This window comes from Micropterus salmoides, unplaced genomic scaffold (genome assembly GCF_014851395.1).
Source record: "Micropterus salmoides isolate LMB-PRFRI ecotype aquatic unplaced genomic scaffold, ASM1485139v1 Ms_hic_scaffold_19, whole genome shotgun sequence".
NCBI classification, from domain to species: Eukaryota; Metazoa; Chordata; class Actinopteri; order Centrarchiformes; family Centrarchidae; genus Micropterus; species Micropterus salmoides.
This window is the reverse complement of record NW_024041039.1, coordinates 14977416-15121594: the sequence shown is the minus strand read 5'-3', so window position 1 is coordinate 15121594 and position 144179 is coordinate 14977416. Positions and strand designations below refer to the sequence as shown.

General features: G+C 41.5%; 1 protein-coding gene across 8 annotated transcripts; it reads right to left on the bottom strand.

The window, feature by feature from the left end:
- Nucleotides 1–69623: 69623 nt before the first annotated feature.
- On the bottom strand, nucleotides 69624–143949 carry qkia (QKI, KH domain containing, RNA binding a). Of its 8 annotated transcripts, none has more exons than XM_038729392.1 (8): nucleotides 143513–143949; nucleotides 116092–116234; nucleotides 102871–102987; nucleotides 95901–96044; nucleotides 75674–75782; nucleotides 73853–74290; nucleotides 71790–71864; nucleotides 69624–70549 (listed from the first exon to the last, which is right to left on the bottom strand). In XM_038729392.1, exons 1-8 carry the CDS (start codon nucleotides 143655–143657, stop codon nucleotides 70533–70535), a joined length of 1188 nt encoding a protein of 395 aa, XP_038585320.1. In that variant the 5' UTR covers nucleotides 143658–143949; the 3' UTR covers nucleotides 69624–70532. The 8 variants fall into 8 exon arrangements, with proteins under 8 accessions (XP_038585320.1, XP_038585324.1, XP_038585319.1 ...); XM_038729396.1 differs by having other exon boundaries at nucleotides 73991–74290; XM_038729391.1 differs by lacking the exon at nucleotides 69624–70549 and having other exon boundaries at nucleotides 71146–71864.
- Nucleotides 143950–144179: the final 230 nt, after the last annotated feature.

Genomic DNA, 144179 nt, shown 5'->3' with positions numbered 1-144179 from the left:
CAGTGTTGAGCACAAAGGCAGCAACATGAGCGAAAATGAGCCATTATCGAAAACTGCTACTCCAACTCCCTGCCTGATGTATAATTTTTTCCTCGACACTTCCGCATGTATATCGGATGAAGGAGAAAACAATTCAAAAGATCATGTCACAAAGTTTAACCTTTCCTAGCTACCAAATTCTGTTGACTCTCTTGGGCAGAGGCATTTCCAGAGCTATTGCTTTTTCTACTTCTGTTTATTCACTCCTTGTTAGTGTGACTGAGACTGGGAAATGAAAAAAGAAAAAAGAAACAACACTTTTTGACAGGAACCCACAACAGCTGTCAGAGGGTTTCAGCAGTAAAAAACAAAATGCAGCATCGTTTCGAATGGGGGGGAGAAAAAAAACATCTTTTGTTTTTGGTACCTGACTTGGGTATAGATGAGATATGAAACAGAAGCTGTGACAGAACTGGGGTGATTGAAGGCTTGGGAAAATTACATTTCCTGGTAGGTCTTCAAAGATTCCAGAAACAACTGGGTTGAATTGAACATTAAATACAGCGTTGAAAGTATTTTAACAAATCCTGTCTTTTTGAATGTAAATTTACAACACTAACTCTGACGTTCATTTGAAAATGCACACATTTCACAGCACTCTCCGTGTCAGGCATTCCACGTGAAGTTTAAAGGCCCCGCAAACCTATGTTCTTAATCAACCTTTTACTATGAGAAATGGGATCCTACGTGAACACAGTTATCTGCCAGATTTCAAGTGAGCAGGGTTCTCTCAGAAAATGATGATATCAGGTATTTCCAGGATCAAAATCTGGTGATAGCAAAGCAATCTCACCACCAAAGCCCATTCAGGAGCAGCTCTGGAGCTTTGGATTGTATACAATCCTATACATGATCATCCTATAACTTTCAGAGTTATGAATGATCTTTCAACGTCAACATTTGTTGTTATGAGCTCACCACAAACTGAGGCGCAGAGCACAGTGCATGGTCAAGGTGTAACATACGTCTAAGTCACCAGTGTGCCTACAGACAAACCCGTTAACCCCATCTGACTGCTGACATTTTGCTAACATACTATGGTGGAACATTTTGTTGACGTATTTTTGTTGATCTCCACCATATGGTATAGTGCATGGGAGCTCTTTGTTTGATGGAAACTGGACAAAACAATCATTACAATCATTATTATTTAGTATAACTACAAATATAAAACCATTATTATATATATTTTACTGTGGACATTTTCTTTTGTCTAAATAAATAAAGACAAAATATTTTGGTCACAATTGGGCTCCAATTGTTCACTTTCTACTTCCTTTTGCCAAGCAGTGGGAGCACTACCACGTCAATGTCAATCATTCACCCTCCATTGGAACTGAATGACTTATGGTCTCCTCTAATCTGACAATGCATCAAGTTGTGCACTTGGCGTAAGTCATCCTGCCAAGACTGCATTTTTAACTGGCCTTGTACCGTTCTGGGAGTTCTGTCACGAAAGAGAATGAGCTTTTTGTCCTTCCCCTAACCCTTTCAAGGAATGTCATCTTATTGGTTGCACATTAAAAGGTCTACCAAGGGTCAAGATTTTGAGGTTTGTACAGGTTGCAGATACACTTTGGTGCTACTTTCTGTGAGACCTCCATAATACATGATGTACAGCAAAACCAAACTGAATGACATAATCTCTGGGAGCTATGGGAGGCGGAGAGATTTGCCAGGGCGCCCAGCAGGTTGAGCAGGTGAATGACAGATGGAGCTGGGCTGGCCGGCCTGCTGACCAGCTGGTTGTCCACTGCAGGGAGGCAGCTCTCTCCCAACACTGGGCCACTAATCCTCTTCTACCTCTTCCAGTCACAGCCCTGAACTCATGATCCCACACTGGTACCACAGTCACCTGCTCATGACAACGCAGCGCTTCCTTGCAGAGAAATGTCTTAGCTGCATTGTGAGGAAGTAAAAAACTAAGGGCGCGTGAAGGCTGGGTAGCAGAAGGTTGGCGGATCAATCTCAGCTGGGAGTTGGCGATGTGATTTGTGACAGTGTGATATTCCCTGACATGATTTTCCCTCCACTGGCCCCCTGCTATGTCTACACTAAGCTCCCGCAGTTTCAATGCAACATCTTGATGTTTTGCACCCCACCTTTGGCTCTACACCCTCCTTCCTGCTCGTTTCTTCATGCATCACATCTTTCTTCAGTCCTCTGTTATTTCTGTATCTCAGCACATAGCAAATTCACTTTATTTCACTCCTCCGTTTGTACTTGAATAAAGTAAGTAAAATGTTAAAATTACCCAACAGAGTTTGTCATCTGTGATATATGCTTGTCAGAACACAAAGCTCTAGCCAAGTTGGATATGCTTTTGCTAAAAAGGTTGTGAATGCAATCTTGTTTTATGGCTTCACAATACCAGAACTGGTTTGGTCTTTCCAATAAAACCACAGGTTCAAATTGCAATTTATTCCACAGGGATCAAAACTTAACTAATAGAAGCAGCAGTTGCAGTAGAAAAGAAAGAAAACATATAGAGCAAGAAGGGTGAGGAGAACACATGAATCAGAAGAGTGATGGAAAGAGTCAGTACATGATCTATATACTGGCATGTGTATAGATAAGAAATATTCTGCTTAAGAATTTTGGCTCTTGACTCTGAAGCAAAGGAAGAAAATGTAAAGCTTTGGAAAGTGGTATCTGCACTCAGAGCTTAGGGGGGAATGCTAATCTTTCCAGAGAATATATTCCTGGATCATGACAGGCTAATATCTCTTATGACAAATCGATGCAGCGTTGCAGGAGTATTGCCAGAAAAACGTTAAATGCTTGAAAAACAAATGTAGCCAAAAATAAAATCACATTTTGTGGCAGATACATGGGGGCTCTAAAATTGTCTGGCCATCAAAGATGCTGACACCAGCAAAAAATCACTTCCCAAGGATACAACTCACCGCAACCAACACCCTTGCTTCAAATCTTCAGGAGTAAAATTTAGACGCTGCTCTTTTCCTCTGAACTGCATCCCTGCAATTATACAGCGGGATGAGGGAGAATTATTACTCTGTTTTTCCATTTCAAATGCCCTCGCTGATTATTGCTGGAGAATCACAAAGTCATCCTCTCTCCTTCTCTCTTAAAGCATCTGACTCAATTTTACAGAAACTTCACTGATTCTGCCAGGATCTGTTCGTCTGGTTGGCTTAATGCTCATTTAAGTTATTAACAGTGATTGTTCAATCATAGCTCTGCAAACGTAAATAGGCACATCAGAGGGGAGGGGACAGAAAGTTGTCCCCCCTAATAAATTATTTCAAAATAAATTGGGAAATTAAGTTAATGGTTTACTTCATCCTGATACCTTGTTATTGGACCATATTTCCCAGATTCCATCTCTGTAGCATAGAGTAGTAACACAGAGGCACATCTTCAGTGAGTAGGCCCAGTGGCTGGTGCCTGCTAGGACCATAGGCTAGTACCTAATCTTAATTGCTTCCTTATAAGCGTACCACATTACCAGGACAAATCAGCTTTAACCTGCAAAACAAGAACATGGTGCTCCTTTATTTCCATATCTACTACATGTTATAATACCTGCTGTTTCCCAGGGGCAGCTTTAGCTGTAGCCTCATTCTTTTTTGCATAATTACATGGCACTGAATTAGCATATCATATATGTAGCTATCAAATGAGTATTTAAGACCCTTTTTGTTAGGTCCTCATTCACAACTCAGATGGAGAAAAAAACAGCATGAGACAGAGTTTTCAACCAACTCAATTAGATCATGTTTGTTAGCTAGCTCTCTACTAATATAGCTAAGTAAGTAGCTAAGATAAGATAGACTTTATTGATCCCACACAGGGGAAATGTACACAACAGATAAGAAAATACCCATTAAATAAAATTACAAAAATACATAATATAATAGAAATAGAAAAATAAGAATAAAAGGTATATGTACCTTTTACTTACAGATTTTACTTACAGATGTGAAACAGATTGAACATTGCTAGGTTGCAGCAGGAGGTAGTGGAACAGTCTAGAAATAAATATAATTTCCCAGGTAATAGCAGCTAATACAGTTGGTACAGCTAATAAAATCTGCCAGTGAGAGGTGTCATTTCTGCCAGCAAAACTAATGGATGCTAACTAAAAAAGGGAAGCCTACTTTTGTTTATTTCTGTCAAAAGTCAAGAACCCATTGTTTAAAAGTACCATGATTTTCGAATAAATGGTAAATCTGGTAAATACCATTATTATCGTAAACTGCATACCTGCAGCTCTTGATTGGAAAGCTTGACATTTCTAGCAGCGGCAACTACGGTGGGCAGGGCTTAGCAAGGGATCAATTAGCATGTCAGCAAGCTACTTGATCATAGATATATGATGTATCTAAGTGAACGCATGCTTGAGTCACGTCAGTACCACGGCATTGTAAACAGCAGAGGGTGGATCTACTTGTTAGCCATGGGCTGATGTGGCTGAAGGCAAGGTTGAATGCAACTAGAAGGCACAAACTGACTGACCAGCCTTGTTTAACCAACCATGAATGACAAGCTAGCAGAACAGGCCTGAAGACTGACAGATGCATGTACTAATTTAGGACAATAATGATGCACATCTACACATCCACACACAGTCAGCTGAGAACACCCATGGGCTCTGTCAGTCCAATGCCAGGCACTCATTACCTTTTACGTAACGGTCTGTGTCTCTCCTCATGCTAAATGTCCCAGGGACGACTTCTGGGGGGACTAACAAGCTGTGTGTCAGCTGGGAATCATTTTAGGGGCAGAATGAACAAAACGTCTTTTAGTTTTGATTTGAAAGATTGTTTTGTCTCCCAGGGAATTTCGGGTTGTTCCAAAAAAGTGTTACAGGCACAAAAAAAGCTTCATCATTTTTTCAGGGATGGGTTGTAGGCGGTTCTCTGCTTGTCTTTTCATGTTGTGGAGAAATGAAAGGATGGGTTGCACGGTCCACAGATCTCTGGGCTGTCCTCATTACAGCCTCTAATGTCTCCAAATCTGGAGGCCTCGCTGAGAAAATCTAAAAGATTTCTGATCTGTCAGCTGTCATGAGTCATACTGAAGTCCTAAAGTGTATGAGTGATGATTGTGTTATTTTGTTTTTACCATTAGTAGAGCAGTTGCATCAAATGGACGGGTTTTAATTTGGATATTTGTATAATGAATCATATAAATGGCCAAGACATTGTCTCTTCTAATGGAGATAATACTCATCAAAGTCTCCTGAGAAAACAGAACCCTCTCACTGACTGCATCTATAATTCACCAGGAGCAAACACCTTCTCAAGGGTAAGTCTGGAGCCTTACCTTCAACAACACCAAAAGGAGAACTCTTACAACACAATTTATGAAGTTCACTGGACTATTCACCTTCAAGGTACAGAGAGTTTGAATGAAGGGGTGCTCAACCATGGCAGCATGCACCTCCGCCCATAAAGAACCCCATTTTAATTCATAACACAGGCGAACAAAAATGCACTTCTATTAAATTGGAAATGACATCAGGGAAAAAACAAAATCACACTTTGCCACAAGCCAAGAGAGAGATTAAGGAAAGTAAGTGAAGAACTCTGTAGGCCAATTTAATTGAAATCTCTTAAGGCATTGGGCAGCTGTACAGGAGGGGTAAAACATGTAATAAAAAAAAAAGCCATCAAAATTTTGAGCTGGAATGTCATTTTTCACTCAGTTCAAAGGAAAAGGTCATCTGGCGTCCTGCAGCATTAATGCACCGCCATTTATGATTGGTTTTCAATCATTCATTAAAACTTACCATGCTCCAAGGCACAAAGCTATGATTAAGAAACATTTCTTCCCCCCTCAGTCTGGCCACCAGTCCGTTTTTCTGCTTTCAGCCCACTCGTCCATTCTGTTTCATTATTTAGTTTCTAATTAAAGCACCTGCAGTTATGCCCAGACTCTGTCTAGATGTACACTGTACTTTGTATCTGTGTGGTTCCAGACAATAGCTGAACTGAGTATCCGTCTGTCTTTATGCTAAATGTTGTTTACATGTCGTCTACCTGGCTGTCTGGAAGTCTCTCCCCTCTCCTTCTTCCCACATGTGCTCTTGTTGATAACAGCTTCAGGTAGAGAAAGTGTGAATACAGCTGCCGCACCTTTCAAAACATTTGCCCTTTACATTGGCATGAGAACAATGTTTTGTTGCCATAAATAAACCGAGCCATGTTGGCCATGCAGCACTGAGAATCAACCAGCTGACACAGATACTCTCACACATAAATGGATGCATCACCAGGGAACTTGATGATAGAAAAGCCAAATGAGACAGCCCTACATTCTCCAGATCTTTCTGCACAGACTGTAAGAAAGTGTGACATGTTGGGAACCTTTTGTCAAACACACTCAACCTGGTTGCAGGATCATTTTTAGTGTTAAAATTGTGATGCATATTTTTCTTCACTTCTACAGGTTGTCCATTAGGATAGGTAAATCATGAAATCCTGTGCTCAGTTGGATGGTGCATTACTGTACTGATTTTTCCCAATTTAAAGTTGTCTGATAACTTTTTATTTATTCACACACCAACAGTTCAACTACATTTAAATGTGTGCTTGTTTTCTACATTGTCAGTCACTTCACCTGCAGACAAGTGAGTGCCAGACAAATAGGTGGCAAACTTTAAAGAGGTCATATTATGCTTTATGGCTTTCCCCCTCTCCTTTATTGAGTTATATATCTTTTTTGTGTATGTAATAGGTTTGCAAAGTGATAAATCCCACAGAAAACACTGCTCTGAAATGCTTGAAAAAAAGCTCATTTGTTGTCCAGTTGTTTCCCTTTCATCTGTGTGACAACACAGGGATGAAAGCTAAATGCGCCTCATATAACGCTCGCTAAGCGGCTAGTCTGACACACCCTCAAAAACACAGGTGGAAAAACACTGAGCTGCAGCACGCACCTCTCCTCTCCCTTCCAAACACTACCTACCCTTCAGGCAGTCAATGGACATAAAGTTGTTCCTGTGATGTAGAGACAGAGCTCGGTTATGACTTTAGGATGAAAAATACTTTTGTTAAAACTTAATAACTCAATCTGAAACTCTTCCTCCAGTCGATGTTGCTAAGCTGGTAAGGGGAACATGTACAGCTGAACCGAAGCCGTGTTTACCGGCTTCTCACTGACCCGCCCTTCTCTGCTTCTGAATGGCTAGTAGTCCTTAACTAGGAACTGTGCATGTGCAACTCCCAACAAAGATCATGTAGAGCAGTGGTTGGCAATAGGTGGCCCGCGGCCAGATTGCTTTGATAGCAGAAAAATAAGAAATAAATAAATTCATAACGGCTGGTGCTGAAATAGATCTCAGTCATGAGTTAAGTGATTGTACCTCTAAAATAGTACCGGCTTCTCACTGACCCGCCCTTCTCTGCTTCTGAATGGCTAGTAGTCCTTAACTAGGAACTGTGCATGTGCAACTCCCAACAAAGATCATGTAGAGCAGTGGTTGGCAATAGGTGGCCCACGGCCAGATTGCTTTGATAGCAGAAAAATAAGAAATAAATAAATTCATAACGGCTGGTGCTGAAATAGATCTCAGTCATGAGTTAAGTGATTGTACCTCTAAAATAAAAGCTTGAGAACGAGTTTTTACTTTGAAGAGTTCTGAAGGACATGTAACCCGTCTAACGTCCCTAAATGTAGACGGGCCCTGAGTTCTTGGTTTCCAACTACTTAGTAGTTATGAATAATGCTAGTTGTATTGCACAAAATTAACTTAAGGTGGTGTTTTAGGGGTCACTTTAAACCTTGATATCACTAAAATACTAACCACACCTTGGAATGAAAATAAGTACCCTCTAAGTTTAATAAAAAGGAAAAAAGATAAATTCAATCAAATGTAAACTTAAACAATGACAGTGTTTCCACTATCTTTCCCTCAAACAAGGCTTTTCAGTTCACCCAAAACAAAAAAAACAGCAGCTGCTTATTAGCATCTTTAACTTGAATCATCAGAGTGATTAATTACTGTGCACCTCACTCAAAACATAAGCCGGCAGAATATCTCAATGAGAAAAATAAAATTAAAATAAAGCATTGCAGGCCTGTTTAGTTGCTGGGGAGCGATTGATAGTCCTTCACTCCAACTGGAGCAGAAACAGTCAACAGCCAGTACCTTTTTTGCGATGTGGTCCGACAGGGAAACGTTACCAGTCCATGGGTCTTAGAAAGGAGGAGAGCGATGGGGGTAGCCAAGAGTCCAGGGTTATCCAGCATTATCTAGGGTTATCCAGCGTTGCCAGAGGAACTCTGAGCTTTTCCGGTAGCTCAGAGCGCTATCTGGGCTCCTTCTCTGGGTTCCCGAGCCTGACGCAGTCTATCCGACGGAACGTGTTGAGCTGAGTTAGCTCGTAGCAGGCAACAGCTAACTAGCCACTCACTCGCTTAACCAGCGGCACTCTACAGCTTATGATACAGCAGACCTCGGTTAGAGACTGTCTTACTCACAAATACCTCTTCTTGTAGATTATCTAGCCGATAAAACACAACTATTTCAGACAACTTTACACATGCACACCCCGAAAACTCCCGCTCCGCTCGCTGACCTCCTCTGTCTCTCCCTCTCTCGTTTCTCTTCCTGCTCACCTCTGACCCCTCTCCTCTATCTACGCACATCATCCAATCACAATCCAACATGTTTGTGACCACATTTAAATACATTTCTCGTAAAAGTGAACCTTCATTTAACAAATGAAATAAAACAAAGCACATATGGAATAAATATTTTAACCCTTTGAACATTTTAACCATGAACTTGACATTTAACCTACAATGAAGTTATTTATTTGTTTACTACAAAAACTAGTTATACACATTCCAACCGGGCTACACCCTCCCCCTGCTAACTGTCTGGTGTCCCCATCAGACCTATTAACAGTACACCACAGCACTAGTTAGCTACACTAGCTTGAGGAGGGGAAGTTGTTAGTGGTATAACAGTGTCTTTGGTCTCTGCATCATAGCTAATCTGAATGATCATGCCTCGATAAACTATAGTCATAGGTCTGTCTGTAGGCCGTCCAGGTTCATCATAGCTGAGTCGCAGAACAGGTTTCACTTTCCTCTTTGCATGGAGTTCTTGAGAAGATGCGACACCCACAGCCGAGGTGCTAGGTGTAAGGACGTCTCCGTCCTCTAGCTCTGTGTCCACCACAGAGTCTCGATGTGGTTGTGGACATTCTCCCATTTGCTCTGTTGCTTCCAGAAGCCCTTCCAACTGTCCCTCATCCTCCTCAGGTAAGTTGTGAACACTGGAGTTGGTACTAACAGCACTGTCATTTGGAACCAGGCCATCTCCTTGCTCAATCCTATGACTTTGGGTTTGAGTACATGCACCAAGTCTCAACTGAGGTTAGTGGTAGGTACTGTCCTCTTCAGAATCTGATGACGGGCCGTCTTGACTCACATGTTGACTTTCAGTATCGCACACTGCTTTCTGTGCCCTCGTCATTGGCTTATTAGGTTGTGCTTTCCTCTCGGGTTGAGTGGACATCCTCACCAAGTAACCAATGGGCAGCAAGTGATCTCTGTGCACTGTTTTCACTACACCAGTCCCTCTTTCTAGTTTGACTCGATAAACAGGAAGATTTGGCAACTTTGCAATCACTAAATAGGGTAGTGAGTTCCATCTGTCCTGTAGTTTGTGTTTTCCAGTGGTGCCAAGATTGCGAACCAGCACCCGGTCACCTTCTGCCAGTGTCTGGTTTCTGACTCTCGCATCATACAGTCTTTTGTTTCGTTCATGGTTTTTGGACGCTGCGTCAGCTGCTAGCGTTCCTTGTGCTGTTGTAAGCATGCAGTAACTGGCTTATGTGTTGGCTCCATTTTGACTTTTGAGCCGGATCAAGGGTGCCCAACATTGACAGGAGAGTGCGATTGAACCTCTCAGGTTGAGGTTCTCCCTGAGGATGGTAGGGTGAGGTTCTCAACTTGCGAATGCTAAGCAGGGACAGGAGCCCTTTTATAAGTCTGCTCTCAAAATCCCGCCCTTGATCTGAATGAATGCGAGCTGGCAATCCATAATGTACAAAGAACTTTTCAAAGAGGACTTTGGCGACAGTCAAGGCTTTTTGATCCTTTGTGGGGAATGCCTGAGCATATCTGGTGTAATGATCTGTCACAACCAGTACATTGGCTATGCCCTTTGAGTCTGGCTCAATGGAAAGAAAGTCTATACACACCAGATCTAATGGACCATTACTCGTGATCTGTTGCAGAGTGGCAGCTCTTTGTGAAAGTGACTTTCTGGCTACACACCTGCCACAGTTCTGGATGTACGCTGCAATCTCAGAGGCCATTTTGGGTCTTTGATAAGCTCTGTGGTTCTGTCAACGCCAAGGTGACCAGTCTTGTCATGTAGGAACTTCAAAACCATGGGTCTGTACTGGGCAGGTAAGATGAGCTGGCTCACTTCCCTTCCAGGGTGTCTTTTGGTTACTCTGTACAGTAGATCATGCTTTATCTTAAGCTTAGAGCTTTCTCGTTGCAGGAGGGCCACATCAGGGCTTTGATGCTTAGGGACTGATACCAGCTGACCTGTCTTAACTTGCTGCCGTACCACACTGATAACTGGATCTGAGCTTTGAGCCTCAACCAACTGTTGTTGGCTCAGCTGCTCAAGAGGATTCATGTCTATCTGTGTGAGATAGGCGTAAACATCAGGAATGGCTTTGGGGGAAGCACCTAGTAGGTCTAGGAATCTGGCAGAGTGTTTGAGAGGGTAGGGGTCTAATAACAAAGTGCTTTTATTCCACTGAGCGGTACATCCACCCATCCATCCTCTGTCTCCTGTAGATTTCTGGACAGCAAGTCAGCATCAATGTTTTCCCGGCCAGGCTTATATCTGATGTTAAAGTCATATGTGGAGAGTGCAGCTAGCCACCTGTGGCCTGTAGCATTAAGCCGGGCAGTTGTCAAAACATAAGTGAGTGGATTATTATCCGTCCTTACGGTAAACTTGGCCCCGTACAAGTAGTCATGGAACTTGTCCATCAACGCTAGAAATTCTAGCTGGTGGATTGGGTAGTTCCGCTCTGCTTGACTCAACTTGCGGCTGGCGAAAGCAACTGGGCGGAACCCCTCAAGATACTCTTGATCCAGCACTGCTCCCAGCCCATTCGAGCTTGCATCTACATGCAGGATGTAAGGCTTGGTTGGATCAGCGAAAGCCAAGAAAGGTGTGTGCATGAGCCTGTAGATGATGTGGTGAAAGGCGTCATCACAATCTGGGGTCCATCGATTACCAAAAGGCTCGGAGGCTTTGAAGTAGCTCTCTTTCTTTTCTTTGGTTGCGTCTCTCCTTTTCCGCTGAGCCAGGGAGTATCCTTTGGTTAGTTCTGTCAGAGGGCGATCAATGGAAGAATAATTCTCAATAAACTGCCGATAGTACCCACAGAATCCAAGAAAAGATCTCAGGGACTTTAGGTCAGTGGGTTTCTTCCAATCAGTCACGGAACTCACTTTTTCATGATCCGTGGCAACGCCAGAAGCAGAGACAATGAGCCCTAAGAACTTCACTTGGGGTTCGCAAAACTTGCACTTGTCAATGGAGATTTTGAGACCACATTCTTCCAGCCGATCCAAGACTCGGAGGAGACGCTCCTCATGTTTCTCCAGTGTTCTTCCAAACACTATGAGATCGTCATGGTACACAAGGACTTGTATCAGTTCATGTCTCCGACAGCTCTCTCCGTTAACCTTTGAAAGGTAGCAGGGGCACCGGTGATGCCCTGAGGCATTCTCTCGAACTGGAAAAATCCAAAGGGACAAATGAAGGCTGTTTTTTCCTTGTCCGTCTCAGACATCTCCACTTGCTAATATCCACCTCTCAGATCGAGTACAGAGAACCATTTACTTCCTGTCAGACAGTCAAGCACATCCAACGCACGGCATTTTGTACTGATCTGGGATGGTTCTACTGTTCAGTAGACGATAGTCGATGCACATTCTTACTTTGCCATTCTTTTTTCTCACGATGAGAATGGGGGATGCATACGGACTACGTGACTCTGATTATTCCGGCTGCCAGGAGTTCTTGTAGATGGTGACTAACATCCTCGATGTCAGCCGGTGCTATGCAGCGGGATCTCTCCCTGAATGGTCGCTGGTCTCTAAGTCTTATGTGATGTGTCACACCCTTTGCCAAACCCACATCCGATTCCTCCAGTGAGAAAACATTGGCTCTCTCTGATAGCTTGGTAGCTAACCTGGTCCTCCTTACTTCAGGGATGGGCGAATCTACAAAGTTAAACAGCTGGGGTCAATGGATTTAGATTGGGCAGAGTTATTCTTTAATTCAGTGACATTGTCCACTAAGTACACCTGCGCTAGCACAGTTCCAGTGGGGAGAGCAGTCTCTTTTTGAGATTCATTTCTCTACAGAAGGATGAAAGCATTGCTATCCATAGTTGAAGGTGGTAGTACTACTGGTGGAACCAGCACACCCACTGGAAGGTTGGTGGTTTCATCAGCCTCCACCATCAGGATGCTTTTGTCCATAGGCTGTTGCTGCTCCACTTTACAGGTGGCATAACGTACACCTCCAGGTTGGATAGTGAGAGGACCAGGACCTTGCCACTTTACTTGGCCCACTACATCCCTAAGTGGGGTGCAAAGGGGTGAAGGTTGTTCTGAAGTAAGGGTGGTTATTCTCAGGGAGTGGACCTCAACACTGCTTTCAAGTTCTTCACAGCGTTTTAATAAAGAATGCAGCTTCTGGGAGTTGGTGCTGATAATAACTGGAACTGGGTCAGGGCTCTTTGGGTCTGGGCATACTAGAGCCAACACAGAGACTCTCTGTGTGTCTCTTCAGCTCCCTTAGAGTTAGTAGGGAGCCCTAGCTCGACTGCTATATAACCTTTGTATGGGTAGTTGGAGTCACTCAGGCCCCATATGGCGAGATCGGTGAGAGGGAGGATGGGCACAGTGGAGAGGAAACGAGAGTACCAGCTCTCAAATATGATGGTGACTCGGCTGTGTTACGACCCCCTGTTGGTCTAGGGGAGTGGGGGCCATAAACATATAGGCACAACTGGTATAGATCTTAACAAGGTAACTTTTATTGGTAACAGAGAGATGTAGACAGGTAACAATAAACAAAAGGAGGGTGGACGGGGGTGCTGCGAAAATAACAAACCAAGTTAAAATAAAAAGGTCCTCAAAAGGAGGCCTGTACCTATCTATCTATTTAAGCAGAGTTGATTCTTGCTACAAAATAACACAAAGAGCACAGCACCCACTCCACCTGGTGAAAACTAACACAATAGTAAACAAAACACTAAGTGAATTTCTCCACTGCACCCAATGTGGAGCTAACAAACAAAGGTATGCAAATGGTTTCCCTACACACAATGTACAGCTAATAAGCAAGGAAGGTGGATAGTTCCAATAAACACAAAGTTCAACTAACAGGCAGGGTATGCAGTCAATACCAGCAGCACACAAGTCAATAGGTGTTGACAAGCTGCCAGGTGGACTCTCCTTATGAGCAGGAGGTAATTAATGTGGGTGACGAGTCATTGGTTGAGTGGAAACAGAGGGAACCAATGGGCGGGACTGATGTCAGCACCCCAGAAACCAGGAAGTAGGCGGGTCTTCATTCCCCAGGGACACAGCCTACTTGGTAGAGGTGAGACAGAAAAAGGGGAAACACAAAGGTGACAGCGACAGCCGTGACAGCTGCCCCTCAATTTTCACATTGGCCATCATGGATGGACCAATTAGTCCTTTCGGCATGCCACAGGGTTGAGTGGTGTGGACTGAACTTTTCCTGACAGAGCCAATCTCCTTCGGCTCAGCTGAGCTTTTTGGTGCCCCTTTCTCCTCCTTACTCTTACGAAGGGCACTGAGTAACTTCTGGATCACTTTTGCTGTGTTCTCAGCAGCTGTGCACTGGGTTGCAATATGGCCGTTTTCGCCACACCTGTAGCAGAAATAACTTTCGGGGTCTTTTGCAGCACACGGCATTGCAACCCTGCTGGGTTTAACTCTCATCTCTCTCTTTTTAGGGTCTGCTGCTGCTGAACTATGCTATACAGACATAACAGTCAATTGGTGTTGCAACTGTTGCACCTGCTGTCTTAACATCTGGACTTAACTTTCTGTACCAGTGTCAGTAACTTTCTTGTTTAGTTTCGACTTTTGTTCAGCGCGTGTATCTTGCTGTCTGTTTGTCAACTCACTAAGTTCAGAACGCAGCTCCCTGATCTCTGCCTTCAACTGCTGGACTTCTATAGTTTTGAGTTTTGCCTCTTCACTGACTTTTACTTCTCTCACTGTTGTGTTTAGTTTTCGTATTCTTCCTCTTCCCGAATCTCATTTAATAGCTTTAAGAATGTGGGAGGTGACTCTTTTCTCTCTCTTAGTCTCAACTGTAATAGCATCATATCTGACTCAGCAGCACCTCTGATGAGTTGGTCAATTCGTGCACGGTCTGCACGATGACTGGGGAGGCCACCTTTTAACACTACCTTGGTCAGTGAGCGCTCCAACCTTCTCAAGAAATCAAATAGCTTCTCTCCTGGGTGTTGATGCAGGCGACCTACATTTAACCTACAATGAAGTTATTTGTTTACTACAAAAACTAGTTATACACATTCCAACCGGGCTACAGACATTCAAAAGAGTCTCTGGCTTGCTTGACACACCTCTGAAAAAGCTATCAGTAAATGTGTGATTAGACTCCCCTGAATTTCCTCAGCGTTATGAAAATAAGTCTCCAAAGGTTTATGAATGCGGATCAAATGCTGGAACGCGCACACTGCAGCACATGCTAAATAGTGAGCATGTGCAAAATTGTCCTTTTCAATTTGATTAACAAGGGAGAAAAAAATATCTGCAGTAAGATGGAATCAATCTTACAACCTACCTAGAGAGAGTCCCGCACAGTACCGACTGAGCTAAACATGCACATGATTTGAAATAATTTGACTTTGTTCTGGCCCGCCATATAACGGCTTGAAAAAAATTTGGCCTCATGCCAGACTTACTGTATTTGCAGACCCCTGATGTAGAGGCAGGATGTATCACTCCACAGCTAAAACAAAGCCTTCAACGCACAGGGTGAAAACAGGAGCTGCAGCAATGTGCAGTATGACAAAAATATGGTGTTTTTTGAAAATGAAACCATGTAAACCTGGTCTGGTACAACCCCTAAATAACATTTTTAATCTGAAAATGAGCGTAATATGACCTCTTTAAATTAGACATGATGCTGTCTTTACAGAAATTTTTTCTGTTTATATATTAAATAACTGTGCACAGTATGGTCTCTGGTTACAGTTTATTTGTTTGTACACATGGCCTATTAGCACAGTAATAGAAGTAGCCACAGACCAATGCATCAATTAAATTTATTCAGGAGGGTGGCTGAGTTGCGCCTAACGTAGTTCTCTGCAGCTGCATATGCTGACAATCTATCAATTGATCTAGCTATTTCTGCAGGACATTGAGTTTACTACTGGGCATAGCGCCAGCCTTCAGGAGAGGAGAGCTGATTAGTCCAGCCAAAGGACCACAAGAGTGAAGCTTTGTATGACAACCCAGGGGACTCACAGAGAGCCAGCAATGTGAGTGTTCTCAATGTTGCAGAAACACAAATAAAGGATGAATCATGTTTTAATGTACTGTAACAAGGCTACAGCCACACTAGCAATAATGCTTCAAGCTAAATGCTAATGTCAGCATACTAACATGCTCGCAGTGATTATGCTAACATGCTGATGCTAAGCAGGTGTAATGTCTACCATGTTACCCATCTTAGGTTAGCGTATTAGTATGCAAACATTTGCTGTACAGCTGATGGGAACGTCATTTGTTTTGCAGGTATTAAGAAATAAACCAAAGTACTGGACAAACAAAAATTCAGATAATTGTGCTAGAAGAAAACTTAAGTGATCGCCAAAGTGATTACAATTCATCCTGAAGGACACGTTAATGGAATTCATCCAATGGTTGTTAAGATACCACATATCTCAACCACATGGTGGATTCTAAAATATGATTCACCATTTGGCGACCCCATTTATGTCTGGGGCTAGATAGATGGATAGATAGATAGATATAGTGTGGACCAAAATGGTGGGCCGACCAACTTTGCCAACATATCAATAGCCATTTCGTTAGTATCCCTGGCTGAAATTACCAATAATAAATTGAACACATGATTAAAACCAGTTGTTTGTGGAATTTATTAGTTGAAAACTTGTACAAGTTATAGCTTGTAAAAGTTATCAGCAAATACAGAAAGCTACTTCCTATTGTATTCTACAAGAGGTTTATTGTTTTTTCTCAGCACTGCCTGGAAAAAGCTGTTTGCCGCGCTGTCACAAAACCTTACTAATGAACTTATAAAATACCACAGGGACTTGACCAAACTTGGTAGTCTGCAGGAAATGATGCAGAGTGTGATTGCCGACAGGTGAAAAGGTCAGACACTGTCCAAGACTCTTGCTAATGATGTCGCTAACTGCCTAAATAAAGCTGGCTGGACAAAGTGCTGACGTGGACCAAAATAAAATAAAAACAAAACCTCACACCTTCCTCTACCCTTCAACTCAATCCAATTTTCTATATCTGAGATTAACTTTGACCCATTTACTCCCTCTCCTCCTAATTCTCAGTCCAAAATACAGCTTAATTATGAGGAACTTCATCTATCTGAGACATCCACATGATATCACGTAGTCACACTTTTGCACAGGTACAGTAGTTTGTGTGTAATAATGATATACGATCTAATAACAGATTTCTGCTTCTGTCAAATCAGACACTTATTAGCATTCATGTGGTTGTCCAATTAACTCCTCTGATTAATGTGCCAATCAATTGAACTTAATGATTAGTGTTATGAAACAATATTGCATTACACTGTTAAACCTTGTTCAAACAGCAGGAGATTCTGATTAGTCAGACAAGTCAGTGAAATGGGAGGAACATTTAATGAGGAGAAATGGTCAAAGGAAGCTAGTGAGGTGAGAAGTAGGGGGTGCACAAAATGAAGAAAAGGTGAGAAAATCATCAACAGAAAGAAGTGATGATTGAAAAAAGATTTAAAGGTTTCTTCATACATGAACTTAAAGTTATAATAAAGGACGACCTTTATTATAACGTTATAATAATAGCTGGTGAAGTGTGTTTCTGCACAAAATTTAAACATCAAACTGAAATAGGCTTCAAAGCTCTGAGCACTTCCTGTGGGCTTTGTTCATCCTGCATTATACAAAGAGGGGACTTAGGTAGCATTAGATGTGGTGATGGCAAATGACCAGAGTGTCAAAACTCACAGACAACCCAATAACCTCAGCTCTCTGTAAGTCATTCTGTGATTTGAATTACGACATCGAGCAACTAACTAATGTGTGGAGTCATGGAGTAACGTAGGAAGTTCTTAAATCACAGATGGGGCTAAACAATGGCCACCAACCTCAGTCCCTGTCTGTGTAGCCACTGGAATTGAAGTGATTTTACAAACTGTACTTAGTGCCCATCCACACAGATATTGTAAAAATGAAATTACATACCAACATTGTTTCCCTGAAACACACTAGGGGACATTATCACTGCAGTTATTTGTTATTTTTAGTAATAACAAACCAAGGCTATACTTTTCAGTATTCGACTATAGTTTATCAACACACTGTTTGAAGGCCTACATATTAATAACATAACAGTATCTGTTTGTATTTAATTTCATATTATTTTCCTTAATCTTGGTGCAAATCATAATTACTTACCTACATAATCTTCATAAATAACGTTCAAAGACCATGTCAGTTTCCTGGATCATACAGCACTTTCATCACCCCACTGAGCAGTTAAAACTCTCTGCACCAAATTTTATGGGCATATTGGTTAATTCAATCTGATGCTCCAAATGACTGCAAAAAAAGTGATTCAGAACAATTTACAAACAGGTTCCGAAGGCTGGCATAATGAAGGGAACGTGGAAAAGTTTCATCTTATTTTACACGGTGAAAACAATAACCCCTCTGGCTAGCTTCTTAATTAAAAATCTGGCCTGAGAGAGCTTTTTTTTTTCCTACGTCGTCTGGTGAAGTAACTTGCTTACAGGCTTACAAATTAAGGTACCATGTGGCTGTTAATATTCAAATACTGATCTGTATCCCCGGCCAGGCTACCCACAGTGCACTGTTGCTTTGAATATCTAAATAATACCACTTACAGAGCTGCTTCATTTTTAGGATACCAGTTTAACAATGGTTTCATGTCATGAATTTTTAAATAAAAACTAGTCAAAGTTGGTATCTTGTCAGTTTATTAAAAATTTTGCACCTAAAGACCAACAATATGTGATGATAACAGTAGCTCTGAACAGACACACTTGATCTGATAGAGCTAGTGAAGTGAAAAAGATGAGTGTATAAACAGACATGGAAACTAATAATTACTGAATTTCTGTGGTCTTACCCTTTCTGGAGCTTATTTGAACTGACTCATAGAATAATTGAAAACATGCATTGCAGGTTTTGATGTACTATGTGCCGTGACTTACTGTTTACTTTCCAATAAAACTGTGATTCAGAAAGGCCCACTCCTCCAGTTGAGTCGGCCTGAAACTCATACTGTAGCAGTGGGGGGTAACAAGCTGTAAGGGATGATCAGCGCTGATTCATCACAGCTCACCTCCCAATTTGCACAATATTTCCATGTTTTTTTATTCTTTTTTATCTTATTAATGCCTTTTATGTGCTTGTGGGAGAATTGGAGAGTTTTTGCGTCGAAAGATTTATCTCTTTTTGTGTTTAAGTTCAACATTTTTCAGTTGAAGTTTGAAATGAAAAAAACATGTGGTGGTTATTACTGGCACACAAACTCGTTGTATGTTCTAATATGTGTTGAGATTAAATTGCAGGGCCTAAATATATGTCAAACTACTAATATATGTAAATGTGTAGTCTTATTGCACAGTCAAAAAAGACAATGTAATTGTTAAAACAAAAGGGCAGTCAGTGTTAGATTGGCCAATTTGCTGCTTCCCCTGGTATTATATTCCTGTCTGAAAACCCTGACGTTTTGCTCAGACATGCATCCATTATCCTGATACCATTTCCTCCGTCTACACACCCCTCTGACCTTCTACTATTCTTCCTCTTGGGTTGGACTCTGATCTATGGTGTGAAAAGCGCCGACACCATGGTGTTCGACAGGAAGAGAGTCCCAGTTTGATGGGACCGAATGTCTTGCCAACACACACTGTGAAGCGGGAGCCTGTGGAGGTCTGTATGGACCCTCAGATGTGGAGAACAGAGAGACAGACCCTCCATTAACAACGGCCCTCTGTAATCAGACACATCCTCGGAGAGCAACTCTGCCAATGATGGCCACCTGCCCGATTTACACACACACAAAAACATGAATGTGCACACATAGGGAATCGTGCAAGCTGCATATACACACACAAACATCCATGCCTAACTCTTTTTCACTGTCTCAACTGATGTCTCTCTTTTGTCCGCACACACATAAAGACACAAAGGGCCCTGGCCCATGACACCAGTGTGAGCAGTACATGGGACCATTGTGAAGCTTGCTACAGCTGAGGCCCGGCATTTATGTGTTGTGCTAGCAAGACAGCTGTGCACCCTCACAACGCACCAGCAGTTTAAATCAAGATATCTTAATTGCGTGCGCACACACAAACACACACACACACACGTAAAAGCCCACACACTGACTTAATTTATTTCCAATAAATCTGGAACTATGAAAACTCACTTGATTGAAACTTATTTGACTGAAAGCCTCCACTTTATCTGTTTCCTCAGCAACATTTGAAGGACATGCGCATCATTTTAAAATGATGTCACAGCAATCTTTGAAGATTCTTGTAATCAGCCTCTGCAAGACCAGAGATTTTCAAACACAGCTTGGAAATCGACAAACCCAACACTGCTGCTGTCAACCTAAAAAGTGTGGAAGAAGTGCCTCCACAGCCCTCATTATCTGCAGCACTTTCTTTCTATTCACCGGCGAATGCTAATCATGCATTACTCCAATGAGTAGCTTTAGTGCTATGTACCAAGTCCCAATTTTCATTCAGCACAAAATGTCAAGTTGTTTGTATGTTTCAGAGCCCTGAAATCATCTACTAATATGCCACCTGCACGTGCGAGGGAGGTGGGGGTACACAATCACTGATCACAGTTATTATGTAATATGTTGCTGTGTGGGGCTAGGCAGGAATTAAGGAATTATAACCCATATCATGATCTGTCTTTATATTAATTTCTGTCACCTCTTTCTGATGTGTGTGTGCATGAGTGTTGTGTTATTGATTTTTTGTGTTCCGGTGTGCGTCGGGTCCGTTGCGTGTGCCACAAGCAGGACTGAGAAGATTGATAGAGGTTACCGTTTCAAAACATGTAATTCATCAGCACTTGACAAATCTATATCTGACATAAACACCATCACCAGCAGCTACACCTTCCTTGGATTTTTGTGTTTCACTCCTGATGAAATCTTTGATGTGATATGTGTATGTGTATCCATGTGTGGAGCAGCGAGGGGGGCGGTGGGGTCTCCATTTGAAAGCAGAGGGGGATTGACAGTGCAGGATTGGACAATATTTATCTACAACAGAGCTGAGGAAAATAGGGCTGTCCCTGATGACATTTTCATCGATTGAAACATGTACTGCCCCCCTTCTCACTCAAAATGACTAATCTCAGGACTTGTGGTAGCAGTTTTGTTCTTGGGAGGTCAAGGTGCCATGTCATCCAACATGTTGGACTCGGGATGAATTTTCTGTTTTATCCCTACATGGATTTTTCAATCTTGCCCCCAACTGAACTGAAAAGAAAGGGAAGAAATGGGAAATAAGTCCTTTGATGTTGTTTTCACAAAATGGCCAACAAGATGTTACTGAAAAGCAAAGAGGAACCGTTTTCATGCACCATTAAGTAGTTTCTAAGTGAGCCTGTCTCTCTCTTTATTAAAATGCCTACCATTTCATAATTAAACTCACCTTAAAGCTACAGAAGGCAACAGTTGAATACACAATGCAAAACCTTCCACTGCTTGTATCACTCTGCTAAGCCCCTCCCACCAAACTCCCAGGCTTCAGAGGCAGCTGTGACGGCGTCTAACAGCAGGTACTACACCGCATACATCACTGTCCCTCATCAAAAGTTATTCCCCACCGTTTGTCAACATGCCTCTTTGCCACTTGTCGATACAAGCACCACGGAATCATACTGAGCCAGGTGGACTTTAATATTTGTAACCCACAGAAAACAATCCACAAATGTGTACTATGATGCACAAATATTTCACTATCTACAAATAGGTATTTTTACATTTGTGATGTGTAAAATCTTATCTTATAACAGTTTTTGCACATTTGCAGACTGCTTTCTGTCAATTTGTGGGTCATGTTACATTTGTAACTTCCTTTTTACACATTTGTGGTGTGGAATTTTGTCCAATGTGTACTGCGGAGATCTGTAAATAAATATATATATACACAAATATCTCACTACCCAAAACATGTATTTTTACATTTATGTTGTGTTAAATCATATCCACAAAAATACAGTGCAATTTGCAAATATGTACAATTTACTCTGTACACACATATTTTAATTTCAGATACAAAGTGTTATTTACGCATTTGTGGATCTATTTTTACACACAAAACAGTTTTTGCACATTTGCGGATCATTTCCTGTCAATTTGCAGGTCACCTTACATTTGTGACTTCCTTTTTACACATTTGTGGAATTTTGTCCACTCTGTACCACAGAGATCTATAAACAGAGATCTGTAAACATGAGAGCAGTTTATTAGCTACACCAGCAGGTTGCGGTAGTGACATTGCCTATCATGAGTTGTAAGAATATCCATTGCAGTACCCAGGGTCATCTGTACGAGACAACAACTTCTGCTTCTGCTTCTGCTGGACCACTGGACTCTACTCAGTCTAAATTTCTCTGTACAAGTGTATTCATGTAAACTTGGTTAATATGACTTTGTAGCAGGTGGGCCCACAATGAAGCTCCGCCCCACCGTGCTGAGAGTCTAGCTCCGCCCTCGCGCACAGATAAGAGGAGGACTGCGCAATGTGTGCAGGAGCAGTGATTGACACTGCGTTAGGGGCTCCCCCTAGCTCTGATTGGTTGTTATGATTCGGTTGCGGTAGATTCTTGCAAATGCCTTTATGAGCACGAGTCGGAGAGCCTGAAGAACCAGATTTTTTTTTTTTTTACAGATTATCTGTCTCGTGTTCTACTGTCAGGATATATTAACACTTCTTTTTTTGTTACCTATGAACCTATAAACACACTTATTCTCACCTGACCTTGATGGAAGCCCCTTGAAGAAGCTCGGGGTCATTTCAAAGGAATAAAAGCTTGTTCTTTTTGGAGGGTTTAAGAAGATTGACATCTATTTTTTCTATTGCACTGCCATAAAGGTTAATATGGCAGTTTTGAGGCAATATGGTGTGTGGTCGTCCTGGTGTTTTATGAAACCGCCCTTGTTAAGCAGTGTGTATGGAAGTCATTATCATCTTAGAATGTGGGGAACATCATGGAGGTACAGTGTTGGCACCATAGGGTGCATCTGGTCTCATACAATGGTCTCATACTGCTTTGCTGTTATGCAACCATGCAGAGCAATCAATGGACCTAATGGCTGCAAGAACACAGCAGTCTGTGCCCATTCAGATCCTCCATGTTTAGCAGATGGCAAAAGACATTCTGGGCCAGCATCGATTGGCTTTCTACAAACATCAACTGATTCCAACATGGTCAGATTGTCATAAAAATACAAGTAGAAATAGAAGATATATGTAGGAAAGGTTTTTTGTAAGTCTAAAGTAGGATATCAGATGACACACACACAGAGTTTTGTCACAACAGTGCCTGCTAAAATACAACATACATTCCAGTAATGGTTGTCCTGTGGCAGTCGGAAGGAATTTGGCCCCTTTGGAGCCTCTATTGATCGATTCAGTGGCTGAATATGAGTGCAGTTAGAAAAATAAAGCATTGAGAAGATGCATATCCAGTCTTCTGTTTTAATAGTAATAATAGTTTAATTGTTCTCCTATGTTGAAAAATTATCTCCACCACGATTCTTGGGGTAGCAGACAGAAAAAAATCTGGAGGTGAGGAAGAGACAGTTCATTGGAATATAATCCATCACATTTAATCAGGGGAAACTGCACCCAAATTATACAAGCTTTTGACCTGCCCAAGGAGCTCAATTGGGCAGAAAACTGACCAATCTGGCAACACTACCCATGCTGCCATTCTTAACATACAGATCCTCTGATACTGATGAAATACACATTTATGATTAATTTCTTTGGTCATTGAGACAAATGTTCTGTTAGAATAGAATAGAATAGAATGTAAATAGAATAGATTTATTAATCCCACAATGGGGAAATTCACTCGTTACATCAACTCCAGTACAAAAACAAACCAAAAACAGAAGCAAACAGTAGACAAATAAAATAGACATTAAATTAAATCATTAAATTGGGTGCAGCAGTCTGCTGCTGAAGGAGCTGCTTAAAGACACCACTGTCTCATGCAGGGGGTGGGAGCTGTTTTCCCTGATGGACGTCAGCTTGACTAGCATCCTCCTCCCACCCACCTGCTTTGTGGTGTCCAGAGGACAGTCCAGGACAGAGCTAGCCCTCTTAATCAGTTTATTCAGTCAGTTAAATGTCCGTGTTGTCCGTGCTTCAACTTGTGACCACTATTCATTTCTAATGATATACGACTGCTCCAACCAGACTGCTCCAACCAGACAAACAGCAACACCTATTGTTTGTACAAATGGCTTTAAATAATCCATGTTTTTATTTTTCTGAAAAGCTATCTCTTCAGCTATGGTGTGACATTTTACAGCTGCAAAGAGGTAGAATGAGGTCAGGGTGGATGATGATTTCAGCACTACAGATTGTGTTTTTGTGTCTCCTCCAAACAGTCAATGTTGATTTCTTTTAGCCATGCAGACGCATCTCCCTGACCTTAACCATGACGCAATCTTACCAACATCTAAACCAAATAGTTTTTGGTCTCCTAAATGTAGGATAACTTAAAATCTTAAAATCTTAACATGTTCTTTTGTCAGACAATACAAATCTTAGCCCATTGTTTGAATCTTGTTTTCTCATTAGAGAACACATCTGCTTGTTCATGGGTCCCGTGAGGGTCCTGTTGAACAGTTACACTCTTTGATGATTTCAAGGTAAATTCCAACTGGATGTGGTCAGGGTCTGGTGAGCATGAAGCATCTGTGTTGGTAAGTGGTAGATCAGTCATGGTTTTCAAAAGTTTTTGGCAAAAATCTTGTTAACTTTTCTGAATCCTCCTGCAGAAAAGTGAGTAGTTGAGATAAGCCTTAGTAGTTAGTAAGTGTGTCAAGGTAATTCTCTCAGAGTCACATATACTCCCTATAGATATGTGGATTTGATGTGTTGTAATCATTCCAATATTCCGTTCCTCTGAAATTCATTTGAAACTCTCCTTTTTCCACTGCATTCGAGTTGCTCTCTGCCAAAAACCCAATGTTTCTCCCTCAGCGGTATCTGGGGGATAGTGACTCATTGAGTCATGTCATTAGATAATGGGTTTGGAGGAGTTATTCAAATAAACACAGTTCCTGGATGCAAAATGGAGACAGAGAGTTCAGTGTTGTTTTTTGTGGGGATACCAGGGGATTTCCAGCACTGCTGCAGGGCCCATCTGTTGTAGATCGAAGCAGCATCACAGAACCACTGACCCATACTGCAGCTGCCCTGTCACAATATTGTTTTTAAAGGTATACCACAGCAGCCATCTGCACCTTATTGCCAATGGCACTTGAACAAGATATTCTCAGTGCAATGAACATACAGTAATCCTCAAGCTAAAAGCAGGTCTGGAGTTTATCATTTACTTGTTATTGACCAGCTCAGTTCCCCAGTGATCACAGCTTATGTTGGCTCTTTATGTGTGTGGGATGTATGATGGAGCTTTCAGCACAGAATAAGCTATGATTGTATTTCAGATGTATTGCCTCAGTCGAAATAATCATTAACAATAATATTAACAAGCAGAACATTTACATATTTCAAAATGCAATTCATCAAGACACTGAATAAATTATGGTCATGTGTATCTTAAATAAACAAGTGAAAAAGAAAATGCGACCTCTCATCAACCTTTTTTACATGGTATTTTTTGTAGCTGCACTGGCATGTCCTTGGCATGGATTGTATATTAAGCCTAGTTCACACTACACGATTTTTAGCCCGATTTTTGGTAACAGTCAGGCTGTGATCGGGAGTAAATTAGAGGTTGATCAGCGGTTGGCAGTCGTTATATGTAAACTACACAACGATGCATCAAAACGGCTCCCCAACACATTTCTGACACATCGCCGACAGTTACTTTTTCACCGCAAAACACATTTCACTCTCTCTCTCAGACAATCCCTGCTACCTGTGTGTGCTAATCCATTCTTTCACCCATATTCTTTGTCTTTATAATTGGTATCTTTATAATAACTAATAAAAGCTGTTTCGTGTGTAGGCTCGCTCATTTCACATGGTTTTTCTTGACAAAACGTGGTTTGGAGACCAGCGTCGGGTGACACAGACGCTGTCAGCTCGTGTAGTGTGTGTGTGTGACCACCTGTCACCGATCAGTCACGTAGTGTGAACGCCACAACGACTTCAAGACTCCCGTCACAAGATGACAAGTTGTGTAGTGTGAACGACACAGCCATCCGCCGACGCTGAAAGTCGTGTAGTCTGCCCGAGCCTTAAGAAGTGGACGTAGTCCTCGTGACGTCACCTGTTGGTTTGTGGACTGCGGTTTTGAAGCCTCGAGTTTGTTCCGATAGGGCGCCGCCATGTTGAGTTTTTGCAACCAGCAGCACCGGAAGTGACCATATTTGGATGAGATGGTTGAGCTAACGGAAGTGTGTGGCGCTAGCTAGCTTGCTTAGCTAGGTGCATCTGTATTTCAACTTAACTGTCATTTTAACAGGGCTAATAACTTTGTCTAGCGAACAACAGTCTTAAAACCAAATGTACTCACCAGAGAAAGTGAACAGCCAACTCCTAATCCTAAATCTAGACTGCCTAAAAAAAATGGCTACCATATTGGGTGAAAATAGGAAAATATGACCTACAAGGGCATTACTTGTTTAACAGTAACAAACCTGAACTAAACTGTTTTGTAAGCTTTCTTGTTGGAATTGAAAACTAGTACATACAGTATGGCCACTGTTTATGCTTAAGTTTTCAAGTGAGCTGCCAGGAGGAGGAGATCAAATACATTGCATTCTCTTCAGAGGAGATAACGAATCAGAAGTTCAATAATAATGTCACACAAACCAATGAGGGTAAAGTTCACAAACAGGGATGTACTGGGGAATGAAATTCAGCCCAGGACTTTAAGAGGGAGAGGAATTTTATATGAGCACCCTGTGGGGGCACAGAGAAAGAGTTTTGCAGTTATTTTATTATATAGTGTCATACTTGTATACAATCAAATTTCATTATGATGAAGACCTTCAAGAAACCTTTTATGACACCTGCCGCTTAAGTTTGTATAAGCAATGCACCACTGCACTGAACAAGATCAGGTCAGGCAAGCTTGAGTAAGTCAGAATGCTAAAATAGTTAAATATGATCAAAAACCCTGGGCTGAGTTCAGCCCTGACAAAAGTACTGAGAGCAAACTCCTTTAATTGGTGCGGCTGATCCTTAAACTTACATCTAGGACACATCTTCTTCCCGCTCATTTCATCAGCCTTAAATGGCTGAGGGTAGAAGAGCAAGTTTCACAAATTAAAATGTGTCTAACTTACAGGATTGTACACAATGAAGCTCCAAAGTACTTGTACAACTACTTTATCAAAATTAGGGAATACCACAATTATACCACAAGAGGGAGTACAACTGATCTGGTACCCATTAGGTTTAAGAGTTGTTTGGGGAAGGCTACTTTCCTGTATTCAGCTGCCATTATGTGGAATAGGTTACCGATGAGCATAAAGATGATTGACTCTTTAGCTAGTTTTAAGTCCTTTAAGAGTGGCTGATTCCCTCACAATAACAATTATAGCATAAATATCATGAAATGTTGTCAATATGCTTTTGTTTTGAATTCAATATTTAGTGAATTTCTTTATATAATGTATTGTGATGTGATGGAACTAGTATTGTCTGGTATATAGGAATGTGTAATGATTAGTATTATTGTATAATGTATTGTTACTGTATTGTACATTATCTATTATTATTTTATAGATATTTATTTATATATTTTTAAGAGAACTAATGTCTAGTTGCAAGCTGCTAACAACCAACTGGTTGCCTTTTCATGATGCTCCTACCCATTTGCCTTCCAAAAAAAGGACCACAATGGAAATAAGCCATCTGGCTTTATTGTGTTTTTATCCTTTTGATGTTTTCTGTAGCTGGGGCATCTCTTGTTGGAGGCGCCACCTTTTATATTTACAATCAATAAAGAAGCTAAATCAATCAATCTGTGCCATTGAGCCAGTCAGATTTCAGCAAAAACGAGGATCAGTCTAAGTTGGGAGGGGCCGCTCGTATTCCCCCTCAATAAATCATTCGCTACAGCCGACTGACCAGCCGACTGACCAACCGACTGACCAGCCGGCTGGCGCGGTTGCGGGTCATTTAAAGTTGAAAATATAAACTGAAGAATAAAAACTTTAAGAAAAAAAAACAACGGCCGGTTCGGCCTGAAATGGATCGGCTTTTCCGATTGTTCCCAAAATTCCCTATGGCCAATCTGCCCCTGGTAACTAAGGTGGCTCCCAATTGGCACTCAGAAAACTGCAGCCGCCTTGCTCCCACGAGATTTTAATGTCATGTGACATGGTGATGTAACATTAAGTCCAGCATGCTTCATACAAAGTCAGCGCTGCAAATTGTCGCAGTAAGTCATATGCACTGTCACTGTTCTTGCGTGGTGGGCAGTGTTGGGAGGTACAGTTACAGTAATGTATTGCATCATTCATGTAAACTTGGTTAATATGCGTTAAAGCAAAAAGCTTTAACGCAGTAATGTAACGCAGTACTAAAAGAAAATCAGTAATATACCCGTTACAATCTCAATAACGTGCGTTACAATGCATTTTAACCCGATGTTTTGTTTTTTAATAATTCACCAACACGAGAAACATTTCGGAAGCAGAAAAGCAAATCCATGAGTTAAAGAGTAACGTTATTTTCTGTTGCTGGAATCCAATGGTCAAGTCTGTAGGCAGGGTGCAAACTACGGGGAAGCTCCGGGTCCTCTTAAGGCAGTAGCTCTCCTGATGGATCATGCGTAAACATTTATAGGCTATGTGTTTGTGCTTTAAGGAATTACTTTCATGATCAGAGAGGCTGCTGTCAGTTCTAAGAAATACAAAGAGCACAGCACCCACTACACCTAATGAAAACTAACTAAATGAGGTTGTCAGTGTGGACTCTTGCCCTGGTTCCACCCTTTTGCCAGCCACACGCTGGTAAAAGGACACAAAAACCAAAATACTCAAAAGTACTGTGAGTCTAACTAACACAACATAACCACAAACTGGCTACAACAGACTCAAGAGATTTACCTCACTAAACAGAACTGCAGAAGCTAACTTACTTCACTAAAACTGCACACAAACACACAAGAGGCACACAAGTCAATTGGGTGTGACAAGCTGCTGAGAGCAACTGGTGGGCTCTCCTTAAGAGTAGGGGGTAATGGTGGTGATGGCGCATAGATACCTTTGGTGTGGGAGACCTGGATTCGATTCCCACTGTGAGACATCGGCGACCTCTGACATGTATAGCAATTGTAAGTTGCTTTGGATAAAAGCGTCCACTAAATGAATAAATGTAAATGTAATGCTGAGGTGGTGACGAGCCATTGGTTGAGCTGGACAGAGGGGACCAATGTGGTGGGACTGAAGTCAGCCTGACAGAGCTCCACAGAAACCAGGAAGTAGGCGGGTCTTCATTCCACAGGTAGACCTTTCTTCACCACAGGGTCACACAGCCTACTTGGTATAGGTGACAAAGAATGTGGAAATACAGAGATGACAGTGACAGCCGTGACACTCTCAAATGACAGAAACTAGTAATCTAGTAATCTTACATTTTGGAAGTAACTTGCCCAACACTGGTGGTGGGTAGTGTTCCCTGTTTTAGTTTGTAGTATGTCAGTCCCTAGTGTTCTTGTCTTGTTTTACTTCCTGTCTCATTACACAGATTGTTATCATCTGTACCTTGTTAGCCTCCCTCCTGTGTATGTATGGTGGTTAATGCTGGTTCATCGTTGTGTTCATGGCTTTCGTGTTCTCCACAGTAGATGGCTACTGTTTCTTGTCTCTGGTCTTTGGATTATTTCCTGTGTTTCCCTTTGGATTTATTCTTTCTGTTTTAGACTTATGAACCTCTTGCCAGTTTGATCATTTGGATCACTGTGCTTTATTTTGGACTGCCTAGCCACCACACTTGTAAGTGTCACTCGGTGTGTTAATAAAATTTCACTCAACTCCATTGAGCATGTCTGCATTTGGGTCCTAAAGCCCTGTCTCTAGTGTCAGCTCTACAGCTGAACGTAACATGCACCTAATGTACACCTTCTCTTTCTGATAAATGCTCATGTCATTTAAACTTCATGCAGGTTTATAACACAGACTTACAGTTGTACTTTTTTGTCCTTTATGACAAGATGAGAGAACCTTTATGACATCAACCGGGTGTCATTTTCTTGAAGTGGACTTCAAGTGTTTTCTATGATACTTTGTTGATTCAGTTGGCAATATGAATAGGAATATTATTATCAATAATATAAATTAGTGTTATTACAATACTTATACCAGTTTGTGGTCATAATTCACATGTCACTGGCATACTCTTTTCTCAGTGTCAATCTGATTTACCTCCAAACAAATAAAATCAAAGAAAATACATTTTTCATTTTATAATTCTCCTACTGCTAATATTTTACATATAGTTGGACTATGTTGGAAAACCCTTTACCTGTCACATTATTAATGACTTAAAATAAAAAGAAATACAATACTGAAGCATAATGGATAACGTTTGCTGTAGAGGCATTTCCACATTATGTCAAATTCAAGCTCTGGACTGGCAGTTATTTTAATACTACAAAGATACATAGAGGAAGGATTTCTTCATTTAAAGATGTGTTTTACAGACAGCTTGCCCTTTTGCTGAATCTCCAGTAAATGTCCTCATTTATGAAGAACATACAAGACATCATCTCTTTGATAACAATGCAATCACAATGGTGGTGATGACGCAATGGAAAAGACACACGCCTTTGGGTTCAACTCCCCACTGTGAAACACCAGTGTGTCCGTGAGCAAGACACTTAATCCCTAGTTGCTCCAGAGGCGTGCAACCTCTGACATATATAGCAATTGTAAGTCACTTTGGATAAAAGCATTAGCTAAATGAATAAATTTAAATGCAAAAAAGCACTATTTTCCATCCACGGATACTTTCCACCATACCGTTTCCTTTTCTGTTTTCTCACAGCCTGCACTTATGCATGTGTGCTCCTCTACATAACCCCCATCATCTCATTGTCTCCCTCAGCCCAGCATTTCCCTTCAGTCTGTGTGTAATTTTAGGAAAAAACTGCCCTCTAAATGCTCCTGTATATCTTCTGTTTCAAACTCAAGTAATTGAGTAATCAATGATAGATGCAGACTGGATACTCACATGCTGTTACAGACAAGAGAAGACAGAAACTGTATGTCAGACTTACGCTTGGCCTCAGGGTGTATGTTTTTTTTTTCCTTTTATTGTTGTATTTTCTATTCTCTCCGACCCTGTGGCCATACTGTATTGACAGGCAAGCTGTGGCAAGGCCCGGCTGAAAGGATCTCAGGGCTTTTAGTCGCGCCCTCGTTTAGACGGCTTTGAAAAGAGGAGCTTGGCCTCTGTGGTTATCGCTGGCACGTTAGAGGGAGTGAATATAGATTTTATCCTTTCCACCTCCCACTTCATCTCCCCCCCCCCGCTTTCTGGTCTATTTATCTCTTTCCTTCTCTCTCACCCTGTCCTTGCAGTAATGACAGCAATTCATATTGAATTTCTCTATTCTCTGAAGGGGATGAGGATGAGACCTCGGAGTTCAGGATGCAAACAGTTGTGAGGCGGCAGTTCATCAAGAACAAAACCCCACCGGGGAAAGCAGAGGTGGTGGCAGTGGGATCCGCTAGAGAAGGGTGGAGAAAATACATAAACTGTATATAACAGGATAGAGTTTCTTGGCAATGACTGTGAAAGACAAGGTAGAAAATGTAGAAGTTGAGCATTCTGACTGGGAAGTAGAGAGAGGACTTGAAGGAATGACGGGGTCAGGAAATCCCAAGGGAGAAGAGGGATGAGAGAGCACATGGAGGAAAAAGTGGGATGAGCTCTACTGCACTGGGCTTCATACCCCGGAGACCTGCTCTGTGTATGTATGTATGTGTGTGTGTGTGTGTGTGTGTATGTGTCTGTATCTTTATCCCACTGAGCGTATTTGCTCATACTCAAATTATTGTTGTTGTTTTTACAGTATATTGCAGGATTGTACAACAGGATTGTACAACTGTTCAGAAACATCTATTGTTGACTCTTTAAAGTTTCCTGATGACAAGGTGAAATAAATGAACACATCTGTTCAATTGCTGCAAAGAGGACATCCGCATCCTCTTGCAAAAACGAGGAGTGTACTATACCTGGGAGAGTCCACTGATAGACAACATAAAGATAAAACTGTCACGAGCAAATGACATAGAGGGCGAAGGATGGGAGCAAAATTGAGAATGAATGGGCGAAGCAAAGAGAGAAAGTATCTGAATCCTTCGCATGAGCTAGCATGCTTCACTCTAAGGCTCATCAATAACTTAGACGTGATGGGAAATCTTTTCCTCTCCTCTTTTTTGGCAAAGGATTCACGTGTGGTCAAACTTGGAACTCCAGCATATTTGAAATTTGTCATGAGGATTAATTCCTGATGCACACATAATTTATAACCTGGGGTCTCTGCTGGTGAAACTCCCTTTACTCACACGTCTCATTATTGATGGCTGTGTTTAAAACATTGGGATGAAGGTACAGTCGCACAGAAAAGTGTCCCCATTGACAATGTGTTGTTGAAGCCGGTAAAAAAGTAAATTTAATGGGGGATAATTATTCTTTTCAGTTATCAAACTTGCAGAATGTAGAAAATGCATGCAGTGTTTTTTACAAGCTTCACGTGTGTAAAAACCCTAGTATAAACCATGATGTTAATTTTGCTGGCTCATGAAACCTGGACCGGTGCCATGTTTTACCCATAATGCAACAGACAAGAGAACTGTTAAAAGGCCGACTTACAAGTGACAAATTACATCAAATGCTCGGTTTTTAATGTGGTCATCACTTACATTCTTTTTGGCCTTTTGAAAAATGCCTTAACTGTGCATTGGGCTTGCAAACCAATTTCCCTAATTAGGCAATACAATTTTGAACTGAGAAGAATTTAATTGCAATCAAAAGTAACCTGGCAACAGCCTATCACAGAGCAGACTCCGAGTTGAGCGAGCAGGACCAATAATGTTGGAGTGGATGTTGGTACTCAGCTGTGCCTCGATGTAACTTGTTAGTGGGTAATTAGGTCAGCTTGTTACATCAAACAGCACAAACGCTCTCAGTCCTTTACATGAACCCAAACTAAGGTAACAGCCTTGAAAAGCAGAAACCGCTTAGAGCTTACAGATGAGAAGGAGACACCAAAACAATTCAACATCTAAAGAGCGGGGTCAAGTGACTGTTGTGTAACTGACAAGTCACAGGTTTGATCTCTGCAAGTACAAGCTGTATGAGTGTCCTTGAGCAAAATACTGAGCACCAAGCTCAGTTCTTATCTCATCTTATCTTCAGGTTGTGTAGTTTTGTCTGCAAATGTTCAGACAAAGTGGGCTAAAATGATCAATTTCATTTTAAGTCATGAACTTACTGGTAAGGGATAAACTGTGTGGAGAAAAAAAAGGAAGAAAAAGACAGAGACCAAAGACTGAATAAAAGAGAGTCAGATGATATAAGAGGAAAGATGGATGATTTCCATTGACAGCAGGCAGCCAGGTAATTCCCAGGGGGCTGCAGGGCTCCTGTGACACAAGCTTTCCACACACACACACACACACACACACAAGCTACCCATCACCAGGCTTCAAACAGAGACTTCCTTCCTTTTTTGTTTTCTTTCAACCAGGTGCCTTTAAATTGGGGGTCATTTTATCTCTATATAATGAGAAAAAAAATTCTCTGGTTCTCTGTCCTCTTTCTTAAAGCATACAGGAGACAGCGTGGGCCACAGCCACAACACAAACACTATTTTCGGACCAGGCCATAACTCAGTCAAACTGCCTTGATCAGACTCATAACTACTGTGTGAATTTACTGTCACTCAAGTTTTTCCCTCCTTGTACTCACGGCTGCACGCTCACCTCCATTCACCCTCTTTCCTTCAGTGGAGACCATTATAATGACTTTCACTAAGCGCTTTAGGATAATTAATTTATGGCACAGCACTGTGACATCCTAAAGTCCTTTTTGAGCAGTTACAGTGTGTGGTCAACTTGGTCTTCTTGTCTTAGACGAAACTTAAATGCCTTAATTCTTTCTGAAAAGTGGGTTTATGGGGACATTCAGACAGGTTGTCAGCAAGGCTAGATTTAGATAAGACCTCCATTGGCCCCTGGGTTTTTAAGGTTAAAGGGGCCACCCACACATCAAAACACTGCTCTGCTCTTACAATGTCACACAACAAACACATAATCAGTTATCAGTTGGATATTAATATCATATGAAGCTACAATAGACATCACTGGACATTCATCACGCCCCTATAAAAATGACCCATTAACGAGAGAAACAGACAAAAAAAAAGCACAGCCTGATAACATGCCAGCGCAGCTCTGTGGTAAATAAAAAACACATCCATGCATCTCAACTACATATCAAAGGAATATTTAATAAAATAAATCAACAAATTGATCTCTGTATCTTATTTAGTTCACATTCACTGTGGGCAGCATCATAATTCCTCTTCCTTTGCTTTATATAAGTTAAGCTTTTGGTCTGTGATGTGTCTGTAGTAATGCAACACCTACTGCGTCATTTAACTTTTTAGATTTTCTTTTCACCAGCCTTGCTCAGTGGAGTAGTAGTAGTAACAGTGGGCCCCAGTGCAGGCTTTATGATGGGCCCTTGGGTTACACCGTTATGACGCACACACTGCATTCGTGTCTAGAAGGGAACCCTGCATTGACAAATTTGTGTGCCTTGTTTCATCATTTTGCACAGTTTAACAACTGATGGGATTAGATGCAGTAAATACCTCATTTTAAGCTCTTTAAATTGATTTATTTCCATATTAACATATTAAATTCAACAATTCTCTTGTGTGCGTCTGTCTCCAACAAAGTAACAGCTAACTGCTACTAGCTGCTGTTATCTAGTTAGCTCAGTTTGCTGTCATATTAGCCGGCTCTGCCTGTACTGGGAGCTCAGAGCACTGGGGGAGTGGAAGTGTTTACCGTTACACTTCTAATATTACTCAAGCCATGGAGGTCTTCAGGCCGGGGGGTTTGTAAAGTTTATGGCCAGGGGCAGGGGACCCAGCAGGGAGTGATGGCAGGTAACGTTAACATTAGCGGCCTCGGAATGGGCGCCCGAGCCGGTGCAAGCGGGCAATGACACTGCGTTCAGCAGCCTCCCAGTGAACACAGTCTGAACAGGACCAAACACAGCCTCAAAACCCAAAAGGGAATACAGTACCGTTAACGTTATAGAGCTTCAGGATGGGCAGATAACTTTAGTTTTTGCTAAACCGTTAAATGCTGCTAACTGTCTGCATCTGTAGCCAGTTAGCTCGGTTAATATTAGCCGGGCTGCTAGCGGTCCTATTAGCTGACTCCGGTCCTGGGATTCTAAGACCCAAACCCGCCATGACAACCTCCTTGTTACTGTGTTCCCTCTCGTCAAACTGGCCTCTGTCGAACTCGGATGATGTGTTTGGTCCTATGGGTTGGTCCCGGCTGCAGTGAAGTGTACACTTCACTTCTGTCTGACATCAAGGACCAAAAATGACCATGTATTCTGAGTGGTAAATCTGCCATCATTATCATTGTAACCTGCAACCATCAAGTTGAGGCCTAATGAAGCAGAATAATTAAAAACACCTTTATGAGTGTGCAGGGCCTGAAAATAAGCTTTGTTTTAATGAAGATTACAACAGTCAAAATGGCTCCTGTTCCTGTTTAACACCCAGGACACACTGTTGGTGGATTCAGGCTTGGCTGTCAGTTGGAGAAAATTTGACTCAACTCACCGTGAAATGTTGTCAAATTATCCGTACGCTCTTTTATTGTCGTATGTGGTCAAAATTCCTACTTGAAGTACTCTGAAACAAATTAAATTTGGCTGCAGAGAGTTACTCAGTTCTGCTGTGTATTACAGAGTCTGTTGCTGCTCTAACATCCACACACACACACACACACAATATGAGATTCAGTATTTATATTGCAGATGCAATGAACAAATCCAGGTCACCCTTACATTCAGACAGCACCACTGTTAAAATGACTGAGATAAAAAATGGTGTCCTATCATCAAACAGCCTGTATTACAGTTGATAGTAAATGTGAAGTGCACATGTTCTACCATCATTATCATCATCATCTCTCTTCTTCTCTGTCTGCTCTGTTCACAGAATTACAGACGAGTGGCTTTTGCCGTGTTTGTTCTGCAGAGTGGCGGGAGCAAGGAGTGCTGTCCACAGACTTTGTGAGTTTGTGGTAATTAAAGCTGGATAGAGCCCTATCAAGTAAAGCTGCTTATGTTTAATACAGTCAGCCATGCAGACTCGGGCCAGCGGCACACGGCCTGGCGCAGCAGGGCGGCAGCACGGCGCACAGCCTTCGCGCATAATCCCACCCAATACATCAGCATGAGAGCTTGCGAGAGGGATAGAAAGAGGGTGAGAGGAAGAGGGGAGGGTGGTTGTTACGCTTGGGCATTCAGCAAAGTTAAAGAGCATTTCATTGTGTGTGTGTGTGTGTGTGTGTGTACAGAGAGAGAGAGAGAGAGAGTGAACGGGGACAGGGCAGTTGAGAGGGGATGGAGGGAGTTGCAGAGAGTGAGAGGGATTTAGTTTATGGCAGATAGACTTCACTGACAAACTCTATTGTGCGGGTGCTCTGTGGTGTGTGGATCAGAGACGGAGAGAGTGTCCCCTCCGTTTAAATCTGCTGGCATCTCCAGCCAGGCAGTCATTCGCTCAGTAACAGTGTAACATGGCCATGCAGTGAAGTAAAGCTTCAAAAGCCTCACACCCAGACAAAGACACAAAATACAAGGCTCAGAAGGAGGTGGGACAGCATGTGCATGTACACCTATTATACCATATACATATTTTAGTTTATTCGATGAAATGTATTGATTTAAAAGACATGGTGATTATGTAGTTTTTCTTTGCCGGACAGTCGCTAATGCTTTAGTAATGTTAAAAAATGATTTATTAATTCTTTATAGATTAAGCAGTTGTAAATGTCAATATGCAAATTTTGGTAAGTAAATGGTTAAAGAGAAGAGAGTTAAAAAGACATAACATGGTGGGATATGGATCAGCCTGCAAATCACCCACCCAAACAAACAGTGGAGGGAGGCTTCCGCAGACTACGCTGGATGCAGCATGTGGGAGAAGTAGACAAACAAAAGCAAGACAAGCGATCAAATATGATAGCAAAGTGGATATCTGCACACTGAATGCTGATTAGTATTGGGGAAGATGTCGGTCTTAGGAACGTTCTTAAAATCACAATGTAGTCGCTTGGTCCTACGGGGTTGCTCTTTGCTCCGGTGAACAGACAGAGACAAGCCTTCTGCGAGTAAATGGCTGGCGCTCTGTGGACAGTAACCATGGCAACAGCTTCTTTGCGCTACACAGCTGTAGCCTATTTAACTTAAGTTAAAATTATAGGCTATATAACTTTACCTGATAGGCCTTCATCTAGTTTTGCGGGGATGCTCTGCCATGGGAATTCCCTCCTGTTGATGTCCTGATAACTAGTTAATAGATTCTGGAAACTCACAAACAGCGAGGATCAGTCTCTCTTCCAATGATTTGTGCTCCACATTGCATACAAAAAGTTCATGACAATTCAACTTTGGTGGCAGGTGTGTGCATGAGGCGACCACTTCACCTCACTCTAACAGGGACACTTGCTACTGAACATAGACTGTTTATGCTGCTCCCTGATAAAAGAAAAATGTTTCTACTGATTAGATATCAGTGTTAAATAGCTTTATATAAATAATAAATATATATATTTATTGCTACTGTGTAAGGGGAATACTGCTGGTAAAAAGCACCTTATTTGTTTAAAATGTTTGCAAACCACATGCTCTTGCACTTTTGTGTATATAGCAGTACATTTAAATTAAAAGTGTGGAAAACACTGATTAAAAATTTTAATTGTTGCTCAGCACTATTTTTTATATACAGTCTATAGTCACAACCTAGCAACCACCAATTACTCATTTATTAGGCAATGAAGCCATTAGTTTCCATTTATTAGCCCTTTATAATGTACAGCCTGTTAAAAAGTGGAAATCTATCCATGTAATCATCAAGAGGTACGCACACATCCATAAAACCCTTGTGGTTTGACAATCAATAGCAAAAATAGGACAAAAGAATCCCACAAACTACTGCACAACAACACATTTAAAGAAGACCATTTCTGGTTGTAATGTTGTAGAAAAAAAGTACAAAGTATCAAAGCCACACGCACAACAATACTGTTCTGTCCTTGCTTTTCATTTCTTTTTTAATCTACACTTATGATAAACTTTTTTTTGAAGTTGAAGTATTTTGTGGGGGGTAAACCCATATGAATTTGTGTTCCCCCCTTTTTATGTGTGGAAGAGACTTTTCAACTATTTAAGGTGAACATTCACTGTACAATAAATATGAATCAAACTAATTTGAGGTATTTGAAGGAGAAAGGCATGATTTCATACTTCAGAAGGATTTCGGCTCCTGTTTGTCAGTGAGTTTGCCTGATGATAATTACATACTTTACACACTCTTTTTCTTCTTCTTTTTTTTTGATTATGCTATATCGCACACTGCTTACCTCGAATTTGACAGTTGTTCATATTTGTTTATGGAGAGTGCGTGCAGCCAATCAGCCAAATTAATTCCTCATCAGCAAAGCGAAAAGTTTGTAGTTGAAAAAACAAAGAGCCTGTTTGGTTTAAATTTCCCATTGGGCAGGGACTCTGTACAGGAACATTAATCAGCAGGTGAACAGAGCAACACCTGCGCGTTACTGTAGCAGCAGGTAATTATAGCTTTACCAAACCTACTGAACACACAGATTAACAATGTTTGGGCCTCATCGTAGGGAGAGTTATACATCGGAAACTATTACTGGTATGAGTATTAATGTACGATAATGGAGTGAAAATAGGCATATGCAGTATGGATAAAGGTGTAGAACATGTTTTAGATTAACGTTTGACAACTAATAATTGAATTCTTCGGCTGCTCCTCCATTTTGGTGCGATCATTTTAAGAAGAGTTTGTGCTACTACTCAGAGTGCATTTACATAACTGATTTCTGAGAAGTGGAGAGGGAGTTGTCCAGCTCATATTCCTAAATGTGAGGCGAACAGTGCTGTAATTTCACAGCTGTAATGTGGCATCAAATTAGCCTTTCAGATCAATGCCTAATCTAACCTCAGCCCAGAAAAAGATCTAAGCGATCCAGCCTCGAAAAAGGCTGCCAAATCCCCCAGCATCCTCAGTGGTGGTGCCGTGACGACACTTTAATAAGCTGTAAGCTCGTCTTCTGATTTAAGACAACCTGAAATATAACACTAATTCCCTTGATGAAAGGAATGTTATTTCTATAAATGTGACACATGTAACACAAGCTGAGGCAAGAGTGGGAGAGAAGAGGAGAGTGTGGGGAGGGGTGAAGATGAGGATTTGCTTTCTGTCTAATGCACATATTTGCTGAAGTGGCTTCAGCCAGTGTCTTTTGAGCTGACCTCTCACTCTTCAAAAAAAAAAAGTTTCATTGTGATATTCCTTCTTACTTTTTCTCAAGATGTTTGATCTCTGAGCTCAGAAAAGGGTATTAGACTTCACAAAGGCGAGCCGTTGATACCCCAGGGATCAATACACCCTGGCTGGTCAATTCATTAGAGCTGTACTGTGATTAATTAACTTGTCCTCAGCATCGGAAGCCAGGAACGACAGAGAACGTTAAAAGGGGGCGAGAAGAGAGAAGAGCCGGCTTGGCTCGACGCGGGTGGTGTGGACTCCTGAAATGTGAAGCTCGGCAGTGATGTGCGCTTCTGAGTTTTTCATCTGTCTTCACCCCTGTCTATTCTGTCCTTGGAGCCGGGGCTGTTCATTAGAGGATGAGGAGGAAGTTGGATACCACAGTGTGAAATAGGGAGAGATGCTAATCCTGACAGGTTAGTCATTAAGAAGCCCTTAGAGAGGAGGAAGAGACAGAGCAGCAGGAGGGGAGGGGGAGGGAGGAAGGATGAGAGGAAAGAGCAGAAAGTATGAGAGAAAGCATAGTAGCCTTATTATTAATCCCGGTCACACGGCACAGCAACCTTTGACCCCAACAGCTTGTTTTTTCTCCTTTCACCGCTTGGCTGTTTTCTCTCATGTTTGAAACACATTGTGTGGAATTCAAAGATGTGCTTTGAGATGTCACTGACTGATCTATATTGACCTATGACCTTTCCAGATACTGACCAATAGTTTTCTGGTGCTGTCACTGCCTTTCTCTGTAATTCACAATATGTAGAGAAAAGCATTTGAACACAGGTTCAATGGGATTTATGTCATAATTTGTGCGTATGTGTGCCCATAGCCTACCTACAGTCGCAGAAAAAAGTATGTGGACCCTTTGGAATTACCTGGATTTCTGCATAAATTGGTCATAAAATGTGATCTGATTTTCAAAACAATAGACAAACACAGTCTGGTTAAACTAACTCCACACAAACAATTATATCTTTCCATGTTTTTATTGAACATACTGACTAAACAGTCACAGTGTAGGGTGTAAAAAGTATGAGAACCCTTGGATTTAATAACTTACTGACCCTCCTTGGCAGCAATAACCTCAACCAAACATTTACTGTACTTGCAGATCAGACCTGAACAACGGTCAGGAGGAATTTTGAACCATTCCTCTCAACAAATCTGCTTCAGTTCAGCAACATTTTTGGAATGTGTGGTGTGAATCACTTTCATGAGGTCATTAGGCTGAGGTCAGGAGTGTGACTGGGCCACTCCTGAAGGTGTATTTTCTTCTGCTGAAGCCATTCGGTTGTTGATTTACTTCTGTGCTTTGGGTCGTTCTGTTGCATCACCCATCTCATGTTGAACTTCAACTGGTGGACAGATGGCCTTACATTCTCCTGCAAAATGTCTTGATAAACTTTGCAACAAATTTTTCCTTTTTAAATTTTTCTTAAGTCTACTGAGAGCTCTTTTGGTCGAGGCATGGTTCACATCAGGCAGTGCTTCATGGAAATATGTGTTTTTTTATAGGGCAGGGCAGTTCTAACCAACACCTCCAATCTCATCTCATTGATTGGACTTCAGGTTGGCTGACTTCTGACTCCAATTAGCTTTTAAAGAAGTCATTAGCCTAACGGCTCACATACTTTTTCCACCCTGCACTGTGACTATTTACTCAGTGTGTTCAATAAAAACATGAAAACATATAATTGTTTGTTGAAGTGTCTGTCTATTGTGAGAATGAATGTCAGATGCAGAAATCCAGGTAATTCCGAAGGTTCACATACTTTTTCCTGCAACTCTCTCTGCTTTCATACTTAACCTTTTTGGTTAGCTGTCAATCAAACTCTGGTGGGACTAAACAACCGGACCAAGACAGTCTGAAAATGAGGGTCCCTGTCTGCTCCCTGGTGTGGTTTGTTTTTGGTGTGCAAGCCAAACAGATCAACCACGGGATACGTGATAGTATGCATGTGACTTTAATACGCATTGGGAAGCTAAACTGCCATTAAAATCCATTTGCTATTGGTGAACTGTTAAGAACGTGATCTCCTGATCTGTATAAGCAATGTAGAGCCTCTAGTTATTAAAAATATTATGTAGTAATTTTATCTTTTCTTTAAACAACTTAAAAGTTATTTTGATGGTACTTTGACTTGTAATGGGGTGAATGGCATCTCTGTCATTGCCACTCCGGGCCTGCAGCACCTGCTATTATATATATGTAACAATCAAATGCCGGGCAGGAAATCTATCAGCGTAATGCTAGATACTTCAGCAAGCACTCTATAATGTGTGTTATGTACAACGTAAGTTAATTGAAAGAAGTTAGCTCGGTATTTTCAGTATGGATATCATGACAGCGGCTGCTAAGAAACAGAAGAAGTCGGAGGAAGCGAGGAAGCAAGAAGCAAAAAGAGTTTATAGCGAGCGGTTCATGAAATAAAAGGTTGCAAGACAGAAGCCAGGCTGGTATTCTTTCTGTTGGACTAGTAAGTAATTCATTATTAGCTGTTTTGCTATGTCTTGTGTTGATAGTAAGTAATGTGATCAGATTAAATGCATGTGTACAGCTGGCCTTATTTATGACAGCGGTGCATTACACTCTGAAACGGCAGCGCCACAACATGTTGCGTTAAAGATCCTTTTGTGACCAAGTCAACATGTGTGTGTCCACACATAAGGACAGGTGAGTTTCCCTGATCAAACATTAGATTTTCTATTTAAAAAACATCAAAATACTGTTCTTAAACTGGTAATCAGCTTTTAGGATTGTGTTTATTGGAATTTTTCTTTCTTTCATTCTTGTAGAAGAGCATCTGTGAGGTCAGGCACAGATGTTGTACAAGAATGCCTGGCTCGCAGTCTCTGCGCTAATTCATCCCAACGGTGTTCAACCAAACTTGTTCATCCATGTCTTTATGGACCTTGCTTGTGCACTGGTGCACAGTCATGTTGGAACAGGAAGGAGTCAGTTCAGCAACATTTTTGGAATGTGTGGTGTGAATCACTTTCATGAGGTCATTAGGCTGAGGTCAGGAGTGTGACTGGGCCACTCCTGAAGGTGTATTTTCTTCTGCTGAAGCCATTCGGTTGTTGATTTACTCATCCCCAAACTGTTTCCACAAAGCTGGGAGCATGAAATTGTCTAAAATGTCTTGGTATGCTGAAACATTAACAGTTCCTTTCACTGGAACTTAGGGCCAAGCCCAATCCCTGAAAAACAAACCCCACACCATATCCCCCTCCACCAAGCTTTACAGTTGTCACAATGCACTAATGCAAGTACTCCTGGCAACTGCCAAACCCAGACTCGTCCATCGGATTGCCAGACAGAGAAGCGTGATTTGTAACTCCAGAGAAGACGTCGCAGTGCGCAGTGGCCTACCAATTTGTGGCTGAGTTTCTGTTGTTCCCATCTCTTCCACTTTGTTATAATACCACTAACAGTTGACCGTGGAATATTTAGTAGTGAGGAAATTTCACAAATGAACTTATTGCACAGGTGGCAACCTATCACAGTACCATGCTTCAATTCACAATTCATTGAGCTCCTGAGAGCGACCCATTCTTTCACAAATGTTTGGAAAAGCAGTCTGCATAACTAGGTGCTCGATTTTATCCCCCTGTGGTCACGGAAGTGAACACCTGAATTCAGTGATTCGGAGGGGTGTCCCAAGACCTTTAGCAATATAGTGTATATCGTTATATCACACAGCCCTATTAATGGCAGTTATATTGTAAATGAAACACTCAAGCTTTTTGGATGTAAGGAACGGCATGCAAGTGAAGATCATCTGCCTTTTGCTTATTGCTCACACTTGATGGAAGAGCTGGTGGTGGAGGGGGAGTGGTTATCTGCTCTGTCATTTTTGCAGCCAGGTAGCCACCAGACTTGAATTTGTCCCTAATTCTGTGAAGAGGGCTATGGACTAACACATCTCCATAATTTTGTCACCATGCCATTCTTAAGGGAAACTTACGTACTTAATGTCTCGCAGACCTTGGATAGATATGCTGTTTATTATGTTTGCTGTTGTTTTCCAATTGAGCTACCTTGAGAAGCAAAATGGTTTCTTAAGGCCATCCTGAGGTGTTGTCGTGCAAAGTCAGCCGAATCTGAAAATCTGTACTTTTGGCTTGCATACCAAAAACTTGCAAACAAATGGATTCATTAGGACTGCCAAGAAAAACTTGCATATATTCTACAGTGATTGAGCTACGGCCAGCCGGTGTTTGATAGGTTGTTTGAATAGGTATTATTCAAACCATTTTAAGAAGATGAGTTTGAATTCACATTGAATTTCAGCTAAATTCTCTGCTTGAGTTGTGTTTATATCACATTCCCAATTGTCTTTCTACTTACACATATTTGCATCTATTTTGTATACCAACTTAATGTAGAAATTGTGGACTTCCCTAACTCAGGTGCAATAAGTTGTGCACCGCCTTCCAAGGCCAGGTGGACCTAATTCAGCAATCAGCTGTAGCACTCCTGGGGTAGAACTAGAGGACAGAAAAGGAACATGGATGTACAGCACAGGGAAACACATACAGCCGTGACAACATTTACCAGATACAAAATCTGGCTTTAGAAAGTCGTAAAATGTCATATTTAATCCAGAAAATGATGAGGTCTTTGGATTGTGCATGAAGTTTACTAAAACCATCATTTTGGATGTACCATTATCCTCTCTCCTTTGCCTTTCATATCTTTCTCCTATCAAAGCAAAATGGCAGCATTTTAAGAAATACTGTCCAATTACTTTACATTCATGTTCCACTTTAATCTTAAAGCTCTGTCTGATAGTGTCCAAAATGTTCTTTATGTCAAAAGCAGTTGTGTTTCTAATGAATAGACCTGAAAATTCATTAATAAGGTAAATAAAAAACTACTTTACTTTCAGGAGAACAATTCTTTACACTGAAATGTTTGACTTGTGTGGCTTATTTGTTGTGAGCATAAAACTGAATAAATGGTCTATAAATAGTATCAGATGTGGGTATTTATATTGTGGTGGTAATTTAAAAGGTCTGAGTTTGCTCAAATTAAGTTAATTTAAGGAAGTCTGAAACTGTCACAAAAAGGGGTTTCCGGTCTAAGATAAATTACTCTAATGTAAAATGTGAACATGTGGTAATTTTTAAAAAGAACAGATTTAAATATGTTGGTTTGAGATTTTGATAATACACCTATAGCTAAGACTCTTCAATCGAAGTATCTGTAAAATGGCATTAAAATTCATTTTTAATCACAAAGGTGTGGACACCTGTCATTTAATAAATTAAATATTACCTTTCTGTAATTTTTCCACTTTTGGGCAATTATTAATATTTTAATCTAACTTGTACTCTAAGCATTTTGATAAAAGTCAACATCTGTGAAATTACAGTATTTATGGCTGTTTTCAATGATCAAAACTTTGTTTTGACAGTTTAACAATGCTTGTAGACATTATACACTGATTAAAATTATATATATATATATATATATATATATTTTTTTTTTTTTTTTTTCCAAATATCCATAATTAAAGGAGATATGTGTCAGTTAACAAGCAAATCTATGTCAAATTACAGAATTACAGATGTTTTTTGTTATAGTTAACTGTTACTAATTGTACCAAGTTTAAGAAATGTTTTTACAGATTTAACAGTTTTTTCTTTTAAATAAGACAAATAATATTTGTGAGAATACGGTAAATTCCTGAATGTATTGAAACAGTTTGTATATGTCAAAAAACCCACTATTTTCTTTAAAGTAACAGAAATGTTATGGTTATTCACAGCTACAGGTTTTTCATGTTATTTTACATTAGACATGTAAATTCACGGTTTATTTTTGTATTTTTTGATATTTTCATGTATTTCAAAAATACAGGAATAATCTGTGAAATAAAAAGGAATATTTAACTGTAAAATTACAGATTGTTTTTTACAGTGTAACTATACTCCATTTTGTCTCTCAAATGTCTCATTTCTGTTTGGCACTATTTTTGATATGTGAGGTCTGTTTCCAGTTGTCAAAATTGTATCTATGAGTTTCCTGTCAATCACTATGACTTCCTGCTTACAGCTCTTGGTTTGTTTGTAAAGAAAAATGGTGTGAACATCTTTTTTTCCTTCTTTCTTGGTCTGGACCACATGAACAGAACCACAGATGTGAAAGAGCCATCTCATTAAAAAAGTTCCCGCATCTTTCAACACATGTGCTCCCTTTATGGTGAGCACAAAGGTCCGACAATCACTGCTAACATATTACCATAAAGCTGAAGGGATTCAAATTATAGGCCCTTTAAAGCTTTCTAACGTAAATTGGGCAAAATTACAACCAGCGTGGGTGGCTTTCGCAGAGGCTGATGCCTACATAATTACAGTGTGCTGCCTTCCTTGTCAGGAAAAGAAGGCTCTGATGAATCTGCCCTGATTGCCAGTATTTAGCACCGTCGTCCTGATTGCACATATAGTACATGTGACAGGTAGCAGTTAATCCTTTCAGTTATTTCTCTTACACTATATATCTGTCTTTATCTCTGTCTGAGCTCTAACTTCCTGTTCATCTGCAGAGATCGCTGTCTGTCTTCGTCTCTAGATGTGTCTCTCAACGCATATCTAAAGTGTCTCGTCCTGCCGCAACACCCCACTCCTGTGTGATGATGAAGCTGTCAGCTCCAGGGTTGCCAAAGGGGAGAGTCAAGGCACCGCATTTCCATCAATACATGTTCAATAAGTCTGGCTTTCATGTTGTTTTTTTGTGGCAACAATAGGCCATAGGCCTGGGTGTCAAAGTATATGAGATAACGGGACCATTTAACAAACAAACAAACAATGCAGACAGTTCAGACAATATGCTGTAATACAAATGAGAGGGACACACACAAAGCCACACACACCCATGTGCATCATCTACAAGTCCACCCACACAGAGCTAATTACTGGCATCCTTTCTGCGATTTTTTTTTCTTCAGCTGTCAACACAGCACATTTCCTGCAAGGTGACAAATAAGCAAATGTAGCAAAAAAGAAATTTCAATTACACACTGATGCATTGCAAGATTATTGTTTCACACAAGAGATATTACCTCCATTTGGCCTTGAAAACTTGTTAGATGAGCATAATTATATATTTTCACGCTGACAAGTGATGCATTACAGTCTGCATTTTCTGACAGTTGGCATCCAAGGCCTGTGTAATGATATCAAGCAGAGTTAGGATGAGGGAAAGGAGAGCTCAGGGTGGGAAATAACACCATAATCCACCAGTGGGACGTGGAAGCCTGTGGAATCCGGTATTCCCTTCCATCGAGGCCCTGCTGTCCCATTTTAAATAATCAGTATTTCACAAATAGGACTATTTTTTGCTTCAGTAGAAATAGCTCCTCAGATGATGGCTTCACAATGAGACAGGATGGAGCTCTGTGTGCTGGGAGAATGCTTTAAATAATAAAAGCACATGGGGCTTCATGAATAGAGTATTATGGGGCTGTGAATGGGAGTTTTTTTCCCTCTCTGCCTTTGCTTCCCATGCTGGCCCCAAAAAAACACTCTGCCCACTGTCCGGCTTTTCCCTCAGGAAATGCAAAGAGACAGGCAGAAGGGGCAACAACACATAAAAGCTTATATTCAGAATTTGAGGGCCATTACATAATTTCTGGAGTAAATATTGACTTACAATAAAAAATAAGGGGATTTGTGATCTGAACATGCAGCCAATCCTTTATATATTTTGTAAACTGAAGCTCAAGATGAATGTATCATAGGTTTGGTCAACTAGTTGGAGGATTTGGGCCATGTAGTTAGCCATACAGTTCTTGAGATAAGTAACTTAGTGGTCATACTATGCTCATTTTGAGGTTCATAATTTTATTTAGGGGTTGTACCAGACTGCATCATACTGCACATTTCTACAGCACTTCTTTTCACCCTGTGTGTTGAACAATCTGATTTTAGCTAACAAGTGAATAATTTAACTTCTATTCGATCTTTGCTGGGAGTTGCACATGCGCACAGTACCTAGGTAAGGACTACTTGCAAATCAGAAGCAGAGTAGGTTGGGTCCTGACAAGCAAGGTAGTGTGATCCAAAACAAAGCCGCTTCAGCTGGCAACCACAGCTTTGGTTCAGCTGTACATGATTACGAAACACAGGCAGAACAAACGAACCAGTTTCGCAACCTAGACTGGAGCAAGACGTTTCAGATTGGTAAGTTATTAATTTGTGACAAATGTATCTTTCATACTTAACATTTTAACTTTGCACTTGCACTTGTAATGTTAGGTGTTTTCAGGCAGTTCAGGAGCAGTGTTTTCTGTGGGAGATGGTACTTCGGGTGGACTTTTTCACTTAGCAAACCTATTACATGCACAAAAAAGATATATAACACAATATAGGAAAGGGAAAAAGCCAAAAAGCATAATATTCTTCAACATCTACTTTAAGCAAATGAAGCATAAAAAAATTAAATAAAGGGTACTAAATACAGTACACCAACATAAATCCATAAATTCATCTTCTCGTTAAGTAAACATACTGCATACGAATGCACTTTGTAGTTAATTAAATATACTATATCAAGAAACATACATTAACAATGGGAAGGATAGGACAAATTGGACAAATACAAGGACATGTATGCTTTCATCTAGCATGCATGTTAGATGAAAGATAATAAATGTTTTTCTATTAATTGAATCAAAGAACCAGAACAAATGTACAATTACGCTATATTCATTAGTATGACCCAAAAGAAGTGTTTGTTGAATCATCAGACAATTTCAGAACCCTCCTCCCTCCACACCTTTTCCGTCAGGACGTACATGTCCATAAACTCTGCAGCCATTGGCCAGGTGTATGGATATGTGAAAGTAAGCAGGGTTTGAGTGGATAAATTTTAAAATGCCAGCTTGGTGTTTTAGCCTCTATGGGGGGGAACTATGCTTTTTTCAAGTCTGCTACGGGAGCAGTAAAGTTAAAAGTTAAAAGTTCTCTGTGTTTACTTTAAATGTCAAAATAGCTAATCACACAACACAGCCTTTCAATTATTATTACAAAATAATTCATTTTGAGCATTAAATCTGTGGACCAGATCTGGCTTGCTGATGATCATGTTTAGGCCTTTTAATTCAAGTGTCCTTTTGTATACTTTTGAATACTGTCCACTACAGGGCCTATGCGTGGAATATATCCATTCATAGGCTCTGTTTTTCCCTTTGCTTTCCACCACAGCCTGTCCAATGACTTTGTGTGTTTTTGCATCCACATGAAGGGGTACTTGCATGTCTGCTATCATGCGTGTGAGTGTGTGTGAAGCTGGCCAGAGTTCTGACAGGTGGACAGTGTGTTAAGGGGCCACTCCCACAGCCTTAGGTCCTCTCCAGCGACCACCAGAGGAATCCACCGCATCACGCCCCCCCCCCCGCCCAATTCACGCATCACCACCTGGCGCTCTGACAGCGGCTGCTGCCCATCGTGGCCTCCTTGTCAAACCCTGTTGCCATACCTCTTGACACCTTCCTCCCATATCTCCGCTCAAAATGCCAAAAGCACCTCCGCTGAATGTTTGATTTCTATTTATTCATGTGGTGTTTCTGCTCCCCCACCCTCTTACTCTTGAATAACTTTCAAAATATACTGTATATCTAAAACACAGAGCAGGCTGCCTGTGTACGGGAGCTGTCAGGAGGCTGTCATGTTAGTCTTCCCTACTCGGTATACACACTGTCTTGTGAATTCATGAGCTTGAAGAGGAAAAATCTCTGTAAATGTGTGTGTGTGTGTGTGTGTGTCAGTTTGTACATGTTTGCCTTTGATTCTACATTTGCATGTAGGTGGCACAGCTGTAATGACATGTAACACGAAAATTACTATGGGCAATGATGAGGAATAATCTTTACAAGTGTGTGTAATTTGTTCAATTATGTGCAGGGTGCTGGTGTACAAATATGTGCATGCTATGACCTTCACCATTTAAAAAGTTGCCAGTTTTGTGGAGATCTGTTCGGCTCACCAACCTATTTGATAGAAGAAGATTTTTCTGCTCCTCCAGTTTTTTATGTAACATTCTCCTCTAATCAGCCTTCAGCCTGCACTGATTTAACACTGGAGCCCATCTCTCTCTCTCTCTCTGTCCTTAATCAAGCTCTCATCATGTTTCCTGCGCTCTGTGAATGATTCACTGTCAGTCAGAGCCGAGCACGTGGACAGCCTCTCAAGGACTTGTTTTCTGTGTGGACGTTCTGTAACATCTACCAGCCCTTTTAGATAAAAACTAAATTATTATGTGTCGTTGGAAGGATGAAGGGGGGGTATTATAACGTCTCACAGAAGACTTCTGTGATAAACGTTCACCAGAGTGGCGCTCTGCAGGTCAGTGAAGCTTGAATCGGAAACCAAAGATCTGCTGTTAAATCCTCTTAAAGTTCAGGTCAAAGAGTTTCTGTATATCAACATCCAATGACACAGACGTTATTACTGTATTGTGTTGCAGATCTGCTTGGCTAAAAAGAAGCACAAATTAACTGTAAAAAACGGCCATTGCTTTGGTGTATTTTCTCACTGCACTGTGTGAATGCGTCTTTTACTTGGTTTTCTGATGAAGAAGAAATCTGAGTTGGTAAAGGTATCACTTTGTGTAGCTTCAGTGGCTGCTGACTACCCAGTCTTTTAAATGTATTCTACACAAAATGCTATTGCTACCCCTGGTAATGTATGGTAAATCTCTTCCCATGCATCTGTTTAACAAGTAAGACCTCTGTCTTTTAATAGGAGAGTAAATGTAGGATGCTGTCATAAAAATGCATGATTACAGTGCAATCTTCAATAGAGTGTTGAAAGATGTTTGAAAATATCCTTAGCCACTTTAAAGCTGAAATCAAAAACTTAAGACATTTTTACTCCATCTTTGTGAAGAGGAGTGAAAGCGTTCAAAGTGTTTACATTTCCTTACTTTGCAGTTACAAACCTTGAAAGGGTTTTACACCTATGCAATATTATAATTACAGTAAATCATGTCACATTACTAGCTGGTCTGCTGTTTTGTCACTGCATACTACCAAAGAACAAGGTGAAAAATCAAACACACAATCTCCGTCATTTGTATTTTAAACATGTAGCTAAAATGTGTGCAAAGTAATGGATTGTAGCTTTAAACTAAGGTAGAGTTTAAGCCTGATTGGTGTTTTACAGAAAAGGCAGTATAGTCATTTGCACATCTCCAAATACAGCTGAGGACACTGTAGTATGTCCTCTTGTTTTCCATCCCACTTGCCACCTGTGACGTCCTTCCACATTAATCCGCTGTCCTTCCTCTCACCTCCTCTCCTGACCCACCTCCCGAGTTCAACATTTGCTCAGCTAATAAGCATAGCATTTCAGCTGAAACCATTTTTTCTCTTGATTTACTGCACACCATGGCGGCTCTCCAAATTAGAATGTTTATTTATAGCCATCAATATTTAATTGAGTTTACTCTAATCTTGCGTTAGTGGGTTCAGAAGTCTCTGCATGGCTGTTTAAATATTAAAATTAATTGGAGCGGAGATACTGTAAAGAGGCTTGGCTTAATTGTTCTGGGAGAACAGGTAGCTTCTGAAGCCTTGGCATGCAGAACACACACAAACACACACACACACACACACACACACACACTCCTTTTAGCAGATGTGTTCTTTGAGATTTCCTGTTGAACGTACAAACAAGATTCTTGGTCTACAGTTAAGTCATTTACCAAGTATGTTCGTTCAGCTGTAGCACAAGCTAACAGGGTTAATAATAAAAGTTGACATTTTAAGTTCATACTATTAATTATATAGTTATTACCCCTCATGTGACAAAACAATTTGTGCATGTAGTGAGTTATCACTAGGTGAAATGCTCATTTTAAATGCATTCAGTATACATAATTTAAAATAATAGATCAGGTGGAAATGTTTTTGAAAAATATAGATTTGGAGATGGTTCCTTCTTGAAAGATTATCCTTACTATCCTCATTATCCTCCTTCACAAAATTTTAATTTCTTGAAAATGTTCAAATATAGGTTAAAACTCTTTTTGACTGGAGTTTCATTTTAAGCATTAAAGCTTTTAGTAACATGAAAGTCAAAGACTTTATATAGACTTTATAATGAGGCGAGTGTAGTGCGTATGTGTCTTTATATTTAGGTTTCTTTACTGTAAACTACAGGAGTTTTGACATTCTGGGAAATGCGCATTTTTGACACTGTCCTCCCAACAACATTTTGTTTCAGCTAGTGCTTGAAAGCACTTCCAACTTTAACATGGGAGACTTCTGTTTGTCGTTCAATCGTTCCATAACATTTTTATTTTCACCATGGTGACGAAGCTCCCCTAACCTTAACAATTATAACCTTAATATTTTAATCCAAACCACGATCTCTCTCTAAACCTTGTTTTTGTGGCTAAACTTAACCAAAATATAACCATAGTATTGTAGTTTTATTTTTCAACAGTGGTCTGCACAGACAAGTCATGTCCTCCTGCTGTATCAGGTCAGAAATCGGTGGTTTTACGCAGGGTTATGTGCCAAACTATTTCTTGTTGTCACTGTGAGCTTGCCAGACTATCAGCAGATACTACAGGAAACAGTCTGGCACATAACCCCATGTAAAACCACAGTTTTTTTTTGTACATATAAAACAAATGAGATGTTAAATTAGAAGCTTTAGGAGGCGCTGGTTGGCAGATTTTGTTACCTTTCGGACAGAGTCACGCTAGCTGTTTCCCCATGTTTCCAGTCTTTATACTTAGAGCGGTAGGCAGGTAGAGAAGGTATCAGTCATCTTACAGTGTTGGGCAGTAACACGTTAATGTAATATTATTACTTTTCCCAGAAACTAGTAGTGTAAGGGATTACTATTTCCAAAACAGTAATAATCCTACAGTTACTAATGTAAGTAAGGCTGCGTTATTGCGTTACCAGAACGCACCATTTTGAATCATTTAGACTGGAGTTGAAGAGTCAATACAGATTTGACTGAATGTGTGCTGAAGTTTGACTCAGTGTGTTTCAGTTTGGCTGTCTTTGGCTGAGTTTATTTGGATATGATTAAGCTTGGTTTGGTTGGCTGAGGTATGAAAACAGGTCTGGAAAGCAGCGGAGAGCCCGTGTTAGGCCTCAGGTTATGCTGTTGAGGTGATTTAAATAACACTGTCTGTCTCTCATTTCATTAATACATTTTCCCTCTCTCACAGAGCCTCGGGGCATACAGCTAGAGCAGCGACTGAATGAAATTTTGTTTTTCAAAATGAGCAGCATACTCGAAAGCGATGGTAATCTCAGATGTAGAAATTGGAAAAGTCAGCACAGCAAATGCATCAGCAGCTTTCCTCCAGACAAACATGCAATATTGATTCTCTTTCGGAACAGGTCATATTTTATGTATTTGTTTTAAAGATTTTGATATTGTGCTCCAGTACTCTTCGGGTTTGGGAGAGAGGGGTTTTGCCTGTAAATTTACAACACTAATGATGACTGAAGCAGATGTAAACCCACTGCCTGGTCACCTCAGAAACCTGGTCACCTAATGAATCTTAATTGGATCGGTGTGTGTGTGTATTGACTGCTGCCTGAAAATGAGCCTCTTGCACCAGCCATTCTTGTTAAGCACAGTACTCAGCCGTCACTGCAAGTAACAACTTTTGCTTTCTCACATGTGCATTTTCATCTGACAGTTAATATTCAAATACGCAGGAAATACAAATAGATGCATCAACTAAATTGCACTCACAGATACTATGAAGCAGATTATTTACCATAATGGCATACAAGTAAATAACAAATAAACAAAGGCAAGGGGAGAGTGAGCCAGAAAATAATATCTTCTGATATAACGGTCACTCTTCCAGCCAATTCAGCTGACAATGAATTGTCAAATGGCCCTGACATCAAGAAGACAGATACCTTCATAAAAACTGCCTTCAGTGCCACATAAACAGCAGCAGGAAATGAACTAGAGTTTGAATTGCAAAAGACTGTGATACAGGAGGCCTATGTTCATTAACCCACTGAGGAGGAGGAGGAGGATGGATGGATTATTTTTGTATGTATATTAGATGACCATGAAAACATTTGCAGCGCAGTCTGGTGCATCTCTGCGCAGCTCTGTAGGTTAATCCACGCTGACTCTCATGACTTAATCTGCTACATCTAAATGCAGCGCTGCTATCCTCCGGGGTTCTGTTTCCAACAAGTTCAAAATAATAAAAATTGCACCATTTTGTTCTACACCTCGTAATGAAAAATAGTGACAGCTAACCTTACAAAATTACTGATTATTTAAAAAACTTTTTAAGCAGGTGCCCCCTCACCACCAAAGTGAAAAAAAGTGTTCAAAAACAGAATGCACTACATTTTCAAGTGTTGAATACTTAAGTGTTGACTGATGAAGTTCAGGTGCTCGAGGATATGATTCCTTTCGGAAATTAACTCACTTTCACTCTGGTGCCTCGGTGAATAGTAACCAATAAAAAGGTACTCCAGCTGCCCCTGAACTACAGCAATGACATGAGGAAAGAAAAATACCAGATATTTTTCTTCACAGTCTTCTTTTGCTTTTCTACAGCCAACTGAGTCTCATATATTGAAACAGAATTGAACAAACAAACAAACATTTATGTCAGACTTTGCATTAGTTTTAGAGGTAAAATAGGGAAGTCAGTTATATGGGAGCAAAAACTCTTATGCAGAAAGTAAGTATGTTAATAAATCTTTCAGTGTAGGTTTTGGTAACAAAAGACCAGGAGATGATGTGAGAGGGATGGAAATGGAGATGAGAAGAAGGCATGTTGAGATTTAAGTAAGTAGGGGAAAGGGATGGAAGGAATGTGTGTGAGTGTTAATGGGTCTGACTGCTTTAAATTAGATGGCACATTGCTGCAACGGCTGAAGAATTTTATTAAGAGTCTTTATATCTTCTGCCTTAAGCCGCCCCGATCAGCATAATCCCTGTCCAAACAAGAGATAATGAATCTTCTCTTTTAGTATTGGGTTAGACAGTGGAAAGCATGATGCCGGTGAAGGGAGGGAGAAGTGCACAAATTATTGGATTTAGATTAGGAGGGGCCCATTTTAATGGGTTTGAAGTAATACCACAATGTTAATGAAAAGTTGCCCCAGGGCTACATGATTGGGTGGGGAAGTGCGTGCGTGCATGTGTGCATGTGTGCGTGTGTCTGTGATAGAGAAAGCAGATTGGCCGATAAGCTGTGCTTAACATAGCTCATTGAAAATGCCCACCTATTGTTAGAGCGGATGTTATTGTCTTCTTTTGTTGATTTGTTTTTTTTTGTCATGCAATGCATCCGTGTCCATATGTTGTGATTTATTTTTACTATTTATTCATGATTATATATATATATATGTATGTATGTATGTATGTATGTATGTATGTATGTATGTGTGTGTGTGTGTGTTTAATGGACAGCGCATATGTGTGCAGACAACACAAAACTCTTATTAAAGTCTGCTTATCTATGTATGTATTCAATCTTTAATTTACATTTTCTCCTCCAGTTTGCTCAAAGACACAGGAGTATAACACATTTAATTAAACTTCTAATAACCTTGGAAACATTTTTGATCTTGTTGAGCTCAGTAAATGCAAATATTTCTCAAACTTGCCTCTCTAAAATGTCTTGTTGGGTTTTTGTGCAGCAGCCCTTTCTCCACTTACAAAACTCGCCACACCTGAAGGTTTTTATTATTAAAGTGCTGCTTTATTGCAATGTCAGATAAAGCTACACAGGGAATCCCTGCAGGGTACAGCTAATTTACTCATCCAAATATAGGCTGGAGTGGCCAACGTCATGCAGAACAACAAAAATGTGTTGTTTGCCAAACCAAAAGGGACTGAACACGATACAGGCTAGAAAACTTCTTATTGTAAGGAAGTCAACATATTCAGACACCTGTTGTAAAGGATTATAAAAAAAAGTGTGAACATGGTTGACTCATCCTTTCAAATCCTAAAGCTCACCCTCGTCCTCATAATATAAAATCAGCCAACCTTGGTCTCTAAAGACCAGTTTACATGCACTTGTTGCCACTCTTTTAAGCAGAGTAGTGCCAATTAATCAGAAGTATCTCAACCTTGGTATTAAAATGAATAACTGCAGGCACATTTAAAGGAGTTCTTGTGACTGCACCTCCCACCCCCACCTTATTTCCATTAGACAAAGTGATGCAGTGAAGAGGTGAGAAAAGTAAAAGAAACAGGACAGAGTGAGAGAGAGAGCTGCTGTACAGATATAAAAAGGGCTGGATGGGCAGATATTGGCAAAAATGTGACAAAGACAAAGAGAGAGGGAGATGCAGACTGTGATGAGAGCAGACATATACAAGGTCCTCTGTGGCCTCAGTCTCCCGCATGTACATAATCCAGACTTACCTCCAATAATCATGACACCACAAGAGGAAAAAGATGTCTCCTGCACTGTATATCAGTCCAGTGTGTTGCCTTAAAAAAGCAAAACAGATTAAGGAAAAGGTATAGAAAAAGTGAAAGAGTCACCTCAATTGTGAAGGGCATTTTCATTCTGATATTTAATACACTAAATGATAAATCATCAGATTAATAACACAATAACAAAATAACAGTTATGTTGTGCAGACCCTGGTTTCTAATGTTATCAGCTTCCCCTGTGCTTCTTTGCTACATGCCAAAATGTTAAAATCTCACTCACAAAAGATAATGAATGAATAAACAAGCATACAGAAAAATAATTAAAACTAAAAGAAACACAAAAAAGAGAGAGAATTTGAAAATGTAATTAATTACATTACTAAATTAATTAATCCACAGTTTACATTAACAAACATGGCTGCATCAGGGTTTATGTACATTTGACTGGCTTTATTTCCTTCAGCTGATGAGTCCCTCCCAGATGCCACAGATATATAGTGCGGTTGCTTACATGGAGGCATCATTAATCACCAAAACATCAAAACAAAATCAGTCAGTACCTTCTAATACCGAAACAGTGAGAGGTATGTAGCTTCAAATTCCCTCATTTCTTTAATTACTGCACAATTATTTCTGCCTCCCACACCAATTACAGCCGTATTGAAGACCCCAGATGTGCCTTCCTAATAATTAATAGGGTAATATTATAGCTTTCCATGTGTTGACTAGGTTGTGGTTTCACCTGTGCCAGAGTTGTACCTGAGTTGTTTGTAACAGCGATAGTCTGGTTCTACATTACGACAGGCTGCAAAATTGATGTGGCTGTCAGCTTCAATTAAGGATGTAATGTCTTGGATCAGAGGAGTGGGACTGGCCCAGGGAAGGAGCAAAGGAAGAATAGGGGTCAGAGGAAGGAACTATGGTGACTCGGGCTAAAGGGCAGCAGCTGAGGGGGGGAGGAAAAGCCAGAGGTTGAGAGCTGGTCTGAGGATGTCAGGAGAGGACCTGGGGGCTGAACGTTTAGGGAGAACCGCTTCGTTACACATTAAAAAAAGAAAAACTGTCTAATGATTAGAGAAGTGGTTGAAACTAAAGCAGTGAGACAGGTTTTTGCGGTCGATCATTCTTTTTTCTGATGCAAGAAAAGCCCAGACTAAAACTCTCCAAGCTCAGCCACTTTGGGCAAAGAAAAAAGAAAAAAAAATACTTAAAGTCAACTTAAAGTTGAGTCTTTAAAGTGCTCAGAAAAAATTAACATTTTGACATGTACAATTCCTTGAAAACTGGCAAACTCCATCTACTGATGAAGACCATGTGATATTATCAAAATGCTCCAGAACTACGTTGATGTAAAGTGAAGTTGTTTTGTTAGTTGTGAAAACTGAGGTGGAAAAGTTGGCATATCCAAAAATAAAACAATGATAAAACTGACTTTTACTGTAAACAATCGTGTCGTCCTGCCATTCACTGTTAAATGCTTCCACTCAAATAGAAAAGCCCCCCCCAAAAGTGAGAATAGTCCAAATGGAGGGCATTGTTGCATATCACGCTGTATATCACTATAATAATTCACCGGTGTACATATGCATCATTCAAAAATACAAAATCCTTCTTATAGGAGAAGCTACAAAAGCGTAATGTATTCTCTTGAGAAAAAGAAAAGCTTGCCCTGTTTTTCTGAATTAACAAGATTATTAATTCAGAATACAGCAGTAACTGTAGCCCATGCCAACAAGTCTTTCTCCAACAAGTCCTCCAACCTAAATGACAACATAAGTCACATGACCTACGTCACATGACATTAAACATGTGGTTAACAGTCGCAGTTTAGTTAGGCTTAGGCACCGAAAACTACTTGGTTAGGTTTAGGAAACCGCCGTGGTTTGGGTTAAAGCAAGCGGGAAGCTTCCGGTCAGAGACCTGAGGCGAACGCGGAAGTCCCTTAAACCTGCATTCTATCAGATGGCCAGCAGGGGGCGACTCTTCTGGTTGCAAAAAGAAGTCTGGTTTCATTAGAAATAATGATAAAATGACCCTACTAGGATGACTACGTCCACATCCTTTACCATCGCCTTTAGTGTTGTATGGCCACTAGAGGTCGCTGCCACAATAAACGTAAATAATAATAACAAACAAACCTATATTGTCGTCATAAACTAATTCACATTTTATTTTGTCAAAATGTCAGAAATTAATTAAAAACTTGCAACGTTTTAATATAATCAAGGCTACTGGAATAATGTACAAAAATATGCAGAGCAACACAGTAAATCTCTGTTTAATTGTGTGTGTGTGTGTGTGTGTGTGTGTGTGTGTGTGTGTTGATGGTACCTCATTCATGAGTCCCTTGCCAGGCCACTGTGTTGAGATTTAGTGAAGATGCAGATCTGACAAGACAGATTAATCTGAGAAAAGAAAAGTTGAGAACAAAAAAAAAAAAACTGTCCTTCCTAATGTTTACATCCGCCATGTGCCCAGATTAATTACAGAAACACACAGGAAGTAGACATCCTGGGACAATGTAGTCATTTGTCTCCCTGAACACACACACACACACAAACAAAAACACACTCAAGAAAAGATAGCACCATGCTAATGTGACATCTCTCTGTGCCTCTGGGATATGGATGAGATTATATCTGCGTGTGAGTGTGTGTGTCTGTGGGGAAGTCATATAGCAGGAAGTTCATTACCGCCTTGCCGCTCAGTGTGAGGTCACCCGGCACAGAGCGGCTCACCGGGACCTGACATGCTAGGAGCTCAGCCTGAGGGGAAACACACCCAGTATGGAAGCACATCCATAACAGCAGATTTAACACCAACATAAAAGCATAGATCTGGAAACAAATAATCCCAGAATGACTTAACTGTATATTTGTATACATTATTAAAACTCCCTGTTTTATTAGATATCTTCATTGTGGCCATGTGCACCTGCAGATGAATAGTTTTGTTTAAATTACTTATTACTAAATGATTCAATTTAAACAACTTTGTTTTATAATTATTAAAACTGTAAATCTACTACTGAAACTCACTGCTTAACTCGAGCATTTGCACACTGTCTTTATCACATGCATGACAAAAGTAAAACTAATAAAAAATCTCCTGTGGAGTTATAACTCCATCGCGGTGTTGGAGCTTTTTTATTTTCTGACTTGATTGACTTGAAAAAAGTGGGGGAAAGCACCTCCTATATTTGAATTGGTTGAATTTATCTGTATAGCCGAGGTAGTGCTCTGGGATTATGTGGTGTTGGAGAGCTCTACTCCACTGGAGTCGGGATGAGGTGTGTGTGTGTGTGTGTGTGTGTGTGTGATTGCGCGCTGGGCCAGAGAGCAGCGAGACACAGGTGTATTAAATTGGGTCAGCGTTTTCATTTCCCAGGGTGAACACACACATAGACACACACTAACAGAATTGTGCTATTTCAAAGTGAACCCTGACACAAACACACCTGCACATGCTATGCATAAGAATACACACACACACACACACACACACACACACACACAGTATGTGTGCACATTACCATTTCCCAGATAAGTAGGATTAGGAGTTATTCTTGCATCTAGACAAAGATTCTCAGCCTGAATCAGATGCAAGAAAATGGAGTGCAGTTGTTTTGTATGGCTCCTTTTGTGACTGCGTTTTTGTTTATGTATGAATGTGAGGAAATACTGTTTACACAGTTGCCATATACAGGGTTCAAACCACCAGGGGAGCGGGGTTTCGAGGAAGGTCAACTCTCTTCAAAGAGCCGGAGCCTCTGTAAAAAGAAAGTTTGAATTCTATATACTTCTGGCTTTTGGAATGACCACCTTTCTTGATGTTCACAGTCACATCATTGAAGTCTATTTTGAAATCATGAAAGCCGTTCTGTTACAGCAACAACAATAACAGAAGAACGCAGTAAGAACGTACAGTACAGTGAAGCTTAACAAAAGGCACAGAAAACACACTGAAACATTGAAATGGATGAAAAGCACTGCAGAGCTAGCGTGCATGCTGCTAGACAGGCAAGACAACATTTTCTACTTTAGCAGTGATACATTAGCCTAGAGACAACTAATAACAACTAACTATCATGAATACCAGCACCAGTTTGGCTATAAACATAAGCTTATTAACAGTGGTTTGCTCCTCTGCGACAAATTTGAAAATATTAATTTAAGTGCTTATAGTTCAATAAACATAACAGCAAGCAGTACTGCACATAGCACCTCCTGAATGTCATGGTATTTTATACACTGAGTAATGAAGCTAGCAGAAATTTCTATTTATACTGCCTAGCTAAACATAGCTTACCTGAGTTCCTGTAGATTGCTTCCTTGGGTGATTTTATAACTTTTCTTATGCTTCGGACAAAATAGTGTTGTTAAATTAAGCTTTATCACACATATTCATGCACTGGTGGAACAGCCACCAGGAGCAATTCAGGGTTCAGTATCAAGGACACTTCAACATGCAGCCTGGATGAGCTGGGGATTGAACCGCTGACCTTCCAATTCCTCTACCTCCTCAGCCACAGTTGCCCAAGAAGCTAATTAATGTCTTTAATAAGTGCATCATTCAGTTTATACAGATGGAGGTACCAGAAAAGTTTTGGAAGTACATACTAAATTTCAACATTTAGTCGTGGTGGTTGCCTCTTGCAAATAGCTTCAGATGGGGAGCCATTTTGTGTGATGAAAGGGAAGAGTTTTGGACTAGAAGATGTTTCACATGCTGACATTTAAACTGACTCTGACTGTTGATGTCAGTTAACTCACTGTGTTGACGCTTTTCCCCAGTCACAGAAATTTTCCTGTCGCCAAAAATCCCTTACATATATTTACCACAGTGCAGCTGATGTAACCTGATATTTCTTGGTTGACAGACGCAACTTATATTTTCACTGAATTTAGCTTGCAATGAATGCCGTGTGCAGCACATCAGTTTTTTGAGGGTTTTTTTTTTTGAGTTATTGTACAACTGTTGTGAGTGGGGGACATGCAGGCGGTTAGCACATAAAGAGACAGACTTGACAGAAGACATCACACACACACACCTGTTAGACATTCTCTGTCAGCATTAGGTGCCACAGCAGGCCTGCAGTATTCACACCTGTCTAAATCACTCAACTCAAAAAAACCCACAAAAGCAGTGGGACGGCCTGCTAGACAGGTTGAGGAAGATTCATCGTTTTGTCCAAGCTGGAATGACGTGACTGATGGTTGGACGATTTGACTTCTTACAGTGACGTTTGTGTGACAGGGAGGATATGACGGACCAGGAAAAAAGTCACCTGACCTGTGTAGCTAGTCATGGTTACAGACAAATCATATTTGCTGGTACTTCTGAACCAGCAGATAATGAGATATTAGCCACCAACACTAACATTATTTTTAGCTATCAAAGAGCAGAAAATGTTCTCAAAAGCTTTTACTTGGAAAGAGATTCTTTTTGAGGACATAATCACCTGTGCTTTACAGATTTAGTTAGATTCCTGAAGGAGAAATAACTTCTTTAGCCACAAAATAAATAAAACTGTTGTTCTGCCCTCTACTGTCTGTCTCGAACACACACACAAAATCCAGCTGCTAGATTGTGTCACAGGTGCCCAAAGAACTATAGTTTCATTCATCAATCTGAGCTTGAAACCAGCAACTGTGCACTCTAAAACAACTCACTCACACACACACACACACATACACACAGCATGACACAGAGGAAGAAACAGCTGCACTCTGATGAATGCCCTATATTCATTCCACAGGAAGCTGGTTCATCTGTCACTACTGATGCAACCCTTCCACCCTATCCCTCCAAAACCCACACATGCGCACACACAAACTCCAGTTCTCTTTCTCTGATTAGTCTCCCAGCTGGTCTCTGTGACAAATGCTCCTTTGATGCATCTTCCCGGGGGCCAAAGCCACCATTAGCACCCTCCACCAACCAGCCTCCTCACTTTCACGTCTCCGCTCTCTTCTCACTCCCTGCTTCCTGCATGACATTAAAGTCACTTCCAGCAGCCCCCTCGCGGACCCACTGTCCCAGTCAGCAACAGCCCTGTCCTCCTCCTCAGCAAGAGGATGGGCGGAAAGTGGGCAGCAGAGAGAGGATTTGTCCTTGTCGTTTGGACTTTCTCCCGCTGCAGAGTTGCCAGTTTGAGGCGTAATGAGACGTCCACTTTAAAGTCCTTTGTTTTTATTACTGCGTCAAATAAAGGAGTGGGAATCCAATTGTGACTGTACAGCCACACCACTGGCTCATTTCACCTCATCACAGGTCATAAGTTATCAGGAAGCCCATAGGAGTTGTATACTGGTGTAAATGGGAAGAAACTGGAGCACTGACTCATCAGTTTGGAAAGGAAGAAAGTGACAATTACCAGCAGAACGGGCAATTTGCCATTACTTTCATTGCAGGCTTAAGAATGCTGTTGCCGCCGTAGGCACATTTACGTACACTCCCCCGAGTAACCCAGAGTTGGCACGATGTGTTTGATAATCTGGGTAAATGTCTGGGAGGATGTGCGGTAGCCTATGGTCTGTTACTGACACAATATAAGAGAAGAAAAATGAGTGTTTGTTTTGATGTATTTAATTTTCCACCATGAGCTGACTGTGTATAGAAACACCAATTTGCATTCAGTTGGGCATATGTGCAGAATCAAAATGAAGACGAGAAACCAGATTAAAGGTAAAAGTATACATTCTTGTTGTTGTTCTGATAATGGATCCAGGCTTCTGTTTTCAGCCTTAATGTAAAGACAATGGTGTTGAGATGACAGCAGCCAACAGTTAAGACTCTCCGGTATACACATTAGGTGTAGCATTTCTTATTAAGACCACAACTACGTATGTAAATTAAATTACGTATTTTTAATACATCTTGTCGGTTCGTCATTGATTGGGGTCCCACAGTCCTCACAATTGTATGTGTGAAAATGACTGCATATCAGTATCACCTGACCGTATCAGAACAGAATAAGCAAATGTATTGAAGTAGCAACGATTTGCTTAGCCACAAATCGAGCTTGCACCTTTGATTAATCAGAATAGGATTTATTGCCAGGTACATTTTCACATACGAAGAATTTGCCTTGGTATGAATTGGTGCTTACAGTACACATAAAACAAATAGTAATAAATATATAAAAAGTTAAAAAAAAGTATACAAAAAATATAAAAAAATACAATAATACTATAATACAATACTGACAAGTATGTGCAAAAGTTGGCAACATGAGCATAAAACACAGTTGAGCGTTGTTGTAGTGTTGGGTCAGGAGAGTGTATGAGTGTGTGTGAGTTTGGGGAGGGGGGCATGGGAGTCACTGACAGCGGGGACCCGGGCCTTGTTGAGGAAGCCCACTGCCGTCGGAAAGAAACTACACCTAACTAATTAAGGTGATAAAATAAAGCGGTTGTTCAGTTGTTTATCCAAATAAGGAACTGATTCATGTTTTCTGTTTCTTTGGCCTGGTATGAACAAATATTTATTCCTTTTGTTTGCCAAAAAGTATTTCAGACAAATGTTATCATACATAGTGATGTTACTCATGCTTAGGGTCACTTACAGCCCAGAGGGGTCAAAACTCCCTATTAGACCTCTTCTGAATAAACTGCTATGAAAGCGCCAATGGCAGAAATCCAAATAGATTTGAGATGTAGAGTACATGAAAATCCAATAAAATTAGGAAAACTCAGAAAGTGATGAGTGTATTTTGTGTGCTGTTAAAGAAACTCCCACAAGAACATCAGGGTTAAACAGATCAGTCTGAGCTCAATCACTTTTATTATATTGGTGGAGGCTTGAAACACTGGATTTTAAATAGCATTTGAGAATCTCATTATTGGAACACTGTAAGAAACATTTTGACTGATGTATGACATTTGATGACTATAATGTTGCCATTTATACTTACTGAGCATGTAACTACAACTCAGTATGACGTGCAGCTTTGAGTGAGGTTGACCTCTGTGATGAGTTCTCTGTGAGCAGGAACAACACACTGACACATCGCTGTGTGTCATCAGCCTTTATCAAAAATACATCTGTCTCTAAATAGTGGCAGTGTTCAGTTTGCAGGACAAGTGTGAACTTTTAACCTGATGCCACAACTCCTCATGTCATCTGTCATGCAAGTTCGCTGGAGGTGCAAAACGATTGACTAGACTAGATCAGAGTGAAATACCAAGGATTAATGTGCCACTTGTTCCTCAGCCCAGACGTTTGAAATAACTTCAGTCACAAATGGATTTGACCGCTAAATACCATCTCCAGAGTGAAAGCTTTTGCTGTGACCCTGGCAGAAGGTCAACATTTCACCAACACAGTAAAATCTAAAGAGAGGGCTTGATCTCACTTTGAGGGGCTTAGGCAAGAGTTATTTTGCCAGCATTGAACTTTCACATTTTATTTCCTGCAAATGTGGCGCACCTACCTTTTAAACGCCCAAAAAATCACAGCAAATCCAAAGAAAATGATGTCACCGATAAAGAAGCAGAGCGCAGAGGCAAAGGACCAGTCCAGGTAGATCAGTCAGAAGGAAGCTTGTAAATATGGTTCTTTATTGCACACATGACATTTGTTTTCCTTTTTTGTCCTTTTTGGCGTGAGCAACAAAAACTGGCATTACATGTTTTACACCCTATTCAAAATTCTCAGTCTAACCCTCTATAAAAACAAGGTAACACAAAACAAAATAAAGGCTACTTCACATAAAAACGTACAACTCCACAAAAAAAAGAAAAAAATATCTCAGATTTTAGTGCACCACTACATGGATGAGGAACCTACAGTATATACCATACTAGTATAATTTTAGGAAAGAAATTGCATTATACTTTTTAATGCATGTTTATCACAGTCAAAACAATATTCCAGTGGGGCTTACTGTATTTTGTATTTTGGTAGCATTTGCCCTTTAACCACCTGAGTGCTACATCGCTGAGACCAATACTGATTGGTTAACCTGCCGTTTAACTCATTGGAGGAATGTTTGTTAAACAGAAGAAAAATAAAAGACTGACAGGTGAAAAGGGTGGTTAGTAGATAAATACACTGAATGCCCTGCGACAGATTTGGAAAGGCACTGAGAACTCGGCCAGAGATGGCAGCAGAACGCAGACGTTTACCGCTTACTGTGGTCCAGTCAGGAATATAAAAATCTCACTTCATCAAATTCAAAACAGGTGGGAAACGCCTGTGATCAAAGTCCCAATTTGTTGTCAAACTTTCCCAGTTTCTATTTTAAATAAAGTATGTACAAAAAAAGCGTGGACATTTTGTTTTTTGTGCCCAAAAAGAAAAACGCTTTTGGCAAGATACAGTACAAAAATATCAAATTTTCCAATCTCAGGGGACAAAAGGCACTCTAACTCACAGATGCAAAAGTTTAGGCAGTGTTTATAATACATGTTGTGCTCTGGAAAAAATAACATGACACTTGATGTTTTTTTTTTCCCCCATCAGTCTGGTGGTTGAGACGAGCCATGGACAACCTCTCCGACATATCAAAAGGAAAAGGTTTGTGACAGCATAAAAATCTCTGCTAATGGACGGATTTTAGCTCAAGTTGCTCATTATGGCACAAAGAAGCCAATCGAGAATATTAAAAGACTGATCCTACCATCAATAAATAAGCTTATGGCTCATAATACCAAATGTGTAAAAGAGGGAAAACAATTTGGACTGGCTGCCAGTAATCCAATCTCTGTCTCTACTTGCTGGTGTACAAGCAGGTGTTATAGGCGAAAACACCTGTTTTCAGATCAAAGACAAAATGTTAATTCCAGAGAAGAGAAATGTTAAGTTTGATGTTAGACACTTTTAATCCTTGTTCTTTGAGACACGAAGACAACTGTAGCAGTTTAAGGCCAAGTTGTTTTTGTTGTGCAGATTTAAAAAAAAATAAAAAAAGAAGAAGAAATAAAAGAAGAAATAAATGTGGAGGCATCACTCAGTGGGTTAAAGTAATAATCTGGGTTAATGAAGTTAATCTTTTGCTTGTGTGTCAGTGTGGATACCTTGAATTAGTGGAGGAGGAAGAAAGCTGAATAGAGAGAAGAGAGCTGAATGAACCCGGTGATGAGTGCACTGACACAAGTAGTAGAATGAACAACACACACTGGCAGTGTTTCAGACAAAAAAAATAAAATAAAAATACTTCCCCCAAAAAACAATAAATACTAGCTAGCTGAAAGGGATATCAGCAATTTACACTGGAAGGAATAGTAAGGTTGTTTTGATCCCAAAAGTACTTTATATTGGCATGGTTTACTGGTGTGTGTCTAAGCATTATTGCCCAGTATTAGCAGTTATATCAATAAGCCAAACGGGGAGAAGTGTTCACCAAACAGACAACAGCTGGTGATAACTGTAATGCTGCTATCCAAGCATAACAAGCCATGGAAGCAATGGAGAAGGGGGAGAAAAAAAGGACAGCTTTAGACTATCACACAACTGTCATCTATGAATTTGCTTGTTGCATGTGTGCTGATGAGATGTCCTGCTCTACATAATTCACAGTAAAATTAATCCTTTTGAGATGACCAACGGGCAGTATTTTTGCACAGATTATCCTGCACTAACTAATGGTTTGAGACGACATGCGGAAAACGAAGAGTTTTATCTTAAGGGATTAGGTTTTAGCCATTGTGTACACACAAATTACCCTTTTAATCAAGAGTGTGCTTTGTTCAAGAGGGAACAGCTCACCCAGAAGTTAACCAGTGTCCTCAAACAACGTGCAGTTTATCCCCCCACCCCACCCCACACACACACGCTGCGACACTTCCTGTCTCATGAGGGTCAGTGACACAGAAGGACAGGACAGCTAACAAGAGAGTTGTCTCTAACAGAGGCGACGAGACACAGCAGCGGTGTTGGAACTGAGTGGGGAGGGCAAGTATGAAGAGTGTCAGCAGATTTGTCCAGCACAGAGGTGAGAGTGCGTGAGCGGGAGTGAGGGCGACGCGTATCAACTCGTGCAGTTTCCAGTTAGGTTGTGTGTGCGCATGTGTGTTGAGTAATTGCATATAGAGCATATGTGCACAGTTGACTAGTGTTTTGTGTGTGCGCGTTTGTGTAGTGTGCATGTCCAGTCAGTCAGTGAGAGTGGCGGCCAGACACCAGTTTTAATCGTGTTAGTCCGTGAACCAGACCAAGGTAATACATTCATGAATCTGGTTAAAAACACAAGACAAAAATATCAGCAAGTTAGTAAAATTCTTACTAAGAATGTTTTATTAAAATAAATGCCAAGAGGTTAATAAGAAAAATAACAGCATACACCATGAAAACTAAATGCAAGCATGTAAAAATACGTATGACAAGAAAACTAATAAAGTAGCTAATGAGTTAAACAAGCTGGGAATTGGCAAGAAAACAAAATATAACAGGGAAAAGGCAACACTCCCCACAAGAGACAGTTTTCAAGATGTAAAAGAGAAGGGGGGAGGAACAGGGCTGTTTTGGGGAGGGAGGAGGGGGAGTTGCAGTGGGTTTCATAAAATAAAAAAAGCACTCAGAAACATGATTAATATACATATAAAATGAGATTAGAAAAATACATTATAAACCTGTAACAATGGCTGTTAATTACATTATCATACATGTAGTAGGCAGGCCAGAGAGAATACGGTAGGTATAGAGTTAACCTTTCACCTGATGACTTATCCAGCCTTTCACAATGACACAGCATGTTGTAACATTGCAGAAGGAATTTTCTTAATACTGTCAAATGCTGAATAGCCATCTCTTGCTCCTCTTTAATATTGCATTTCAATTTAAAATAACACTGAAAAAAGAAAAATTCATTGACCTTTCGGTGTAACAGCATGATGAAAAGAGCTATGAATAGAAAAACAAACTGCCAAGGGTAATATTGGGATCTAAGAGTTCCTCAATTTAATATTACGAGTTTATTTCACCTTCTAGCAATAAACTGTTGGTTGTTTCAATAACTGAAAACTATTTGGCTGTGAAATGGAGTTGCTTGTTTCATTATCCAGCATTTCATTTATAAATCACGTGATTGTATTGATAGTTTGTTGGCAAATTGACATTGCAAGACATGGACTAGATTGCTTTCAGTTTGCAGCTGTTGAAACAAACGGGCTTAATAACAAAGGGGGTAGGGGGGGCCCTCCCCTTTCATATCTGTTCCCTTGAATGTGATGTATTTTTCTCAGCTCATGATCAACACATGTTCTGGCAGACTACTGCATTGCTATTGGCAGTTCAATTTGTTCTAGGAAGTTAGTCACAGTCACCAAAAATCAAGACAATATTTCATATGATCATTAAAATCTAAAAAAAAAAAAAAAGAACAAAACCTGCAACATACAGCAGAGTAAAGGGCCATCAAGTCAAGGAAAAAGAGAAAAAAAGAATTTCAGGAAGACAAAACCATGGCACATATTTTAGCTGGTCAAAACGACTGCTATTCTTTTTGCATAGAATAACTTTGGTAACGCCCCGATATGGTGGGAGCTACCCTGCTCAACTATTCAGAGCATGTAACACTAGCCATTCCTCTCTGCGCCATCTTGGTGGGTGCTGGATATTATTGAACACAACTGGAATACTCAGAAAACAGAAACCACTGTTGATAAGGCACTTTGATCATTTTTTTAAAAAACTCTCTAGTTGTCTGTCTTGCTCTGATCCTCGCTGACTTTAAGGGTTACGACTGTTTTGGTCTTCGTCTTCCTTTGCAATCATATCCAAGGTAACAGCACTTTTCCCTCACCCACTCAGTTTTCCCCCCTATACTGTTTTAAACTTTTTTTTAAGTTAGTTTTTCTGATTTTGTAACTGCAAGTAAAGTATCAAAAGCTAAAATTGCCAAAAATAGATTTTCTATTTTTTCCTCTTCTCCAGCACCCTGTAAAATTATCTATTTTTTGTTCTCTTCTGTATTTGTATATGCAATGACAGATATCTACATTTTTAATATATATATATATATATATATATATATATATATATATATATATATATATATATATATATATAATAAAAGACTTATGTATAAAGCAATTTGAACAGGCAGGCATGGCTTTCACATCCTATTTTTTCTTGAGAGAGTCGAACAAAAGATTGTGGGCTCAGGAGTTAAACTATGACCACAGGGAGGTGTGACACATTGTGGATGCGCTTTTGGATGGTGTGTCATGTGTCAAAAATGAATGTTTCATCACTAAAATAATTCTAACTGAGACATGTTTTTTTTTTTTTTATTTGCACAGGGGCCCACCTATGTCCCAAGTGATTTTAACTGGGGTTAAAAAAAACAAAAAAAACACCACACTTAAAAATAATTGTAAATGATTAATAATTGCCAAATGTTGAGATGCAAAAATGAAAAATAAACAAAATAAAAGCTCTTTTGGCAATGTGGCTGATGAAACAACTGAATACTGAAGCCAGGTATCATGACAAAAGCATTTATGTACAGAACTTCAAAGTGCCCTTCCCTCTAGCGATGTACTTTAATTGAGTAGCATGTTGATTTAGTGTTAATTGCCTGCGTTCGCCTCCTCAAAAACAATATAATGGGTCAAAAATCATCTAACTGACTGGCTTGCTGTTCCAACTGAAGGCAGGCACCACAAATTCACACCTTTCCAAACTGTAAAATCACAAAGAGAGCCCTCTGTGAGACAGATGCATAATTGCAGATATATAATTCATTGAAAAACCCTTTGGCTAAATATGCACACTTAATACTTTTTTTTTTTGTCTTTTTAATCACAGCTCAGTTAACTCATTGAGATATTTTTCTAAATACATCAGGCACTGTATAATGGATGTAGTGTGGATGGGGGCGTAGCAGTGGTCAGTAGCTAATAAGCACTGCTCCAATGTCCCCGAAGCCTCAGCACACCCTACTTTCATTGTAGTATTAATTAAAAACACACGCACGCGCGCACGCACGCACACACACACACACACACACACACACACACACACACACCCCACCCCCCCCAAAAAGTGACCCCCCCCCCCATCTTGCCCTTCATCATTTCTTACTTTCTGCAGCCTGCTTCAAACATCAGATTGCGTTTTGTTTTCCAGAGTTAACCACCTGCCTTTTTTAGCTAGCCAATTTAAGCAAAGCTAATTAGTCAAATATGAACAAACAGCAAAACCAAAATCAAGTGGAGAAAATGACTCTAAAGTAAAGCCAAAAAAAAAAAAAAACCAAGACAGAAGAAAAACACATAAATCATTAAAAGCTTCTTTTGCAATCATTTCAGCCATGCTTTTTTTTTAAAAAACAGACAGAAAGCTGTTTGGAGGTGCACACCCAGAATGTGTCAGCTCATAATTACATCTTAGAGCTCAACAACTGCACTACATGTGAAAAATGACAGAAATAAAACAAGTTAATGTGAGTGTATGTTCTCTTTCCTTCCATTTCTTTTTCTCTCCCAATAGGTGGGGCTTGGAACGGGAAGGGAGCAGGTAAGGGCAACCTTTGGGGGGGGGTTATGTCATTACTCTGAAACCAAATGGTTTGCGTCAAATAGATATTCAGCTTCAATTCATACAAGTGAGGTCACCAAATTAGAGCAATTAAAGGAGGGGTGGTGTGGGCAGGTTGGGGTGGGGGTCTTTATTGCTATATAATTCAGTGCAGATTTATGAGTAATACCACAAACGCATCCACCCAGTATATGATTCATGAAGAAAAAGAAAGAGAAAGAATGGGAATTGAACTCAATGAACAGAGGGAAAAATGAATATTACACAACTTTGTTGGGTTTTGTTGTGTTTCTGTGAAGATTCTGCGTTGGTTTCTATTTTTTGTCAGAACGTGTTAGGGTAACTGTACGGGCAGGCGCCTCTCTCTCTCTCTCTCTCTCTCTCTCACTTGCGTCCGAGAGGCTAGCAAAAGGCAATTACCAGTTAACTGATCAGCAGGCAGGCTTGGGGCGGCTCGTCATTGGGTGAAGAGTTCAGAGGTCAGAAGGTCATGTGTTAGTTGCCGGTGGCGGCTAGGTGGTTAGAAACAAAAACAAAACAAACAGAAAAAAAAGATAGAAAGGATATTAGTGTCAGCAAGAAGAGACTGGAATGACATCATTTTAACAATAAAATGAATGCAATCTCTTATGTCGCCCCCTGCTTTTAAGTCCCCTGCCAATGTGAGATGATTGAAACCAGCTAATCTCATTATAATCATGACGTTGTCACGTCATGATCCCAACTACTAAGCAGCCACCCTGAATCAGGTAGCTTGGTGGTTTAATTTAAGCGCACATTGCCCCCAAAACCACAAAACAGAAGCAAAGAGAGGCCGAACAGACAAACAAAATAAGAAAAAAATCTAGTGTTTTAGTGTGTGTCAAGTTGGAGTGCAAGTTACAAACACTGTGATTAGTGATAAGGAGACTTACAATAACTAATGTTATGTGAGCGATAACTGTGACTAGTGGTAAATGTGCAATAAATAGATGAATCGATGTTTTCCGATTCTTTCTCTTTATTTAGCAGTATATTTTTATATAATATAAATATACACAAGAACCATAAATACATTTGATATAAAATGCTCAAATATAAAATGACAGTACCTCATGTACAACTGAAATATTAAAAATGTATTTTAGCTTTATTTCAATCTGTTCGCAATACACTGGAGAAAATGCAAGCTACCTCAGCTTATGTCTGTGCGTGTCTATCTTCTATAGAAAAATAAAATGCAAAATGAATTTAAATTTAAAGGTGAAATGGTGCCTGGTAGCAGCATGGCTACTTGTCTTCTCCCTGCTAGGTCCCTCAGATACAGTATAGAAATGCTTCTCCATTTTCTTTGCTCCTTATGAGCCGAGGAGATAAATCATGTATGGGAACAAGCCTGCCCCATTTTAGGCTCTAATCTCACATCAGAGGAATGTCACTGTACACCTTCAACACTGCCTCCAAAAGTACTACCTGTCCTGGCTTCACAGCTGCATGAACCAAAAGCTGTTAAGATCACTTTCGCCTGAGCTTTGACATATACACAGTCGACACATACTGCATATGTTAAGTACTAAATGTAAACAAAATGTGCATACCACAAGCAACCATTTAGCTGGTGTGTGGATGTATGGGGTAGGAAAGGTGGTGGGGGGAAAGGAAAACAAAAAATACAATAAGACAATATACAAATTCTCAACTAAGGCATCGAGGCATAATAATCATTGAAATTCATCAGTCAATAGCAGAGTGTAGCTAAGAGACTAAACTGACCTCTGTCAGCGGTCACAATCCTTTGGTAAGGATGGACCCGCGTGTCATGCCGTCTCACTTTAGTAGCCATTGCACCTAGATTGTAACAGGTCCACAAGGTTAGAAACCATTCACTTTGAGCAGGGGAAAAACAGTCATCTTTTACAGTAATAACATTCACATTTTTAACTGTTATCATTATAATGCTTAGATAATACAATACACAGAATAGCAACATAATACAGATTATAGTACATATACACACACACCACACATATCTTCTTTTTTTACGTGTAGAAAAATGCAGTAGACAAAAATAATACATCTATTTGGAATTTTAACTTGGTATGTAAAAAATGCATAACTTAAGTAATAAAATTCCACAGTGCTCAAGAGTTATATGGAGGACTCTTTAAAAAGGGGGGCAGGTAAGGGGTACAGACTCCTGGGCTGTCTGTAAAAATAATGTGATTCTTCCTCTGGGATCCAGAGGGGGATTGAGAGAAATTTGTCTCTTTATTTTGAAAGGTGAGGAAATCTAATACAGCTCTGATGGTAATTGAATAGTGCCAGACACCACCTGCCTCTCTCCCTCTCTTTCATTTTCTCTTTCACCATCTCTCTCCAGGTCAATCTGTTCACTGCCGGCATAGGCTGTCATTCTCCTCCTATTTTTGTAACAACTGATTTCTTCCTACCACATTACTGGATACTGCCTCGGATACATGACGCAAACAAGCTGCTGTGCAAGTATTACAAAAATGAAATGCATGCCGGAATTAAGAGAAAGAAAGCCCTCCCAGAGGAAGAGGGGACATGTGAAGTAAGTTTTAAAATTCAACAAGGATTCTGTTCCTTGTCAAGTTAAAAGCGAGTTTTGCCTTTTGACTACACAGACACCTACGCTACTCTGAAGCAGCAAATGGCCTGACATTTCCTTATTCTAAGAGAAGCCAGTGGTGGCCAGATACAGTAGCGCGGGCAGCTGAGCCAAGTGCATGAGTGTGTGAGAGTGTGAAGAGTGTGTTCCACAGGGCCCTGTGTTGCTGAAGGCACCAATCGATAGTGTGAGTAAATAAAATGCACTAAGCTGGTGTAACCCTGCAAGTTAAAGAGAGAAAAGCCAGTCAGCTACCCCTGTCTGTTCTACACATGACTCCCAGAGGCGCCTCAAAAACACAGGTCAGCTAAAATCACACTTGTGTCTGCCGCTGCCAGATGATGCAGAGGACAATGTTAAAGGAGTACTGTGCCAAATTATAGCTGGAAAGCAATTCATAAAGGCCTCTTCTGTCTTGAAGTGGGAAGCAGCTTTGCTTTTGTTAACTACAGCCTCAATACAACATATGGTCTTCATATCAGACTCTTTCATCAGTAGATGTTCAGTTGTCTCTTTGGTAGCAGATGTGTTGAGCTTAAAGCACTACTGAGAATGAATATTATATATAGACCTTCATTTTGAACTGTACTCCTGACACAGAAACTAAGGGGAACGTCAGGTATTAGCACAGAGCTTAAGTTCAAGAGGGGTGAAGCTAAGACAATGGGGAGAGGGGAAGGAGAAGAAAAAAGGGAAGACTGGAGGAATTTAATGAACATCCCCAGTGGGAGTGAGAGAGGGACTACAGGCATCAAGGCCTGCCTGCAGAGAACAGCACAGAGAAATGATTTCAAAAGCTGCAGAAATCCGAGGGGATCTGCCGCCAGACTGAATATGCCTCCAGGCCAGTGCATGAAAGGGTTAGAGAGCAGGCTGCGTGTATGTGAGCGTGTTCTGTCAGCATGCCTCATTTCACACTGAGGCAAGTCCTCCTATATAAACCTTGCAGAAAAGAGGCAAACCTGAGAGCATAACTGTTTGGGCGAGAGCGTAACTAAAACAGTGAAGTAACCTTAGCCGAAATTATAAAGAAAACTTTCCAAGAGCCTAGCCCTCACAAGGTAATTTCTGCCCCCTTTTTCCATTTTAATACAGTGTCCATATGAGCCACAAAGCTGGTCATCCTATTACCACGAGCTTCACCAGCACATCCACTCTGTGAGTTTGTCTGTTTTTGATCCTCAGGTGGACACGACATATTTACCTTTCAACAAGTCCTGACTGTGGCTCATGGAAGCCGCGTCCAGCACCCCTCCGGGGTAAAACAAGCTGCCCTCATGTCCAGGCTGGCTAAAGTTGGCCGCTGTACCTGCTGCACCCATGCATCCCCAGGCTCTCTTACCTAGAACCCCACTGTGCTCGATGGGGTACTCCAGCAGGGAGGTGGGTGCCAGGGCGTAAGGGTAGTCATATGGGGAGGTGTAGATAAGCCCGCCATCCGGTGTGGGAGGCACCAGGGTGGGGGTGCCATTGGGCAGCATGGCAGCCATCTGAGTGGGCCGGATGAGGTTCATGATGGGGGCCCCAGCTGGTGTTGGGGGCCGGAGTGCCTGGGGAGGCAACACCTGACCCGTGGGGGCCGCTATGAGACGGGGGCCCTGAGCGGCTGCTGCCGCCGCTGCAAGAGAGAATGCAAGGGTGGCTGCCATAAGCAAGAGAGCGAAGGACAGGAGTAGAAAGAAAGGAAGAGGACAAAAGATAAAGTGTCGTGTGGTTGATCATAATCACAGATGAACAGTGAAGGGTGAAAATACAAAAGGAGGGAAAAAAGAGGGAATGGGAAGTGGCAGGTCGGGGGGGGGGGGGGGGGGGGGGGGGCAAAAGGGAAAATTAGTCCATGCAATGATCAATGGTGGTGAACCACAAAAGGCACAATCTGTTGCAAAGGAAAAGTCAACATAGCCAAACAAAACAAAAAATAACCCCTCACACCAAAACACAAGAAGCACAGAATGCTGCTGTCACCCCAATGCATTCAAAGCGTACAAATCACCACAGCAGCTACACATTCATCTACTGGAAATGGCACAGGTGAGGTATACAACACACACGGCAACAGAAATGGAGCTGTTCACTATATGTGGAGGAGAGACACTCAATGAAGGGCAGGTTTCACAGAAGACGGATCAGGAATTTTGGAGATCAGTGGGAAAGTGCTCCCCTTAAGTGGTTAGCAACTTAAAAAAATTATGACCCTCCACACTGTCAGCAGTCCATTTAGGTTGGATAATGTACAAATGAATAGACAAAATCATTTTTATATGGTTCTGCATCAGCATGTGCTATGAGCTGTGCCACACAAGCTTCCCCAAAGGCATGTCAACTGAATCAAGCGGTATGGTAACTATGGTTAGGCGGTGGGCCAGTTGGCTACCATTTGAGCAGAGGTTAAATAAAGAAAATTACACAGTGAAATTAATCACATTTCATTTCATAAATTTCAGCCCAAGTATATAGAAGAACCCAGTTTATGGTCATGTCTAAATTACATTTTAATTAAAAACATAACCATGGGTCCAGTGAGTAAAATGCACATGTATTATATATGTATATATAAGCTACATTTTTGGGGCTAAATTACAAATCATATATGTGATTATGCATTCAGAAATGCCATTTGGTGATTTGGGAGCAAACACTGTAGACGTGTGAGCTAGTGACCGACATGCAGAGTTGAGCAAGTGGAATACAAAAATATGCTGAAAGTTTAGAGTCGCCAAAAGCAAGTGATACAGAGCGATCACATCTGGATTGGGGGTGGGGGGTGGGTGAAGGAATGGATGAAGAAGAAAGATATACAAAGTAGAACAGAATGGAAGTATTCCTACTCGTGGTTGGGTAGGTAAACATGAATTGTTTGGAGAGCTTGAGAGAGATGTCTGATAGTGGGTCAAACATAATATGATAATGTGTACACAGGAGGTCTGACTACACATAACTTTATTGAAGGAAAACAGTATTAGTTAATGAGAAATACAGCAAAACTAAACTGTGGATATGTGTGTGTGTGTTCGTGGCAGCTCACTTGATAGGTGATAACACTCACGTGTTTTGATGTTGTTGTCTCTGTATGTCCCATTGAGAATAGCTAGCTCCATCAGCTGCATCTTCTTCAAATTGTCTTCTCCCTCCGCCTGTGAAAAACAGAGACGTTAATGCCCATTCCCAATAACACGCCGCACACTAATTCCACACAAGCTGAGGCCCCTTTACAGGCCAATTGAAACAATCCACATGACGACCATTTCACCTAACTACATGCCCGGGTGTTGTTAAAAAGCTACAGTAGGGCAGCTAAATCATTTAGACACTACATGTCATCTGTTCTCCACAAGCACCGGTTGGACTGGGTTTAGGCAAACAGAGATGGAGATAAGCTAAAGTGCTGTTGTCATGGCAGAGTGCCTTGTTGTTACTAAAATGCTGACAGAGACATTAAGTGTGGGAATACATATGCATAATCCATATCAGAATGATAATTACTGTAATTTTCTTTGCTCCCTTGTGCACAATCAAATGTGCAATAACCGCCCTGGCTAATGTCAGTCCTGTCAATTAATGTTTGGATAAATAAATACAAAAGCCGCAGCCACTGTCATTATCGCCAAATTAGGGGACTGAAATTATTCACGGAAAGCAATTAAGATAGCACCCCTCCCCCCACTCGCACCCATTCCTCCCCCTTTCTTTTCTGCAACCGCCCCCCCCCCCCCTCCCAAACTCCATTTCCCTGGAAGCTACCGAACACTCAATAACCGTGACAACACAAAAGCCCCTGTGATTTTCCAGGTTGTACATCATAATTTAAGTGGGGCCTTATGTGAATTACTCTCCAAACTGAAGGGTGCAAAGACAGGAATGTGAAGCTTTGCTGACCTCCTTCCACCTTAAGTGAGCTATTGATTTCATGCCCTTTGCTGCTAAAACGTACTATTGTGATGTTTGCTCACTCATCATTTCAACTCACAAACACAAAGGAAGTTGGCTCTAAGAATTCTGCATGTAAACGCATCATGTGCACACAGAATAAGACAGGCCAGCCTATTAGTGGTCGCAGTAATAAAACCAAGAAGGCCGATATAGAACCTCCTCCGTTTCTCTATCCTACCTCTGCGCAGAGTCTGACTCTTGGACTAAGTTTAACAACAGTCTGCCGCTCTAGTTGGAGGACAATGAGGAAAGAGACGTACAAGAGGAGAGAGAAATAAGGAAAAAAGAATGAGGGCTCAGAGTTAAGCCCTCCCCTGAGACTCCTCTTCAGCACAGCCACAGAGAGAGGAAGAGAAAGAGCGAGGTTAAGCAAAAGAGAAAGTGACAGAGGCTGGTCTCCCTTGACTAAATATAAGGCAGTGGCTTCAGAGCAGTCACAGTATTCAGCTGTGTGTGCGCGCGCAATGTTTAGTGTACCACAGAGATGCCAATTAACGAAGCAAAGAAATTCTCTCTACTGCATTCTCTCCTTCGCTACCTCCACTGTGCTCTGTCTCGCTTTTCTTTTAATGGGGAAGTCAAAAATGACGCTGACATTTTTCCAAGCTACAACACTTTTCCCTACAAAGACAAACAAAAGGCTAGTAAAGCAAACACTAGTCAGTCCTATGCACAATTTTATTGCGGCCTGATATCAAAATGATAATACTCAACAAATGGATTTAACCAATTACCATCTAATTATTAATAAATTCTGTTCAAAATAGCATGGTAATGTACAAATGTGAACCTATATTTTATATCAAACCAACCCACAAGCAGTTATCCAAACTTAACACATGAATTAAAAACTGTGCATTTATTTTTCTAGAATTTTGCTACAAACATACACACAAACACCTAAGTTGCTCTTTATTGCCCAGCCCTATTTTGTTCCCTCACTAAAAGCCTTGGAGTTTAGGAAAAAGAGCCATTTGACATGCAGTAACAACATGATAACCAGGCTAGGCTAATTGAACATGACCCAGGTCAATGGCAGGCATGGCTAATATGGGCAGGTATACACTCCTCAATGGAGAGCCAAAATCACTACTAATTAGATGCTGCAATCTCTAAGCAAACACTTGTACACATGAATGAACAAGCCCTGAAATAGCTGCCTATCACCCCTAAAAGAGTGCCGTTACCTCTCCCTGTGTTGCTCTTTACTTATTACATCACAAATTAAATCAGATCTTGACCTATACAACCCTTGTACAAAAAAAAAAAAAAAAAAAGAAAATAGGTAAAACACAAGTCTGCTTTGCTGCTTTTCACGAATCAAAACAGCTGTTTTTTCCTTTTTTTGTCCGTCTCCCCATAAGCTGTGTCAGTGGTTCTTTGGAAGAGTGCCAAGCTGACAAAATACAGAAATGAGATGAATGAAAGAGAAAAAGGCCTGTACAAAATAAGAACATAACTTCACCAGATGCAAATCAAGTAGGGTATTACATGTGGTTCTGTATACTTTCAAAATACAAGATATTTGTGACAATGTTAAAAGGCAAACACTTCTCTTTGCCTTCCTTTATTGTCACTGTATGGAGAGCTGTATAAACACTATCCACTCTACTGAAACCATATTTGTCGCAAGCTTTCCCCAACACACAGGTCTGCTGTCTCCCAACAATAATTTATATGCCTACTTAGTCTTTTCTCTCAAATCAAGCGCAGAGAACCACAGATTGTTGGTGCCTTTGTGGCTACACTTAAATACTTTGTGACAAGACTAACCTTTTACATTTCAGACAAAATAATGAGATTAGAGAATAGAGTTGTTGGGTCTCTCACAAGATGTGATTGTATGTACGAAATAGTACATGCTGCTTGGCAGCATGCTGCTGTTGCTCAGGACAATTACATGCTGGGATATGGTGTGTCTGGGCTGTTTGTGTTTGTGTGTCGTATGATGATGGATCTGCAGGGTTGTGGGGGTTAAACGAGCACGGGGCAAGAGGGTGCCACCATCCATCCAACCGCATAGGTGGCAGACTGCCTGTAGAGAGGAGAGAGACAAAATAGAGGGCAGAGCGAGGGGAAGAGCGCAGATGCTGCTGCTAGGATGAGGTGTGCGCTGCTGTGTGTGAAATGTGTGTATCCCCAGAGGAGTGCTGCTGATATAGCTCCATCTTCTCACTAACACAGTTTGTTAGCTAAAGCCCCCAAACCCCGACAGATCATTTCTGTTTAACATCTGAAACAAGCTAATTTTCCCCCATCAAAATACAAATTCCCTGCTGCAACATTTCTCTACTGTCTACTGTCTACTCTCTACTACTATCGTTTTTGTTCTCCGTAGTACTCTGTGGGTGTTTGGGAAATGTTGGCTGGTTGAGCTACACAATACAATAAAGACGGCAGATCCAAAATGGCTGCAGACAGGAGCTGCAAAACCAAAAGATAATGGTGGTGACACAGCTGGAGTGGCGTTGGATCGACTTAAATCGTGGTGCCTTGGGTGCACTGGGCCAGCTTCCTGCCACAGAAGCACTGCTTAGATGAATGTCTGATGAACAGCGCCAGGGAGAGCAGTTAACACTTTAATGTTGCCTTGCTCAAGGTGTCGCCACAATTAACAGACTCCTCAGTCAGCATGCACGCCCATAATAAAACATTCACTCAGACGAGCCGTCACCAGGACTGTGTGGTGTGTGTGTGTGAGCATGTTGCATGTCTCTGTAATGATCTGGCTGCTGGAATTCCCGAGAGAGGAATAGCTGCTGGATTACAGAATAAGGGGGATGAGGAAAGGAAGTTTTCCTTTATCATCCCTAACATGCAAGCATGCATGCGCTTAACACACACACACACACACACACACACCACACTCCTGTCCATCAGCAAAAAAGCCACTCAATAAAGCTGCTCTATCCACAAGAATCAGATTCAATCAATGAGGCCTATTTGTGAAATCAGCAGAGCGGTAAAAGCTATCAGGGAGGAGCAAGACAGAGGGATGAGGGAAGGAGGGAAGAGGAGGAGGGAGGAAAGAGTGCGATGAGCTAAAGTAGGTGAGCCGTGTCCCACTGCCACTACCTGACAACCCTCCGATGAGGTTACTAGATGCATGCTAAATCACTGCCATGCTTCACTCTTTTGTGCCTGCCTCTTGATCAAAGTGTTTGCTCCAATGTTGATGAATACAAACTGTAGCTAATGCCATTTGTTACAGACAAAAGAGCTTTTGTTCAATATTATATGTGCGTGTGGACGACAATAAGCAATATATGAGCAGCTTTCTCAGAGTGTTTACAGGGCTGCTCTCTCACTCTCCCCCCTGAAACCCCGACTTCAGGCCCTTTCCTATCCATCTCACCTACAGATAAACACAACAGGCGCCTGGATTTGGTTGGATGAATTTGCTTGTGTATATGGCTGCAACTGAGGGGGAGTTTTTGCTCATATCTGGCACGAGTCACCATCTATGCAGCTCAGCGAGATGAAATGATGAGCAGTGGGGGGGGGGGGGGGGGGGGAGAGAGAGAGAGAGGAGAGAGAGAGAGAGAGAGAGGAGAGAGGAGAGAGAGGGGGGGGGGGGGGGGGGGGGGGGGGGGGGGAAGAGAAAAGCTGCTGCAGAGCAAGTACAAGAGAAAGCGTGAACGATTGTCTTTGAGTCGGTGGAGAGATGGCGCGAGATATGCAGGAAGAAGAAAGGGATGGCTGGAGAATATGAGACAAGAAAAGACAGACAGCATAGTGAAAACCAATTTGTCTGTTCCCCAGTGGGTTGACACTGGCTAAGGCCTGCTTTCCTTCCCTGGCCTCACTGCCTGTGATCACAAACAGGCGTATATGCACACATGATTGTACACAGACAACCACACACACATATCTTAGGCCTTAGCAGGGCCAGGGTCAGGCTCTTTCCAAACTACTCCAATTACCTCAGCAGTAAACACAGCCTGCCCTGACTCCCTCCTGGGATACAGAGAGAGGCAGAATGTGTAGAACTGAGAATGAGAGGGTGGGGGGCAGCAGAGTGGAGTGGAGGAGGTATTGGGAGCCTCGGGGAGGGAGGGGTAGATGACTTCATGTAGAGGGGGTGGAACTGGTAGTGGCGGCAGCTGGTTTTTCTTGCGTTCCCCTCCCTTTCTCACCTCCCTTTTGGTTCCTTCCCAAACTCTAACATCTGGAGGAAAATGATTACTCTCGCCACGCTGCCAAGACGACTTATCAACAATTCCACACTCTCCAGAAGCGGACGGTTAGAGAGGAGAAAGGAAGAAGTACTTGTAGCAAGCTTCAACACATCTCCACACTAAATAAATAAGCGACAAGAAAGTTTAATCAATTCTAGTCAACTAAAGCAAATTTGGAAGCTGAACTGGGGTAAGAAATGAAAACGCATTTGCAGGAAACCTGATTCCCATGTTTTCAGACAAGACTATAAATCAAGCGCAAAAATAAAAACACATGCGCCACACACAACTTTTTCATGGAAAAACATGCATTATTCAAGTACAAAAAGAAAATTCAAAATACTTACATCACATGAAAACACATTAAACCCTTTTCACTTTTCATTGACAAGTACAACTACAGGAAAACATGTATGAAACGCTACACAAGCACAAATAACCCTTTTCCTCTTTCATAAAAAAGCACCTTTAAAGAGTGTGCTGGAGTAAGTGCAGCATGTCCTTTCTGAAATTCACAGCTGCATTTTCAAAGACAATTTCCTTTCCTCTGCCTTGCTCCTCTGCTTTTGCGAACATATCTGCCAAAGGAATCAGGCCTCAACTGTATTTTCCTTTCCCCAAAGACTAACAGCGCAATCTCCTGCAACTCTCCTCTCTGACTGTCTTCTACTTTCACAACGCTCCCGTAAAGCCTCTTTATTTCTCCTTTACTCCCTTCCTCACTCCCAGACAGCTCTGTTAGCGATGAGCGCCATTAGTCATGCTAAACCACCAACACACTAGCTCATTAGCATAGAAGTGAACCTGACTCCAGTCAGATTATTACAAAAACATCTCTGCTGCTCCGCCCCATTACTGTCAATCACACAGCTTACTGAGGTACAGTTGAAAGTGGCACATTACAAAGTCAGGAACTAACTCCACTGTTAATACTTCACTTTCTGCATCATAACAAAGCTCATGAGTGCCAGTGTGTCAGAGCAAAAGGTCTGTGTGATGTAGCGTTAGTGGGTGCTCAGCATGTTACTATATGTTGCAAAGAAGTATTCATTTAATTGGTAGAGGCTAGTTTACTCCCACAGCTTCTCTGGGGTTACCTATAACATGCAAAGTAAGTGCGGGTGGCCAACACAGTCTCACAGTCACCTTTATGGAGCTTATAACAGCCTTTTATTGTGCCGGAGAAGACTGAAGTGGGCAGCCTTGATGCTCTGAGCCAGCCCCATCCATATCAACTGACACACGCACACACAGACTCAGTGCCACTGACAGGAAAAAGGAGAGGAAAAGGAGAGAAGGGAAGGAAATGTGATTTAAAAAAAAAAATTTTTTTTTATCCCCCATCAAAAGCATTTCCAATAGTACAAGAGGAAACGCTGCGTGGGGAAATTCTGAGTTGTTTATCCTGAGAAACTAGGGTCTTATTCTATGTAACATAAAAGCATTAAGAGGCGGATTAAACTTCATATAAATAACATAGAAAAATATATACACAGATTTAACAACAAGATTTAGATATATTATTAAAGCTTGTTGGCCTTCATCAGCTTTAACAAACAGATGATATTACAGGCTAAGAGCAAGAAGGATCATTCAGTCCTACCATGTTGTACAACCCAACAAACAGCTGTCTGTTTCTCCTGTCCCGCTTTCTCTCACCATCATCTGTTCCCTGCCTAACAATAAAATTCCCTTTGTTTCCACTGTCCTCCCAGCCCACATTCCCCTTTTTCACCCTCAATTTCTACTTTATTCAACCATTTCTATTCTATTTCTCCTTCCACATTCCCTTTCTTCCCTTCCTTTAATCTCTCATTCCACCAGGCCACCAGACGGTGTATTGTTCTGTCGCTGCGATCCTTTAATGCCATCCAATCGAGCAGGGAATATCTTGAAGGGATTTGGCCAGGGATGATTTGGGAGCTTTAAATACTACTAGGGGATTTGCATCATTCAGAGATCCTCACTTGGAACTGATCACCAAGGCCTTCTTGGAAGCCTTTGGATAGATCTACCTGGACATTTGCAGTTAGCCCTGTAACACTGTTTTTTAACTACATGTTTTTAAAAGACACCTTCCTGGCATCCTTGGCTCTTGCTCAGTTCAACAAGCCTTCTAAAATCTTCCATACTTCCTCTAATTACTCACATCAACAATGTAAGCATACAAGGCTCATTATGGGACAGATCTGGGTGTTCAGTCAGGTCAACTCATTCACACAGAACTGAGTCTTCTCTACACTGCATAAATATGTCGCCACATTGCAAAGTGGTCTTGGTGGATTTGGTTCACCGACTGGCTTGCAGAGTCAAGTCAGTTCTGTGCAAAGCCGCTACAATATATTGCTGAAAAGGATGATAGGGTTACAGATGTTGTGCGTCTTCTCTGCCAAGAAAAAAAAAAAACACACTGGAAAAACATTTCAACTGAGCTTTTTGAACAGAAAAAAAAGAGAGAAATGTTTTGGGTTTAGTTTTGCTTTGACCCACTGAACACAACCCAAGTCCCACCATGGGAAAACCAGTCAGTGCAATAGACAGCAAGTGAAGTATTGCAAACATCACCGCGAACAAACAACAACAACAGTGTGAAAGAGAGAGAAACGAAGGGGACTGCAGGGTGGGGCAAAGAAAGCCATCAGTCCATAGTTGGCTGGTGGGACTGAGTGAATGGAGTTTGAAATGACTTGAGCAACGGCTGGCAAAGCGAGGCATCACAGACTGTAGGAGCCGAATTTGACGGGCGGCCTTTGGGCTCTCTAAACGCTGAGCTCTACACAATCCTATTTTCCTGCCTAAACACTGGGACACACTGTCGCTGGAGAGGCAGAGATCAAAGCATTGTGTGCGTGTGTGTGTTCCCACTTTGCAGATGTTGAAACTTGGCCCTGGTAGGCCCTGGGAAAGTTCAGAAAATACTGCGGGTGGACAGTGTGTGTGTGTGTGTGTGTGTGTGTGTGTGTGTGTGTGTGTGCCGACAAATTGCAAACGTCTTAATCAGCATTACACCTTTGGAGACTCAGGGTCCGAACCGCGACCTATCCCCTACATTCGACCCACATAGGCACATATGACAACATCCACACACATATGTACACATCTGCATTACTTGCCTCTCTGTAAGGGGATTAAGGAGACCTTCAAAGAGAAGGAGAGATTGGCTGGGGGCTTGCAGGGTCCTTCTCCTTGCCACTGGAGAACCAGGGCAGATTAAAAACAGCCCAGGCCTCTCAGCCTGCCTTGTTACTAGACTCCTCTTCCTGCGCACTGTATTAGGACACTTGAAAACCCCCCTTGAGGAGCCTAGCACAACCAGGTGGATTAGGAAGGAAGCTATTTTACAATGATGTGAGAGACCTGGGTGGTTGGGGATCAAAGTGCATGTGTGAATGAAATTATTATTATTTTTTTTTTTTAAAAGGGCCGTACAAGTGGGTAAGGCAATATTGTAAGTGGTGCACAGGGCCTGTGTACATAGAATGCACCTTCACAGGGGATCTTGGCTGACTTAAAACTCAAAATGAATGAGACAAAAGAAGGAACAGGACTAATTCCCCTTAGAGTGGAGAAATGAAAGAGATGGATTAGCAGCAGGATGATGTTTCAAGGAGAAGTAAGGGAAGGAAGAATTCAAGAGAGAGTGCAAAAGAGAAAGTGCTAATTGCAGCATGATGAGGCTGGGGTTTGGTTCAGGACCATGGGTGACGTTTCATAACTTGAGGACACAGAGCTATCACTGACAATAAGTGAATTGGCAGCAGTCTCCTTCACTCTAGCCTTTTAACATTTAGGCTTGTTTAAGTAGTCAGACTACACTTTGTAATCACTAATACTTTGTATTATTTGATCGAACTGTTGATCGATCAAAAATATATATGTGGATATTTTAAGCAGTTAGAGCTGCTGAATATTCTATAACTAGGATAAGTGCAGCATGCTTAAAGGTCAAGCCCATAGTAACAAATTAAATCTAACTTACTAGTTTACTATTTAACCCTCCCCCAACTGTCAATGACTGAGGGATAAAACAAGTGAGGGAATGTGAGGAAGGAGATGAAAGATGCCATTCAGCACAAATGTTATTACAATCTGAACCCCCCCCCCCGCTTTAGAGTTTTCACCATTTCCTGTGGCTGACTCCGTGAGCAGACTCCTGATGAGGAGAACAGCAGGCAGAGTGGAATTCAAAGTCACACTGCCTCTTTTCTTGTACTTATGTCACTATGTGCTTGCAAACACATTTCTGAAACACAAACCCCACAACAACTAATGAGCATACTATAACTCTGCCCCTGCACAGACAAAAGATATTCTGTCTATCTTAATTAAACACAATCACTAACATGATCACAAAGCCACTGCTTCTTTGTTTGGATGCTTTAAATTGTTAGAAGTTATGTTATGATAATTAGCATTTATTTAAATGGCATGCAGCTTTATCTGATCGTGCCTGCTGTAGATTGCTGTTTTTTTATGCGTTTCAACATATTACGAGGCAGAGTGGCCAAGTCTTTCCTGATTGGCTGAAAAAGTCTGCCTGTCTTTCAGTCGTAGGGCCAGGAAATTAAAGAGGAGGAGAACAAGATCAGGGAAGGTGGCCAGGATTAGGCAGGTTGTTCCCTGCAGGGGTACTGTTTCTTTAGGTTGGAACCACCTGTCTACCCCCAGGAGAGCCATAGAGCTAGAGATGAGGAGGGATGGGCAGATGGAAATGTGGAGAGGAGGGATGGCAGGGGAGGAACCCTTGGGCCAAGACCAGATTAGGCACACTCGGAAAGAAGCTCAATAGTTACCGTATGTAGAACAGCAATAACAAGCTCAGACCAGAGGAATGTGTGCAACTTGGGAATAATTAAAATTGGGTCCAAACACGTAACAGAGGCTTTTGAGGCATATCCTTTCCACGCAGTGACCCTCCACCATGCTTCTTTTTTGTGTACAAGTGTGTGACTGGCATAGTTGAGGCAGATAGCTACAGCCTTTTCTGTGGTTTGTAACCTGGATGTTGTTAACAGGATGTGGTGGCCTTCAGGTAATGGAAGAGAGTGCAGAATGGCTTGTCCCCTCAATCACCCGGAGAGAGAGAAAGAGAGCAGTGGACAGCAAAGGAGAGGGCAAATACACAACAAAAACAGAAAAGAGAAAGGACAAATGGGGGGTGGGTGGGGAAAGACGGGTAGACAGAAAGCAAGGAAAAATCAGAGAAGAGGGTAGTACAAAACACATAAGAATGGGGCTATCATATATAAGAGATGTCTTTTCCATATACATCATGCACTGAACCACAAGAAAGGGTAGTGTTACAAAAATATGTTTTTTCTTTCTTTCTGTATTATCATGTTCATTCAGAGAAACCATCCCAATTAAGGGGAAGAAGTGAAAACATATTTGCTGGTTAAAAAGAAAACCAGCAAAATAAAAAGTATGCAAACAATATAAGTGAAATATACAATATGTGCCAACCACCCCGGTCTTCTAACGAGACTTACCAAAGAGAATAGATGGTGGCTTCCCTTCCCTCACATTTCTCAGCTGGTAAATACAAAAATATTCTATTTTGTCCTCTCCTACTCTCTCAGAGGTACAGAGGTAAGGCCCAGGTAAAAATAGCTCCCAGATTGCCAATAGTTGTGTGTTTTTGTGTGGGTCTTCTGTGTGATTTGACTGGTTTTGTGTGTGTTTATATTCAACACAGTCTGTACTGGGCTGCCAGTCAGGGTCTTCCTCTCAGGTGTTTGAAGCTAATGCCAACATTCAGGCCAGAGGAATTAAGCATTTTATTGTTGCTGTGGTGTCTGGAGTGTAGTTGAAGAGTGGCTGCTGGACCTAAGTTTGCCAGTTAATTTGCGTAACCAAGAAATTCATGAAGAAAGGCTTTTAGAAGGGTAGTAGACAAATGTCTTCATGCATGCTTGAATAAATACTATTTAATCTGACACGGCCAATTATGGTCACTTCTCGCACAATAACCAATCAAATGACATGCAGTTGTAATCGATATTGAATGTGTGTCAGAAAAGCCACATATTTGTTTCCTGTAGTAAAACAGTTTAAGTGTTCAATTCCAATTACCCACCTATCACCTGTAGATCATTAATCAGGGGTAATTTATATTTAACTGTTTGCTCCCTACTGCTCTCTGGTTACACAGTTTCAATAGGTGGATGTGAAGTACCTGTCTCAGATGTATTAGCAGGGCATATAGGGACCAAATAAATTAGTACAAAGAGTCTGAGGGTGTGAAGATGGATAATGATGAAAGTGGAGGACAAGAGGATGGCTGGGAGTCAAAGATCATCCAGACTCCAGGCCTGCTCCAATCTCTACTGTTTGAGAGTGAATGGAAGCCAAAAAAATACACACACACACACACTGACACACACACTAACTAGAGGCAGAGTAAGAAAACAGCACAGCAGCACTGAAAGAGGAGTACAGTGATGCAGTCTTGTCGTCTCAAGTAGGGGTCACCAAGTCAAGGAAGCCAATTAAAAAGATGATTAACATTCATGTGGGAGATGCAGAGTCTACGTGCAGGTGGGTTGGGCTCACCATTCTCTCTCACACACACACACACACAGAGAAAAGAACAGTTCAGCCTGTTGTAACAGTAGTGTTCTGGGTGGAGATCAGGAGGTTAATATGATCCAATCCAACTCCTTCATTAGCCTGATGAAGTTAATAACAGCCTAGGGAGACAGAGAGGCTGCCAGGTTGACTAAAACTATCTACCTACTGCCCGCCTGCCAGCAATGCCTCTAAACCTACTTGAGCTGGCTGGCATAGTGAGATAATAAAATTTGCAAGTAAGGCTGGGATTCGTTAAAACACTTTTGATACCGGTACTGATACCTTGACTTACACATTATGGTACAATTACTTACTTCAAAAGGAGAAAGCTCAAAGCTCCCCCATGCCTCTACGACGTGTAACATTAGACAGCCAATCACCAGAATTGTTAGATTTTGGTACAAGCGTGCTATATGCGTATTGGCTCGCTGACGCTGATGAGGTTTACTTTAGATATCAAAGTTTGGTACGGAATGAGAGGGCATATCTCAGTACTTGTTGGTATTGAAGCAATTTGGTCGGTGGCATAAATATATCGCTATATAAATATATATAGTTGTTTGTGTGTTTCTGTACTGGAGGCCGTACAGCTAGGTTAAAGGCAATAAACAACGGTGTAATCAAAGATGTCCAGGAGTAATTGAAACATACAAGATAGTTTTATCAACTTCTTAGCCAAAAACACATAATCTCCTGCACACTATGACCACAAATGTGCAGTTTTAAGTGAATCACACTATAGAAGACAACACCTGTTGCAGACCATTGCCTTTAAAAGCACAAATGTAATGAGCATCAAGTCCAGGCAAAGGCATTCAGAAGCCAATCATCCAGGCTCAATGAGAAATGTAAGGGTTCTTACGGATACGGCTGAATATTAGGAGAGTAACGGTACGTGTATTCGTACCGGACCGTTTTGGTACAGGACTTTCGGAACGGTGCACATGTGCACCGAATGCAGTCTTTAACATCATATATTAGGCTTGTTTAGTGTGGGACATACGTAAATTCCGAGTTTCCACACTGACATATTAAGTGGCGGACCAAATCACCGCCTTGCGGTGCTACACAAGCAACTAGTGATTTAAGCATCACGGCCAGTGCAGAGAAGCCAGAGCTTTAAGACCCTCCCTTATTATTAAGGTCTTCTGTTTGGGAACAATTCGGTTTCCTACTGATATACAACAACGGACAAGTCGATAAGACGAAAGCAGTGGTCCGACATTTCTCAGTAGTGATCGGATATGTTTCTGGCAACACGTCAAAGTTGCTAACTCACTAATGGTATCACACGAAGGAGAACGTCCCTGCGACAAGGGAAAAAAAACAAAAACGAGTACAGTGCAAACGCCTTTCGGGATTAAAACACTTTTTTTTTTCTTAAAATCAGAGCAGGCCTTCAAGCTTGGATTGATAATGCTCATAGAATAAAAGAATAAGAAGAATGCTGCACTGTAATCCAGTGGGGGGGGGTAAATTAAGAGCAAATAAGAGGAGAATGGTAGTGATAGGTAGGCCTAACAGAATAAACATCATTAATTGGAGAGGCACACATGGATGGATGCAGCCAGATGGTGTTTTGTACTCATTTGTCAGACACTGCTGACACAAAGTAGAGGGGAGAGTGAGAGCTAGAACGAGAGAAAGAAAAACAAAAAGGGGGTGTTTATTGATTGCAAAGTCAGTACACTGCTGCCTCGAACAGACTTCCACTGTTTAAATCTAGCTCTGCATGTTCTGCATCATCTTCTCTCTACGCCTGTGCCTCTCCTGTCTGAGTGGTTCTGATGGTGCTGCCATTGTAGCACTCTGCCAAGCCGGATGCATACTGGCGAGTACAGACACAACACCCTGCAGATCGCCAAACTTGGCGTCCATTAAAGTCCATCTGTCTGGCTTTTACAAAAACACCATCTACTGTATGTTCTTCCTCAAAGGTGGTCCTTTGCAGAGAGAGAGAAAGGAAAGAAAATATATAGAGAGAGAGTTGAGGAGAGACCGAAGGCTCAGGGGAGCAGAATATGACAACAAAGCAGCAGGCATAGAGGTTTGCCCAAAAGAGAAACTTAGTATTGGCCTCGAAGGATTAGAATGAGATTGGAGAGCCACACACAGCAAGGGATAGAGAGCTCTCACTTTGCTATCCAGTGCCAACACATTCATAAATCTGAAAAAAGATAAGTGAAGCAATGAAACAATCTCCTATTTCCATAATGTGGACTAGAACTACACAAGTAAAAAAACACTAAACAAAAAAACTAAAACCGAACTTTCAAAAAGGGGCAAAAGAAGGATGGAGGGAAAAAGTGGGTTATGGGGCACAAGGGGGAGGACTAAGCTCAAGCAGGACTGGGTTCCCACCGTATTGGAAATGGAGAGGAGTGCTCGAGGCATCTGGTTTGCTCAGGCTGCTACCACGCTGACTTTGTTCTCAGCCATGACCGGTTCCATTCAGGGAGACATGCACTTGGCTCTCCAGGGCCAACGTGCCTTGTGCCAACTAGCTCTTTCTTTCTCTTTGTGCCGTTCTCCCTTCAAACCTAACCTTTCCAGATTCTCAGGTGCTCTATAAAAGTGTGTCTGTGTATGTGCGTGTGTTAAGAGATTCAATGTTAGTCTGCTAACTCTTTTAATGTACTGTAGGGACCTTGCGGCGAGTGCCAGCAGTCACTGCACTGAATCAGATGTAGAGCAGTGTACATAGCATTATCTCAAGCTTCCAGACATGGTGGATATTTTAAAAGCACGGACCAGGAAAAGCAATTGTCAATACACCTGGTTGGGTGCAGGTGACATCAGGTACAACGTTGGTTTGATAGGCTACATCATTACGTAATAAACGTCCACGGCTCACCTGCTGCTGTGGAAATGGAAACGCGAGTTGTGTTTATTGGGCGACTTTATAAAACATAATGATGACAAAAACAGTCAACAGAGCAGAAGATAGGCCTACAAGCAGAAAGAAAAAGAAAGAAGTGGGGCAAGCCGGTGGTGTTCAGTTAGATTAGGTGTGCGTGCATGTGTAGAGAAAAGAATGACGATTGAAGGGAAACGCAAGGTGAGTACTTTAAAGTGGTTTAGGAGTAAACACTAAAATAGGGTCGAGAATTAAGTAGAATTAAAATGGCAAAATATGAAATGACCTTCTATAAATAAGGTAATGTATTCTTCATATAACCCCCCGGCCACAGTACACTGTCATCCTGTGGGGAACACTGATTCACTTTCTAGACCAGCAATATCACAACTGAAATGCAAAGGCCAAAGCCACTGCACCCTGAACAATACCATCATTTTATTACCGAAGACAAATCCTAGAAAAACAAAATGCAGAATGCTTTAAAGGGACGCCTAAAAAGAACTCTTAATATCTAATAGGAAACGTTGTTTTTAGGTGAAAGGACTTGGGGTTACCTACGCACAAGGTCTTTGTCTGGTCTCAGATGGCTGTGTTCAATTGTCTACCTGTCTGTCATTTTCCCATAAGCCTTCAAACGCAGCTGTGACCTGAGGGAACCAAGGAGAATTTATTATATCCTTAACAATGCCCAGTGCATACACCTGTCAATCACCACACACACACACACGTGCTTAAATATACAAATAGACACAAAAAACAGAAATACAGCCAACCAGAAGAAAAATGTGTGTGGGGACACAAATACAATCTCAGCTTCACCCATCTATCGTCACATCTGCCATTGCCTTCCTGCAGAAAGAGAGGATCAGCGATAATTCTAAATAAGCTGTCAAACAGAGCGATCACATCGCTGCTCGTTACCTACATGACACCAAAAGACCAAGACTACCTTTAACCACTGTGCAGAAAGCACACATGGTGGGCAAGGATGGTAGTTTAATTTGACTGTGGTTAAGCCAGTTAACCAGTATAGGAAGAGGCTTGTCAGGTTTTTATCAGAGCCCAAAAGGCTACTAAAATGTAAAAGATACCCTACTTTTTGTGTCTTGCCCAATTCCTTTCTCAACCAACCCCCACTCTGTATAACATTCTGTGCATTTAAATTGTACATTAACATGATTTTAATGCATCTCTCGACTAACATAATTATTGGGGGATTAAAAAGTAAATCTACACTACCTCACTCAGACAACTGCTGCTGCACAGCTTATGGTGAAACAGTAAGGAATGTTTTACTTGTGGCTATATCCCAATCAATGTCGTCACAGCAGGCATTTTTGTCTCAGTTGCCTCAGGTAAAAATCAAAATCAAGGTCAAAGCTTTGTTTGATATGGGGAGTGGAAGATCATTAACACACATGGCAGTAATTCAGATGGATTTGAACTTGAGCGGGTGTCTGTTTAAACAGGTCAGCTGAGAGCCAATACTTATTTGCGATGGCAATGTCATTCCACATAATCATGGCATGTACAGTCAATGTCTCCCTCAAAACTGACGGGATCTGCTGTAAATTGCAGGACAATACCGGTCTACTGGTCAATCATCATTGTTCTCCAGCTATTCTAGGGGCAGAAATGGAAGTGGAATGGGACAGACAGGGTTTATGCATACAGCTCTTAAAGTATCTGAGTGGAGGTTACCTAAAGTGCAGTGGGGCTCTGCTGCTGGCTACGTTTGAGGGCCTTAACCAAGGACTCAAAGGATGAGAGGAGAATTTTAGTCAGTGCATGTGTGTGTGTGCATGCATGTGGAAGTATTTTTCTGTGTATGTGTGTGTGGTAGTGTATGGTAGTGTGTGTACTAGGGGCAGGATCAGTGGAGTAAATCCACACTTGAAAGAGTAGCTCAATCAGGCTCTCCCACCCATCTCTTTCCCTCCTCCCTGTCTTTCTCATCTCACTGATGTTCCTCTGCTCCCAGTTCGTGGAGAGTTGAAGAGTTCAGATCTAGGAAGCAAAAGAGCACTACAGAGGGCAAAGGGGAACAAGTGTGAACCTTTAACACTTCCCACCAGTACCTTCTTCAAACTGTCAATCAACCTCTGAGTAAAGAGCAACCATTAACAGGTCAAAATTTGCTCAGCTAACATGTCAACCACTTAAATGTTGATGGATTCAGACACAGACAAAACACAGTACTGTATCTGCAACCTTACATTACATCTAAAACAAAGCTTTCTGAAAAATGTAAAAAGTGAACATTGTTATTGCAAAATGCAGCTAGATAGTTTAGTGACTTTGAACACATCTCTCTCAACATAAATAAACAAAATAGCCTGACTGTTACATCAATGGGAGTTAAGCTTAGCTGGTTAAGTATAGGTTTTTCCATGCCAGACCTCCTCGCTCCTAATCCCAAGTGTTAGTTATAATATTTAAAAGCAAAAAATCATTATAAAGCATTTAACTTCAATTTACCAGCAGGTTTGCAGACAAAACAGCAAGTTGCTTATCACTAGGGATAGGGATCGAGACCCGGCTCTAAAAGGACCCGGTTCCAACATTTCTCAAAAGCCGAAAATCATAAGTTCTGAGCTTATCGATACTGCTATCGAGACTAGCGGGTCTCGAGAGTCAAATCTGATTTATCTTGAAACGCGATGGATAAGAAAACTAATGTTTCTGATGATAGCACCGAAACGCGGTATTAAATGGGCCCAGGACTAATGATCATCAGGCTGCTACCTCTGCTGCTCTCTGTCATCTCCTACATCGTGTATGTTTCATACCAGCCAGCCGCTCCTCCTTCTACCAGGTAACGTCACCTGCAGGCAGTGAATAACAGTAGAAAGGAGGAAGATGCGGAAGGTCAGATACAGACTGAGTTTTTTAATTCTTTCTCAATAGTGGAGTCAATAGTCCCTCAATATGTCAGATATTATGAGTTTATATATAGTGACTTTGCTTTTGTAAACATTAATGTTGCTGTATTTAAAAAAATTAGCTATTTAAAATATTTAAAACAACAAAAACCAGGCAGCTAATATGGACACTTGAATATATGCTAATTTATCACAAGTCATTTGTCATCTCAATATCTGACAACGTTATCGCACATTGAATATTTTTCCTCACACCGTGCAGGCATACCTCATACCCTTTGGGGATGGTCTTACCAAATAATAGTAAAGTATCAATAGTCGTATCGCTAAACATTCAGATCATTAAGCAGTCTCAATAAGGGTATCGATAAATAAAAATTAACGATCCCCATCCCTACTTATCACTATTCTCCTCTTTGTTTCACTTCTGCAGCTGCGTCCTCTTCAAGTAAAGTCTGTTCCTCGAAAGGGAATAAAAACCATGACTTCATTTTGTTTCCTGTGCAATTTAATAAAGGCGATTTTACACTGCCAAATGCGGAAAAGATGCCCTTCATTAGAATAACGTGTACCCAGTGTGACCATACTTTAATCCAATCTAGTTTAGCATGATAAAAAGGCATTACTGCCAGCCAGCGCGACTGCCAACCCACTCGTGTGTACATGCATGCAATGACATGAAGAAAATATAGTGCCAAAGGGGTTCATGGGTAGATAATGCATCAACCAACATTTAGGGAGAGGACTACTAGACACAAATTCTGAAACTACGTCACTTCTATTGACATTTAAACTAGTCATACCCTAGGCAAGTGACAGGCCATTTAGGTCATGTGCATTAAGAGTCTGGCTCCTAATGTAAGCTTTGTTACTCTTATCAATACAAATTAGGTAATCAGGTATTGATTCAAGAACCAAAATATTTTCAAATGCAAATATTCATTGAAAATATACTTTGGAGTAAAAAATAAATAATACACACACACACACACACACACACACACACACCAGACAAATAGTCTTGTATTATAAATAAGTCTGAACATTTTATGCGTTTAGAATCAAAGCATTTCAAAGGTGAACTTGACAAGCTCAGGAGAACCCACAACAACACTGCTGTATGTCTATCTAATGGAAGGATCTTTTCATTATGTTTATATGAACAAAGATGCCCTGCTTGAAGAAAAATGGCCTTTGGTGGACAGCAGCTGCTCATTAATAAGCTCTATAAACTCTTATTTGAATTAAGGGTAGAGTGAAACTTTTTTATGAGAAAAATTTCATTAGTGTCTCAAAAGAGCTCAAAGCTGCTTCCTTCTGTTGGAGAAATAAAAGAGGAGAGCTTCTCCTTAACCCAATAAATGGTTCTGAATCACCACCAGACCATCTTAAATGTATTTTTCAGGCTGCAAAATGCACAGAGATTCCTAGTGAGGAAGCTTTTTGTGGGTTTTTTTGTGGAGCAGAGAGCTGTCATTGACTTAAAAAGGATGCCAAACGGGTTTTGTTGTGTATGTGTCTACGTGTGTGTTAAAGTGACTCATTCTGAATCACTATTTAGAAGGCTGCCGCTTCCAGAGATGGTTTCATCCTCAAGATTCTGTGCGCACGCACATATTTGTGTGCTTGTGTGCATGTAAAAGTGTGTCAATATCCTGTGTGTGTACATACAGGCTGTGGAGATCTGAACCAACACAACACAAGTGCCTAAAGAAGTGACAGGCAGGCTGAACGGAGACAAGCAATCCTTAAACAAGAGGACATGAATCGAAGTGCTTTCCACTCTGTCAGGCTGGGCTACGGCCTCTCTGAGACAGACAGGGAGGAACGATCATACGGGACAGGAGACCATTGGCATGTTAGCACCTCGTGTCAGATCTTAGATAACCTGAACAAAATGTTGCAATTCATGGCACAAATAAAGTTAACCTTCATTTTCATGTGACCTTTTTCCATGTTTTCAGATTAAACTCTTTGTGTGCATATAATTATAATAATTCATTCCACAATTTGGCTGTTCAGTTTTCCTGCCCTCATCTACTTTTGTGTATTTGTTTATAATAAAGGGGTCACTTGCCCAGTGGTTGCAAAAAGCATCATAAATCAGCTACTGATAAATAAGGTGATACATTTTAATGCGGCTATATCTAGGGCAAACATAGTCCTTGATGCATTTGTTTCTCCCAAAGTGAAAGAAACACACACGCATAACAAACATAATTCTGCATTTAAGGGATAAAGAGCATAAAGGAAAGAAGCTTAACAACACTGTGATTCAAGTAACACTGCGTGCCTGGCATTAGCTTGCCTCATTTCCGCAGACCACCAAGCCCTGTGCACTCCCACCTGATGGAAAACCTGGGCCTTCAGCTGGCATGTCCACCTGGTCACCACAGTTAACAGGGAAAATACACATCGTATGCCAAATAAACTACCAGCAGCCATCACCAGTGGCACTGCCTATGAGGAAGTTGGGGCAGAGGGGAGGCAGAGATGAAATATGGCAGTCACAGGAGGTGTGTGCAGCTAGCTATGTTTTTCCACTCCACTGGGGGTACGGCCAACCTGTTCCTTTAGTCTATATATGGAAGTAAACAGGATGCTAACAGTGGGATAGAGCTGGTGTACCATATGTAGCCTCATTATGCTGTTGTTTGGACTAAGACAGCTGAAAATGGAAATCAGAGCTCAGTAATGTCCTTTGTGTTATCTTCCTTGGAAACCCAAATGGCATTACTTGTAAAGACCATTAAATGACTTATAAGGCCATAGGCAGCTACCATTGTGTGTGTGATGTGTGCAAATGAGCTTGTGTGTGGGGCATGTACTCACAGCAGGTACGAGGAGCTTCTTGACCTCCTCCACTGCTCTCCTCATCTTCATCTCAGCCCTGGCCTGCGAGTCTTCCACTGTGATCAGGACATGAAGGTCTTCGTTTAGGTGTTCCCAGTTCGGCTTCCCTCTGTTCTGCTCCTCCTGGACAGAGAAAGAGCGAGAGAGGGAGACGGTGAGTGAATGTGACAGTGTGGGTGAGCTGGAGCACCAGTACAGTAACACAGCATATCAGAGGAAGCGGAGGCGAGAGGCAGGCATACACAGAGGACAACAGGGCCCTGTGATGAGAAGTGGGATGACAGGAGCGGCCCTTTAGTCAGCTCTTTAGCTTTAACTTTGAAAGGACACCCTTCTTTAATAGATCCCTCGCTTTACAGAGACAAAGACGACAGCTAGCCTGCAGCAATTAATATCAGTGAAGGATGATTGGGTGGAGGGATCAGAGTAAGATGGATGGGGATTTTTTAAGCCACACGAACGTATTCGTAGGAATGCGATTATGATATATGGATATGGTGTAAAGTGCCACAGGATTGTGTGTGAAACGCGTGCCTCTGTTTTCGACTTGTGTTTGCGTGGACAGTGCTGTCTGGTTAACAATAGCTCTCTCAGGGAGTCGTTTTCCCTCCTGAAAAGGCAGCGCCAAAGCACTCAGAGGGCGCCAAATTGTAGCACTAGCAATACCTGAAAGGCAAAATGGGCTGTATTCAAAACCAACACCACTGCTCAATAGCCTTTCAACGTGGTTAAATAGGAAGCGTTTCATGATTTGAATTGGGGACACTGAGGTTGAGAAATGGTGCGAGACATTTTAAGGTTTTCGGGTGCCTCTGTGAAAAGCCCCATCACACCTTACTCTTATCTGAAAAGGCAAAATGGGATATGTAGAAACAAATATGGAGTAGCCTCACATTTTTTTAAAACACGCTTCCCCATTTTGCAGAGCTACTTTCCCCCCCCTATTCTGGTTGCCCCGCTGACAGTAAAAGCAGCGAGCAGACAGAGCGCTCTAAAAAGCTTTTGAGGTTGTATCGCATGTCACTGTACAACCATGAAAGCCAGTGGTTTGAAAGCCGACTACTTCCCCCTGAGGTGAGGAGATGAGGTCTAGGTTGTTTGAAAAAGACACAACCTCAGATTCTCTGATGTGTGACACCACATTAAAACATCAAAACAGGATTTATAATGTTACAGTGTTCATATCTGACAAAACAGGAATGTCAAAAGGAACGGAACTCAAAAATATTTCAAAATCAGAAGTGCGGTTTTCTTTTCCAAAAGGAGGTCAGTCTCTCAAGCAATGAACTGCATCCCAGCTTTCTCCCCTCCTGCTGTTGGTGCAGGTTTGCACAGACTGTTGATGAACACTGATATTTAACCCCACCCATACAAACCACCTCAAGTTCAGACTCACTGCTCATTTGTGAGTAGTGAGCCTCTGTGAGGGTGTGTAATTACAAACAATGCATTGCGGCGCTCTGCAGGGGGGTCCACCTGACATGATTTCAGTACGCTCAAGGAGCACCACAAAGTGAGAGGGTGCACGCACACACAAAGCTTAGAACTTGAGCGGAGTGCCACCCACCTGCTTTCTACTCCACAGAGACCTGTTGCCATGGCACTGCTCTTTGTAACACACACACACACGCACAAGTTCAATATTCCTCTCTCGTTTTTCCCCTTTTCCACACAGGGCCTAGTTTCAGTCAGGCCATTATTTCACCATAGCTGTTTGCTTATGGCCTATTAAGGGACATGGGGACTAGAAGGTGACTCAGCATTTTCTAGAGGGGACACAGACAGACAGGCCATAAACGGCTGCCTCTGTATGCACTGCAGTGGATGAAAGCACATGCTAGATATATAAATGCATGTGTGCTCTGGTAGATTCTGATTTGGTTAGGATCACTGATGATTGAAGAAATCTGGGGAAAAGCGAAATGAGTGCACACACACCCACACCTCACACTAGCATGACTGCCTGGGAACAAGGTCACTGTGTGCCCTCTGAGAGAAAGTGACAGCATGACAAACATGAGGAAGAGTGGAGGGGGAGGCAGGGTGAGAAAATAGAGGGGAGGTGAGGAGAGCGCTAAAGGAAATACCAGGAAGGCCTTTGAAGAGAATGTCCACGCTGGCCGACATCAAATGCCATGGCAATAACCACATACCAGCGGGTAATCTGGTTTGCCAAAATATGTAGCATGAATAAATGGCACAGATACTGCATCTAGAAACAAGATCTAAGAATAGGATCAGAGGGAAACTTCCATCATCTGTACAGCACCTGTTTGCCTGCTGGCTTTCACACTCCTCAGCTCGAGCCCAATAAACTTTAAGGCCTCAATTCTCAACATAGACGACACCATGTTTTCCTCAAACCCCACCTTTTTTAGTTTGTACTTCTTTATAGATCCTGTTGGTACCATCATTTCGCCTGCACCCTACAACTACAGGGTCAGGTGCACCCCTGAAGCTGGAAGCAATTTATTGCATTGCTCAAGGGCACGTATTTTATACACACACACATATACACACACACATACACACACACACAGCTTTCAATCCATGTGTTGTGGCTGAAGGTCAGTCCTACTTAATATAACACCACTGCTGCCTCAATAGGATTTCTGACTATGTGGTGCCACAATTTTAACGCTCAAATTAAATTATTTGCACTGTTTCAACTCTGCCTCTCCCACTCTGAACAGTCCCTTCTCCTTTGATCCTATGGGACATCCCCAACTGGGGTCAATGCAACTGAGGCTAAATGCCAGCAGGCCAAACAGGTGCAGTAGGGAGTTGCAGGGGCATGGAAGGACAAAAGAGGGCAAGCAGGGCTGTAGAGCAATGATGAAGAAATATTAAATAAAACAAACCACAACTTTCTAAAATTCTTCAGGAGTACTTTTGAAGTTAAACCGATAATACCAAAAGATTTACATTGATAATGGAAATAAAGCATGACTTTTTAATGCTTCTTGATTTTGGTCTTGTCCAATGATTGCTTTGGGTAAGATTGACTTTTTATTAAATATAACTAAATGAAATTTCGCAATCAAAAGGACAAAGAGGACAGATTGAGTACAACAGAGGGCAATCCTGAACAGGTCACCTAAATGTGAGGATTGAAAAAGGAACCCTACGACAGCACACCTCAAAAGAAGAAATAGATTAAATATTGCAGCGGCAGCTATTCCTTATGCTATTAATTGCCATCAAACCATCGTCTTCTCTCAAAGTCATTTCCAGCCCAATAATCCCTAAAGCACCAAAGGTAACACCTGGACATTGCTCTGCTTTTCTCATCAACATAATGACTCCCTGTAAACACTTAATAAAAAAGAAACAAGCTGCACTGGGTCACGTAATCAGAAACCCGGAGATGAGGGGGAAAAGAAATCGGCGTAAACTTTAAACAAAACAATTGGACTTGCTGCAGTGCCAACAGGCCAATCAAGTTTAACATATTGATTTCCAATGTCACACATGTGTTTGGACAATCAGCAAAAAACAACCCCAAAAAATCAAAAGGAAATTCATTTCATATGAAGCATCTCTCAAAGTCCCAGTCTGAACACTTGGTGCGGCTGAAACTAAAACTGCTGTTTGTTGCTAACTGTAATCTCACATTGCGTGGTAGCCAAAACAGAATTAGAGAAATCCCATTCCTACTTGGTGCAATGATCGATATAACGTACCAGTAATTTAATTGCTGTTGTTCTGCTGTTGTTTTGCATTAAGCATGACTCAAAGAGTGAAAACCAGGGGGACTCAAGCTGCCACATTAGATAAAAATTTGATTGGAATAAGGCTCCAGGAGGAGTACTTTTTCCATTCAACTGTTGAGACAATCACCAAAAAAGGACAGAGCATAAAAGCTTCATCACTTTAGGTAGAATAGAAAGCCTTACAAAGATTTAACAACAAACTATGAAAAAACCCCAATAGAGACTGGAAGAGGGTTGAGTGTGGAGGTGTCATAAACACATTAAAAGAAGTACTCTCTATGGAATTAGTACGATCCATCATGCCTCAAAATGTGTCAAAAAACACATGACCAAGTGCCTCTATCTACAGAGGTTACAGGAGTGCATTCTCTCAGTCACACTCACAGATACCTTATATTTGGTCATGTTTGATCCGAGTGTGAAGTGCAGTCTTGGGACAGGTTATTACCCTGCGTTCGTCTCTCCTCTCCCATTATTTGAGCTGAATGTCAAGTCCCGCCCACACACAGACACAGGTGGGTTAAGGGATTTCACCATTTTCATACTGTGCATTATGACTTATCTTATATCTGCTGGGTTCTGTCTGTCTTTTATATTCTAGATATCTACTACATTAGTTTGTTTGCATTTAACAACTATAGTTCCTATGACAGCACAACAGTGACTTGGTGTGACTCCTGACATGAGCAACTATAGTAAAAGTATATTTATAATTTTTTAACAAACAGAAAATCTAGAGTATAAGAGGCCCACTATGAAAAAATACATCATCTGTCTAATGCTAACAAAGCAAAGGCTAGTTTAAAAATGATTGGGATATCTGGACAGCATTCGGTGACAGCAGGCTTAAACAGTACTTGTGGGAAGAATTAAATGACAGCAGTCAAAATAATTTGCTCACAAAATGTTATTAAAAACAATCAAAGGAAATCTGTAATGAAAGTTAAGTGTAGGCTAGGTGTGCAGAATAAACTATTATGTAGGGAAAAAATGGGAGTGAAAAAATTGTGATCAGGATATCCCTAATGATAAGCATTATTTTGGTCTAGTTTGATAAGAGATTTAAATTACCACATTTTTCTCTTCACCTGCTTCATTCCTCCTTATTTTCTACTTGATCTGTTTTTCTTCTCTCATCATTGTTCTTCTTTTTATTCTGCTTCTGTCTCTCTCTCCCTCCCTCAATCTCTGCTTGACTCTCTCCCACTGCATAGCTCCAGTGAGCAGACTCCCCGCCAGGCAGTGCGGCCCAGGAGAGAGCAACCAGCTGAATTATTGAGAGCATAAAAACGCTGCCGCTAATGGATCCTGAATAAACACACTGGCTAAGCTGCTCCCGCGGCTTCCTCTGCTGCCACAGGGCATCAAGCTGAAAATACTGAGGTTGAGGATGCAGCGACTGGAGGCGACGGCTGAGGCTTTGTCTGGGGCTGAGACACGGTTATGACACCACCTGGGACATCCAAAGGATTTTGGAGTACAGGGAGCTAACGAGTTAGTGATTCTTGAGATTTATTGACAGAGGAGGCAGCGATGCCAGACCATTATTTTTCCCTAGCTTAGACCAACGTTACTATAAATATGTATACCAGACACCAGCGTCATCTAAGTTAAGGGACAAAAAGGTAGTGAGGAAGGAAAATGTTTTAATTTAGGACAAATAAAGAAATAAAGCCTTGTGTAGAAAGCTGACAATTTAATTGCAAAGATGTGTGCAAAACAACACAGCCATCTGTACATTTTAATTTACTTAATACTTAATAACGTAAATAACGGACAACTGGAATAGCATCCAGGACAGATTTATGAAACATCTTAAATACTGGGATATTCCCAATACCGAGACACCAAGTAAAGAAATGATCCTGCTCGTCTGTGTTTAGAAGTGTTTAACTGTACTGGGCCTTTGTTAGGGTAGTAATTACGCAGGGCCTTTGACAGGTCCTGTCCTAACAAATGTCATTAACTTCTAAGACGGTAAGAGATAATGAAGGTAATGAAAGATTCATGTAATGAGCTAAAACAAAACTTCTAAAGTCTGTGTGTGTATGAACCCCATTTCTGTTACAATGCACTGTGGACTGTGTGCGTGAGAGACCATGTGTAGAGGTGATTCCCATGTGGCAAGGGATGAAATACACTTCTTCTGACCTATCTTAATGAATTGGAATATAGCACCACTGTCTGGCAAATCCGAGTAACTGGGAGGTGCAGACAATAAGATTTAAAAAACAAATAAAAAAACAAATATGCAACTCCAAAAGGTGTCAGTCAATGAAGAAAACAAAAACAGAAAAAAATAAAAAATAATGGCTAAAAGCAGCCATTATAGCACAGCTGAAGCCCATGGGCAAACCATGCACAGATGCTTGAAATACCACAATTTTCAAAACTGTCAATTTGTCCTCACACTAACTTCAAAGTACATCACCAATCTGATCTGACACACTTTGGAGCCCCTTGGGGATGTGTGCAAGTTGCTATAGCACTCAAAGTTGGTGTTTTTACCATTTAATCGCCAGCTTTGGCTGAATTGTATGGCGTTTCAAAATTCAATGTGAAGGCAGCTGAAATATGCCATACATCAGCTTTGTAGGCGTAAAAGACATACGAGGTTGACCTGAACGCAGTGCAATACAGGACGAACAAACATGATCTGACCTTTATGAGCATTATTTCTCAACAGCGAAATAAAGTCTGGATTTTCAAATGCTGTGATGTAGCTGTTTAAGGCCAGATGCACAATTTGCAGATAAAATAACACAAACAGGTTGTTCCACAAATTCACCCCTTGCGTCTCAGAATATATAGATACACAACATTAGCCTTTTATGTCTCCAACCTCAGCTCAGTAGGTCCAGAAATAGAGGCTGCCCCCTGACCTTAGACATCTGCTTTACTACTGCCTTCTGTACTTTCCACTGCACAGCGTTTTGCACAGTCCTATCATATGTCAGAATGCAGCCAACAGGCCTCAATTGAGTGTGTGTCTGCCTTGTGTTTCTACAGGGATAGTGGGATGGGTTTGTGTGACAGCAGTCCCAGCTGCTTTCACATTATTGTGTAGTATCTCAATACAAAAAAGGTACAAAGGTGAGCTTAAGCGTGTCCTGGTTTGGTCAAATAAAGTTAGACTTTTTTCAGGTGAGTGGAATCTAATCTAATGAATAACAATTGTTATAAAGAGATAAAGGACATTAAACACACTGGGTTCGCTGCCATGCTGATGAGCTTACCTTCTTCTTGTCCCTCATGGAGCTCTTTCCTCGCACCATGATTTTGCATCCCGTCTCTGCTTCCAGCTGTTTGGCTGTGAGTCCCCGAGGACCAAGGATTCTTCCCACAAAGTTATACTGTGGAGACATAGAGAGAGAAATAAACCACTGAGTCTATGGGTGAACGTAGTGTAAAAGAATATGACATTTAAGTTACCTTTACATCCACATTTAAGTATTTAAAAACACACAACCATGGAGAAAGACTTAATAAGCAGTTAAAATCTCCAATCAATAATAAGGGCTGAAGTCAAATGGTGCTCAACAAAGGACAATAGCCAGTATTAAGTACACACTGACACAAAAAAGATAGAGGTCCCACTTTCCATGAGATGACATCACCTTTGCGAGACATCACTATGCCGCTGCCACACACACTACACAAACACCCCCAGCACCAAATCTATTACATCTGCACATTACTTTCCACCTTTCTAGAACAAAGAGTTGCCCCCCTTTGCCATAGTCTCTCCTGAAACACTGCCGAATTAACAATATTGGTGTGTTTTTTTATCCTCATAATGTTGGCAGGACTACTGGAGAAAATAAGTATTTTTATTATTATTTAAAAAAAATATTACCAAGGAAGAAGAGTGTTCAAATGTTACACAGGTGGAAAAAATATCTTTTGTCTGTCACAAATTTTCCAGCCAACCATAGGCCATAGTGGGCCGGCTTGCACCTAATTTATCACCCCCACTGGATGTCAAAATAGTTCCAAATACAAAATGAACTACATGGAATTACACTTGTTGAGAATGTTGCGTAGGAAACAAAGGGAAAATGGAGCTGAGAGGGTGTTGAAGTATGTGAGGTAGTGTACTTGACACAATTTTCTTATCATCAGGGCCCCCTTTCACTTGTCTGTGGCTTTGGAGCTTTGTACCAAAAGGAAATGTATTTAACAACGTAATCCTCTCCACTTGAAACTGGCTTCCAACTGGATAAAGGGAAAATGTGTTGAAATAATCCATCCCAATTTTCAGCCAAAATAAAAACAGAAGGTAAAGAGGAGAGCTGAGAGGTGGGGGTGGCACAGTGACGCATAAAGAGGTAAACAAAACAACCATGTTAGGTTATGACAGTGCGTACAGTGGCTGGTAGAGAGAATGATGGGTAAGAGATCCCCAACACCATTAAAATGGGATCATTTTACTAAAGCAAAATTTCCAAACCTGAAATATTCAAATGCTCACTAGCAGAGTTGAGAGCTTTCCATGACAATGAGAAGCACAACTGTTCGTCTCTTCAACTGTTACAATAAGCCGTGACACTGTTGCATTAAATTCTTAAACGCAGTCATATCTGCTTATGCACTCCACCGCACCAATGCCTAAGCAAAATCCAAAAGGCCATCAGAGAAGTCACATTTAATTACAGAGGGATTACAAATTTAACACGATGTTGGTGTATTTCCCCGATACTACATAAACAAACACTAGGGATGACAGTCAGATCCTCTAGGCTGTTTTCTTTGTCCCCGTCACTAGGCTTGCCTGCAACCGTAGCTTGTCTCTAGCATCTCAGGGCGTGCCTTTTCTGCCAAAGTCCCTGCGGATGATCATAGCATGCAGCTACACAGGCTTTATGTGTGCGTTTCGCAGTCACAAGGCGACTGTCTGTTTGGTAAACTTGAAGCAAGGAAAGTGGTGCAGGGGCTATTTGTGAGAGTGTGTGTGCACCGACTGAAGGATGTAGGGTGCACCTGTCCTTGGAGGTCAGCCACCAACGATGCATGGTGGCTTGCTCCCGACTCACACACACACACACACACCCCCTCAAGGAGGACAACAGGAGATAGCTGTCTGTCTGCATCACCGTACAGGCTGCAGACAAGGGTGGACCCCAAGCTCTGGGCATAATGTTGGTGCTATGGTACACACACAGACACACACACACACACTCACTCTAACCTATTACACAGAAGCTACAGTGACAACGTCCTGGATGTTGTTCTACAGCCTACCCTGCTAGCAACTACAGTGCCATGTTTGAAAAATGCTAGTCGTCATTTGGCACACACAAAATGTACACCTACAAGGTTTAAAAAATTCCAATATTTATGTCAGTTTCTATACAGATAGGACATGTGGCACCTGCCTACAGGCTACAGTATCTTCCAATCATACCAAATCCCATCAGATTTAAACACCATGAATATATTAAATACATACAGTTAGTTACAGCGCAAGCTCCAGATGTCAAATAGACTAGAGAATATTTGGGGAAAAAAGGTTTATCTGATTTAAAACATGAGGTGGTCGCTAGTTGGAAAATCCTGACATGATATAGAAATTTAATATTTTATTCTCTGCCCTTCGTTCACTTTGTTGCTAATACTCCCACTGACAGTGGAAGGTGTTTCTCTGTGGACACAAATATGTTGATGACAATTGCACTCGACAGTGAGCAGGGGCCCGATGAAGGAACGTTGAGAGAAATAAAGAGAGAAAAGGTTAGAGAGATGATGACACACGAGCAGAGGGAGGAAAGTCATGAACATCTTGTTTTTCCAGTGCTAAGGGAGAGCCAGACGGGCCAACGCTGCCACCACATTCTCAGTTTTCCCACTCTATGTGTGGAACTCAACTCAATCTGATAGGGCGCTCAGAGATAAACGGCTGAGGCAGGCCGTTACATGCGTGTGGCTCAGGTTTTATGGCCCCCCCATGGAGTAAGGGCTTGTGGGGGAAGGCTGGTGTACCAGTGTCAGATGGGTTTTAATGATGACAGAGGCATTTGCACAAACTCACAGAAACATGTGGGTGGGGGTAAGCAGCTACCACAAGTTTTATTCAAACACATAAATCAAGGAACATTTAAACGCAAACACACATCAAATGACTGCTTCAAGCATCTCATCACAATCGGGCAATGTGACAAGAAATAACACTGCCTCATCCTAATAAAAAAGTGTGACTCTAGAGTAAATAAAAATTATGCCAAAGTCATCTCTGTGATGGAAGCTCAATGTCAACTGTCTCTCTCTGCTCCCTGCTCTGCGCTGAGGGTTTGACATTGTTCTCGTGGATGTTGATATGCCATTAGAAAAATGCAACCTCCATTTTAAGCCACTGGAATGTAGAAACAATGGAAAGCGGGTGAGTTATCAGAAGGGTGCAGGGCCATTGAGCTTGCCAGGAACTCCACTCAGTACAGCCAGGAGTAGGATGGATACTGTGCCCTCACTGCCAAAATACACTGTTACGCTCTTCACCTGCTCTTGCTAAACTATCTAGCCTCCTCCACACCTACTTAAAAAAAAAAAGAAGCTAGTTTTCATCTTCTATATTCCTGCTGTTGCATCAACACCAACTCCACTGGCTCCCCAGACTGAGGTCTGCAGGGGGTCATGTCTGGGAATCACCATGCCTTTTTGATGAGATTTGATGAGCCTTTATGATGAGGCTTGATATCGGGAGGAAATTCATAATCTGAGTGCTGCTCAGAGAACAACCTACTGCTCAACATCAGCAAAACTATGGAGTTGATCGCTGATTTTAGGAAGGAGTTAAAGACACTCACTCCTGTCTACATCAGTGGTTCTGAGGTGGAACAGGTGAATAGTTTCAGGTTCGTGGGAATCAGCATCACAGAGAACCTGACATGGTCATCGCACATCTCCACGCGGCTGAAGAAAGCTTAGAAATGACTTGAGGAAGCCAAATTTCCACACCAAGTTCTTGTCAGCTTTTAAAGAGGAGCAATAGAAAGCATCCTGACTGGAAACATTACAAAACTAGCATGGGATGTGCATGCCCCAGGACCAGATGGCTCTGCAGAGAGTGATTTAAACTGCTCAGAGGATCATTGGTACCCATCTCCCACGCATCTGTGATATGGGTGAGGTGAGGTGCCTGCGCAGAGCCCAGAGGATACTAAAAGACAGTACCCACCCCAGCCACAGCCTGTTCACCCTGCTGCCTTCTGGGAAGAGATATAGAAGTTTCTGCTGCCACACCACCAGACTGCAGAGCAGCTTTCCCCCCCAAGCTATCAGTCTCTTAAACTCTAATTCATCCTCTGCACTGCTCCATTAATTATATTAGTTTATCCCCGTTTACCATTTTTTATAATCGATTCTATATTAATGTATATTGTCTGCCATGTAGCAGAAGGTAGTTACAAAACACAATTTCCCTCTATAACTTGCTATATTGTGACAATAAACCTACCTACCTTCCTACCATTTTTGGCTGGCTATTCAAAGCTCTGCGCCCTCAAGGAGTCCTTGAAGGAGCCCTTGGAGTTTAGCAAGTGGGGAATTTGTTGAAATTTAACAGGTTTTTAACAAAAAAAAACACAAATACAGGAAGAGTTAAATGTAAAATTGTGATGATCATGATCAACAGTATTTTCCCCATTGCTGCCTTATGCCCCCGTGACTAGAAATATAGAGCAATAGGCCATTCTGGGGTTGAACAAAATGAATGAATTTATCGACGAGCTGTTTAATCAAGCACCACTGTCAGCGCCCATCTGGTGAACAGAAAACATGCATAAACTATGTGTTGCTGCGAACTCGGAAACTCCCAGCAGTCTCTCTTTTCTCTTTGCTGCACTCTTATTTCCTCTGCTCATTTACAGCATTAGAAGATTAGGGACACTGGGAGGACCTTTGGTGGACAAACAGACATGTTTTTCAAACAAATGCAAATACAGAGAAGTGCATACACTATATACAAACATAGTTCCTGTGCAAACACAGAGAGACAGACACAAAGCCCCCTTCAGGACAAGGGCTTACTCTGACATTAAAGGGCCTTTGTTTAGCCCCAGTTATCGCTACTCCACAGGCGCATTATGTTGCAAGTATATCTACGTCTATGCCGCTGTGTGTTTATGAGCACAATGTATGGAGTGAACTTTTGCAGACACCCTCGGCACCCAGAGCTGATTGTCACATAGGTTTGTGTGCGTTTGTTTGTGTGTGTGTGTGTGTGTGTGTGTGTGTGTGTGAACTACTGAGAAACAGCAGCGGTTCCACTAACAATGCACAGAGAAGAACAATTGGGCCTTTGACGCCATTTGTATGTGGTGGTGGGGAGACAGGAAATGAGATCATGCTGAGGACTCTGGCTGTGTGAGCGCAGAGCTTACCGAAGAGCGGGGCCGGGTGGAGAATACCAATCACTTATTAACCGGCCTCGCTGGGCTTATGGAAATGAGAAACAGTTCATTCCGCGCTATGTATCAAAGCAAGGTGGAATCTGTTCTTACACCAGGCGCTGCCATCTCTGCCCTGCTTTCCATCTTTCCCCATCTTTTCACTCTTCCTCTCACTCACTGGCTTCTAACCTTCCCTTAATGTTACAAAGTATCATTGGGAAACAGCTCATACCAGAGTAATGGCTAACCATTTATTACAGCAAAAACAAAAAACAAACAAACAAAAAACACACCATATCCTCATACCTAAGATACCTTCCGTCTCATTTCACTTAAAGTTACAGTATTTGGAGGCTTCACAGAGGGCACAGGGTTCACAGCCTTTAGGTGCCAATACACCTCCTTTCTCCTTCCACACATCCTCTTTGCAGTATCCATTCATAGCTTCTGGAAATTGAGCAGGCTTCCTTTTCCCCAACTTTCTCTTAGTACACAGGATCTAGCCTTTCCTCTTCTGCATCTCTCTCATCCTCCCATAGTGCATGGGTCTCTCACAGCACAAATCAATGTTTCTCTGTGGCTACACATAACCTCCCTGGTCACCAGCTGGCTGTCTGCCTTTCATCACTCATTCATCTTTGGACGGAAATGTTACATCATTCCATTAATCCATCTTACTTACCTTCGCTTTTAGGCCTCATCCCACATAAGCACACACAGACTCCTTTTCCAAGTACAAGGACGACAGGAAGGGAGTATGGAGATGGGGTGCATCCATTTACCTACCCCACAGCAGATCGCATGCTTGACCTACTGGAGGTGAGGCTGGAGCGATGAAGGAGTGAAAATTTGACTTCGATTCCAATGGTGACATTTTCGCCTCAAAGCCCTATAAACTTCAAAGCTCTTTATTCAGCACATCCAGCATTTAGTGCCTAATCCATGGCTCCTTTTGATAATTCTGTTTGGGTTTATTTTGGGTTTGCAGGCAGGGTGGAAATACAGAGGAGGGAAGACAGAGATGGAAAGCGTAAAGATTGATGTCGGGCTGGAAGTTTGGAAGACGTGAGTGAAGGAAGCACAGAGCAAAGTTTGTGAACTTTCAGATAAGCGAAAACAAGAAAAAGAAACGAGTGAGAAGATCCTAAATAACATTTAGTCTCTCCCTCAGTGCTCACTTGAGTGTCAGTTAATCACAATAGATCAATAGAAGACTGCCCTTTGACACAGCTGAGAAAGATGTGGACTAATGCTAGTCATGCCGTGCTAGCTTATCTGCAAGCCTCATATCCAGAGGAGGGAGAGAAACGGTATCTATTTTAGATTAGTCAAATCCAGACAATACACAAATCCTTTCAATAGAGAATTGTGTTAGTTTAGGCAAAGTAGTGAAGCCACACTTGCATCAGCCATCAGCTCTTTCACTCACGATTCATTAGCTTGCTTCATTAGCTTTTGCTGATACGTCAACTGACTGGCAACCAACGGACTAGTAACAGCCAATCAGCAGCACACCACCACTCCAACTTCTTCAAAAGTACTGAAGCTGTTGGTATCATCAACTACGCTAAGATGCAATGTTTATGCATGTTTACAGTAGGGCTGGACAAAAATAACAATAATTATTGCAATATATCTTTTTTCAATAACAATCTAACAAGTGTTCAATAAATATCAAATAAATGTTTTTACGTGGGATGAATTATGACTTAATTTTTTATTAGGATGTTTATTTTGTTGAGGAAAAAGGACTGAAAAAGCTTTTACTTAATTATACTTAAGGATATTTTTTGACAAAGATTTTAATTATTTCATAATTATTTTGAATGTTCTACCTCAGATTTGTGAAGTGATCCACTGTTTGGCATTAAGTGTTGACCATAAAGAAAAGTTTAAACTACAATTAACAATCAGGTTTCTTCAACTTTCACTCAGGAGTAAAAATCTGCCTTTAAACCCAAAAGAAAAAACAATTTGATACTTATCGTGATAATAAGTGATTTCGAAAGATATGAAACTTTTGATTGTGATAACATTTTTGGCCATATCGTCCAGCCCTAGTTTACAGCTACCTCCGAATTCAGTATACCCTTGCTGAAGTGATTATACTAGTGGTTCTTTCTCTCTGCAAATTCTTGTTTATACTAAATGGTCCAATTGTTGAGGCAAGTGTCTGATTAAAAAAAGGCCAGTTAGGACAGATTCAGTACACGTCTTTGTCACAACTCTATCTTTATATAAAAAGGGAACAGCAGCATTAAACCTGTACTGTATATCTCATGGTAAAAATCAATGTATGAGTGGCCTCTTGTCTATGAAGACAGACATGGTAAGCAAACACTAGGTCCCTGGTGCAGCCTTTGATCCCTTGGTGGTCAACCTGCTTCATCATTCTCCCTTTTCACCTCTCCCCACCTCTCAGCTTAACAACTGCAAAAATGAACAGGCCAAGGAAGAGCTAAACACAGTCCACTTACAGTGTACAAGCACAAGTTGGTAATATGCAAGCAATCACCGGCATTAGTGTGATTATAAATACATATCTAACAGCTCACACTGTTGCCCTTCATCATGTTAACTGACTAAAACAAATAGAGTCCTCTCTGTTTAAATAATCATTGTAATTACCCTCCTCATCAAATAGCTAACTAGAAAACCATCCGTTCATCAAATTATCATCATCACGCATGGCTGGTTAGCTAGAGATATCAAAATCCTCCACTCTGCTGCTCTATCAGTGAGGTGAGGTGTGGGGCAGTACATTTCCAGCACTGGTAATGACTTAAGGGGGTCAGAAGGATATCAGGAGCTGGCATGATAAGTGATGACACCCTCATGGGAACAAGCTTAATGACTTTCCCTGTGCAGGGAACTGGCTGGTTTGGTCCGGGCAATTTTACTGCAGTGAAACAGAAAGGGTCCAGGACATTTTGTCTGCTGAAATCACCACAGCCTCTTTTTTTGGTAACTCAAATCTCTGGGCATTGCAGTCGAAGTGAACCATCACTGGGCAATGAACCAATATTTCCCACACTCTGACAACGCGCACACACACACACACACACACACAATGATGTGGTCATACAAAAAAACTTGTTTAACAAAATGATTTTAGAAAATTTGAGTGTTGTGCATCATTCCTACATATCTTTGTCCCTTCACAGCAGGATTCACTGAAAGGCAAACTAAACTGAATCCTAAATTGTTAGCAATAAAGAGCACAAAATTTGTCTTGATTTATTTAGACATTTTACTGCTGTTAGTATTGCATGAATTTTAATTTTATTGAGCAAATATGTAATATTTATTTACCCATGTTGTATTCTGTAGTATTAATGTTGAACTTTAAATGGTGCCTGTAAAGACAGTTTAGGGCCTTTCTTCTAGCCTTAATACACTGGTGAACAACAACAAAATATTCCAATCAGTCTCCAACAACTGTGTGCATGCATCTGTATTGATCAACCGCTCCATGGCTTTGATTAAGCAGACGAGTCATTAGCAGGGTTCAATTGGGTTCATTTGCCTTCAAAACACAGACTAGAAACCAAAAAATATAGACTTGCAGGGGGATCAAACATCTGTTCTTCTGAGGATATTTAGTTTGGAGATAACAGGTGCAGCTGAAGTGGGGAAATTGGGGGTGGGGATTAAAAGGAATATATTACTGAGGAAAACAACCTGAAGTACCACGAGAACCCCCAAACACCAGATAAACTAATGCCACAGAAACACTAACAGCAGAGCTGCATTGCATAGTTGATTTTATAGACTGTTATATAATATTTATAACTGATCACTCTTTTCTCAGATCTCTTCTAGCTGGCGAGAGGTGTCGAGGTCATCCTGTTTAGCAGTTGCTCAACAGTTTACGTCCAACTGAGGTTCCTATTTCATAGAGTCAGCACAGCAAAAGGTGGTGTCCATGCATGCAAGCGTGTGTTTTTACTTCTAAGCATTTCTTACAACTCAGTGACCTACCCACAACCCACCAACAGTTAGCAAACACAAATACACAGGGAATAAAGTGGAAACAGAGACGCGCTTAAAAGACATGTCACACATTCTATCAGGCGCCTGAAGGTCAACGGAAATGACATGCTGAGCAGTCAGTCAGCTGCCTGTCAATGTAGGTGTGAGTGTGAGCTCCGGAGAGAAGCGGAGCCACAGATAGCGTTTAATTGAAGGTTGAAGTTATCAGATAGCCTGCGACTCAGCTGCCAGTCAAGATGCAGTCATCACAGTGACGCTTCACGCTGCTCTGCACCACTGACGACATCGGGAAAATAGTTTGCAGAGCTGTGAGCGAGCAAGTTGGCAGACAGAGGAATGGAGACAACACATTTACAGATAGATGTGGGGCATGCCGGCAAGCAGACGCAGGCCAGAAGAGGGACAGACTTAGGGGAATTAGAGGAGAAGCACGCTGGCAAGGCAAGTTATTTTGGTAGAATTGACATACTGCACTGCATCCAGGCACCAGGACAATCTAATGACAATCTAATTATCTACTGGTGAAACAAGAGAAGGGGACACATAGGTAAGACAGAAAGCCCCATCGCACGACTGTGCCTTGGCATATGGATAAGGCGGGTATAGCTAAGTGGGAGTTGTGTTTTTAAATTGAAGTGGAAACTTGAGGGGAAACAAGTGGGTGGCAGGTGTCCCAAAAAGATGGGGGAACAGTATGAACGATGACAAATCTTCCATGGCAGGTGAACTGATGCCAAGCACACAAAACAGAGACTTGGACCATCATCCCTTGCTTTCTTGGGAGAACCAAGAATTGCGTCAGCGAGACACACGTGCGTGCGTGTGCGCTCTCTCTCTCACACACACACACACACACACACACACACACACACCCCGCCCACCCAAGTCAACAGGGGGAATCTGGGATCAGACGGAAATGTGAGATGGGGGAAAACACTCCCCAACCTAATAATCATCATTACAGTTTCCTCTCCTTTTAGCAGTGGACAGATGGGGATAGGAAATGGCATTTTTCTTTCCTTTTTCTGCATTTCTTCCTTATCTTCCTTCAAACTGATACTACATCTCCCCTTTTACCAGACTACTAAATAATTCCACTCTTTTTTCCCGAACATACTGACTTGATATAGAGATACTTTAGCTCACTCTTTGTTTAGACAACAATTCTCACACTACAGAGTTCCAAGAAAAGCTCAGTGCTACAAGGAAGTCAGCTGAACACACAGCAACACTTTACCTGCTATTGTCTACTGTTCAAATAATGAAATTTCAAATTAATTTCCACTCTGCCCACACCAATAGCTCGAAATTACGAAGGGCAGTGAGAGCAGCACTGACAAAGTATTGTAACAAGTAATGCAAAAAAGCCTATTACAAGTTACACTGGTACACTTGGAAAAAGGTCAATATAATGTCAAAATGTACACACTGTGGATGTAATGGATTTATATTGTTGTGCTCTATCTTAAAACACATGGACATCATGTTTTAGTGTAACCACTTTAACAGTTTTTGCACATAAACCCTGTTCCAAACGAACATTTTCTGAAAACAGGAAGGGAAAAAAATAATTCCATTTAGACCTACAGCTGATTTCCCCTGGTTCCAATCATCACATCTATAAATAACAAAGCTATCTGGCATTTTCCTCGTTTCCTGCAGACTAAATGACCATACTCTGTGGAAGGAGTGGACCAAAAGAGTGTGAAAAAATGTGTAGTGAAATACATGCCATTCACCATGTGTATTTGTCTCTACTCGCACGTCCTTGTGTGCATGTTAGAGTATGTATAAATTTGTGTCTACTAAGGTCATCAGTGAGTCATCTCGGCCACAAGGGGGAAGCCTAATTAATTTAGTAGCTTTCATGGCAGCTCCTAAACAAGCTCTGGGCAGAGCTGCATAGCACATTGAGCAAAGGGAACACAGGGGTCATCTGAGGATGCCACACTTTTAGTTCATGAGCATCTGTGTGTGAGAAAGTCATTCCATTAGTGTCTTTACAGCCACAGGTGGAAACCACTGCCCTGCACATTTTCACAGACCTACCTCACTTTTCTATTAAATGTATATAGTCATTTGCAGGGTTAGCACAAAACCCACCCACAAAACTGTAATTTTACAAGTAATGAAAAGCAAAAATAAAGGGTATCTATCGCACAGCAGAAATGGTAAGGGTTTTGGCCTTATATCTTTAAATATCATGTTCTACAGAGAATAGACCATTTCAGTAAGAAGAAAGTATCAGCCATGACATGCCCTTTAAAATAAAATAATTGGCTACATAGTCATTTTTGGACCAATTCAATTCTGACTAGACAACTACTTATCCAACTGATATGACTAGACATATAAGTAAATGTATCCATTTATAATGTAACAAACATGGTTGCACATGTTAAACTTAACTTTGCTATGAAATACCGTACCAATCATGATTTTTGGTAGAAATATCAAGAATAAGAATAATTAAAGCAAAAAATAAAGCAATTGGCACACAAAAGCAGCATCAAGTGCAAATACGTAACGATATGGACGACTGAGACAAAAGACAACGATATGAACGATCAACACTGTTCCTGTAAAGCTGGGTAGGTCTCTATTCATTAAAAAGCAGAACAGTAGGACTTTAACGTTACATTCAGTAGGAAGTTAGCTAGCGTTAGCTAACTAACATTACATTAGGAACAATCCACGGCCGACATTTCTGGTTTTATTTTAGCTTTTGAAAAATACTGCCAAAAAAAAAAAAATCTAGAAAATGACTCTTTTTGCATTAGAGTTAATGGAGCGCATCCATGAAAGTGTCAGAACTCAGTTAGAGTGAGACCTATACTGCGCTGTGATTGGCCAGCTGTGTATTCGGGGTGTGGCTTAGCAAAGGGTCAATTAGGGGACAGTGCACGGACGTGAAGTCCTGGCGCTAGAAATGAAAGGTGAAAGACTGGGTTGTGGTTGGTTGATTTAGCTTGAGCTCAGAAGCTGGGTCTGGACTGAGGGTCAGCTGGAGCTAAGCTGATCCAAGCCGGTCCCTGGTGCCCTTTATCAATTCTGTCAGGGGGAAAATGCAATCCACGCCTGGCTGGGCCTTGCCCTGCTCTACAGTGTCTCTTATCCTTTGTCACCTTCCTCCATTCATTTCCTCACTGCAAGCTACTGGGATTACGAAGAGAAACGTTGCTCCTCAAGACGTGACAACCATTCATGTGCGTGCCAAAGATTACCATGAGGACAGGAAGGTGGCTGACTGTGGCCAAAACTTCTTCGCTGTTGCCACCATCCTCATGTCTACAACCAGCCTGATAGCTCCATCGTGAACCATTCTTTCCTAAATGTGTGTGTGTGCACGTAAATGCGTATGTTTCCATGTGAGGAAAGCTTTCTACGCCACTGCTATAACCGAGGCAAGTGGTACGTCGAAAAGATTTCAATCTCCTTCAACTGAACATTTATGGAATTGCAATTTACTTTTCACGATAATCCTCCTCTCACCCTCAGCACTAATCTACCGCTGAGCTGGCTCATAAACACCCTAGCATGTTATGTTTTCCTGAGACCAGGACCAATTTAGACTGCCACCTGATGAAGCCTTAACTATAGTCCATTAACAACTTGGCAGACATTTTCTAAGTCCAGCAACTATCATTAACCAAACTAACAAAAAGTCAAGGGTTGTGTGTTTACCAACTATAAATGAAAAGGAACACTCAAATTGAAGGAGGAAAAGCAAACATATTCCCGTAGTAGACATACTATATGATCAATTTTATGTACCTCAATTAAATTCTGTACTGTAGTTTTCTCAAGTCAAGTGCACAAACATTATTGGCATTGTGACACAGATGCTGTAGTGTGAGCTGTGTACATTTACATTTACTCATTTAGCTGACGCTTTTATCCAAAGCGACTTACAATTGCTATGCATGTCGGAGGTCGCACGCCTCTGGAGCAACTAGGGGTTAAGTGTCTTGCTCAGGGACGCAATGGTGGATGTCTCACAGTGGGAATCGAACCCAGGTCTCCCACACCAAAGGCAAGCATCTTATCTATGCCCCACCCCTGTGTAAACTGGGTACTTACGTCAGGGTACTCTTTGACAGGCACAAACAGTTTTTCCTGCAGGTGGACAATGGGTCCCATAGGCTCAGGCAGCTCCAGAGGGTGTCTCTCCACAAGGCCATTCACTGTGTCGCTGTACATGTCTTTACGCACTCTGTTGATCTCTGAAACACACAAACATGTGCACTGTGGTAAGCAACCAAATAAACAACAGTACAAGTTTTACGGTTTTATTTGGAATTTGATACATCACTGTCATATTGATTTTGACTTCTGGGCAAAGGCTTAATGTAGCATATAAATCTTTGTTGTAAAAAAGAAAAGAAGGAAAACAACTGAAATTTGTCAGTTGCCTTGAGCGTGTTTGTCTTTTATGGACAAACAATTGTGCACATTTTGTTTTGGAGAGTACTTATAATTATCATAGCCTGTGAGTGTGAAAATGTATGGGCATGGGTGCCAATGCCAATACTGGGCTAAAAATGACATGAATGTGTGCAAGTTATTCTATATGCCAGAGACAGAGAAGTTAAGCGCTGCATTATTTAGAGGTTAAGGGCACCATCTTTCCCTTCTGCCTGGTACTCCCCAGTGGCTGTTCTCTAATAGAGTAGCCTGTGCAAGCGGCTGGACAGGTAGGGAGAAGAGACGCAGAGATTCACTCAGACTCTGGTACATGCCTTCAGATCTGATCCCTCTGTCAGATAAAACTAATGGACCCCCCCCCCCCCCAACAGAGACCTCACACACTAGAGGAGAGCGGTGCCATGCAGATCCTGCCCATTCTTTGTCTGTGTGTGTCACTTCCCACTTCCCACGTTTGCAGCCACTATACAGTCATGCCATTGCTTTATCAAAAAGTTAATTAGCAGGAAAGGGTAGGTGAAACCAAAAAGAGGCATCTAAAAAGCTTTTAAGTTGGATTGAAAAACAGCTAAAGCAAAATGGTAGCGCTGGTAAGGCCTTGAGGAACGATGTGTTTGTGTGGTGTGGGGGCAGGTGTTAAACGCTATTTCCATCACTCATGAGACTTTCAGGCAGCTCTATATTAAACTCTAGCTGGGGAACCTGACACTCAACTATAGACGCCCTCAGTAGAACATGGCTGCACTCTAAGCATTAACCTTACACTGAAGGAAAACTGGGAGGTGGGTCAAACGTACATATTTAGGTTTTAGTGCAGTTCTCATCTTTGTTTTAAGTCAGAATAATTTTACACTTACAAAAAAAAAAAAAAAAAAGGTTAAAATAAGACTAAAAATCATGGATTTAGCCATTGAACCGGGGATTTCCTATAGCAGTGAAAGCCTGACAATTGCGTGATTGATGGGCTCACGGACACTGACAAGCATACACAAGCAACATCTGGCCTGCAGCTGTGTGGACAACACCTAAGGGACCCGACGGAACCGTACAAACAAGCCAGAAGACTCGGCCCAGAGCGACTCCTTCCTAAACAATATGACCTCAGCACTCTGTGGTCCACACAGATACTCCCAGACCTCCCAAAAGATGAATTCATCCTCATGGTATCTAGCCCAGAGGGCAGATTACATCAGTCCTAACTAACACCAGCAGCTTCAGGGCAAATCCAGGCTTTGTGTATGAACAGAGGGGCTTGGCAGTGACACATCACACAGGGAGGAGATCGGGACAGTATAACACAGGGAGTAATGGGAATATAAAAATAAAAAACACGCAAGTTAATTACAAATGATTGGGTGTCCAAAAAATCCTCAGTTACATAAAACTTGAACATGATGGCCTGGTGGTGAAAGAGAGAGTAATTTAATCACAGTCACGAGCTTAATCCCTGTAAAGCAAATGTATCCATAGTCTGATCACTCGTAGCACATGTTTCTACAAAAGTAGTTGAAGAAAAAAAAAAATGAAACGCTCCTACATACTATAAATCTTGCTGTGTCTGTCTCTTCAAGCTAACATTAATAAACACAGAAGAGCTATTTAACAGATCACTGGTGGGCTAAGCATTTGTGTAGGAGCCATCAATGGTGAGTGAAGAGGAGCCAATGTTCTGTAGGTTAGAAAGTCAGCTCTCTGCACATACCTTGCAACAAAAGCAAGTATACTGTACGCTATTTGCACAGTCCAACGCATCCAAGAACATTCATCCTTCAGATAACACAAGAAAATAAAAAAGAAGAAGTGAGCACATGTGACAATGCTGCAAAACCACCACCCCCTCCTTCTAATTCTATTTCCTCTCGCTGAAATGCCACATTAACATAAGGGGGCCGTGCTGGGCCATCAGTGGAGACGTGCGGCATTTGACAACCTCTAATTTCAGTAAGGCAAGTCTTTTCTGAAGCACTACGCTCACCTAAAAATTACCCCCTGCCTTGCACGACCGGCAAAATCATTTGTCTTGCTGTCCACCCCGGCAGAATAGGCTGATTTTATAAGAACATAACGAAGGGAGAACGAGGAGTACTATCTTGGAAAGAATAGACAATAAGAGGAAAATGAAAAAAAGAGTAAGAGAAATAAAAATGTGAACTTTGGCAATAGATGGGAACTATCTGAATTATCTACATGTTTAACAGCTGTATGTGGGGGAAGTAACAGATCTCCTCTTAGCCCCCTTCAGACATCTCTGAGCTCAGTGTCAGAATGTCATCTACAACCTGACTCAGCAAACCACACACATAAACAGCATTTTCTGTCAGAGCTATTTACCTGTGTGTGTGTGTGTGTGTGTGTGTGTGTGTGTGTGTGTGTGTGTGTGTGTGTGTGTGTGTGTGTGTGTGTGTGTGTGTGTGTGTGTGTGTTTTGAGGGGGATCATAATATCTCTATTTAGTGTTTTAACCAGACATGTGTTAGGAAGAAACAAAGATCAACCTTGAGAGTAGATGGAGGGCAGAGTGGAAGATGGTTTGATGAGACAAAAGACAGGAAAGAGGGAGAATTACAACCACAGTGCTGAGCAAGCAGAGCGCAGTTGTATTCCTCTCGACTCGCACTGCTCTTTTCTGCTTCAATGTAAGTTAAAACATCTCATTTTATCCATCTCTATATTGTTTCAGTTGTTGCCCTTTCTTCTCAAATCTGCAGTGAAAATGGAAAATGTCACAGAATCCATCTGCCCTTTGTAAGCTCAAGTAAAGAGACTGTTTCTCTTCATCTTCTTGGTGATCTCGGCAATGGGGAGAGATGAGTACGTAAAGGGAAGGATGTGGGAGAGGAGAATGGCAGGTGGAGGGGACCTGAAAGGCAGTGGACTGAGGAATGAGAGAGAGGAAGTGGCTGTAATTTGAGAGCCAAAAATCAAAGAGTGGTGTGGTTTGTGGATGTTAAGTGTGAAAGTTCATTCCTGAACTTGAAAAATGTGGTTTGAAACAAAAAACTCCACTTATTATTGTTTTCTGGAGGTAGGAGTTTGTCATATCATATTATTTATGATTAATATCAGTATAAATTTTAATATGGATGAAAAAAAATCATTGTGATAATATCAATATCCTGACTTCTTGTTATTACACACTGCAACAACACGCATGGCTGAACGTGAAGGTAACACTTCTACCAGCTCCACGGTGGAGGAGTTAGGTCCAAAAAAGGGTACTGACTTCAGTATTGTGGAAGTGGTTTGGTTGCAAAATATTAGATTTTTAACAAACCATGGTAATATGTAAGAAGTGCAAGAAGAAGGGGGCAATACAACAAACTTCTTTCACCACCTCAAGATGAAGCACCCGGTTGTGTATTAGGAGTCCCTAGCTCAACAGCTATTATGAGTTCTAAACCAAAAATATTCTTTAGTATTTTGTCACATCATCAAGAACACAATTACTGCAGAAATACCCTGAAAGATAATATTTTAGGGCCATATCGCCCACCCCTTGCAGATCTTTTTCAACTCAGCTGTGACCTAAGTATTACACTTTAGTAACGTGATTTACTATAGGCCCCACACGACCACCTGTTAGTATGTGACAAATGTTTTATATTGATAACAGCTGGGCTATCTGCATGACAGCTGACCGGATGCCATCGGCTGAGATGCTGTTGAAAGCTTTTGGAGTCAAATTTGAGTCTCTTCTTTTATTGGAAAGCACATCCTGATTATATCTGAGCTGCCTGTTTATTTTACTGTTTTATTCTCGTTTTATTTCTTCTTTTATCATGCGTCTTTTAATGTTTTATTTTATTCTCATGTACTTTATAATTCACTGTGGTATATTATGTCATCTTTCTCTGTGTCTCTTGTGAAGCACACTGCTATAAGTGCTCTCTTAATAAAGTTATACTTTATACTTAATAAATTATATTGTTATATTGGTGCCTTGATAATGGGGTAAATATGACCAAGTGATAGTCCTAAGATATAAATCCATCATTAATGACTCTAGATTTCAAGCGAGTGTTTTCATTTGATAAAGATGGTGATAGTGTAAACATAGCTAAATTCTTGCACTACAAAAATGTACTTACTGATAAACAATATGAAGTGTGTATGGTTTAATGAAGCTTAAAATCAGCATGCCTAGAAATTAAACTGCACAATTAGCTGTTTGCTTAGCTCCTACAACTGGCACAATTGGTTATTTAGCAGGCAGACTATCCATACCAAAAGTCACCAGTGAAAAGAGCTCTGGGTGGCATATGGTCAGATTTTTACCCTCATAGAGACCCCTTGATAAGGCAAAGTATAACTAGGCCTAGGCTGGAGAGTCATACGCACGAGGGAGGGGAAAAAAATAAAAATAAAAAACGGACCGTGAAAAACAAATCCATTAGGCTAAAGCGTATCTACTCATCTGAATGAGTGATATTTGACATAGTCAGCCACCGTGAACTCAGCACCATGGGATAGGGAAGCTTCTCATTTATTTACCCAGCCTGATGCCAAAAACAGGACCACATAGAAGCAGCACTGGCAGAATAAATGGAGTTGAGATGGGGGTGGAAAGGCTTAAGACAACAGAATAGCCACTTGGGATGAGAAAATGTTCTAATGTTGCATCTAACATGATCTAATGAATATACGCAACGAATGGGTACAAACTTGGGGAATGGAGAGGAGATAGATGGAGCAGTGAGATGAGGCGAGGAAGAAAGAGAGGGCTGAGTAAAATTAAAAACAGTGGAGTAGCCCAGAAGGAGATACTGTAATCAGGTTTAAGACTGGTGAAGATCATTCAGCTAGACCTGCTCCACTAGAGAATGGGAACAAGTCCATTAAGAGCCCCAAAATAGACATGCTCCATAACTGCTTTGTCCTCACCCTGTAGCTCTCAGAAAAACATCCTCTGACCATGCAGAGCACATCTGTCCATTTACATGTATATGTCTGTGTGTGTGTGGGGGGGGGGGGGAATGCAAGTAATCAGCTTTGCCGGAGGAAAGCAGCTTTAGATGCCTTGTGATGCCTGGTATTAGGCTGATAATATCTGGCACCTGAAACAGATCGAGTGTAACACCAATTAATCTTAAAGCCAAGATGATCAAATGTTCAAGAGACTGAATGAGTCCTCCTTGTTTGGGGGGATTTAAGATCAAAAACCTCTACTGTACGAAATCCTTCCATCTTTGCCTGCTTGCACATGCATGCATGCTCAATTCATGATTTGAACAGGTGAAATAAAAAAAAAAAGTCTAGGAAAGCTGAGGTAAATATAGACATACAAATGTGGTCGAAAAACTACAGAAATTACAGATACACCTAATGTGACAGTGCCGAGTGAAACAAGACTCGGGCGAGGAACAAGCCTTTTCACTTTAAAGCTGTGCACTTTAGCAATCACAAAGCCTGGGTACCCGTTGCAAGCGAAAGGATTTGGGCGTTTAATGCATTCCTGCCCTTTATTCACGGCACAGACGACTTTATCCAAGACGACACTCCACTTCAACAGTTTAGGGGTTTGGCAGGCCAAGCATATGAAAGACGGAGGTTTCTTTTAAAGCAGAGAGCAGAAGTATAGTGTGCATTGGTGGGGGTGACTGAGCCATGAAAACGTATGCATTTCTGGGTCTTATCGTCAACACACAGCTGCCTCGCTCTCCCCCTCCCTCTTTGCGAAGGGAGGGAAAAAAAAAAGTTTCCTCATGCTTCTGTCTTATTTTTACTTCCTAATCTTTGATTTAACAGTAGGCCTAGACTGCACAATCCTTTGATGTTCAAGCACAAACTATTCCTGTGTTGTTAATGAGTACGCTGTACTATCAGCATAGTTAGCATATGTATTTCAGTTCTTACAAGGATAATACCGAGTTTGAGTTTGAAATATCCTGTCCTTAGAGTTTGCATTAGGGAACATTTGCATTGGTGAACTTTAATATAAAAACACCATTTAGCATGGGGGTCAATACTTAACTTGACATTGGTTCCAATTTACCAGATTCTAAATGTAATATATTGGATAGCATAAGTGTGAAAGTGCACATTGATATATACAAAATGTGTAGTACAGGACGCTCTGTTCAGTATGCAACTTATTTGGTTTTCCAGACACCAGACCCAAAAGAACTGTGGGGGAAGGAAAATTATGGACAACAATGGACAGGCAGGAGCAGATCAGATGCGAACCGCGGATCAACATTTCAACCCCATTTAGGCAATATTATGTTTCCGGAAATGGCAACATCAAACACACCAACTAATTTGCGTCAGCATTACCCAAGTGTGTCTATTACTTGTAGTAGTCTAAAATACACAGGGGTGCAAGTCGTTCTCCCCATGGTGTCCAAACAGCCTCTTTCCACAGATTCAGAGAGAGAAAAGGAAATAACGAACAGCACAGGAGTTTATTGCTGTGGATATGGGACTATACTCATATAAAACACAAAAGTGCTTGAGCTACTTAACAATAATGTGCATTCACATCCGGATATTTTCGTAATCAAGCTGCAAATACATAGTGTCTTTTGTTTTCATTAGATTACTTATTGGGTAATGTCCAAAGTCCTAAGTCTTCTCAGCAGAAAGTGCACAAGAACAAAGAGTACGGATATAAACCCCAACTATCTTTGGAAGATATACACTTGATTTTACTAACCCAAACTGCTGAAGCATCATATTAGCTTTGGCTGAACGTTTGGCATACAACGGCATTTTGGCACAGAACAAGATCACCAATCTCTTACATAAGAGTGGCACAAATAGGGGATCACCTCACAGCCAGAGTGGACAGGATAAATATGCACTTGCAGCGACCAAAAACTTTTTCAATGTATAAATGGTATGTCAGCTTTGTGAGACAGACTAGGAAAATCCTATTTGTTTGCACAATTTAAACTGTGTTAATGTTCTCATAATGTATTTCAACCATCAAAATAAAAACTGTACGAAAAAAAAAAAAAACATCTCCACTTTGCTTTACAGTGACTCATCCACATGGTTTCCGAACCCTGACATGATGTGGATATCAGCCCTGGCCCCACAGGCTGAGTGGTTTAAATGGCTCTAGACAGAAATGACGGTGCGGTTTGCTGGCAGCCAGAGGGAGAGATTTATGTTGTGCGTCAGGGATTCTCCTAAGGCAGGCTGGGAAAAAAGCTCCAGCATCAGGTCTTTAAGGAGATATGCCACTAAATAAACAACTGGCGTAACAAGGTTTCTGGATCCTCTCCTCCCTGTGCCAGGTATAATAATAAAAAAAATTTAAATTACAGAAAAACACTCCCATACACATACACACATCTCATGGGTAAACGCCACTGCCAAGACACAGAGGAACTATGCTTTCATCCAAATTGGAAAAGGACGGTTGATAAAGTGTCTGCACACACTTAAACTAACACAATCTCTTTTAGAGGCATACACTTTGGTGCATAAATTGTACAAAGTATATACATGCTGTGTTTGCAAATGTACACATGCACATTTATTTCCCAGCCAACTACCTCCCGAAAGCAGCACGTTCTGCTCTCTGATCATCAATAATGAGGCGAAGAAGCTTCATGCGTGTGCCCTGACATAAACCTAAATCCATATAAGACATAAAAACAAACAACCAACTAAACATTGAAACACCCACACACGCTAATGAGCTCTTGTGTGTTCGTAGGCATAGCTCTCCTGAGAGTGTACCCACAGGAGAAACACTCCACACGGAAGGAGGGAAACTGCCTCTGCTAAACAAATACAGCAGGAAACAGTGCTACATCTCTGCTCTACCTTGCTGTACTAGCCACTGCCACGTATTTGGTCTACTGTCAAAGTGGAAAAAATGTATTACACATCAACCCAACACTCCCCCTTGACTCTTACTTATCATCATGAAGAAAGTACCACAGTACCAAGAAGTTGAGGTTTGTACGAGAGAGAGAGAGAGAGAGAGAGAGAGAGAGAGAGAGAGAGAGAGAGAGAGAGAGAGAGAGAGAGAGAGAGAGAGAGAGAGAGAGAGATCATGTTTTTATACAGAAATAGAAGAAAGAAAAAAAGTTTAATGTAGTGGAAATGATGTATTGAAGAGCAAGACATGCGACTTGTTGAAATCAATTTTGGTTCAAACTTGGTTTCTCTCAGACAAAAATCAAAAGCAAATGTCATTAGCCTATCAAATCAAACAATGACTTTAACACATCCTTACATTCCTAATTACGTCAGACACATTGAGAAGTTGGACACGCCGGTTACCACCTCCTCTATTCTGGCTGAACCCCTGAGAATATGGATGCTAAAATCAGAATGTGTAGGTGTGGTGATGGCCAAGAACAGCAATCAGCAAAGCCATTAATCATAACCAGTAGCAAATGCGGGAGGGGGCTGTCACTGTGACTGCATGCAGGAAGGGGAAGAAGTGCCAAGCTGAATGTGGCTTTCTGTGGCTGCAGCGACGATGACTGTGTGCTATAGGAACGTGTCATAGCACGTTAGTTTGGTGATTAAACAAAGCAGACAGACAGTGCAGACAAGGAGAGAGGGACCAAAGGAACGGCAGAAATGAGGGGAGGCAAGAATGAAGCAGAAATAGCGATAAAGTGGGACAAAAGGGACTGAATACACCGGGAAGAGCATACATTTTCCATTTCAGAAAAAAAAACACCCTATTAGCCTGTATTAGAAATTAACGTAGAAAGAATTGGCCTGTTTTACATTCGTTCTTCTAAAAAATTTGACTAGAGTGACTACTGTCACTTGACAACTCCAGCACCAGCAGTGACAAATGAACAGGTGCAGTGATTGTCCTGGAAAATGTGGCTCAAAAGTAGGCCAAGTTAACTAAGGCTTGAGATGGCGTTGTGATGCCAATTTTGAGATCATGATAATCAGTGAGGCAAAGTCATAAATCAACTGTCAAGTGGCCAAGACATATAGTGTTACAGAATGTCCCCAGATGGCGAGGCCACAAAGACTTTAAAAAAAGTCTTTAAAATGCTAGTAGTCAGAGAAAATCTTCCAAGAGAACGTGTCTGAAAAATCAAATGACAGAATGGTGATTACTGAAGCTGTAACTTAAAAGTTGCCAAAACGCTTCATCCACTGGTTGATGCCAGCTGTCTTTGGACTGGTAAAATGGAAGCTGAAAGACAGGCAGGCCATATTTTGCTATGCGTTTTATTTTAATACCATTTAAAATGTGACCAATCAATTTGTTGATTTTATTTTTATTTCCAAACACTTAACATCTTTAAAATGAGAGACAAGAATATTAGGTTTGCAAAAAGGCAGGCTTCTCTCTGCTGAACTCTTTGACTCTTTAATCACCATCACTCAGGCCCATATGGTGTTCCCTTTTTTGTCAAAAGTAACCCAGTGGGCACAGAAACAAAGCCAGGTAAAATTGCTGACATAAGAACCATTATTATTTATTGGGATATTCCAAATGAAATGTTGCTGTATTGACTCCATACCAGTTATGCACTCAGTTAACACTCAACTGGGAAGCCAAATGCAAAATTTAGTATAAAAAAAAAATAAAAGTAACGTCTCTTTCTCAGACATATTTTACAATATAGTGTTCTTAGTCACACTTGGCTCTAGAGGATAAATCCTACATGGTTCCAAGAAAAATAGTATCAAAAACCCATCTTATCCTCCTCACTCACATCACCATGCTATCCCACCCCAAGCTTAACAGTGAAATGAGACCATATCTGCAGAGATATTAAGACCTCAGACTAAAATTAGAACAAGGAATCATCACATTTGATGATGTGGAACTGCTTTATGGGGTTGTGTACTGGTGGGGGGCCATGCTGGCAGCCTAATGAGCCATCGGAGTGCCAGTTTTGTGCGCTCAGTGGGGTCTACCAAAGAGTGAGGTGAAACTGGCAGGGAGGGCTGCCTCGATACTGAACTATAATGGCTTACTCTTAATGGTTGCCACAAGGGGCCAACGTTCATTACTCTCTGCGTGGGGAGACTTTCAACAGGATCCTGGGGTGAAAAGTGCGAGTACATGCACACTCACACACACTTAAACATGAGGACGGCACCCCAAGGGGAGTGATCAAGATGGAAAGCAACAGAAACGTGTTTCTTTCCTTCACACCCTCACAGATACAATTTTCTCATAGGAAGCACCAGGGAGTGTCAGTGTGGTAGTTAACACAATGCGGAAAAGCTCCTCCTCATAGTAGTTTCATAATATTGCTAATTATTCAGCGATTGCGAAAATATTCTAAATCCAGCCCAGCAGAAGCTAGAGTGCCGCGCTAATACTTCCTCTCTCCTCGGTTCACCTTTTAAAGTAGCCCAATACCCTAGCTCAGCTGAAACAGCCAACCTAATGCACACAAATGCAGACTCAGGCTCCTTCTAAAATACCAAGCAAAGATAGGCTATTTTACTGCTGCTTTTGCCATCTGAACGGGGAGCGATATGTAGTGTTAAATTGGAAGCCACAGCAATAGTCATTTAACAGGCTGGCTTTAAGAGTGAAGCCTCATGAGCTGAAAATAGTTTCACAAATTTGAGAGGATATACTTGGTTGGGGGGAAAAGAAGTAGCCTGCCTACAGAACGCTACTATACAAGGAGAAGGCCAGCCTTTTACTTCCATGAGATATAACCTGCATCTGTGTGGCTCAATGCATACTAAAAGGGATGGTTGGTTATTACAGGAATAGTCAGAACTGGTGGATTAATTAATATGAACACAAATATACACTCAAAGCATGAACAAAGCATGCGCTACACAAACAGCCAAACGGATAGTTGGTTCTTCTGCATCTCGTGGGAACTCAGACTTTACCTGCCAGTGAAACCAGACAAACAAAAGCGAGACCTGAGCCGTGTTGCACAGTGCTACTCAAGAATCCCTCTCTCGCTCTCTGCTTGAACCCATTTAACTCTACTTTCAGTGTTTCGGTGGATGTACACACGCTACTTGGGTATCTAGAAACACAACTGTTTTATCCACTGAGGCCTCAGGCATACTTTTACAAACATGCATCCAGACTTGCACAGATGTGTGTGCACGCGCGCGCACACGCACCCCCACCCATCCACAACAATGCAGGGGATGCTGTGTAAAATGAAGCACAGGATGCATGCTGTGAGCTTTACAAGATGTGAGAATACAAGATAAGAGTTGGGAAGAATAACAGGATGAAGAGCCAGGATGCATGCTGACGGGCTATATGTCTGTGGATTACAAGAGCAGTCCGTGGTCCCATTTTGTGTTGACTCTTGTCCTGGAAACATTTCCTCTGGCATGTGAAAAAGGGGGTATCCCTTTCCTTCGCCCACTACCTGGAGAGGCCCGAGAAGATGGACATTTCCGCGGCCGAAGAGTTGGGCAGAATAACTCTGCTTGAATTGTAAACAACCGATCAGAGGGTCTGAAATTGCTGAGCACTTTTAATCTATTAAAGACATCTTAACTGCGTCTACCCCTACACACAGCTGTCTCCTGCGTCATGCAACAATGGCAGGAAAGGTCCAGCTGTCAGGAGAGGAAACAACAGAGGAAAAGGGAGGAAGGAAAAGCGTCGACTGTCAATGTGACTGGGGAAGATAACATGCGCTGTGCTTCCTGTCCCCACCTCTGTAACTAAGGAGACCACAGTGCTCACAACCAATGGGGAAGATGGGAAGGAGGGAATATAATTTGTCATATCCCCCCCACTGTTCAGTTTGGAAAATAAATTCTCAGGTCTCTCTATGTGATCTAACTTCTATCTCTGATCCAAAGGGATAAATTTACCCATGCTTCAAAATGCTTCCAAAAATATGAATCCACAGGAAAGTACCACGCTTTCAGTGGGATTATAAAGTATACTGACAGAAAACCAAATGGTTAATGTAAAAGGAATAAAAATGGGGGATGGAAACATTCAGGCAGTCATTTCCATCACAGTTAAACACTGCCAAAAGGAAACACGGCAAAAGGATGAGACAAGGGCAACGTTTTAACATTAAACCGTGAGTAAATCCTTACATCAACTGTGACTGTGATTTTGATTTTGTGAGGAACAGATGTGAGCAGCAGGAGCCTGCCAGTAGTGCAGTATTGAGAATGTCAACAAACAGACTGGAAAAAAGAAAATCTCTGTTTAATATGTGTTTGGTAGGTGGGGGAGTGACAGAATGAGGAACAACCACATTCCTTTCCCCTCGCTCATAATCAGGGAATGAGGTCACTTGATAACAAGAAATGCATTGATGCCGCAAAAACGGAGACAGAAGCAAACACAGTGACAACTGCCTTCAAGTATCCTTCGTTAGAAATTAATCTTCAATCCTCTTTTGTGACAGACATCCACAGTCTCATCGTCTGTCTGAGCAAAACTCAGACTGAACACCGACTTGTATCAAGAGGGTTTTTCCTGGATCAAAATCAGACAAAGGTGGTACTGAAACACCGTGTCACCTATTGAAACTTGATAAAAAAACAAACAAACAAAAAAAAAACAGGGACAATAAAGACATGCAAGGCCCCATCTAGCTAGTTGACACACTATCACTGAAAAAGAGTGATATGGTGTTAAAACATGCTTCAGTTTAAATGTATAAAATAAACATTACACCACAAATACAGTTATAATCTGATGTAAGCGAATACAACAGCCGTGCAATAACTCAATCTTATCATGTTCATGTTGATTCAACTCTATGCTTGCTTCACATGCTGCGTTTGTGTTCTTGTTGTATTGGATTTCATTTTAATGAAAAAAAAACAAAACACAACAAAGCATTAATGGAGAGAGCTCAATGTCATCTTTCCTTTACGACACACAGTGACTCGCTCGTTGCCAGCTAATTAGGTACCCCTGGCTACAACTAATGCAGTCTACTAAGAATAACATAAATGAGATGGACAACATATTTGAAAAGGTGCTTGGTATAATGCAAAACAATTCAACAGCTCCACAAACTAAAGCATTTGAAGTGGCCATGATGCTGAATGAACAGTTTCAATAAAGACTGGTACATTCAACACTGGGTACAAGAACCACTGACACTGTCAACAGCTGATCAGTAACACTGGTACTTTGACTTTTCCCTTCCTTCTTGCTTCCTTCCTTGGAGGGGTTTGTCCTGTATCCCAAAATTTCTTAGCAATTAAAAAATTAAGTTTAAGTTTTAGTCACCAGGGCAAGGGAGTTTAAGTGCTTCACACAAAGCATAAGCTGCAAACTCACAAAGTAATATAACAGAAAGCCAAGCAGTAAGGCCAAACAAAAGCAAGACAAAATGTTGAAGACAAAAGACGCTGTGCTAGCTACGTTCACCTCTCATTACCTTGAAGTGATTTTACAGTAGCAATTACAGGTGACCACAGAATTTAATAATGCTTAAATTCTCTATGCAGAAAAACCCTTGGAAAGACGTGAGTGTTGAACACAGGAAGACAGACAGGTTACATCACAAAGTGTATGCATGTGCGTCCGCTGTTTCATCTCCAGGCACAGGGCCTGCTGAGGCTTGTAGCTATCATCTTAAGTTCAACTCCAACAGCCACTCATTCGGTGTCCCTGGGTGTGACAACACAGAGACTCACATCACAGCTGATGTTGTGTCTTTGTGCAGGCTCTTCATTGTCTTCACAGCCTGACATACCATTTATCCAGGATCTGAATCTTACCACTTCAAACACCTACTCTTGTGAAATACAAATTAGACATACAAGAAAAGTGTTAAATATTTGGATGGATATCCATGGTCCTCTGCCAGAACATAAAATTGTTCTGGGCCAAGTATCCAAGGATGGATTGTGCACACATGTTGGTGAGTCAAACTGGTGCATACTCCTTCTCAATGAACAACAAACAGGCCTGGCGCTTTTTAGAGACACTGAAAAATTCTCTTGGTGTCTGATGCACTTCCGTATAAACATTGCTTGACTCAAAGGACAGACGATGAAAAGAAAAACAAAGGACTCCCCCTGACCTCCCCCTTCTGTCTGCAGATCATCAGAGGAGCTGCTCTTTGGCTGTGTGTATGGTGGCTGTGGCTGTGTCCTGAAGATCATCCGGTTGATCTGTTTTGTCTGCAGAGTCGCGCTAAACATACCATTAACATAATTTAAAAACAAAGATGTTGTAGGGGCTCTAACAACTGGGTCAGTGTCAAAAAGGTAAGGGAGGGAGAGTCGCTGACTCAACAGTCAATAACCAAGCTTCCACTATGCTTAAGTCTTTAAACATTGATCCGTCTCAAAGCACTTGCGTGTTAAGGCTTAACAAATTTGCAAGGGCATATGCATGTGCACAATTACAGCCAGCGGGTGCAGGCATGTTGTTCTCTTTCAAACAACGTTGAAGCATGCGAGTGATTGAGTATAGAGCCAAGCGCATACTAGTGTCCTGAGTGCAGAGAGTGAGAGCTGGGCTGATGCAAACCGACAGACCACGTAGCGGGGCCTTTAATGTCACCACTGGTCCTCACATGAAAGAGGCAATGTAGCCCCAAGGCTGGATTTGTGCCACACATACGAGTAGAGAGGGAAGCTGCCAAAGAGAAAACAAATGGAAGGAGGAAGATGAGAGAAGGGAACACAAAGACAGAGGGGGAAAAGAGGGTGACGGGAGCTAGAGAGTCACTCCACTAAAATAAATAAATAAAAAGGCAACGCCAGGAAAAATGAGTCATTTCCTTGTGTGAACAGATACCGATTTTCTCCTTTGGAAAACACCATGACAACGATGGAAAGCAATATAATAAATAGATGAGGGGGGCGCGTGTACATGTTTAAGACCGAAAGAAAGAGATAAGAGGCAGAAAGCAAAGCAAACTGTATGTGTGTGCAACTGTGGTACAGACAGAGTAGGATTATAGTCATGGTGAGGAGGGAGGAGTGGAGCGAAAACTGAGGCCTGGTTCATTGAAAGTGTCAGACGCTCAATAAAAATAAGGTTGCAGGAAGAGCTCCCATCACAAACACCCTAAACTCGTGTCAGACAAACACTCTCCAAGAAAGCAGAGTAGGGGAGAGGAGAGGAAGGGTGGGACAAAGAAGCGGAGAGAAGGATTAGAGGGGACAGAGACAGACAAGTCCATCCCCAGGCAGACTATTCTTCACCTTAAGGGTGTCATCAACAGCTGGCACCTTGCTCATGCTCACACCTGTCTCACCTGCTGTGTCTAGATGCCGTCCAACCCAAGCTGCTCTTAACCTTCCCTAGAGGACCACAAACGTTTACAATAAATGGTGTAATTTGCCCACATGATGCAGGTGACCACAAACATATATCCAATCCAAAATTCAATTTTTTTATAGCAATGAGAGGCAAATCTCTCCAACTGTGAAATCACCGTGTCACTCCAAGTCAGTGAGCTTGTCATGGCACGTCCTGCAAGAAAATATATACACCAGGCAGTCAGGAGCAGCTGCAATCTTATCCAAGACGACAATAAAGAAACACCTTGGAAGCATTTTATGAGCAACATTCCTCAGCCAAGATGGTGGAAGTTAAGGCTAAAGTGTACTGGATCAGCATCTACAAGCAGAGAGAAACAGACTAACCGTGCAAGCTGGTTGTTGCATCACCAAACTATAAGCAACTTTTTCTTAAACCTCAATTATGAGTTGTGTGACCTGTCTTGAAGTTAGTGGCAATGTCACTTTTCCTCTGTGTCCATTTCCTACTTGTTAGCTTTGTAGCCAAGAGTAAGGTAGCTACTGTACATTAGTAATTTATTGGACCAGGAGTTCTCGGGTCTGAGGTGAATCTTGAATTCAAGTCCCAGTAATTAGGATCATTGGGTTTGGGGGATGAAATGCCAATGTAATGTGTGGTAAGGGATGTTTTTGAGTGGATCTCCTGAATGAGGTTGGTATAAAGCTGCCTCAATACTAAAGATACCATTTCTTGCCACACCGCCTGACTTCGTTGCTAGACCAAGTTAGAAAACGGCAACAACAACAACAATTGAGTCGCAAAAGTAGCAAAACTACAAGGGTAGAAATTAATTTCTAGGTAAGCAACCTAAGATTTCACACATTTCTTGATTGCAGTACCACCACAACATATGTGCATTTATCATGTACTCAATATCACAATGTTCACATTGTTTCACTTGCTGTGCACCAATAGGGTAACAATTTTAAGGAAATGGTCTGGAATTGGCTTTGCTTGCTGGAGCGCAAATTATTAAGGGATATGGATACTGATCCACACACACTATACCCAAAGTAATCATGTTCACGTTCTTCTGTATACTTTGGGATACAAAGCCATGTTTGTGACACAAGGCTATACACTGACAATGGCTTTTCTAGACAACAGAAAGACTATAGAACCTTTCTTCAACATGCTCCAAGTTGTCTCCACCATCCAACTGTGAGAGCAACCATATAAATGAGAGGGCTCTTGGGCTGCATGAACCACATGTCTAAGCAGCTTCAATAACAGTAAATTTAGCATTGCACACTCATCTATAGTATAAACCAAGTGATAAAGCAATAAGTATAAATGCACTGCAAGTGTATTCGGCTTGTTATACAGACAGCACTCACGTGTATGTGAACTGGTAGGAATGACCCGGTGTATGAGTCTGGCCCATTAAAACTCAAAAAGCCATTGTGGATCATTAGCTGAGGGGAAGGGAAGGAGAGACAGAGAGGTGGAGTGTGAAGCTGAGGGAGGGGTTAGTGACCTTCCTCATAACCAACCAAATGACCTCATTTACAGCACATAGGAATCCTCTGTCTCCCCCGCTGTTCTTTATCACATTCACCATCCTCCCCTCGCTCTCGGCAGCCTTGCTCGCCTTTTTCCTTTAAGTGAAAACAATCAATCAACTGAGCAGGGACGAGCCTCACGCTCACTAACCCTTTCATATACACAGCACATTTTTCCCCCTGCCAGCTATCTGTGGGTTTTTATGACAGTCTCCCCTATGTTACACACGGTGCCAAAGAGGCTCTTTGTTTCACCAATTAAAGCCTAATCATACAAAACCACCCATTATTTTCGGCTCCATAATCTCCTCCCAACTGCTGAACTGATAAGGACAGACAGACTTAAGCCTCATCACAAACAGACAAGCGGTGGCAAACACTAACCAAACATGACACAAAACTGTTTCACTTGCAGTTGCGCAAATCTGACTTTGTTCTGTGCTGCTGCTTTTCAGTTGGACACATTGCACACATAAATTATACTATGCAGATCATGTTTTACATTACAGCACAAGACTGCAGGGCAGACAGCCACTGTAAAACACAACTGTGCAACACATGTAATTCTAGTTCAGCTAGGCAGTCACTATGTGCGACTGGGTCAGGAAGACAGGAGAATACCCTTGTTCAAGCAATTGAAACATTGCTAAATAGGTAGAGGAGGCAACTGATTAAAAATGTGAATTAAAGTGCCTGCTCTGTGTGACACTGCTTTAAGAAATCTGTGAAAAGTTCCTCCAGCATAATTTCCATCACTAAGAGCGGATAACACATCAACATGTTGGGTGGTCTTTTGCTACTTGCAACTCCTCTCTGGTCTGACGACTCAAGCAATAGTATCCAACTGCAAGGCCATACTGGGGGACAAGGGCGACTAGCGGTAGAGTGGGCAAGCACAAGTGGTAGAAACACCATGAACTTGTATAACTGCAGGGTGGAAAAGCTCTTTTACCAACATTTTTAATGTGCCCGCTAACACAGAACTTACTGTCCTTTACAAAAAAGCCTTTGAGCGTGATTGCTTAATACACTTGACATGTGATCAAACCTATTTCACAGTATTCAAAATAGAAGTAAAGCTGTGAGCACCAAAGTTAACTTATGTAAAGACACAATAGCAACAGTGCTTATTTCACATACCAAAAAGTCCATGTCCTCGTCTACAATCAAATGTCAAAATAAATCTATTTATATTCAAAAATACATTTAGTGGGAACAATGCAACATCGAAGTGTTTAACTATTTGACAGCCTGTATGAAGATAAATATATCAGAATACTGTTTGTACAACACTCATTCAACGCATTCTAAAGTTGTAATTTCTAAAGATGCACCAAACTGATATTTGGAGATCTAATAAAGACTAAAATAATATAGCTGGTCGTTATGACTACTGCCTTAACGTCAAACATCTGAAAAAAATTTTGCTTTGCTTTACAGTTGTTTGGAACAATGCTGACAATACTTTATTTCAGCACCGATTTGTTTTCCTTAGTGCTGAAAAGCTATCCCAAGGTGGCAGTCCAAAACATGCTAGAAAGATTCTCACACAGTGTGTCAATTTCAATCAAAGCAAGACCAAGGAAATCTACAGGGACAACACTGTCTAAAAACAAGTCTTTACAAGACAGCATCTGCATTCAAGATACAAAGCCACTGCCCTGGGTAAACCACAAACAAAACATGATTGGCAAACTGAAGCGTTACTGTGGGAGAAGTGGCTTCCAAATAATTTCTTTAACGTGAAAACAAGTCTAAATGTTAAGAACAGACCAAACAATATCACAATTTCTCCAGTGAAGACTGGACGTTGGAAAGCTTGTTTACAGGTGTATCAAAGACAATATTACAGTAGAATAGGTTACACGAGTAGATGGACACATGGGAGGTTGATGTCAGAGTGTATTAAAAACTACAGCCAAGTAAAAGTTCAGTTTAAGCGAATAGTGAAGAAGTCATGATTCTCCAAATTCATGATTCCACTTCCGATTTTAAAGGTACATTTTTTTCAGCATCTGCCTGAGGAAATTAAACATGAGCTTACAGATTTATCTGGTTCCTAGGCTATGGCACTGTTAGACTATCAGAGTCTTGATTTGTAAAGATAAACAGATTAGGATCTGACAACTCTCATTTATGTTTTTAAAATTATTCAAAAGTTGAGTACGCAGTGAAATTTGTGACACTCCTACAATATAAGAAATGCCATTCAACAAATGTATGTATTAGCCACTTTTGAAAAATGGTTAAACTAAACAAAGGCAGTGAAAAGAGCAACAGGAGAACTGAATACGATAACGTGGATTTTCACTAGAGCCCAACCGATATGGGTTTTTGGGGGCCGATGCGGATATTAAAGGAGCCGATTTATGAGCCGATATTTAGATTTTGAGAGTAGACCCCTTTACTGTATCAACTACATTTAGAGCAGGCCTATACTGAAAGCTGGTATGTATGTGGGCTATAAAACCTTTTCCTAAATGATTTATGTTAATAAAATATTACTGTCTCAAAAAGTGAACATGTAAACAATTCATAGTTTTCAGTCACGTGACATTCGCGGTACCTGGAGGGCAAAAAAACAGACCAACATAGCAGCTCACACCGCAACTCCCTCTTGCAAAAGCAGTAACATTTACTTGGATAACCTCTCAACTTAAGAAAAAGAAAGATATGAACACAAACTGCAAGTGTTGGGCACTTCCGATCCATCCGCTGCCGCATTTCTATCGTTAAAAAGCCGCCGCTCGACTGCGGTAATGTTTACGTTTACCTTGTGGGGAATCCCTCACCTAGCACAGCTCAGGCTTGTCTCTTCCTCGATTTGTGCATCAGAAAGTACAACTACCATCCAGCACTTTGGCAATGCAAAAGTAAAAAACTCATAGTAACAGTGTATGTGACGTCACGAGAAAACTATGAATTGAATCAATAACTATTTGCTGCTGGAAGGTGCAACTTTTTCTTTACCCATAATCTGCCATAATTTCAATGTAGCAGGCAGCTGGCAGATATATTTAGAATAAGTCAGAAACTATAGTTTAGCGGCTCATCAACATTAGCGCTCCTCCACTGATAAACACGGCATTAGCTTTGTGGCTATTTTAGCAACGGGCAACATTAGCTGCTGTAACATTGCCTGATTTTAGAGAATATTTAGAAGTGATGAACTAGGGACAAAGGTGGACCGTTCGCTAGAACCAATACACTGTTTCATAAATAAATGTACCACCACGTTAGTCAGCATCGTAGCTTTAAAACAAAAGACTGACTCACTGCCCTCTGCGCGCCCCCCTGGCAGACTGCGGTCAGCTGATTGTTTTCTTCTGTGGTTTTTGTGGTGAGACAGTGTAGTTAACAGCTGCAGCGCGCCCTCTGGTGGGCAAACTATGCAACACCCATGACATGAGTGAAGTATCTGAATCTATGTTTCTTTTTTAATAGCCATATATTTGCTGTTATAAACGGCCGATGCCGATTAAATGCAATTAGCTCATGCCGGCCGATAAATTCGTCGGGCTGTAATTTTGACATGTTACGACTAATAAACGTGTTGAAGCTCAAGAGATTTAGAGAAGCAGCTGAGGGTAGTTATGATTGGAGTTCTCGGCGCTTCATATTCGATGTCAGAGCGCTACAGAGGAATCTCACTACCTCTTGCCACCTCACTTTCGGTGGCCCTTAGGGAAGGTTATGGCAGCCCCGTCTACTCTTGCCAAGCCTCACAGAAACAACACAGGCTGCTGAGGGACAGGTAAATTATTCATCTTTGATTTATGGGCCAGCCTGCAACTAGTGAGAAACCGAGGCAAAGGCTGCAAACCACGGGCAGATTGATCCACCGGGGTGTTTTGGAGGAGGACGGGCCTAGTCAACCTCTTGGACTAGTGGATTCGCATGAGAACGAGGGATAAAGATAAACAGTCCATGAGACAGAGGTCAGTGTTGCAGAAGTAGAAGGTACAGGAGACATTACTGGACTGCTGGACTTTTCACTTACGTGGAATGGAGCCCGCTAGTGCCAACAGTGATGCAAAAATGATCAAATTACAGACAAATTATGCATTCGACATTTTTAAATATTTAAAGAAAAGTTCCTTCTGCCTCGCTGTGGATGGCATTCACATTAAGCAGAGCTAAAATACACTATGAGAGAGTGTGGGTGGAAAACAAACACCAGGCTGGAGGTTAAGTGCTCTGACTGTGCTCCCTGTAAAATTCCTGAGGTGGCTGCCAACGCTCGGTTGCCATTCCTCCTCTGAAAGGAAAGGGAAAATGCATGCAGAGGGGCAGGCGCGTTAGAGAGGAACAGAGTGAGCATTCAGCTCATTTTTTCACCTCCTTTCTATGATAAAAACAAGGAAACTGTGACAAATGTTACTGGTTTGATTCCTGAAAAAGCTAATTGTTGGACAAAATATCTGTGACGGTTCTGAGATTTAAAAATGAAGACAGAAAGCGCAAGAGCGAGGCTATGAAGAAGCCTACTATGAATGAGGGAGTGTGAGTGCCATTTAAAGCACTCCAAGAATGCAACAGGGTGGGGCCCATACATGCATACATACACTAACTGAGGAATATTCTGACAAATACTGTGTGTGTTACGTGTCCACACAAAAGTAGGGAGGAAGGACAGTAGGGATGATTCCCCTCCTTCTCCCTGTCAATCTGAAGGGAAAACAGACTCCATAGTCCTTTCCTGTCTCAAAATGGGCGTTACTTCCCGTAGCTGTTTTTACATGAGAATTAAAGAAGAAAAAATACGGTTAAAGCTGACGTAACTTGGGTCAAGGGCAAAGGGAGGAGCTGTGGTTTCAGAAAAAGGAATAAATAACCAGATATAATGAATAATCCTGTGTGAGGAAGCTGTTGTGACATAATTATTACAACATCCCCGAATTCATCTACCTCTTTAACACTGCTTCTCATCATCTAGCACACATACACACTCAAACACACATAATCATGACTTTCGCTCTGACAGAAATAAACACAATGAAATTCCTTCAGTGAAATTCACTGTGCATCTGGCTACCTTATTCACTATTCATTTTAATGTGAGCGCTCCATTTTAAGTCTTGAGGAATAACAGAGATAAACTGCCTCTAGGAACGTGTAGTCTAACAGCCGGCAGTAATAGAAGGGAGGACACTTAAGTTTTGGCGAGCCAGATAGTGAGCCAGGCAGTCAGGGCAGGGCACGGAGACAGGAGGCCAGGCAGAGGCAGCTGTGATAAGGAGGCCCCGGCACTCACGGGATTGAGGCCTGAGATAAGAACCCGGAGCTGTCGTTGGATGACTTTATCATACAGCACCCGCTTGGGGGGGTGGGGGGTGGCATTGCCGGGGGCTGGAGTGGGGCCAGGAGAGCAAGACGGGTCCAGGGTTAGAGTCAGAACAGGGACCGAAGCTCACACAGGCACTGTGGTGGGGATACTGGATAGGAAGGCTGCTAGGCAGAGGCACGTCAGACAACCCCCGCACCTCACCCTGTCAGACTTATGCCACCACATAATTTATAACCGGGGAGGGAGAGTGAGAAGAGAGAGAGTGAGAAAGAGGGAACACATGAGGGCAAGAGAGGCAGACAGAGGAAGATAACACAGAGCCTTCTGCTTTCTCGCTGGTGGCGACGACTCAGTAACCAGCTCACAGAATGGCTCTTGGTTAATTAAATTCCAGCTTATGAGTTGCTTTGGGAGAGAACGTTGGGAGAAGAGAAAAGGTTTGGGGATGGGGGATATAACAGCAGCCCTGGCCTAGCACCCCCTGTCCTCACTTCCAGTCACTCTGTCTGTGCTCTCTCATGGCTCTAAGCTGTATCCTACAATGCGCAGTCTTGTTAGCTGCTAAATTGATTGAATGTCAGAGGTTAGTGTAGGTCTAGACCTGTGCTAAGCAACGCCAAGGGTCAACCTACGGTGGGGAAAGTACAGTGATGCAACAGCCACACACAGGCAACAAAAAAAAGGGGGTGAACCATATGGACAGACTGACAGGTAGAAAAACACATTCTCCCATTTATCAAAATCTGTACTCTAAACAGCTGTTCCCAAAGGACCAGTTCCCTACACAGGCAACGCCGTGGACAGCAGACAGTTTGTCCTCCGAACGCTGACAGCTCTCCTGGGAAGGTCCTGTTAAATCATAGCACACAGAGGGAAAAAAAGAGACACAAAACTGTATATGAAAGGGGGGAGGGGGTACTGTAGCCTGGAACAAGCGGTACTATGCACCGTGTGGCTCTGCCACACAGCATGCAATAGAACGGACCATTTAATCTATTATACAAACAAAGCAAAAAAATGAGTCTGTAAGGAATGGTAAGGGGAGCTTGGAATACATTCCAAATTAATCTGACTATGCTGAAATCCCAATGAAAGACTCGCAACACTTCATGACAACAAAAAATAAATAATAATCCTCCCTTTCTCCTACGCTCTGCTACCTTACAACAGCGCCTTCACTACTGAGCTACATCTCTAGATGTTATATGGGCTGTCTCCTCCTGCCAAGAGAAAATATAGCAATTTGAAGCAGCTTGTTGGCTGGCAGATCGTAAAGAGAAATAATAAATAAATAAAAAACTCCATAGCAGGTGTCACCTCGGGGAGATGAACAACTGCAACGCAAGGGGATTTCAAAAAGGGGCCTGTCACTCAGCCAGAGTGACCTTGAGGGACTACACACATATTGGCAACGAAATAGGAACGTCCACTCCACTACAGCAGGGCGGGAGCAGCGGTCATCAAGGGTGGTGTCGGCTTTCTTCCGCCACAGAAACAGCTGTGTAGACGGGCACAAAACTTTGGGTGGGTGAGGGAGATGTGCAGCTGTCGTGAGGATAATCTCGAGGGATGGACAACTGAGAAAAGACTTTTTTAATCTTATTGGGTGCACTTAAGTTTGACAAAGGAAGGCATTTCAGCCTTGTGTGCCGTCATTGTAATTTTATCAACAATACACAAAAACTTTCGTCCCTCCGGAGTCAAGACTGCCGATGCATTGTTGACAGATTAGGACGGCCTTTAACTCTCTTTTCATTCATACACAACTCTACACTGACTGGTTATGTTTTTTCCTCTGCTTGTGCTTCAATGGGTTTTTATGTTGCATTTGCTTACTCCGGGTTGTATTTACAGACAGCCGCTCTCAATGAGACAGAACTGACCAAAATCCTCCTACAGCTGCAACACACACTGACACACACACACACACTTTTCAGATCAAACGTAAGTTAAAGATTCCCTTCTGGAGTCTATGCTGTCAGACTGGAAGTCGCACACAAGTGTAATGTTTATCGTTAATGCTGGCAAAGACCACGGTCAGAAAACATGCTTCATTTATCATTATAAAACATTTTAACATACAAATATCAACCTCAAACTACCAAACTACCACTACACGTTAAATTATTTTTTTTTATCTCAGCTTCTGAAACTGTAGCTATTTGACTGAACAGGCTATTAAAATAACACACTTAAGAACAATTTTAAGAATACTAGGCCAAAGAGAAGGTTTATTATTTTAACACCGTTATCTTCTCTATTTTTTAGATTGATAAAAAAAATTACACTGACTGGATTGTGCATTTGGTTTTATCCTGGGTGGGGTCAGTTTTCACAAGTACAGGACAGGGAGGAGGCTAGCCCAGAATTTCAGATCAGAGCTCTGGCCCCGTCCAAAGGGGAAAGCAAACCAAACAGACCCTAACAGGAACCAGACAGTCAGACAGGCCTCCTCTGCACTGGGGTGGCTTTCATCACACACACGCGCAATTTTTGGCGGCGGGGTAAAGTTTGGGCTGGTGCTGTGGAAACACTTGTAAACCTCAGACATGTGTGGCTTTAGAGGAGTCAGACTGAGTCGCGAGTCTCCCGGCCCTGATTTTTAAAACACCAGAGAAGGGAATGTTTCGTCCATTTTCTGTTTCTGTTGAACGCTGCATGGAAGAGTCAGACCAGTCCGGCATTACACAACTCATTTCTTAACCCCTAACAAACCAGTTCGTCCAAAGCCACTAAACAATGTGGTGCAAGACATTAAAATACATGTTGGAAAAGCTTTTCTTTTAAAGAAAGACAGACAAGCAAATCTATTCAACCTCTTTATTTCAGACATTTGCTTAATAACTTTTACTTTTCCTCCCAAGCGAAACAAACTATAAATCTGTAAATGTAAACCCCCGCAGGTTAAAATAATTTACAGTCCAGTCCTAATAATGTCCTGCAGTTAAGACACAGTATTTGTAATTTAAAATGCAAAGAAAGATGACTATAGGCCTAGTACAAAATGTGACACATTCCCCCACCAGAAAAACTGAAAATACCTCAGCTGTGTTGTAAATGTTGTGTTCCTTCTAAACACATTTAAGAAGTCATTGTGATAGAACTAAGTATTTGTTTTTATAAGAACACATAAGATTTAATTTCAGAAAGTAAAATTTAATAAGTGGAAAATGATTATAATTAGATTTTTTTTGTTGACCACTGACAATAAAAAGCAGTTTCTTGCTTTCAGTGAGTTAGCTCCTTCAGTGTACCATGGGCAGTGTTGTAATAAGAGGTGCAGAGACTGTGTGCACGTTCCCTTTTCTTTACTGTTCAGTAAGGCTGCTGGGGTATGTGACTATGTGGGCCGGGAAATGGCAAAGGGGCACAGGGATGAAAAAGAAAAGAAGTCTGCTTCCTGACTCTCCCCTCAATGAAAACATCAACACACTGATCATTCCTAATTGAGTCCGAAAAAGTGGCCCTTCGAGAATTTAAAAAAGACTCAACAATTGCCTCCTTTGTAAGGCATTTATTTGGTGTGGAGAGTGGTGTGCTTGGAAAGGAACGGGGCTTAATTGCTTACATTTCTGCAGGCCTCAACCTGAAACAATTTCCAATTTCTCCAGATGACCATCAAAATAACATTCAAGTGTAAACTACAATCGAGTAGAGGTATTTTAGGCCGTGTTAAATACATTTATTTTTGCATTGTTGTAGCTTTCTTGTGGGGTGGGGAGGAAATAGTCCACGTCTGAAGTGTCTTGTTTATTCACTCACCAAGGAAGCAAGAAAATCTTTGCAGACCGGTTTAGCAACTACATACTACATAGCCTACTCACCCCAGCCATGCAACCGAAACTATGACATACGCACTGCTATTTACGTCCAATATTGCATGCGAAATAATAACTCACATATCCCGTGAAGTGTCGTGGTGTCCAGTCCAACACCAGACACGGCATGGGGACAGTCTGCTAGGGGGCTGTGGCGCTCTCTAGTGTCCCCAGCTCAGTTACATAAAGCATAGGTCCAACCTTACGCTTTGACCAGCTTATGTTATTGATACTATCAACATAAACGGCGAATAAGCCTGGTTTATCGGCGCCGCTGCTTGTGCCAAAATCAGCTGCCACGCGTAGAAAATACATATAGACAGACAAACCCCGTCTGGACGGCGCCGCCGACAAAAGGCGACGCAGTTTTTGGAAGGGCACGCTTGACTGGGGAAAAACACGACGGCTGCTGCAGCAAGGGAAGGAAACACAGCCGAGAGAAGCATACCCCTCATTTGAGGACAAATATTGTAGTAGCAGGGTGAAGGGAAACAAACAAAATGGTGCTCCTTTTAATGAAAAAGTTAGACGGCTGAAATAATCTTCGTGCACTCCCCCTCCCAGCTGCAACTCACTGGCCATTGTTTGGGCAACAAGCAGACACATTCCTTCGTGCTTTTAAGGTCGGCCGCTGGGCAACAACTGAGGCACAAATAAGGAAAGCGACAGTCAACTTTTCTAACACTTCTACACATTTGTCTGAAACGTCTTTACCGACTGGTGAAATCTTTATTTTTCAAAACGTAAGTTAGCTGAGTTGACGTTTTATGGTTCCTGAAGAGTTCAACGGAACGCAGACACCCAGGCTCGCTAGCTTAAAATGTGGCTAACCCAAGCTAATTTGCCGTGGAACATGTGGAACCAGGGCCCGTCTAAATTAAGTGAGATTTGCATTTGATAAGCCTTTAAGTGTGCTTCAAAACTTCCCTGTGAGCGAATTTAGTCAACACACACGCACTGAAAGACTTTCTAAGTGAGCGAGAGAAAGTTTTCGTCTTGTCACCACAAAGTCAGGAGTGCAGCAACAAACTCCTGGAAGCCTAACGTTAGCAACGCAACTCTCAACATCTCGCTGGAGTGGAACAGTTAAACAAGCTCGGCCGGATTTCTTGTTTTGGATGTGTGGTACTGGACGTTGTAAGTGTTTGAAAGGCTTGCCACGGTCATCAATATCTGTATATCTGATGCTAGAATATTACGCAGTAGGGACGCCCAGCGAAGCCGTGCCGACAACCGGACTGCGCCGTGGTCACGCTTTCCCCCCCTCCACGGCGGCTCCCCGGTCGCTCCAGACCGCCACTTACCTTCATCGAGAAGCCTCTCCAGGTGCGTGAAGATGCCGCAGAGATTTGGCAAACTGGTCATGAGCTTCTTCTCGTTTAATAATTGCATCAAATAGTCGGGACTCGGCCTCGGTCGCTCCTTCACTTCGACCTCTCCGACCATCATCTTTGCGGCGAGAACGGAGAACAAACCACCGCGAAAACACAGAATCCTCTTTTAGGAAAAAGAGAAGAAGAAAAAAAACGAAAAAGAAAAAAAAAACTTGCGGATCCAATCCCTCGCTTCCCTCCTCCTTGTGATGAGAAGACTATGTAAACCCCCTCTGAAAATTCAGGTTTGGTTTGTTCTTGTTGTTTGAGTCGAGAGGGGGCAAAAAAATAAACCGTTATCTTCCTTCCAGAGACTCGTGCGCCGTACTCTCCTCTACGCCGTGTGCGCTCGGGGACGTTCGATTCCACCACTGTAGGCGCGAGAGACTGTTCCGCCGGAAAGGCTCCGTCCTCCTCAACGACTATTGGCCAGTGGGGCTTTCAGGGACTAATGTGACAACCAATGACAGCTCACACCCGAGCCAGGAGGGCGGGGCAGAGTGGTTCTGGGAATGATAGACAGAAAATCAGGGCAATGGTGTGCAGTGCGCAGGAATGCACATAATGCCTCTGAAGTGTTGTCAACACAATATCACAC

Coding starts and splice junctions, on each gene's coding strand:
- qkia (XM_038729391.1), bottom strand. CDS start 143,657: ATGATGGTCGGAGAGGTCGAAGTGAAGGAGCGACCGAGGCCGAGTCCC. Junction 74,291..75,673: donor TGAGTGTTATCACCTATCAA/GTGAGCTGCCAC, acceptor TGCTTATGGCAG/CCACCCTTGCATTCTCTCTT. Junction 71,865..73,852: donor CAGTCAGGACTTGTTGAAAG/GTAAATATGTCG, acceptor GTTACAATCTAG/GTGCAATGGCTACTAAAGTG.